This window comes from Anarhichas minor, unplaced genomic scaffold, assembly GCF_050575085.1.
Source record: "Anarhichas minor isolate MPS153535 unplaced genomic scaffold, ASM5057508v1 ptg000017l, whole genome shotgun sequence".
Taxonomy (NCBI): Eukaryota; Metazoa; Chordata; class Actinopteri; order Perciformes; family Anarhichadidae; genus Anarhichas; species Anarhichas minor.
The window spans coordinates 8,073,642-8,205,110 of record NW_027466463.1 but is presented as its reverse complement, the minus strand read 5'-3'; the positions used below and the strand labels follow the sequence as shown (position 1 = coordinate 8,205,110).

The 131,469-nt window shown below is 42.6% G+C and overlaps 7 protein-coding genes and 3 long non-coding RNA genes across 13 annotated transcripts; 4 read left to right on the top strand and 6 right to left on the bottom strand.

Moving 5' to 3' along the window:
- The first annotated feature begins 9,637 nt into the window (after window positions 1-9,637).
- On the top strand, window positions 9,638-11,011 carry LOC142951243 (uncharacterized). The gene is made up of 3 exons (XR_012954562.1): window positions 9,638-9,820; window positions 9,940-10,292; window positions 10,685-11,011. It is a non-coding gene; the product is annotated as an uncharacterized LOC142951243 (long non-coding RNA).
- Window positions 11,012-21,478: 10,467 nt separating this feature from the next.
- Window positions 21,479-22,811, top strand: LOC142951244 (uncharacterized). The gene is made up of 3 exons (XR_012954563.1): window positions 21,479-21,620; window positions 21,740-22,092; window positions 22,485-22,811. It is a non-coding gene; the product is annotated as an uncharacterized LOC142951244 (long non-coding RNA).
- Window positions 22,812-28,716: 5,905 nt separating this feature from the next.
- On the bottom strand, window positions 28,717-36,437 carry fdxr (ferredoxin reductase). Of its 3 annotated transcripts, none has more exons than XM_076093219.1 (12): window positions 35,985-36,433; window positions 35,698-35,768; window positions 34,194-34,289; window positions 32,968-33,090; window positions 32,770-32,883; window positions 32,508-32,609; window positions 32,259-32,366; window positions 31,420-31,504; window positions 29,941-30,140; window positions 29,674-29,845; window positions 29,426-29,599; window positions 28,717-29,233 (listed from the first exon to the last, which is right to left on the bottom strand). In XM_076093219.1, the coding sequence occupies exons 1-12, from the start codon at window positions 36,064-36,066 to the stop codon at window positions 29,103-29,105; spliced, it is 1,458 nt and encodes a 485-aa protein (XP_075949334.1). In that variant the 5' UTR covers window positions 36,067-36,433; the 3' UTR covers window positions 28,717-29,102. The 3 variants fall into 3 exon arrangements, with proteins under 3 accessions (XP_075949334.1, XP_075949335.1, XP_075949336.1); XM_076093220.1 differs by having other exon boundaries at window positions 35,966-36,029; XM_076093221.1 differs by lacking the exon at window positions 28,717-29,233 and having other exon boundaries at window positions 29,444-29,586; window positions 35,985-36,437.
- A 313-nt stretch (window positions 36,438-36,750) lies between these two features.
- On the bottom strand, window positions 36,751-39,191 carry LOC142951587 (uncharacterized). The gene is made up of 4 exons (XM_076093223.1): window positions 39,051-39,191; window positions 37,727-38,092; window positions 37,490-37,614; window positions 36,751-37,396 (listed from the first exon to the last, which is right to left on the bottom strand). Exons 1-4 carry the CDS (start codon window positions 39,124-39,126, stop codon window positions 37,253-37,255), a joined length of 711 nt encoding a protein of 236 aa, XP_075949338.1. The 5' UTR covers window positions 39,127-39,191; the 3' UTR covers window positions 36,751-37,252.
- A 99-nt stretch (window positions 39,192-39,290) lies between these two features.
- On the bottom strand, window positions 39,291-41,338 carry LOC142951585 (uncharacterized). The gene is made up of 3 exons (XR_012954589.1): window positions 40,780-41,338; window positions 40,361-40,672; window positions 39,291-40,254 (listed from the first exon to the last, which is right to left on the bottom strand). It is a non-coding gene; the product is annotated as an uncharacterized LOC142951585 (long non-coding RNA).
- A 2,564-nt stretch (window positions 41,339-43,902) lies between these two features.
- narf (nuclear prelamin A recognition factor) lies at window positions 43,903-50,719 on the bottom strand. The gene is made up of 12 exons (XM_076093216.1): window positions 50,402-50,719; window positions 49,757-49,828; window positions 49,557-49,622; window positions 49,077-49,205; window positions 48,816-48,948; window positions 47,997-48,131; window positions 47,055-47,173; window positions 46,541-46,670; window positions 46,222-46,294; window positions 45,789-45,926; window positions 45,513-45,670; window positions 43,903-45,377 (listed from the first exon to the last, which is right to left on the bottom strand). The coding sequence occupies exons 2-12, from the start codon at window positions 49,811-49,813 to the stop codon at window positions 45,136-45,138; spliced, it is 1,380 nt and encodes a 459-aa protein (XP_075949331.1). The 5' UTR covers window positions 49,814-49,828; window positions 50,402-50,719; the 3' UTR covers window positions 43,903-45,135.
- On the top strand, window positions 50,011-54,723 carry cybc1 (cytochrome b-245 chaperone 1). The gene is made up of 6 exons (XM_076093218.1): window positions 50,011-51,245; window positions 52,321-52,408; window positions 52,517-52,558; window positions 52,705-52,875; window positions 52,986-53,130; window positions 53,696-54,723. Exons 2-6 carry the CDS (start codon window positions 52,321-52,323, stop codon window positions 53,862-53,864), a joined length of 615 nt encoding a protein of 204 aa, XP_075949333.1. The 5' UTR covers window positions 50,011-51,245; the 3' UTR covers window positions 53,865-54,723.
- On the bottom strand, window positions 54,643-58,422 carry hexd (hexosaminidase d). 2 transcript variants are annotated; one of them, XM_076093214.1, is made up of 12 exons: window positions 58,115-58,422; window positions 57,924-58,025; window positions 57,730-57,845; window positions 57,398-57,485; window positions 57,118-57,282; window positions 56,860-57,043; window positions 56,393-56,464; window positions 56,072-56,270; window positions 55,754-55,915; window positions 55,554-55,661; window positions 55,139-55,228; window positions 54,643-55,031 (listed from the first exon to the last, which is right to left on the bottom strand). In XM_076093214.1, the coding sequence occupies exons 2-12, from the start codon at window positions 58,008-58,010 to the stop codon at window positions 54,860-54,862; spliced, it is 1,443 nt and encodes a 480-aa protein (XP_075949329.1). In that variant the 5' UTR covers window positions 58,011-58,025; window positions 58,115-58,422; the 3' UTR covers window positions 54,643-54,859. The 2 variants fall into 2 exon arrangements, with proteins under 2 accessions (XP_075949329.1, XP_075949330.1); XM_076093215.1 differs by lacking the exons at window positions 57,924-58,025; window positions 58,115-58,422 and having other exon boundaries at window positions 57,662-57,801.
- ogfod3 (2-oxoglutarate and iron dependent oxygenase domain containing 3) lies at window positions 58,365-78,027 on the top strand. Its single transcript, XM_076093217.1, has 9 exons — window positions 58,365-58,714; window positions 60,355-60,581; window positions 62,303-62,378; window positions 62,509-62,551; window positions 63,723-63,787; window positions 64,466-64,522; window positions 64,735-64,888; window positions 69,119-69,242; window positions 77,202-78,027. Exons 1-9 carry the CDS (start codon window positions 58,644-58,646, stop codon window positions 77,336-77,338), a joined length of 954 nt encoding a protein of 317 aa, XP_075949332.1. The 5' UTR covers window positions 58,365-58,643; the 3' UTR covers window positions 77,339-78,027.
- Window positions 78,028-85,767: 7,740 nt separating this feature from the next.
- LOC142951608 (urotensin-2 receptor) lies at window positions 85,768-86,853 on the bottom strand. Its single transcript, XM_076093255.1, has one exon. The coding sequence runs from the start codon at window positions 86,851-86,853 to the stop codon at window positions 85,768-85,770; it is 1,086 nt and encodes a 361-aa protein (XP_075949370.1).
- Between the last annotated feature and the right edge of the window lie 44,616 nt (window positions 86,854-131,469).

Genomic DNA, 131,469 nt, shown 5'->3' with positions numbered 1-131,469 from the left:
ACTGTAGTCCCGCAGTGGAAAAATGTACAGGATTACAGCAGCATAGTAAATGGTGCAAACAAGAGACATAGTAAAAAGAATTATAAATGGTAACTAGTATTAAACAAGTAAAAATATTATATATACAGATTTTTCTTGTGTGGTCAACTGGGAGCACAGGTGTCACTGTGCTTACTGACCTTAAAGGCCTGCAGCTTCAAATCTTATCTTCAGCACATACAGAAAGAGAGCCCCAAAGCTTGTACATGGAGATTGGTGACCTCACATGAATCCCAGAATAGCTTTGTGCTCCTTCAACATTTGTAGCTCTAATCGGACACAATAACTGCAAACACCTCCGTGGGTGTGCAGGGTTATAATATCTATAATACATCATATTTTATAAGTTGATAACACATATAGCTTAACGCTAGCGGCATTGTGCCTCTCAACATCTATCAGGTGGATTGCTATGGAATTAGCTACATGTATCCAATGTCCAGAGGATACATTTGATTCTAATGACGGTGGCTGATGGTGATAGTCTTTTTTTAACCTTTTTAGCCCGAGGGGAGACCATTTGGGCTTCTCGGGCTCAGAACCCCTCAAACTCAAATGCGGAAAATAGCATGATTATTAGCCAGTAGCATGTATGTGGCTAATTTTTTTTTTTTTTCGATGAAAGAGCAACGTATGGGCAAAAACATCATATAAGTCACTTCTGACACACTACCAACACAGCTATAGGGTACTCACATAAGCAGAAAAATACCGTGGCATAAAAGCACCAAATCCTGGCCCGAAATCGGCGTTATGAGTACAGTAAATCAATGTTTGTACCCTCATGCTAACGGCTACCAAGTCATGCAATGCATTTATTAGCATTAGCACACGTGGCGGAACACGTAACTAACTTCTGTTTCACGATCCGTAGAAACACTAAACAGTTGTGAGTGATCAAACGTACCTTCGTGCTGCCCTCCGCCGACAAAAATCGTAGGTATGCGCCCAAGTTTTATGAAAATATGGATAATAACGTCGCCGAATTTCCGTTCCAAAGCTGTAGTCATTGCTGCCAACTGCATACTGTTGACTTCCGACTTGTTTCCAGAATAAGAGCGGTCAAGCAGGCTTGGGCGAGTGGTCAGACTGCCTGCGACCGGAAATTTCCGCCGGGGTACACGCGTCACTTCTGGCAACTTTATTGTATGAAAACTTTTGCCGATCGCCACCAAACTCGACACAGGTCTTCCTGAGACTATGACGCGTCGAACGAGGGGTTGTTTTTGGAAATCGACCGAGGATAGGCTGCCATGCAGCCACATACACACACATGAAATGAGAAAATCCTACAGATGACAGCCAAAACTGGCTCTGATGATGTTATGAATATGAATATGATTCCTATTATCTGTATTTGGATGTATTGAATCATATGAGTGATAAAGAAAGTGAAATATATAGTTATATAGTGTATAAAAGTACAATGTAAGAGCAGCAACAGCTGGTTCGAAAATGATGACCTCGCCTGACTAAAACCTCTTATTATTCACTTTATTCCACTTCATTCCACTTTAACCTTTTTTTAATAACTACTGATCAGTTATGCTATGACTTGGGAAAGTTTTAGGGAGATAGCTACATTATTACAATAACCTTTTATCAATGAAAGTGCATTTTTCCAGGCGAAGCTGAATATTTTCAATTTCAGCTGTGGAATGTCTTATTTTCCTGTATTAATTGTGACATAAAAGTAACTAGTAACTATAGCAGATGAATACATGTAGAGTAAAAATGCAAAATTTGAAGTACTGTAAATCAGAATAAATTGTTTTGGCCAAACTTTTCCTTTTGTAAAAACATCTTGAGTGTGTTGGGTTTGAAGCTGTTCATCTTTTATAGTTATCACCCAAATACAACCTTCATTGCAATTAGTTGTCTGAAAATGAGGGGTATCTTTGAAATCTTCCATTTTCCCCATTCATGGAGCATTGTCAGTGTGGACATAAAGCGAGATTGTATTTAAAATGATGATTGCTCCTTAACATACAACAAAAAACTCATCAAATTCATAAATACAACATTCTCAGAGTTTTATGATCTGATAGATTGTATAATATTTTTCACAGGAAAGGGCTGCATCTCAACTAGCACTGACTCTCTGAAGAGAAAGCCAATTAGAGCTGATCAGTAACAGCTGTGATAACTGCACAATGGGGTTATTTAACCTGCCATGTGGCACAGGTAGCATTTTCTGTTGGTGACTGAAGCGATGGGAGCTTTTTGGGCCTTGTTTATTTGTATGCTGACTGTCTGGCTTACCAAAGGTATTTATATTTGTTCTGTTTGAAGCTTGTATTCAATAAATTGGTTGTTGAGTATAGCAAAGTATGTTAATTTCTTAATTCCTGAAATGCCATTTAGCAGTGACAAGTTTGTCTTATGTGCAATCAAACAGCAAAAACATTTGATTAACAGAAACCACTGTGTCCATAGGCTCTTGTTTGCCTGTTGGTGGCTCAACTGAAAGCAGCGCTAATGGGCTACAGAGGAGAATGAGGGGTGAGAATATTGGTGACTATTTTAATATTTGAGATTTTCTGAGCTCCTTCCTGACACCAAATTTCTTTTGTACTTTAGATCTGCCTCCCAATGACCTCTCCATAAAGAAGGCCCTTACACTTCACTATTCACATGAGGCCATGTCTGTGCGAAAGTATAAAAAAGGTGAGCAGGTTCTGCTTGACCCTATTGCAAAAATGCAAGTTTGTGTACGGCTCAGGTTCCTGGTGTTTTCATTAATGCTTTGTCTGTCTTTTGGTGTTTGGATTCCAAAAAAATGTCTAAGCTATATTGCCCATAAGATTTCAGTTATACAGTTGCTGCGTATTTATCATTGGACACCGTGAGAGGTGTATGTACTGTCGTGTTGTAGTAAAACATGTATATTTTAAAGCCAAATATTAAGAGCAAGCGTTTGTTTTTAAGTTGAAGAACTGAGAATTCTCAAAGCACTGTAAAAGTCTAGAGAAGTTGAAAATCACTTCTTAGATTTTAATTTATTAATCCAATGTCTTTATTTCAGTGACAGTGGAAGCCAATGAAGTGGATGTTGAGGCATTAGCTCTCTACCTAAAAGTTATTGTTGAAAGCAATGGCTCCCTCCTGGCCGGCGGCGGCCTGATGTCCAAGGGCAACGGCTCCCTGCTGGCCGAGGGCGGCCTGATGTCCAAGGGCAACGGCTCCCTGCTGGCCGAGGGCGGCCTGATGTCCAAGGGCAACGGCTCCCTCCTGGCCGAGGGCGGCCTGATGTCCAAGGGCAACGGCTCCCTCCTGGCCGAGGGCGGCCTGGTGTCCAAGGGCAACGGCTCCCTCCTGGCCGACGGCGGCCTGGTGTCCAAGGGCAACGGCTCCCTCCTGGCCGACGGCGGCCTGGTGTCCAAGGGCAACGGCTCCCTCCTGGCCGACGGCGGCCTGGTGTCCAAGGGCAACGGCTCCCTCCTGGCCGACGGCGGCCTGGTGTCCAAGGGCAACGGCTCCCTCCTGGCCGACGGCGGCCTGGTGTCCAAGGGCAACGGCTCCCTCCTGGCCGACGGCGGCCTGGTGTCCAAGGGCAACGGCTCCCTCCTGGCCGACGGCGGCCTGGTGTCCAAGGGCAACGGCTCCCTCCTGGCCGACGGCGGCCTGGTGTCCAAGGGCAACGGCTCCCTCCTGGCCGGCGGCGGCCTGGTGTCCAAGGGCAACGGCTCCCTCCTGGCCGGCGGCGGCCTGGTGTCCAAGGGCAACGGCTCCCTCCTGGCCGACGGCGGCCTGATGGCCAAGGGCAACGTTTAGCCTCAGCTAAACAGTAGCATCTTTCTGCTTGTACGTACTTTTCTATCCGTTTGAATAAAACTTTAATGATATTTTGGTTTCCTTATTTCTCTGGGCAGGGGAAGAAGAGTGGGGTCTGACAAAGTGTATCCTGGGATTTGATTATGTACTGTAGTCCCGCAGTGGAAAAATGTACAGGATTACAGCAGCATAGTAAATGGTGGAAACAAGAGACATAGTAAAAACAAGTATAAATGGTAACTAATATTAAACAAGTAAAAATCCACAATAACTAAAAATATTATATATACAGACTCATTTTTTTTTTTTATTGCACGGAATATTTATACAGCACAGATTTTTCTCGTGTGGTCAACTGGGAGCACAGGTGGTTGTGCAGCCTGACAGCAGCAGGAAGGACCTGCGGTTTCATGTTTTCATGTTTGAAGTGTCTGAATCCATTCAGCCCATCGGAGTCCCTGACAATCCATCACCCTCACAGTGGTCTTCCCCCAATATGTTCTAGAATGAAAGAAAAGAAGGCCAGTATCTTTTGCATACAGAACAGATACACATTAACACATCAAACACCAAATAATAACACTTCTATAAGTAAACTGTGAGATTATAACTCATAATGTCCATTAATCATTTTGTTCATTTGTTTCCATACCCCCCCCCCCTTCGAGACTAAACAAAGTCTCGAAAGAGCAAAAAAAAATCAACACTACGAACTACGCAAGCAATAACAGAGGTAAATAATAGGATGATAATCATGAGATATTCAAAATGGATATTCCTCCACCACTTCGATCTTTATTGCGTCATCCTCATCCATGTCCGTGTCAGCTTCGTGTAATAATGGCATCAGAGTTTGATCGCCGGGTAGCACAACTCCAACCCACCTAATTATCATTGCCTTTGCAAAGGTCAACAACAGCGTACACAAACAAAACATCACATAGCTAGAGTAGTAGTCTGAGTAGTTGTATGAATATTCTTAGTTGTTTCTGGAACCCGTTTGCTGGCATATTTTGACAATACGATTTTTCAGAACACCATTCATTCTTTCGCACATCCCTTGACTTTGCAGATGATAGATTGCACCAAGACGCTGTTTAATTCCAAGTTTTTTCAAAATCAATTTCACCGTCTTATCCACAAACTCTTTCCCATTGTCTGAGGATATTCGATCTGGAAGTCCCCACCTGCTTATGACCTCTCTACATAAGAACTTGGCTTTTTATTTTTTATTTTTTTTCCGTTTCAAATGCCAAAAGGCCATCGTGTAAAGGACAGATTACAGTGTAGCTTAGCATTCCCAGTATCTTTAATCATAGCTCTCAATGGCCCTGTCAAGCTAGCATAATCCTCAACCCATGCTGAAGAATATCCTGCAATACCAAGAAATGTCATCATCTCTCGAACTGTTCTGGGTTTTGGAGCCTTGCGAATAGCCTCCACATGACTCTCAGAGATGCTTCTGTGTCCCTGCGTTATTGTTTGACCCAAATAAGTTACCTTCTCCTTACAATACTGCAGTTTCTTCAGAGAGGCCTTGTGACCCTTCTCTGCCAGTATTTGTAGCAATTTAGTTGAGTCCTTATGACATGTCTCCTCATCCGGTGAACAAATGATGATGTCGTCCACATATTGAATTACATTACTTGTTAATACCTGCTCTATTCCCTCCAAATCATCTTTCACTATTTTATTGAAAATGTGAGGACTATGTTTGAACCCTTGTGGCAGTCTCTCATACTCATAAGATTGTCCATTGTACGTGAACCCGAATAAGCTTTGGCTTTCCCTACTAAGTGGAACACTGAAAAACGCACCACATAAATCTAACACTGTGAAATGTGTCGCATTTGGCGGAAGTTGGGCTAACAAAGTATGTGGATCCGGTACTTCTGCTTGAAAATCAACCACCACTTCATTGACCGCTCTTAAGTCATGTGTCAGGCGATATGAATTATCTGGCTTCTTTATTGGCAACAAAGGCGTGTTGCTCTGCGGGTCCTGTGTTATTCTTAAAACACCTGCCTTCAAAAGTCCTTCAATCTGTGGTTCAATTCCTCGGATTGCCTCTTCACTCAGTGGATACTGGTTCTTCCAAGGTGGTTTGACTCCTGGTCGGAGTTCAACTCTTACTGGTTGAGCTGACTTCACAAGTCCAATATCAGTACTATGCCGAGCCCACAAACCTCCTGGAACTTGTTTTAGCATCTCTTCTCTCATTGGGTCTGAGTCCATCTTAGTACTGCAGACTGGCTCATGTGTCATTCGCACAGCATGTGGCTGTCCTTGTCCTTGAGCAGAGATCATGATCTTAATGAACCTCTGATCCTCGCTCTTCCAGATGGCAAGATTCTCTGTTACGGGTGTAAAAACAGCTTCTTCTGCCTCCGCCATCATTTCTCCCACTTGCTTCGGCGTATGTTCTTCACACACCCACAAGGTCACATGTGGCACACTCTTCTCGATATCAAACTCTTTGTCCAAATAGTCATTTCTGTGTATCTTCATAGCTGCTCCTTGTGGTCCCAAAATTATACAGCCCGAATTTAGTTGAACTTGTTTTGGTTGTTGACTCAACCATTCTTCTGCGTATCCTTGAGCATCTTTTTTGAAATACTTGAGCGTGCAGTGAAATGGATACTCTGGAAGCTTCGCGTCGGGCATATTTACGATGATAAACTTTTCCCACAACTTAACTGGCTCAAGAAAATCTTCATTAAGATTTCCGATCCAACATACTGTAGAAGCTTCAGTCTCTGTTGTCATCAATAATTGGTGAACACTCTCGTTTGGCATTTCATCCTTTATACACTCCCTTTCTCTCTTTTCTCTCTCTTTATCTGTTCTCTCCTTCTCCCTCTCCCTTTCACTTTGCTCTCTCTATCCTGTTTCTCCCTTTCACTTTGCTCTCTCTATCCTGTTTCTCTTTTTCACTTTGCTCTCTCTTTCCTTCTATCCCTCTCTTTCAGCTCTCTCTCTTTTCGCTCTTTCTCATACTCTCTTCTCTCCCTGTCTTTTGTGCTTTCTCTCTCTTCTCCTTTTCTTTCTGCTCCTTCTCTGTACGTTCCCTCTTCGTTTGCTCTCTGTCCTCTCTTTTTCAAACAACTGGAGAATGCCAAGCTCCACTTGCCTCTTCTCCTTGCGTTTTCTCTTTTTTTTTTCCTTCTTTTGCTCTGCCTTGTATGTTGATACAAGTCTAAATCAATTTTAATTACATCTGGGTTAAGAGTCCCCTCCACTGGCCATGGTTGGTCAATTTCAGGCCAGCGTTTATGCCATTTTTCCGATATTTTTGCAATGTTTGCAATGCCTCTAATTAGAGGATTATTCTTCTGTACCACTTCAACAGGAGTGATTACCTTTGGATTTTTAGTATTCTTTTTCCCCATTATAATGACTTCCTCTTATTTTCCGTTATTTGTACTTTAAGAATTAATTGCTACAATTAAAACTACTCAAGGCTATTTAGATTACTTCCCCCTTCAATTAACCAATTATCCAATTAACCAATTATCAAATTAACCAAGTATCACTTAACCAATTAACCAATTACAAATTAGCCAATTAGCAATTGAACAATTAACACATTAACCAATTATCCAATTAACAAATTAATCAATTAACAAATTAACAAACCAATCAATCAACAAATCAATCAATTATCCAATCAATCAATCAATCACTATTCAGCTCAAATCATCAGACAGTCACCATATTGATGTACACCACAGCACAGATCAGAACAAAACAACGCACAATGACAAAAATGGACATCTGCAATTATCAGCAGAGGTTAGACCAAACAACCATATGCCATTAATTAATTAAATGCATTAACTGGTCAATCAGTTGCCAAGTTTTCTATTTATTTATTTAATTATTTATTTCTCCTATCTGCCTAGAGCATGTATTCTTTCATGTGTATAGGATCAGGTCAGTATCCTCTTCCGGACTATGTCAGAGCCATCGTTACGCCGTGACTAATATGCATGTGTCTTACCGTTAAGAAGTTGAGGGCCCCTCTTCATTAATCTTGCACGATACTATTTAGCCCACCTTATTCGTTACCATGAAGCTATTCTAAACTATTTATTTTCCTTTTTCCTTTTTCATCTTCCCCCTTTTTTTTTTTTCATTAAATTTAGCACGGAGCCTCACTTTAAACATCAAATCAACAGGACATGTCCATAACAAGAAGGTTCTTAATTTACGGTGTGTCCAAGCAACTCCACCTAACAATTCCACATAACAGCCCCAATTAATGACCAGCATTCAATCGAGAGAGCTCACCGTATGTGAAGTCGTCGGGAAACTGCCAGATCATTGCCGATCTGTTCGTGCCGCCATCTATGTCGTGTCTTGCATGCGACAGGTCTGTTGAAGTGATGAGGAAGGATGCTCCGTGGACACTGTTCTTGCTGGTATAATAAAGTTTATTACAAACAAGCAACACATGCCATTACGGACGTCTAGATCGTCCGGAGGTCTCAAGTCGAATCCGAAAGTCCCCGCCTTTAGGGCTCTCGCTTCATCTTTATATAGGGTACATGTCATGCAACATCTGGGCGGAATGTAAGAGAATGTATGTGGCCTCCTGATTCTACACATCCCCACTTCTGCCCCTGGTCTCCTGCACATCTGGTTTTCATCTAAGACAACTCTACTTGGGGTCTTCGCTGTATCGTTCAAGGCCTGAAAATATGCAAGGCCTGAAAATATACCACACTTTCTACCCTTTTCCAGCCGTGTTGAGGAAAAGTGTTCGTCTGCAGGAGGTTGGCTATTACACAGAGGAGGGAACTCCAACCCTTTCCTACAGGGAGAACTTGTACAGGTAAGTTTGTGTGCACATATTGTGTCTTGTACGTATGCTGTGGAGTTAGCATTGTATAAATCTTCACATGAATGAGTCTTACTAACATCTGTCGCATCTTTCAGGGTCTTTCGGAGGAGGAAAGGTCACGGCAGGGGCCAATATCATATGGACTCTGCAGATCCTCTTGAGTCAATGAATGAGAACGACTCTACAGACACTGCCATGGACCAGGAATCAACGGGTCACCACGAGTCTATTGCCAACCAACTAAGATCACAGAGTATCAACACTACTGACAGGACACCAAATGTCTTCACTAGATACAGGTCACAAAGTATCACCAGTACTGAAAGGACACAAAGTATCACCAGTACTGAAAGGACAAGAAGTATCTTCACTAGATACAGGTCACAAAGTATCACCAGTACTGAAAGGACACAAAGTATCACCAGTACTGAAAGGACAAGAAGTATCTTCACTAGATACAGGTCACAAAGTATCACCAGTACTGAAAGGACACAAAGTATCACCAGTACTGAAAGGACACAAAGTATCACCAGTACTGAAAGGACAAGAAGTATCTTCACTAGATACAGGTCACAAAGTATCACCAGTACTGAAAGGACACAAAGTATCACCAGTACTGAAAGGACACAAAGTATCACCAGTACTGAAAGGACAAGAAGTATCTTCACTAGATACAGGTCACACCGTATCACCAGTACTGAAAGGACACAAAGTATCACCAGTACTGAAAGGACACAAAGTATCACCAGTACTGAAACTGACATTTCTTAACTTAGTGCTTTGTGTCCCTCAGGATTCACACAGTACACACACACGTGTATTCAACTGAAAGAGGTCCAGCAGGAGGTGCAGATGCTCAAACAGTGGACGAACACGCTTGTTCCCGTGGCAGACACGATGGCAAACTTTGCCTTAGAATCGCTAGGTGAGCCATCGTCATCATCTTCATCATCGTCTCATCACTATTCATACATGTGCTTTATTGTGGAACTTGTTCGGAGGTTGATTTCTAACTTTGTACGTGTGTCCTTTACTTGTGTGCATGCAGGAGCCAGAGTTTTACGTCACTTATCGTCGGACACATATTGCAACAAAGGAGCTGGAATATTGGATCGACTATTCTTCGGGTGCTATTTATCCAAAGCACAACGAAGAGTGATCCAGGTAGGAGTTACAGCCACATTGCTTTACAGTGTCCTGTAATTACACTTTTGAAACTTCTGGTATTTAATATGAAAGAACATGGAGGTAACAGTTGCAAAATGAAATTCTCTCCCCCTTAGGGACAGTCACCGTTGCTTCCAGGACAATGCTGGTCCTTTGCAGGCAGCCAAGGGCATTTATTCGTCTCCCTGTCGCACCCAGTCTCCATCACTCACGTGACACTCGGCCACATCCCAAAGAGCCAGTCCCCCGATGGACACATTTCAAGAGCACCGAGGGAATTTTCAATCTACGTAAGTCAGACATTTTCTGTCATCATCCTCGACATGTCATACACAACAAAAGGCTCCGCTCATCTCCGTTTCTTTTCTGTCTCTTCCAGGGAATGAGCACCACGGATGAGGAAGGCACCTACCTGGGGACACTGGTTTACGATCAGGACAGCGCAGCACTTCAGACCTTTGAACTGCCCGTGAGTATGATATAAGTTAGACAGAACAGCATCCATGAACGTGTTATTCGGTCACATTCAAAAACATTGTGAGGTTACCAGATTTCTCCACAACAAGCTTAATAAACAGAGATTAGCTTTAACTATTTATTGTTCTTCTGAGGATGAAACCTCGTCCTGCCATGTTAATGGCTGCAAGCTGTAGTTAAACTAACTATTAGAGATAGAGGTGGAGCTGCTATTAATACTATAGATTACAAACATGCAAAGACCATGTGGTCAACACAGATGCCAGGAACATCTGGAATTAAAACAAAATGTGTTCTTTATCGCTGATGTCCTATCCTTTCATTTGTGTCTCTGTTACATTGCCTGACTCCCTTTATCCATTTCTCTCTCTTGTCTCTGACCAGAATCCAGACATAGGGGTCTTCAGATATGTGAAGCTACAGATCACCAGCAACTGGGGACACATGGAGAACACCTGCCTCTATAGCTTTAGGGTTCATAGTAACTCAAAGGTATAGAAGGTAAATCAACACCTCTGTTCTTCCATGTCTGCGTGGGTTTCCTCCCACGGACCACACATGCCAGTTAATCTGGTGTGTTTGGTTCAAATTTACAAATAAAGTTTGAAATGTAAATTTGAAAATAACAATAAAACTTTGAAATGCAAATACTATGCTCTATGTATTCTATTCAACAATAAATGCAAATGTTCCAATGTTCCATCAAAGTGAAACTGTTCTTCATGTCTTTTGATTATTAACAAGGATTAGTGGACTAAACATTGAGGTAGCTTTTCACTTTTAGCCGCAGCTGGTCAACACTTTTTAATTAACATAACGATAATTCTGTGAATAAGATGCTGACAGGTCCAAACTAAACCTTGCTGTTGTTGGGTTTGTGTGATCTCTGCAAGAACATCCACTGTAACACCAGAGTGCAATGTGTATTGTAGTCTTTGTGTGGTTCAACAAGAACAACGGACTGACGAGTCTTCTCTAGCCATGTTAATAATGACTGACATTTTTTATGACTCATTATGTTTTGGCAGTTTTATGGCACACTATACTATGACATTTTATTGCATTCTATGTTATATGATTTCTTTTATTTTATAATAACTATAAGGATGGCTTGTTATGAAGCCTTAGAGGATACATTTGATTCTAATGACGGTGGCTGATGGCGATAGACAGTCTTTTTTATTGTGACATAAAAGTAACTCGTAACTATAGCAGATGAATACATGTAGAGTAAAAATGCAAAATTTGAAGTACTGTAAATCAGAATAAATTGTTTTGGCCAGACTTTTACTTTTGTAAAAAAATCTTGAGAGTGTGTTGGGTTGGAAGCTGTTCATCTTTTATAGTCATCTCCCAATTGAATAAAACTTTTTTTAATGATATTTTGGTTTCCTTATGTCTCTGGGGAAGGGAAGACGAATGGGGTCGGACAAAGTGCATCCTGGGATTTGATTCTGTACTGTAGTCCCGCAGTGGAAAAATGTACAGGATTACAGCAGCATAGTAAATGGTGCAAACAAGAGACATAGTAAAAAGAATTATAAATGGTAACTAGTATTAAACAAGTAAAAATATTATATATACAGATTTTTCTTGTGTGGTCAACTGGGAGCACAGGTGTCACTGTGCTTACTGACCTTAAAGGCCTGCAGCTTCAAATCTTATCTTCAGCACATACAGAAAGAGAGCCCCAAAGCTTGTACATGGAGATTGGTGACCTCACATGAATCCCAGAATAGCTTTGTGCTCCTTCAACATTTGTAGCTCTAATCGGACACAATAACTGCAAACACCTCCGTGGGTGTGCAGGGTTATAATATCTATAATACATCATATTTTATAAGTTGATAACACATATAGCTTAACGCTAGCGGCATTGTGCCTCTCAACATCTATCAGGTGGATTGCTATGGAATTAGCTACATGTATCCAATGTCCAGAGGATACATTTGATTCTAATGACGGTGGCTGATGGTGATAGTCTTTTTTTAACCTTTTTAGCCCGAGGGGAGACCATTTGGGCTTCTCGGGCTCAGAACCCCTCAAACTCAAATGCGGAAAATAGCATGATTATTAGCCAGTAGCATGTATGTGGCTAATTATTTTTTTTTTTTCGATGAAAGAGCAACGTATGGGCAAAAACATCATATAAGTCACTTCTGACACACTACCAACACAGCTATAGGGTACTCACATAAGCAGAAAAATACCGTGGCATAAAAGCACCAAATCCTGGCCCGAAATCGGCGTTATGAGTACAGTAAATCAATGTTTGTACCCTCATGCTAACGGCTACCAAGTCATGCAATGCATTTATTAGCATTAGCACACGTGGCGGAACACGTAACTAACTTCTGTTTCACGATCCGTAGAAACACTAAACAGTTGTGAGTGATCAAACGTACCTTCGTGCTGCCCTCCGCCGACAAAAATCGTAGGTATGCGCCCAAGTTTTATGAAAATATGGATAATAACGTCGCCGAATTTCCGTTCCAAAGCTGTAGTCATTGCTGCCAACTGCATACTGTTGACTTCCGACTTGTTTCCAGAATAAGAGCGGTCAAGCAGGCTTGGGCGAGTGGTCAGACTGCCTGCGACCGGAAATTTCCGCCGGGGTACACGCGTCACTTCTGGCAACTTTATTGTATGAAAACTTTTGCCGATCGCCACCAAACTCGACACAGGTCTTCCTGAGACTATGACGCGTCGAACGAGGGGTTGTTTTTGGAAATCGACCGAGGATAGGCTGCCATGCAGCCACATACACACACATGAAATGAGAAAATCCTACAGATGACAGCCAAAACTGGCTCTGATGATGTTATGAATATGAATATGATTCCTATTATCTGTATTTGGATGTATTGAATCATATGAGTGATAAAGAAAGTGAAATATATAGTTATATAGTGTATAAAAGTACAATGTAAGAGCAGCAACAGCTGGTTCGAAAATGATGACCTCGCCTGACTAAAACCTCTTATTATTCACTTTATTCCACTTCATTCCACTTTAACCTTTTTTTAATAACTACTGATCAGTTATGCTATGACTTGGGAAAGTTTTAGGGAGATAGCTACATTATTACAATAACCTTTTATCAATGAAAGTGCATTTTTCCAGGCGAAGCTGAATATTTTCAATTTCAGCTGTGGAATGTCTTATTTTCCTGTATTAATTGTGACATAAAAGTAACTAGTAACTATAGCAGATGAATACATGTAGAGTAAAAATGCAAAATTTGAAGTACTGTAAATCAGAATAAATTGTTTTGGCCAAACTTTTCCTTTTGTAAAAACATCTTGAGTGTGTTGGGTTTGAAGCTGTTCATCTTTTATAGTTATCACCCAAATACAACCTTCATTGCAATTAGTTGTCTGAAAATGAGGGGTATCTTTGAAATCTTCCATTTTCCCCATTCATGGAGCATTGTCAGTGTGGACATAAAGCGAGATTGTATTTAAAATGATGATTGCTCCTTAACATACAACAAAAAACTCATCAAATTCATAAATACAACATTCTCAGAGTTTTATGATCTGATAGATTGTATAATATTTTTCACAGGAAAGGGCTGCATCTCAACTAGCACTGACTCTCTGAAGAGAAAGCCAATTAGAGCTGATCAGTAACAGCTGTGATAACTGCACAATGGGGTTATTTAACCTGCCATGTGGCACAGGTAGCATTTTCTGTTGGTGACTGAAGCGATGGGAGCTTTTTGGGCCTTGTTTATTTGTATGCTGACTGTCTGGCTTACCAAAGGTATTTATATTTGTTCTGTTTGAAGCTTGTATTCAATAAATTGGTTGTTGAGTATAGCAAAGTATGTTAATTTCTTAATTCCTGAAATGCCATTTAGCAGTGACAAGTTTGTCTTATGTGCAATCAAACAGCAAAAACATTTGATTAACAGAAACCACTGTGTCCATAGGCTCTTGTTTGCCTGTTGGTGGCTCAACTGAAAGCAGCGCTAATGGGCTACAGAGGAGAATGAGGGGTGAGAATATTGGTGACTATTTTAATATTTGAGATTTTCTGAGCTCCTTCCTGACACCAAATTTCTTTTGTACTTTAGATCTGCCTCCCAATGACCTCTCCATAAAGAAGGCCCTTACACTTCACTATTCACATGAGGCCATGTCTGTGCGAAAGTATAAAAAAGGTGAGCAGGTTCTGCTTGACCCTATTGCAAAAATGCAAGTTTGTGTACGGCTCAGGTTCCTGGTGTTTTCATTAATGCTTTGTCTGTCTTTTGGTGTTTGGATTCCAAAAAAATGTCTAAGCTATATTGCCCATAAGATTTCAGTTATACAGTTGCTGCGTATTTATCATTGGACACCGTGAGAGGTGTATGTACTGTCGTGTTGTAGTAAAACATGTATATTTTAAAGCCAAATATTAAGAGCAAGCGTTTGTTTTTAAGTTGAAGAACTGAGAATTCTCAAAGCACTGTAAAAGTCTAGAGAAGTTGAAAATCACTTCTTAGATTTTAATTTATTAATCCAATGTCTTTATTTCAGTGACAGTGGAAGCCAATGAAGTGGATGTTGAGGCATTAGCTCTCTACCTAAAAGTTATTGTTGAAAGCAATGGCTCCCTCCTGGCCGGCGGCGGCCTGATGTCCAAGGGCAACGGCTCCCTGCTGGCCGAGGGCGGCCTGATGTCCAAGGGCAACGGCTCCCTGCTGGCCGAGGGCGGCCTGATGTCCAAGGGCAACGGCTCCCTCCTGGCCGAGGGCGGCCTGATGTCCAAGGGCAACGGCTCCCTCCTGGCCGAGGGCGGCCTGGTGTCCAAGGGCAACGGCTCCCTCCTGGCCGACGGCGGCCTGGTGTCCAAGGGCAACGGCTCCCTCCTGGCCGACGGCGGCCTGGTGTCCAAGGGCAACGGCTCCCTCCTGGCCGACGGCGGCCTGGTGTCCAAGGGCAACGGCTCCCTCCTGGCCGACGGCGGCCTGGTGTCCAAGGGCAACGGCTCCCTCCTGGCCGACGGCGGCCTGGTGTCCAAGGGCAACGGCTCCCTCCTGGCCGACGGCGGCCTGGTGTCCAAGGGCAACGGCTCCCTCCTGGCCGACGGCGGCCTGGTGTCCAAGGGCAACGGCTCCCTCCTGGCCGACGGCGGCCTGGTGTCCAAGGGCAACGGCTCCCTCCTGGCCGACGGCGGCCTGGTGTCCAAGGGCAACGGCTCCCTCCTGGCCGGCGGCGGCCTGGTGTCCAAGGGCAACGGCTCCCTCCTGGCCGGCGGCGGCCTGGTGTCCAAGGGCAACGGCTCCCTCCTGGCCGACGGCGGCCTGATGGCCAAGGGCAACGTTTAGCCTCAGCTAAACAGTAGCATCTTTCTGCTTGTACGTACTTTTCTATCCGTTTGAATAAAACTTTAATGATATTTTGGTTTCCTTATTTCTCTGGGCAGGGGAAGAAGAGTGGGGTCTGACAAAGTGTATCCTGGGATTTGATTATGTACTGTAGTCCCGCAGTGGAAAAATGTACAGGATTACAGCAGCATAGTAAATGGTGGAAACAAGAGACATAGTAAAAACAAGTATAAATGGTAACTAATATTAAACAAGTAAAAATCCACAATAACTAAAAATATTATATATACAGACTCATTTTTTTTTTTTATTGCACGGAATATTTATACAGCACAGATTTTTCTCGTGTGGTCAACTGGGAGCACAGGTGGTTGTGCAGCCTGACAGCAGCAGGAAGGACCTGCGGTTTCATGTTTTCATGTTTGAAGTGTCTGAATCCATTCAGCCCATCGGAGTCCCTGACAATCCATCACCCTCACAGTGGTCTTCCCCCAATATGTTCTAGAATGAAAGAAAAGAAGGCCAGTATCTTTTGCATACAGAACAGATACACATTAACACATCAAACACCAAATAATAACACTTCTATAAGTAAACTGTGAGATTATAACTCATAATGTCCATTAATCATTTTGTTCATTTGTTTCCATACCCCCCCCCCCTTCGAGACTAAACAAAGTCTCGAAAGAGCAAAAAAAAATCAACACTACGAACTACGCAAGCAATAACAGAGGTAAATAATAGGATGATAATCATGAGATATTCAAAATGGATATTCCTCCACCACTTCGATCTTTATTGCGTCATCCTCATCCATGTCCGTGTCAGCTTCGTGTAATAATGGCATCAGAGTTTGATCGCCGGGTAGCACAACTCCAACCCACCTAATTATCATTGCCTTTGCAAAGGTCAACAACAGCGTACACAAACAAAACATCACATAGCTAGAGTAGTAGTCTGAGTAGTTGTATGAATATTCTTAGTTGTTTCTGGAACCCGTTTGCTGGCATATTTTGACAATACGATTTTTCAGAACACCATTCATTCTTTCGCACATCCCTTGACTTTGCAGATGATAGATTGCACCAAGACGCTGTTTAATTCCAAGTTTTTTCAAAATCAATTTCACCGTCTTATCCACAAACTCTTTCCCATTGTCTGAGGATATTCGATCTGGAAGTCCCCACCTGCTTATGACCTCTCTACATAAGAACTTGGCTTTTTATTTTTTATTTTTTTTCCGTTTCAAATGCCAAAAGGCCATCGTGTAAAGGACAGATTACAGTGTAGCTTAGCATTCCCAGTATCTTTAATCATAGCTCTCAATGGCCCTGTCAAGCTAGCATAATCCTCAACCCATGCTGAAGAATATCCTGCAATACCAAGAAATGTCATCATCTCTCGAACTGTTCTGGGTTTTGGAGCCTTGCGAATAGCCTCCACATGACTCTCAGAGATGCTTCTGTGTCCCTGCGTTATTGTTTGACCCAAATAAGTTACCTTCTCCTTACAATACTGCAGTTTCTTCAGAGAGGCCTTGTGACCCTTCTCTGCCAGTATTTGTAGCAATTTAGTTGAGTCCTTATGACATGTCTCCTCATCCGGTGAACAAATGATGATGTCGTCCACATATTGAATTACATTACTTGTTAATACCTGCTCTATTCCCTCCAAATCATCTTTCACTATTTTATTGAAAATGTGAGGACTATGTTTGAACCCTTGTGGCAGTCTCTCATACTCATAAGATTGTCCATTGTACGTGAACCCGAATAAGCTTTGGCTTTCCCTACTAAGTGGAACACTGAAAAACGCACCACATAAATCTAACACTGTGAAATGTGTCGCATTTGGCGGAAGTTGGGCTAACAAAGTATGTGGATCCGGTACTTCTGCTTGAAAATCAACCACCACTTCATTGACCGCTCTTAAGTCATGTGTCAGGCGATATGAATTATCTGGCTTCTTTATTGGCAACAAAGGCGTGTTGCTCTGCGGGTCCTGTGTTATTCTTAAAACACCTGCCTTCAAAAGTCCTTCAATCTGTGGTTCAATTCCTCGGATTGCCTCTTCACTCAGTGGATACTGGTTCTTCCAAGGTGGTTTGACTCCTGGTCGGAGTTCAACTCTTACTGGTTGAGCTGACTTCACAAGTCCAATATCAGTACTATGCCGAGCCCACAAACCTCCTGGAACTTGTTTTAGCATCTCTTCTCTCATTGGGTCTGAGTCCATCTTAGTACTGCAGACTGGCTCATGTGTCATTCGCACAGCATGTGGCTGTCCTTGTCCTTGAGCAGAGATCATGATCTTAATGAACCTCTGATCCTCGCTCTTCCAGATGGCAAGATTCTCTGTTACGGGTGTAAAAACAGCTTCTTCTGCCTCCGCCATCATTTCTCCCACTTGCTTCGGCGTATGTTCTTCACACACCCACAAGGTCACATGTGGCACACTCTTCTCGATATCAAACTCTTTGTCCAAATAGTCATTTCTGTGTATCTTCATAGCTGCTCCTTGTGGTCCCAAAATTATACAGCCCGAATTTAGTTGAACTTGTTTTGGTTGTTGACTCAACCATTCTTCTGCGTATCCTTGAGCATCTTTTTTGAAATACTTGAGCGTGCAGTGAAATGGATACTCTGGAAGCTTCGCGTCGGGCATATTTACGATGATAAACTTTTCCCACAACTTAACTGGCTCAAGAAAATCTTCATTAAGATTTCCGATCCAACATACTGTAGAAGCTTCAGTCTCTGTTGTCATCAATAATTGGTGAACACTCTCGTTTGGCATTTCATCCTTTATACACTCCCTTTCTCTCTTTTCTCTCTCTTTATCTGTTCTCTCCTTCTCCCTCTCCCTTTCACTTTGCTCTCTCTATCCTGTTTCTCCCTTTCACTTTGCTCTCTCTATCCTGTTTCTCTTTTTCACTTTGCTCTCTCTTTCCTTCTATCCCTCTCTTTCAGCTCTCTCTCTTTTCGCTCTTTCTCATACTCTCTTCTCTCCCTGTCTTTTGTGCTTTCTCTCTCTTCTCCTTTTCTTTCTGCTCCTTCTCTGTACGTTCCCTCTTCGTTTGCTCTCTGTCCTCTCTTTTTCAAACAACTGGAGAATGCCAAGCTCCACTTGCCTCTTCTCCTTGCGTTTTCTCTTTTTTTTTCCTTCTTTTGCTCTGCCTTGTATGTTGATACAAGTCTAAATCAATTTTAATTACATCTGGGTTAAGAGTCCCCTCCACTGGCCATGGTTGGTCAATTTCAGGCCAGCGTTTATGCCATTTTTCCGATATTTTTGCAATGTTTGCAATGCCTCTAATTAGAGGATTATTCTTCTGTACCACTTCAACAGGAGTGATTACCTTTGGATTTTTAGTATTCTTTTTCCCCATTATAATGACTTCCTCTTATTTTCCGTTATTTGTACTTTAAGAATTAATTGCTACAATTAAAACTACTCAAGGCTATTTAGATTACTTCCCCCTTCAATTAACCAATTATCCAATTAACCAATTATCAAATTAACCAAGTATCACTTAACCAATTAACCAATTACAAATTAGCCAATTAGCAATTGAACAATTAACACATTAACCAATTATCCAATTAACAAATTAATCAATTAACAAATTAACAAACCAATCAATCAACAAATCAATCAATTATCCAATCAATCAATCAATCACTATTCAGCTCAAATCATCAGACAGTCACCATATTGATGTACACCACAGCACAGATCAGAACAAAACAACGCACAATGACAAAAATGGACATCTGCAATTATCAGCAGACTTTAGACCAAACAACCATATGCCATTAATTAATTAAATGCATTAACTGGTCAATCAGTTGCCAAGTTTTCTATTTATTTATTTAATTATTTATTTCTCCTATCTGCCTAGAGCATGTATTCTTTCATGTGTATAGGATCAGGTCAGTATCCTCTTCCGGACTATGTCAGAGCCATCGTTACGCCGTGACTAATATGCATGTGTCTTACCGTTAAGAAGTTGAGGGCCCCTCTTCATTAATCTTGCACGATACTATTTAGCCCACCTTATTCGTTACCATGAAGCTATTCTAAACTATTTATTTTCCTTTTTCCTTTTTCATCTTCCCCCTTTTTTTTTTTTCATTAAATTTAGCACGGAGCCTCACTTTAAACATCAAATCAACAGGACATGTCCATAACAAGAAGGTTCTTAATTTACGGTGTGTCCAAGCAACTCCACCTAACAATTCCACATAACAGCCCCAATTAATGACCAGCATTCAATCGAGAGAGCTCACCGTATGTGAAGTCGTCGGGAAACTGCCAGATCATTGCCGATCTGTTCGTGCCGCCATCTATGTCGTGTTTTGCATGCGACAGGTCTGTTGAAGTGATGAGGAAGGATGCTCCGTGGACACTGTTCTTGCTGGTATAATAAAGTTTATTACAAACAAGCAACACATGCCATTACGGACGTCTAGATCGTCCGGAGGTCTCAAGTCGAATCCGAAAGTCCCCGCCTTTAGGGCTCTCGCTTCATCTTTATATAGGGTACATGTCATGCAACATCTGGGCGGAACGTAAGAGAATGTATGTGGCCTCCTGATTCTACACATCCCCACTTCTGCCCCTGGTCTCCTGCACATCTGGTTTTCATCTAAGACAACTCTACTTGGGGTCTTCGCTGTATCGTTCAAGGCCTGAAAATATGCAAGGCCTGAAAATATACCACACTTTCTACCCTTTTCCAGCCGTGTTGAGGAAAAGTGTTCGTCTGCAGGAGGTTGGCTATTACACAGAGGAGGGAACTCCAACCCTTTCCTACAGGGAGAACTTGTACAGGTAAGTTTGTGTGCACATATTGTGTCTTGTACGTATGCTGTGGAGTTAGCATTGTATAAATCTTCACATGAATGAGTCTTACTAACATCTGTCGCATCTTTCAGGGTCTTTCGGAGGAGGAAAGGTCACGGCAGGGGCCAATATCATATGGACTCTGCAGATCCTCTTGAGTCAATGAATGAGAACGACTCTACAGACACTGCCATGGACCAGGAATCAACGGGTCACCACGAGTCTATTGCCAACCAACTAAGATCACAGAGTATCAACACTACTGACAGGACACCAAATGTCTTCACTAGATACAGGTCACAAAGTATCACCAGTACTGAAAGGACACAAAGTATCACCAGTACTGAAAGGACAAGAAGTATCTTCACTAGATACAGGTCACAAAGTATCACCAGTACTGAAAGGACACAAAGTATCACCAGTACTGAAAGGACAAGAAGTATCTTCACTAGATACAGGTCACAAAGTATCACCAGTACTGAAAGGACACAAAGTATCACCAGTACTGAAAGGACACAAAGTATCACCAGTACTGAAAGGACAAGAAGTATCTTCACTAGATACAGGTCACAAAGTATCACCAGTACTGAAAGGACACAAAGTATCACCAGTACTGAAAGGACACAAAGTATCACCAGTACTGAAAGGACAAGAAGTATCTTCACTAGATACAGGTCACACCGTATCACCAGTACTGAAAGGACACAAAGTATCACCAGTACTGAAAGGACACAAAGTATCACCAGTACTGAAACTGACATTTCTTAACTTAGTGCTTTGTGTCCCTCAGGATTCACACAGTACACACACACGTGTATTCAACTGAAAGAGGTCCAGCAGGAGGTGCAGATGCTCAAACAGTGGACGAACACGCTTGTTCCCGTGGCAGACACGATGGCAAACTTTGCCTTAGAATCGCTAGGTGAGCCATCGTCATCATCTTCATCATCGTCTCATCACTATTCATACATGTGCTTTATTGTGGAACTTGTTCGGAGGTTGATTTCTAACTTTGTACGTGTGTCCTTTACTTGTGTGCATGCAGGAGCCAGAGTTTTACGTCACTTATCGTCGGACACATATTGCAACAAAGGAGCTGGAATATTGGATCGACTATTCTTCGGGTGCTATTTATCCAAAGCACAACGAAGAGTGATCCAGGTAGGAGTTACAGCCACATTGCTTTACAGTGTCTTGTAATTACACTTTTGAAACTTCTGGTATTTAATATGAAAGAACATGGAGGTAACAGTTGCAAAATGAAATTCTCTCCCCCTTAGGGACAGTCACCGTTGCTTCCAGGACAATGCTGGTCCTTTGCAGGCAGCCAAGGGCATTTATTCGTCTCCCTGTCGCACCCAGTCTCCATCACTCACGTGACACTCGGCCACATCCCAAAGAGCCAGTCCCCCGATGGACACATTTCAAGAGCACCGAGGGAATTTTCAATCTACGTAAGTCAGACATTTTCTGTCATCATCCTCGACATGTCATACACAACAAAAGGCTCCGCTCATCTCCGTTTCTTTTCTGTCTCTTCCAGGGAATGAGCACCACGGATGAGGAAGGCACCTACCTGGGGACACTGGTTTACGATCAGGACAGCGCAGCACTTCAGACCTTTGAACTGCCCGTGAGTATGATATAAGTTAGACAGAACAGCATCCATGAACGTGTTATTCGGTCACATTCAAAAACATTGTGAGGTTACCAGATTTCTCCACAACAAGCTTAATAAACAGAGATTAGCTTTAACTATTTATTGTTCTTCTGAGGATGAAACCTCGTCCTGCCATGTTAATGGCTGCAAGCTGTAGTTAAACTAACTATTAGAGATAGAGGTGGAGCTGCTATTAATACTATAGATTACAAACATGCAAAGACCATGTGGTCAACACAGATGCCAGGAACATCTGGAATTAAAACAAAATGTCTTCTTTATCGCTGATGTCCTATCCTTTCATTTGTGTCTCTGTTACATTGCCTGACTCCCTTTATCCATTTCTCTCTCTTGTCTCTGACCAGAATCCAGACATAGGGGTCTTCAGATATGTGAAGCTACAGATCACCAGCAACTGGGGACACATGGAGAACACCTGCCTCTATAGCTTTAGGGTTCATAGTAACTCAAAGGTATAGAAGGTAAATCAACACCTCTGTTCTTCCATGTCTGCGTGGGTTTCCTCCCACGGACCACACATGCCAGTTAATCTGGTGTGTTTGGTTCAAATTTACAAATAAAGTTTGAAATGTAAATTTGAAAATAACAATAAAACTTTGAAATGCAAATACTATGCTCTATGTATTCTATTCAACAATAAATGCAAATGTTCCAATGTTCCATCAAAGTGAAACTGTTCTTCATGTCTTTTGATTATTAACAAGGATTAGTGGACTAAACATTGAGGTAGCTTTTCACTTTTAGCCGCAGCTGGTCAACACTTTTTAATTAACATAACGATAATTCTGTGAATAAGATGCTGACAGGTCCAAACTAAACCTTGCTGTTGTTGGGTTTGTGTGATCTCTGCAAGAACATCCACTGTAACACCAGAGTGCAATGTGTATTGTAGTCTTTGTGTGGTTCAACAAGAACAACGGACTGACGAGTCTTCTCTAGCCATGTTAATGACTATGACATTTTTTATGACTCATTATGTTTTGGCAGTTTTATGGCACACTGCATTCTATGTTATATGATTTCTTTTATTTTATAATAACTATAAGGATGGCTTGTTATGAAGCCTTAGAGGATACATTTGATTCTAATGACGGTGGCTGATGGCGATAGGCAGTCTTTTTTATTGTGACATAAAAGTAACTCGTAACTATAGCAGATGAATACATGTAGAGTAAAAATGCAAAATTTGAAGTACTGTAAATCAGAATAAATTGTTTTGGCCAGACTTTTACTTTTGTAAAAAAATCTTGAGAGTGTGTTGGGTTTGAAGCTGTTCATCTTTTATAGTCATCTCCCAAATACAACCTTCATTGCAACTAGTTGTCTGAAAAGGAGGGGTATCTTTGAAATCTTCCATTTTCCCCATTCATGGAGCATTGTCAGTGTGGACATAAAGCGAGATTGTATTTAAAATGATGATTGCTCCTTAACATACAACAAAAAACTCATCAAATTCATAAATACAACATTCTCAGAGTTTTATGATCTGATAGATTGTATAATATTTTTCACAGGAAAGGGCTGCATCTCAACTAGCACTGACTCTCTGAAGAGAAAGCCAATTAGAGCTGATCAGTAACAGCTGTGATAACTGCACAATGGGGTTATTTAACCTGCCATGTGGCACAGGCACCATTTTCTGTTGGTGACTGAAGCGATGGAAGCTTTTTGGGCCTTGTTTATTTGTATGCTGACTGTCTGGCTTACCAAAGGTATTTGTATTTGTTCTGTTTGAAGCTTGTATTCAATAAATTGGTCGTTGAGTATAGCAAAATTTAGGTATGTTAATTTCTGAAATGTCATTTAGCAGTGACAAGTTTGTCTTATGTGCAATCAAACAGCAAAAACATTTGATTAACAGAAACCACTGTGTCCATAGGCTCTTGTTTGCCTGTTGGTGGCTCAACTGAAAGCAGCGCTAATGGGCTACAGAGGAGAATGAGAGGTGAGAATATTGGTGACTATTTTAACATTTGAGATTTTCTGAGCTTCTTCATCACCCTAAATTTCTTTTGTACTTTAGATCTGCCTCCCAATGACCTCTCCATTAAGAAGGCCCTTACACTTCACTATTCACATGAGGCCATGTCTGTGCGAAAGTATAAAAAAGGTGAGCAGGTTCTGCTTAACGCTATTGGAAAAATGCAAGTTTGTGTACGTCTCAGGTTCCTGGTGTCATAATGTGGTTAGTTAAGTTTTCATTAATGCTTTTGGTGTTTGGATTCCAGAAAAATGTCTAAGCTACATCTGACTATGATCTGACTATAAGCTTTCAGGTATACAGTTGCTGCGTATTTATCATTAGACACATTGAGAAGTGTATGTAGTGTTGTAGTAAAACATGTATATTTTAAATCTTTAAAGCCAAATATTAAGAGCAAGTGTTTGTTTTTCAGTTGAAGAACAGATGATTCTCAAAGCAGAAGTTGAAAATCACTTCTTAGATTTTAATTTATTATTCGAATGTCTTTATTTCAGTGACGGTGGAAGCCAAAGAAGTGGATGTTGCGGCATCAGCTCTCTACCTAAAGGTTCTTGTTGAAAGCAACGGCTCCCTCCTGGCCGACGGCGGCCTGGCGTCCAAGGGCAACGGCTCCCTCCTGGCCGACGGCGGCCTGGCGTCCAAGGGCAACGGCTCCCTCCTGGCCGACGGCGGCCTGGCGTCCAAGGGCAACGGCTCCCTCCTGGCCGACGGCGGCCTGGCGTCCAAGGGCAACGGCTCCCTCCTGGCCGACGGCGGCCTGGCGTCCAAGGGCAACGGCTCCCTCCTGGCCGACGGCGGCCTGGCGTCCAAGGGCAACGGCTCCCTCCTGGCCGACGGCGGCCTGGCGTCCAAGGGCAACGGCTCCCTGCTGGCCGACGGCGGCCTGGCGTCCAAGGGCAACGGCTCCCTGCTGGCCGACGGCGGCCTGGCGTCCAAGGGCAACGGCTCCCTGCTGGCCGACGGCGGCCTGGCGTCCAAGGGCAACGGCTCCCTGCTGGCCGACGGCGGCCTGGCGTCCAAGGGCAACGGCTCCCTGCTGGCCGACGGCGGTAGCTAAACAGTAGCGTCTTTCTGCTTGTCTGTACTTTTCTATCTGTTTTGAATAAAACTTTTTTTTAATGATATTTTGGTTTACTTATGTCTCTGGGGAGGGGAAGACGAATGGGGTCGGACAAAGTGCATCCTGGGATTTGATTATGTACTGTAGTCCCGCAGTGGAAAAATGTACAGGATTACAGCAGCATAGTAAATGGTGGAAACAAGAGTCAAGGTAAAAACAAGTATAAATGGTAACTAATATTAAACAAGTAAAAATCCACAATAACTAAAAATATTATATATACAGACATTTTTTTTTACAGCACGGAATATTTATACAGTGCAAATTTTTCTTGTGATGGAAGCTGGTTGTGCAGCCTGACAGCAGCAGGAAGGACCTGCAGTACCTCCCCTTCACACACCGGGGTTGAATCAGCCAGTGGCTGAAGGAGCTGCCATGGGGTGGGAGGTGTTCATCAGGGATGATATCTTAGCCATCATCCTCCTGTCTCCCACCGTATCCAGTGGACACCCCAGCACACTGCTGACCTTCATGAGTTTGTTTAGTCTCTTCCTGTCCGCTGTTGAGATGCTGCTGCCCCAGCAGGCCACTCCATAAAATATGGTTGATACCACAGAGTCAAAGAAGGTCCTCAGGAGTGCTCCCTGCACTCCAAAAGACCTCAGTCTCCTCAGCAGGCATACACCCAGGCATTCCAACTTTATGTTAAAATTTCTGAAATATTCACTTAAATGCAGTAAAAGTGACATGGGAAGTAAAGCGCAGCTATCGGTAGAGGCACAAAATAACTCGTTTTTCAGTTGCCCAAGGTACAACAAAACACAAATTTTGATGATCATGACACCAAACTTGTTACTCAAGAAAATTCTCAAATTGATCAATAAGTTGATTCTCCTTCTGGGTAAAAATCTGCAGCTACTTGATTTCATTTCATCTCAAAACAATATGAATTTCTTATGAAACTAAAGGCATTACAATACAAGGTTGTCAAGTGGAAATTTCATTGTTTATTTAAAAGGTTAATGCATATGTTGGCCAACATATTGGCAGCCTGTGTGGGAGAAAAATGTATTTGTGTCTTGATGAGGAATTCACATTGTGGCCAGACTTCCTAGCCTAGGTGCTACTTCAGGCCCCCTGCTGTGTCGGCCCCTTGAATGACCAAATGCCAACTGTGTGTCCTTCCTGCAGGTCTGAATGTGAATGCCCCCCTTCTTGCCCTTTGTCATAGTCTCCCACTTACCTCCGTTTCCTCGTATTTACATAATAGTCTAACCACTGCTCTGGCTCCCTGTATAAAATGCTTCATTTTTTCGATGTCAACCCATCGGCTCAGATCTGCTCTGTCTGTGAGGTCACCAGTTTGCCGGCATGCTTAATAAACTCACCACAGCAACTTCTAAACTGGACTTGAATGATTTCTTCAACAGTCTTAAAGTATATTTGTGTAAAATCAATCATATCCATAATCAAAATGTATCCATGTATATTCACATTCATACTGTGATATTGGCCTGTATCATTGTCATATGTTCTTCACGTCACTGAGACAGGGAGTCTACTAGACAGAGGATGGCTCACGTGTGTTCAGCCTGTCTTATTAAATTTACTCAGAAACATTAAGGGTTAAAGATGGAACAAAAAATAAACATGAAATCAGAAGATATTTATTTATTTATTCATCGAAGCTGTTTTGATAAAACGAGTAAATAGATTATATGAAGTTACCTCTCATCTTGTGAGAAAAGAGCCAGGAAGACGTTCAAATCAGGGAGTACAAAGTATAAAATAAATACCCACAATTATACATCATATTTCTTGTTTTCATGGTAACGTGATATGTTGCAGCAAAGTGCTGTCCCATTCCTATTTCCACCATTTCAAACCCTGACAGTCTCTCACACTCAACCACTTACCAGGTGACGTCAGTAAGTCCTTGAGGGTTCAGGGTTTGAGGGTTTAGGGGGGACATTGGGATATGGCCAGGGACTCTGGCTCCAGGGCACTACGTCGTGCTGCCCACCACCTTCCTGCCGGGCATCACAGAACGCTTCCTGCTACGCCTCTTCTGCCATTCCCATGTCACCGATGTTTGTGTGTGTGCATGTTTGATAATGGCAAAAACACTTGCTACGTCAAAATAACGTGACATCCTTGTTTTAGTTCGTTTTAAATTTGTATTCCGACCACACCTGTTTTTCTGCTGTGAGAAATGGAAACTGCTTCATGTGCTTCCCAATGGATTTTAGGGCAATGTTTGAAACAACAAATGTAAAATATTCATATAGTAAAGATGAAATCATTATGGTGTTGTAGTTTGCAAATATACAGCGTATTTATTTCAATATTTATATACCTTATTGCAAGAGTGCGTGACGTAGATGTTCCAAGTATTCTCACAATATGTTTATACTCTGAAAAAGAAAACCAAAAATGACAAATGATGCAACAAAACTGTTGGGAATGAGAAAAAACAAATAAAGTGGGAACAAATAATAAAAAAAACAAAGAAACTCAAAATATGAAAATATTGTGGACAATTTCTTTCACTTTTACAGGAACAGTACTTTTCTCAGATTGAACTGAGCTTTGTTCATCTTCAATCCTCACGCTCATCCTCCTTTCGTTCCATCTTTTTTGTGTGTGTAGGGAATTGAGGGGAGGATTTGCCATCTCCCTCTGTCTTCCAGTGTTTTCTACCTCAACCCACTCTGGTGACCACAGTCCACCTCCGCAGGGCTTCAGGACTCGGCCTTCCCAAACAGACGGGTGAAGAGGGCACTGTCTTTGTTCTTCTCTTGTTCCTTCTTTACACCCTGCTGTATTGTGTGTGTTGTGATCCACAGCTCCAGATGTGTATGCCATAGTGCGGTGTGAGAATGACACCATCAGGATGCAAGTTTTCAAGGCGGAGGGAAACCCCGAGTTCAACCTCAGAGCTGTTTTCTACAGGAGATACCCCGGCACACCCATCTCTATTGAGGTTTGACACATCCATATTCCACACACACACACAACCCTGTCTTGTGTGCAGTTGGTCGGCTGTGGGCCTGCGTGCTCCGCGAGGGTCGACTCCAGACGGCAGAGTCCGAGAGGAGTCGGAGCCACGTGATCGATCTGCGAGGCGGCCAATCCCGTTCAGGATGCCGAGGGTGCGTCTACCTTGAGACGTCCTCCAGCGTCTGCCTCACAGACTTGTGATGAACAGTGTCGCCTGGTAACTTCCTCCCAGGAAGAAGTTGATGGACGAACTAATAAAAACAAAAACTTCAAGGATGAAGTCAAAGGTGTATTTCACTATTCACTGTGTATTCTCTGTGGTGATCTGCTGGTCAGACGTGAAGGTGGGCATCCTTCATGACTTCAGCAGTCTAACAAAAGGAAATTTGAAACTGCTGCCAAAATAACTGTGTGCTATTATATTTAATATTAACAGTTCTAACTGCTGACATGATGAATTATTATAAAGTGAGACACACAAGCATTTTTTTCCCAATGAATAATTCTTATGAATGCTACTCCAAGACGGGAATAAAAGGACATAATTGAGGTTTTATTTTGTATAAAAGATATTCAAATATCCTTACATGAAATGTGAATGCAAAAGATAATTCAGCGACCACATCGTTTTTTTACTCTTTAGCATACATACAAAATATATAATACAATACACAATAGCTCATTATTATTAGCATCCATTAGAGGTCTTTTTTAGGTTAGTGCCACAAGAAGCCACCGCTCAGTCTTTCAGCGCCGTAGATCGATACAGTTGTGGAAAACGACAGCACAATGTGAATTAAGTCCATGTTGAGTGCTTCATAATGCCATTTATTTTCATGTCATTGATCCCCATCGGTATGGTACCTGTTGGTTTTACACTGCAACAGTCACTCAGAGTGCAGTGTTTCTAGTGTTCAGTTAACTTCGAGCCACCTGCAGCATTTCCTCCACAGTCAGAAGTTTTTCTCTGGGTTTCCCAACGGCTTCCCCCCTCCTCGTCTCCACACCGTCAATCTTCTCCCAGTCTGAGAAAGTCACAGGTTTCACTCCTACAGGCGATAGAATACAAATCACAGACATCAACAGACACCTTGTGGCCAAATCAATAACATGCATTTAACTAAATAAAGTTGAAGGCACACTGTAAATTCATTTTAAACTATTTTAGACTGAACGATTGTGTAAAGCTGCAGGTCAGATAACAGGAAGCAGTGAAAGAACCAAAGGGGACAGTAGAGTACCTCTCTGCTCCAGCAGAGCACTGACGCTTCGTGAACCAGGCTTGGCAGCAGACACGTCCAACGTTCCCGACTCCATGTCCTCCACCAAGGATCGAGCGGTGTCAAAACTATTGTTCATAGTGGTGGCTATGACCCCGGTGGGGCCTGTTTTCAGCCAGCCACTACAGTATAGACCTAGACAGAAAGATGAATTCACTACATTTTTCTTGAGGCTTTAGCTCTCGTTCTTCGTGGTATTTGCCGAGTACCTGCAGCTTGTTCAACGCGGCCCATGCTGTTCGGGACGACGGCTTTGCGGGAGTCGAACGGCACCGACGGATGGATGGGGAGGCTCTTGTAGCCTATACTGCTGATGACCAGGCCACAGGTCACGTCCTCCACTTCTCCAGTGAGCACCGCCCGGGCTCCCTCGCCTGAGCCCTGGTCGTGCAGTGGAAACAGACAATGAACGACACAGCTGCAAAACGGCTCCACGGGGGACTTTTAGATTTAATTTAATTACAATCCTGTTTTACCTCCAGCCTGTTGACCGCCAGTCGGATGCCAGCTGTCCTGCTGCGTTCGGGGTCGGCCAGGATTTCAAAGGGGCTCCGGAAGAACCGAAAGCCCCAGGTGTGGGAGGCCCCGCTTCGCCTCTGCTGCTCCTTGTCTCCTGGGATCTCCAGGGCCGTCTTCGACATCAGCTCCGTCAGCCGCTTCCTGGGCCTCGGCAAATCTGGCACGGCACAAGAGACCTACGCTTAAAATGGACATCCGTCAGGTTTTCCTTTTCTTTTTTTTCTCTTACGTTTAAAGAAGTTACATTCAGGACACTGAATGACTGTGTGTGTTTTTCTGTCTGATCTCTTCATGGCCAGGAAGGACAGTCAGCCCTGTGAGTACTGTTTTAAATTGTTAGTTGTACCCTTTTTTTTTTGGCTTTCATTAGACTAAAACCAGACTAAAATGGTTACAAAGATGTATTAATGACTAAAATATGTAAAGACCAGAATGTTGATAGTAAAGACTCAAATGTTTTCAGTTAAGTCTTTGTTGGTAAAAATCGGACTAATATTTACGCAGCCTTCTGATCTCAGGACTAAGACTAAATCTAAAGAGTCGTTGGTAAAATGAAGAATAGCATACATATCTATATGCATGTGGGTGTGCGTATATGCGTTTTAATCTGCGTCTGTATTGAAAATATGGAAAGTGTGTAGGCGTGTCTGAGAAAACACAGAAGAACCAAATATATCCACATTTAAGACACCTGCAGAAACAAACTGGTCCTCGCACATTTCCTGTCAGCGCGTGCTTTTTTCCGACGCGCCCCGGGAACCACGAACCAGCCGCCACTGCAGCGCTGCTAATATCATCACGGGCATGTTCAGCAGCGAGACAGACACAAACCACCACGTTTCTAATCGCATCCTTCACTTCCTGCTCAAGGTTGTCACAATAACAGGAGGCCGTTATCGCTCTAAAGCCCGGTCCAATGTCACTCCTCTGGCAAGGACGAAGACCGGCCCAAAGGGCTGAATGCGGTGTCTGTGTGTGTGTGTGTGTGTGTGGTGTTGCACAACTCTGCAGCTTCTTACAGCAGCAGAAAACCATAGCAACCACCAGCTGTATTTACTGGTTTCTATTCACCTATATGGGCTGTAGGTCTCAGCGGGGTGTGTTGTGGCTGCTAACCACAGCACACATTTCTTCCTTCCTTGTGACATTCTATCAGCCGCCTCTGCATTAGTCAAAGTCGCATTTCTCTCTCGAACACATGCACTACCTTACGTGTTCCGTACCGCTACGTCTGGTGAGAGGGAAAAAAGGAAAAGAATACATCGCTTATTCTGTTGTATTGCGTGAAATAAATACGTTACTGTGTGTAAGCTATCGAGATGTGCACTATGCTCATTCTTAGGCCCTGGTCTCCACACTGGTTCAAGAAGAGAGCGGAATGATGGCGAGGCAGTCAAAAAGGAAGTGAAATATCAAGATACAATCTCATTTCCTACCTTTGAGAGCCTCTGCGACACCCTCAAAATCTGCCGCCATCAACTCAGGTCTGGTGTTCGGCAGGTTCACCATTTCTCTCAGCTCCTGTAGACAAGGAGAGCATAGCAGGGGTTGGCTGAGCGGCACTAGAAACTCATTTAAAAGCTGTATTTTATCTTTTACCTGGACCCTATTCTTCATGTTTTTGTGTCTAAATGACTAACGGGCACAACAAGCTTTGAAATCGGTGCAGCACTGGGTGACAACTCTGCAGCCGCTTAGAGGGCTGCCGTGCAATTCGGCATCATCAATGTTATAAGTGTGTCTGACAGCATTATGGACAGACCCCATAGAGAAATAAAAACATTTTTCTTTACGTTTCTGTTGATCCGGTCCGATTGTGTCAGTGAGAGTTGGAGAGAGGAGCACCGTGTTGTCAACGAGACGGCAGATTAGCCCGATGACGCTTAGCAGCCATATTCAGTCACTTCTTAGCAACTGCGAGACACGTAAAAGCTTCATAGTTCATGACTGGGATATTTACTGACTTATTCCACAAAACGTTAAAATCTCTTAAGCTTTCAGGAATCTATGCAATTAAAAGAAACTTGACTTTGAGACGAGGAAAGCGGAACACATTCCTGAAGAACTCTATTCCCCAGGACACCTGTGCACAGCGACAGCAGGTACGGTAGGTCAAAGTTGAAAGCAGTATGTTGTGGTGTGTTGTTGTGGTTGAATGAATGTCACATTTCGAAAAAACACTTTGGTTAGAGTCATGGTATTAAAGAAAGACGATGACTACAGCTGAAGGATTTGCCTGTCCGCTCTCTAAGAAACTGTCTCTTCTGACGCACACCTTGATTGTGCAAGCCACCTGCATGGGTCCTCTCCTGCCAACGATCAGCACCCTGCGGACCTGGCTCTCTGCCAGGGCTTCCAGGGCCGGTTGGGTAATGTCAGTCTTCTGTGGAAAAACACAACACATTTTCCACTTCAGTAACCTGTTCCTCCTTTGAAAAAAAAAAAAAACTGGTTTCCTCAGGAGCTGTAGAGTCAATTAGACATACTTTTTGATGCCAAACTGAAGGCTGTGTGTTTTTCTCACCTTCAAAATGTCAAGGGGAGCCAACAGGACTCTGGCTACATCCAAGGCCACGTTGCCCTGTCCCAGAATGACTGCCGTTTCACAGCTCAGGTCTGGTCTCAGCTGAACGGACAAAGATAAAGATAAAAAAAGGAGCAGAACCGACAGCAGAGAGGGGGAAAACATGACTTCTCTCATAATCACATTTCACGTGCGGTGGGCGGACGTTTGTCACACCGCCGTCAACGTCCACTAGTTGACGGACACAGCCTATGAGGCGTACCTCTCGACAGCTGGGCAGCCCGTTGTACCAGCCCACAAAGTCTTTGGCAGCGTGCACCCCGGCCAAGTCTTCTCCCGGCACCCCCATACTCCTGTTTCCCTCGGCCCCGTAACTCTACAAATAAAATAAATAATGACAAGAACAACTTTTATTTAAAAAGGTGATTTATTTTACCGGCAGACGCAGCGGTGCTCTTACCAGTACGACTGCGTGGTAGGCGTGCCGCAGCTCCTCAACGCTCACATCCGTCCCCACACTCACGTTACCGTAGAAATGACAGCGCGACTGTCGGGCTGTCTGCGTGAACGTGTTGATGACGTTCTGAGGAGAGGAAAAGATCTGCATTATCAAAACAGAAAGAATAAAAAGGGTTTGATTGCTCCTACAGTGGTGATTAAACCCCAATAAGTCTGATTTAGGCTGCAGGTATAATCAAGAATGAAGAGTACAGGTTGGTGCATCTTATGATAATATGTAGGGGAGATTGGATTAAGATACTTTGTAGTGAGGACACCATGATAAGACTTCTCAACAAGGACACTGTGGGACATCCGCGGGCAAAATGGGCACAACTGCACTGATAAGAATTGACCAAATGAGCTTTGAGCAGTTCTTGTTTACAATGTACCCACTGTCACTAAATGACTTTGACACTGAAGGAAACGTGGTGATTCTTAAGCAGGTTCTGGAGTTGATGATTCGCGTGCGCCACCGTGCCCAAAGGCACAAAGGCAGACAGCCAGAAACTGAGGAAAGCAAGAAAATACAGGCAGACGACAGGGTGTCTGACACCGCCACACACTTCTAGTTGGTCATAATTGTGAGGGATTCTTTTTTTAATCAGTCTGAAATTATTGTTTTTTTTTGAGGAATATCCTGCATAGTACACCTTTAAGCACTTTGGTTTTATTACACAACATGTTTCTGAGACAACTTTTAACTCCAGAGGACTCCAGACTGGAAGACAGACGATTCTCACCGAGACTGCTTTTGTTGCTCAATTTCACTCCCATCGCCTGCAGGATACAATTAATGCAGGTGTTTTCCGAGCTGAACTACCTGTACTTGAATCTCACGCAATCACGCTACTCTCCCTTTGTTTTCATCATTATTTTTAGAAAGTGTTTAGTATTTTCCACAGGACGTGCCAGGCTAACTGGACTTGAGTAGACAGGTTTATCTACTCACAGAGTTACGTTCTGTGCAACTATTGTAACAGACAAGCGTGGAACTGAGAGTAGAGTCATGATCAGAGAGGACAAGCTAATCACGTAGGCAGGTGCTTTCATCACAGCGTACCACAAACAATGCAGGCCCGCTGGCTCCGTCAGTAGCTGCCCAGAGCCCCTGTTCTTATACTGTAAATACCAAAGTAGTGAAGGACAACTATCTGTTCTCCAACACGTCCGTTTAGGATCACGGACCTTGACTTCAGGATGATCAGGGGCCACCCCGAACCTGACCAGACCGAAGGGGACGGGCAGCCGCTCATAAATGTCCACCTCAACATCTTGACGTGCCTGGGGGGACAGAAAGGAAAGAGAGACACACGACATGAAGCAAAGCGGACTCCTTTTGATCACAGCTGTCAATGCTTTTGAAGAAGTCTCCTCGTAAGACCGTGACCCTTTAGGATGAGTTACGGGATTTCATTTGATTTGAAGTCATCTGTTGGTTCACCACCTTGTTTCAGACTCAAACGCAACTCATCGTTTATCGCAAAACAAAACTACGGCCTCACAGGTCCAATGAACGCCGTTGAAGAGGCAAAACGCGACTAAAAAGAGACAAAACCCCTAATTAAAGACACATCAAATTAAAATGTAAGCAAGATCTGGGAAAGGGATTGTGATTCTAATTTAGGAGGACGTCAGGGAAATGGTGGCGGTTGAATCCAGGTGCCCAGTTTAAGATGAGGCAGGCAAATCTACAAAGTACAAAATGACATACAGGTATTATTATGCACCAGTTAAACTTTAAAAATGGGACGTGTGAATAATAATTACTGTTGGGGTAAAAAATAAAGTCGCGTGTGCCCAGATTCGATCTGTTGTTTACTGATTCAAAAGTTGGCTTTGTGTTACATTTTGTTCTTCATGCATTCGGAAAGTTGATGAGGGAAAAAAAAAAAAATAATAAATAAATAAATAAAAAAAAGCAAAGGAAACCATCAAAGAGCCACGCAGATGCATTTGCAATGAACATAAAGCTTTAGAATGAATAGCTCTAACAAAGCAGAGTGCAGAGTGTTCTCGCCCGGTGACTCAAAGACACCCACAGCTTGGTCTAAAACTTGTTTCCTGTTCTACTTATACCAGGCCTGAGCATTCATACGTATGAGCACCTATTTAAAGGTTCAGTCAGTTAGTAAGGGGTGCACACCCATTTCTCTTTTGACTTGATTATTTGTTCAAGGTGGGTCTGTCGGCTGAAATGTTGAAACTAGATGTTTTGTGTCAAAAAAAAACAAAAAACGACACACCTTCACAAATGAACACTACTGCAATATCAAAACACCAGAAGTTATGGGAAAGAACTTTTTCATTTTACGGTCACGCTGAAATGTCTTCAACTTCACTGGCTTTTAAAATAAGACTGAATTAATTGAAACGTAGGAGAAAGAAGAAAAAGTGCTCTGCGTTGCCACCGTTAAAGACTGGGATATATTAGGTAATTGTAGGAAATGTGTAAAATCAGCGAGCAGGACTGCTTTATGTACATTTTTATAAAATGTTTGCAATACAATGTTGAAGTACTTTGATTTGTCGGATGCCAGTTTCTAATTTCCCAGAAGTGTTACTACATACACATCAACATGGCAACATTTAATGATATATATATATATATATATATAATGTGGTAGATGTCGCCCACTTCTAATGCTTACTGTATATAAACTCCAACATTACCAAAACAGTAAATATATACCTTGATCAAATGCTGCGCCGTGTAGAAACCTGCTGGACCGCTTCCGACAATACACACCTTCGTGCTGCAATCTGCGGAATCAGTGAAGACAAACAAATCCTCTTTAGAACAGAAATAAACAGGAAGCACTGATGAGGGCACTGTCATATAATTACCCAGGCAAGTTCACGAGCAGCTCACAGACAGCAAGGGGAAATGACACCACTATTCATAATATAATATAATATATTAAGCATTATTAGTTTAAATACAAAGGGCGTTAACACACGTGTTTCAAAGCGCCTCACCATCATGAAGTCGACTTATCCATCTACTTCTTCCTGCTGTCCACAGCTTCAACCCGGAAAACAGCATCTTATGGCCGCTCATTTCCTCCGGTGTCTACGGACAAGCTGCCTGGCTTTAAATCAAGAAATAGTGAAACCCACTGCGTTGTGTTCCTGGTATTCGTTAGTCAGCTCAACATTCCTGCCTGTGCTATGAGCTTTGGACAGTCAGCAGGACTGAGAGCAAAAGCCAAGGTGAAAAACGTCCATCTTTCCTGGGCTGCGTGTTCTCAACTAGCCAGCCGGTACTAACAGTTAACTACACGTAGCTAAATGTTGCTAACAGTTGCCTACATGCACGCGTTTTGAGCCGCGCTTCTTTATTTCACAAATATGAAGTTTATCACGTAGTTGCACTGTTCTAAACAGAACGGACTGTTTTCAAGGCTGCACCTTGTGTCACACTCATATCGGTCCGTGGAACAACGACTATTCAGCACGTAAGGTTCCACATGGACAATGTACAAAATGAATTAGCTCTTTTCCTCGACGGGAACTATCATTGACTGACAGCTTGCATTACCGAAATAGTATATTATCTAGGTTTGTGTGTGAATTCATTTGTCATGTGATAATCCAGCCTATTTGACAACAACTGGTATTTTAGCCTACGTGTTGAAAGAACGTTGCCACCCGAGAAGTCTGCATGGTGTAATACTAACAAATATTATGTAAATGACATTTTGAGATGGATTTTCTTTTTTTTTCCTGAATACGGAAGCAGTGGTGGTTTAAAAAAAAGTTTTATTTGTATTTTTAAGACTCTTCAAAGGAACATCACATTTGGAAAAAGTTCAGATTCAATGTACATGTCGATTCAGACAGAAAACAGAAAAAAAAAAAGTTCAAAGGAAATTGAAAGGAACCACATAGAACAAGCACATGAGTCAACAGATCAAGCTCGCGTGTAATTAAGCACAAGGGAGCAACAAAAGCACTCGCTCTGCAGTTTATTCACGAAACACCTGTACACCCCACACCAGCCAGGATGTGGTAGCTCAATCACCTTTTCTGCACATTCTACACATTTTTGAATCAAAGGAAATGGAAAGCAGCAGAGCAATACGTGAGACACCTTTTACTGGATGTAGCACGTCAGCCGAGCCGCTGACTCAACTATATCTCAATCATCTGTTATCAACCCCATCGCTCAGTAAATCTACTGTAGGCCTACAGGCGACCAGTTTCAAAGAATCGTCATCTCTTATCATCATCATCGACTCTCAGCATTACAGAATGCCTCTGTAATACGAAGAATTTACAGATGTCACTAAGTAAGGGTCATGTGGAACTCCATGCTGAGGACAGCTGTGCTGAGGCCTGTTGGGTCTGGTCGGTGATGCGGCTCTGGCTGGTCTGAAGCGCCTTCTGAACTGCGGAAAACACAAAGAAAACACGGTCATTGGAGCGGCGCGGCGTTCGTCTCTGCGCGACCGCGAGCGCAGGCCCGTCCGCTTCGTACTCACTCGTTTGCGTCTCACGATCAGCGCTGCGACGCAGAGGAACAGTACGACGCAGAGCGCTGCCACGCTCAAGCCAATCAGGATGCGATCCAGGATGTGGTCCCTGCATTGCTCCTGGGGGTCTCTCTCTGTGAGGGGGGGGGGCAGGAGAAGTAAATTAAGGACAAAAAAAGGCCTTTTGATATGACTGCGCAATGTGTGTGTGTGCATGTCTGAACTCAAGCGACTGGTGCTTCTCACCTCTGACAATTATAACAGTGCCATTGCTGGACAGGGTCTCAGAGGTCGACGTCTCTTTTTTGAAAAACTCCCACCTGCAGTAATACAGGTTCGTGTCCTCCAGTCCCAGCAGAGACAGCTGCACGGTGAACCCGTGGCCGTCCCCGATCCGCTGGCTCGGAGCTGCGCTAATCCGGCCGCCAAATCCTGCGCCTGCCGTGGTCTTGCTCACCAGTCCGTTCTTCAAGGCCAGGAACGCAATCTGCTTTGTGTCGGGAAAACGCATGTGCAGGGACAAGCTCAACGGGTCCGACCGCAACGTGGAGCAGGTGATCTCAGCAGAGGAGTTGACTCTCGTTAGAGAGATGGACGTGGGGTCTTGGGAAACTGTCAGGGAGAGATGGATTGTTACAGACCGCCTCACCTGAAGTCCCCATTTATGGAAAAACCAAGCAGATCATGGTATCAGAGGAAACTTAAAAGAAGTCACTTCGACTGATCAATTAGTAAACAAAGCTAATAGACGGTTTCAGACGGAAAGTGACTATAAGTACATGTACAACTTTGAGGTACTTGTACTTTACTTGAGGTACTGACTTGAGTCCTTTCCTTTTGATGCTGCCCTTCTGCTTCACACCATTTCATGGGGAAAAGGCTGTACTATTTAGTATTCGGCTGACAGCTATACTGGTTACTCTTCAGATTAATATTTCACAAAAACAACAACAACATAATGAGCTGATAACATACAATCTTAAAGATTAAACCAGTCGTCCCCAACCGTTTTGGCTTACAAAACATAGTGTCTAGTTTCTTTTTTTTTTACATTTCAGATGGATATGCAATACCTAGATAGACATACTTATCGGGTATTTCACAAAAAAACTAATATTCAAGAAAAGCTTATAGTTTGCCTATAGCAGAACTTCTTTCCTGCCACATGAATCCTCTCACAACCCCTCAGATTTATTTTGTGACCCACTGGAGGGGGCCCAACCCCTGTGTGCGAACTCTAGACTAAGCTACACGAGTAAAATGCTTATGTATCTGTTACAGGGGATATTTGTTTCTGCAGAAATAGTACTTTTAATGCCTTAAGTACATTTAGCTGAAAATGACTTTTAATCGAGTATGATTATGAATGAAGGACTTTTACTTGTAGTTTATTTGGTTCTTTAATGTTCAAGCCGCTGTTTTCAGATACACAACAGGATGAGGCTGCAAACAAACAGGAAAAGATGACTCAGAGTCACCCTTCAAGACGTCTTCATCGTTTTAAACCCGAAAACGCACATCGATCCTTTCTCTCTTTCTCACACACACACACACACACACACACACTCACCTTTCAAGTCGCTGAGCGTTACCCCAGAAGGCATGCAGAGTAACCCCAACACGCAGCTCCACCAGTGGGCCTTCATCCCTCCAGCTGGGCTGCAGGCGAGCTACCGCTGACTCGACCCAAGACGCAGCAGCCTGACTGACTGACAAGAGGAAATGTGCCACTGAGTCTTGTCACTTGGTGTTTATCAGCCGTGTGTGTGTGTGTGTGTGTGTGTGTGTGTGTGTGAGCTGCATCAGATCAAAGATGTGGAAGCGGCGCTTGTTACAGACATCTTTTCATTGCTCTTTATTTGAAGTGGTGTTCCATCACCCGTATAGCTGTTACATGTTATATGTTCAGAGGCTGAGTTAACCTACTAGCCCCAATGTAGATTCTACACACACACACACACCGTATGTCCAGCATATCAGTCATTATGTATACAATAACACATTTACATTGCTTGTTTTTAAATGTACAATAAATCTAGGCTTTGTTTTTGCACTTCTATAAAGTTGTACACTTGCAAGTGACACCGACAAAAATAGGCAGATTTTGAATCCCTTGTTTGGGTCGAGCTCCGTAAAAATGCTGGAGCCTACACTTCCCATAATGCAACTCGACAGCATCTTCTCTTTATTAGACTGCTGAATGCCAATGTTTTTCAAAGACTATGACAGTGCATGTAACGCAGTCTTTTCATTATATTATTTTTGCAGTCCTAAGCAGAGATAAACCCCAATGACATCATCGAGCGTTAATTACTCTAAAACCGATTTTGCACATCAGAGTCTGTTTACAGGTCTCGAGGAGGACAACCACACATGTGCCCCTTAAATCAGATCGTTATATATTTACATGGATCAATCTGTACAAAGACCTCACAGAATTATGAAAAATACGTCAGTATGATTTTTTTTTCAGAGGCAGGAAGCTCCACAGCCAGCTGTGGTGAGCAGCACATATTTAATAAAAGAAAACACACAAACACAGACAAGCAAACGTCAGGCAGGCAGCACGTTTTCAGTCCCTGTTGCAGCGTTCATGTCACTGTGGTCTCCTTGAGTCTTTTCCTTCCTGATGGCCTTCGTTATTTTTCTGCCTCTGTTGGTTCCAAACAGGAAAAACAAAATGCCCGAAGCAACGAGGGGGATGAAAATAAACCATATGAAGGCTTTCTTATCGGTGGACGGCTGAGGCTTGGTTGTTACTTCCGATTCAATTGCTGTATGAAATGGATAATAATAATAATACTGTTAATAATAATGCACACAAACATTAATTCACATATACTTTTGCTGAAAGACTTTAAGACTCTGGAAGCTACTCACCCTTCATCTTGATAACTTGTACTTTGATTGCAGATTTATCACGACCACCGATTCCCATTATGTGAACGGTGTAATCTTTGTCTTCCACAACGGTTGAGATGGTCAACGACACATATGTCAGATTATCCCATTTGCATTTGTATTCCATCAAGCTACTGTTACAAGGTATTTCACTTGTCTTATTGTGTATGTGTTCATGCCACGCAAAATCTCTACCAATAAAGCCCTCACTTAAACGATGTATAGAGCAGTTTAGTGTCACCGTTTCTCCAGCTTCAACTGTCACCGTTGTGTTGCACTTCAGGCACACCGCTGGATAAGAAAAAAAGGGTATTTATGATATGATTTCCTTTTTTGTTTTACTTCATAATGTATTCGCATTATACCGTACTTATTTTTGGTACAAGCAATATCAATACCTTCATCTGCTGAGGCACTGCTTTGTAGAAAAGTAGCAGCATAGAGCAGACTCAAGGTCAACCACAGGCCGGACATTCTGCAAGCGTCACTGTCTTCAGAAAGGGGAAGAGAGAGAGAGCGAGAGAGAGAGAGAGAGAGAGAGAAAAAAAAAGATCTGAAGAAGGAGGGCCTCTGTCCTGTTCTGCCTCAGCCTGGTGTAAACAAGGCTCACCTATTGTCATAAATCAGGTAAGACAACCTGGATGGGTTGGTGCATGTTAATCTGTCATTCGTCTTTAGTGTATATTTGTTTTAATAACCTAAAATCAACTCAAGTTCTCTATGTTCTAAGTCAAATGAGTTCATGATGTTTTACGTCACTGTGCTCCCTTGTACCTGTCTGATCAAAGTTATTAAAGGGATTCTGATCCGTCACGTTTGTTGCACCTCACAGATAAAGCTTAGCCCAAACAGGATGACTCATTACAGAGCAGTTTGGAAGAGGTCCAATTTGAACTACTTTTTAGTTATACATTTCTTTTTTTATAAATTGAATTTTTCATTGCTTGCTAACTTTTTCAATGAGGTCCAAATTTGTACTTCATTAAGAATATATCCACTAACAGACGCTGCTTGAATGGGAGACACTACAGGTGACCCGGGGAACATTTTTAACTAGCATGAAACTTTCCCAGTTTATTTATTTATATCTTTATTTACCAGGGACAGTGCACAGTCCCTGAGCGGGTTATTACAATTTCTTAGTGGCCTAACATCTTTACAATGCTACAGCAAACACCACAGCACAACACTGTACAGCACAGCACAACACAATGCGATACGAAACAATAGAATACATAAATACATTACAAAAACAATGAGATGATATAACGGCAGTGTCTCAGGTGAGGTTGTATGATTGCAGGTTTTGGTTTGCTTTCAGCCATCTCTTTAGTTTATGTCTAAAGGTTAGCTAATTAGTGCTAAATAGATTGTGCTTTTGAACCATCTGGCAACTGTGATAGTCATTGGCTCAAGTTTTTAGTGTCTGTTTGATTACTTACGTTATGTAAATTATGTTTTGTATTACAAGTTTTCTGAAATGTAATATTTACTTTATCAAATATGCGCTAATTTGCACAAGTTTCCAGAATAGAAATCGAATCATTGGACGAAGCATGGTTCAAAATGATCGTTTCATTTTGTCGACATATTAGATTCAAAGGTTTTTACAGAGTCTTATGTATATATGTCGTTTTATCACTCCATCAATCAGAAAATACTGTCAACAGCCATAAGGGGAAACAACTATTTTTGCCATGTTTTATGAATGAAATGTTCTATACATTATAGGTATTGAATGATATATGAACAAACCCTTCAGAATATAGACAGGAATTAATACTGAAGAGGTGATTTCTGGCTAGAAAAAAAATCAATTTTGAGAAAACAGCCTTTAAAGACGTGTATTGTAAAATTACACACGTTTTTAAAGACACTGCAGGTGAATGAGGTAAAAATAAAAATGTAACTATCAGACCTCACCATGAAACTCCCGCAGTTGATAAATTACATTCAGACAATTTGTTCTTTTATAAATTGTATGTTTAATATGCAAATGAGTAAGTAGTGATATTGTGCTACAGTGAGTTTACACAGAAGCAGGTACAACTATCATAGTGTGTGTTCATCCTGAAACTAGATTCCAACACTCGTCGCAGCAACTCCAGACATCCGAGACCGCCTGCTTTAGTCCTACCATCATGTCTCTTAATAGAACTTTTACAACACATTGTTGTATTGCTGCTTTTCCTCACTTAAAAACATAAATATCTCTTCTGCCACTATTGCAGACCTTCTGCAAACTGCATATCTGCTCCCAGTAGACCACACAACACTAAGAATATGTGCAATATAAATACACTGTGCAATACAAAAAATATTCTGTCTGTATATGTAATATTTTTAATTATAATTGAACTATTGTGGATTTTTACTTAATATTCTTTACCGTTTATTACTCATTTATAATACCCGTTTTGTTCTTACTATGTCTTGTTTGCACTATGCTGCTGTAATCCTGTACATTTCCCCGCTGCGGGACTAATAAAGCATTACCTTATTTGATCATCCTCTCTGGATCAATAACTCGGTTCCCCCATTAAAACCACAGCTGAGCTTCTGAGTGAGTAACTGCCATGTACACAGGAAAAGAGAATTTACCTCAGAGAGGACTTCTTTCTGATGTGAGCATCAGCAAAAGACTCTGAGAAACAACTAAAACCTGACGGGTGACACTGGCTCCCAACCCATAAATCTCATTGTCACTGGAGTAAAAACATGCCTGAATGGAGTGACTGAGAGGGAAAGTGAAAGTGAGAGGTTGAGTGATGGATGTCAGACATGTTCAAACACCAGTAGATATGGATGAGTATATAAATAACCCGTACAAAAGCCATCATGGAAAAATTGTATGGGAGGAAATAGTTTGGTGTTTAAATAATTTGACTTTTTCTTTGAAACGGAACACAAAGACGTCTCGCAGGCACGCCCCTTGCTGTTGTTTGCCAAGTGACAGTTGGTTGTGTGGTCGGTGGTTTCCATCAGCGACTTCAAACTCTCCAGGTAATCCCCACGAAGGAGTGACCGACGTTAAGTGGAGCTGATGGAGCTCAACGCGGTCACTAAATGGGTGAATGAGCAGATTAGAAGCCGAAAAGGCTCAATTATGTTTAAATGAATGGGTCGGATCATTGGTTGGGTCAGAGTACGTTGATCACATTGTTTCTCTGGGAACTGTTGAGTTCCAGAGACACTCTAAATAAAAACTTCATCGATATAAGAGATGTCAGGTCAGCACTGGTCATCTGTTTGTGTCATGTCTACAAACTGGTCTCTATAAAGGTTGGTAAATGCTACCTGTTAATATAAGACGAATGAAAAGTAAATTTTCGTGCTAAAAGTGAATCACAATAACCGGTTCACCTCATCTCAGTTGGAATTTCTGTTGGCTGCCCGTCAACCTCACTGCGATAACAAGACTAACTCTTGGCAACACAACAAACATTACATTCCTTTTTACGTGTTTGAATAAAGCAAACATGTTACGAGTGAGCTTTGAAGTTCTGGTGGAGAAGCTGGAGCCGGCTTGTTTGGCAATTTTTAATCATAAAGAATTTCATTATAAAAAAAAAAAAAAAAGTGTTCAAATTTGATTTTTGATCAATGAATCGATAGATTGTTTCAGCGCCACACACACAAAGTCCTGTTGAAGGTTCAATTCAGTCACATGACAAAAGAAAAACACTTTCTCACTAACCTCTCGTCGTATTGAGCCATGTAGGCAGTTTTGGTTAAATTTGCTGAAGTTTTGAGATATCCAAATACGATGACAATGAATGAATTTAGCATGAAAACGGTGTTTTGTGGATTACCAGCAGCACAAAAGGTTTTCACTCTGCAGGAGGCAGAGGCTGTTCAGTGAACAATGACATCATCCACACCTCGTTTGTCAGAATATTTTAGTGTGCAACATGTCACACGTGATCTTGTAAAACAAAGAAAAAAACAACATATAATTTACTAGATTGCGGAATGGGAACAAAGTGACAAAACAAATGACATCATCATGTACCATTAAAAAAAGAATTACTCTGATTCAACAGTGGGCTGGTGGAGACACTCACTGTCAGGTTAAGAGTCATCAAAAGGCCTTTTTAACCTGTAGGCCTCGTCTTCCATTGACTGTTGAGAGAAGACGACCACACTGTTGCACAGTTATCAACGTGTTGTTGAGGAACAGTGGAGACAACTTGAACACAACGTAAAACGACATGTTTGGTATCGGGCGGTTTACATTTGGAACACATTGATGAACATTCAGCATCAGCAGGTTCGGTTCATGAGTTCCAGTCGTGCTGAAAAAGCGTCTCATATGTCTCCTCAGTGGCTTATTGCTCTGTAGATTGCTGTAGATTGACACCAGAAGTTGCACTTGCTACAGATTTTCCTCATTTCTCAGATCAGCTGACTGGCTGACCCTGTACTTAATATTTTTGGAAGCCGTTATCCGCATCACTGCTCCAGTCTGCTGAGAAATGTGTGTTCTGGACTCCGGACCCCCGTTTCTCCTCGGGCTCAGGTTTGGCACAGGAGATCCACCAAATTTGATATACAGGCACCGCCCCCCTGTGGCCTAATGGTAGAAATGCACCCATTGAGACTCACTGGTCGGACGAGCAGCGCGCGGCCCTCGGCTCGTCCTTCGTCGGTGCCAGCATGACTGATGGGATGATCCAAGCGGAATCGGAATCAACCAGAGGCAGCGCTCATTCAACTGCCATTATGTCTTTACGGCAAAACACTCCCCTTCCCCCTCACCACTGCATGTGTGGGGGCTGCGTGTGGATCTGACTTCTGTACTGGGTGTGCAGGAGCGCGCCGGCCTGCGGGGAGTCCTGGCCCTGCAGCCAGTCTTGATAGAGGGTGTGCAGGGTGGGGTTGACCTCTGGCAGACGGACCGGCAGGCTGCTGTAGGCCTCCTCCATCTGCTGGACAAGGTCTTTATCCACCCGGCCGTCCGCATCGCTCTCTGCCTGACCGCGGCCGCTCAAGCACCCTGCCACGTGGGAGACACAAGAAGGGCTTAAAAACAGCAGGTCCGAGGCGAAAGGTAGGATTTCAAGCAACGTTTTTATTACTTTAAAGCATTATTATTTTTAAAAATCACGTTGGTAGTTGTGGGTGGCGTTACCTCCTGGGCAGGACAGCACCTCCACCAGCTGGTAGGGCACACGTCCCTTTCTCATGCGGTGAACCAGGGTCTGGATGTTCCTGAAACCGTAGACGGCGGCAAACTGCAGCAGAGTTTCCCCATCACGCTCCAGAGTCACTTCCTGGAAGTCCCGGTTCCTGCAAAAAACAACGTGGAGAAAAAACGATTGAAAAAATCAATCGTCGGTTGATTTGACGTCCAAATCAACCGACGAGACGATAAGATAAAAGCTCTCAAAACACAGGCGTCTCTCACCTGAGGGTCTTGTACGTGACCTCGTGGACGTCCAGACCGAAGAGCTCCTTGGCGGCGTGTTTGAAGACATGTTCCAGGAAGCCCTCGGAGCCTCGGCCCTCGTGCCTCACCAGCGCCGCGTCTCCGGCCTCTCCCAGTCTGCAGTGACAACACAAACCACCCAGTGAACATAATGCAACTGTGAGTCCCGTGTTATTGTAAACAACATGTAGGGTGGATGGATAAAATGATCAAAGAATATATGCAGAACCAAATATTTTGATGGGGTCAATAAAGTTGCTACTGAGTGAGGGTGATATGAATATAATAAATAACTACGCTACTTTGAATATTGATTCTGGTATTTATCCAGACTTGCTAACTGCATCATGGTCGCTTCAATGCATTTCATCGCTTTCTCGCCAAAGACAACCAATAGGATAGAACTACTCACACATGGTCCAGTGGAACCGAGTCCAGCTCCTCCACCGAAACCTTCCTCTGCTCCATCAGGTAATAGATCTCACCTTAAAAAGGAAAAAATAAAAAACCCCGTTACCACCTGATCTAAAATAGTATGACGACAGAATGCATTTGATGATAAGCCTCGACTGAAATGGAATAAAATCTTGCTACTGATTTTACACCCCTGGGGTCTCAGACACACCTAACCTCCAGACAATAAAAGCTGTAATTAACATAATCTAGGGGTCAAAACAAACTAATATTGTTTGGCTCGAGGCAGTGGCGTGCGAGATAAAAGAGGACTGAACCTGAGGTGAGGACACAGTCCACGTCTCTGGCCTCCAGCAGGCCGTTGTAGAACTCCTCCCTGACAGCCTCCAGCTTCTTATCAAAGCAGGGAGCCACCAGCACGTGGTACACTTTCCCCGGACTCAGCTTCTGTTCGCAGACGAGGAGGAAAAACAACATGATAAGGAAGACTTGTTTTGTTCATGAAGCATTTTTCCACAACATTTTGAAAAGGCTCAGGGTGGTTTAACTTGGTTTTCACTGGTGACAGTCAACTGGACACAACATCTGGACAGAGTTCTGATAAGACACAACTCAGAATAAATAACTCAACGTGAGGGTAGCGGAAAGATGCCTCCGTATTTCTGTTCTGCACTCGGTTGATGTCAGGCCGCTTGGCTCACCGTTTCACCACTGGCCCCACCTTTTTTTAATCCGTTACCTCCAGCTCTTATCGATACAACTGTCGGTGTTGCCGATAATTGTCCCACGACAAACTAAATGCATGTTACTGTTGTGGCGGTGAATGCTCACCTGCTGTTTAGAGAAGTAGTCCTTGACCAGGCAGCCCATGATCTGCTGAGGAGACCTGGCTGTGCAGATGTGAGGGGTGACCAGGCTGCCCAGCACACGCTCTGAATAGCGGATCCACCCTGAAAAGCACATGTACAGGCAGACAGTGTAACAATCTTTGTATTCAATTCAAATTCAAATACCCAAATATTAGATTCCTTCCTGGTTTGTTAATATGGTTACTGGATGAACCGTCTGGTTTAGTCAATCTACAGACAATGAATAGCCGGCAATTTTGTTAGTTGATTATTCGTCATTTATTAAGCAAAACCAATAAGAAATACCAAAAATGTTCAGCTTTCAGTTCCTCGATTGTGAGAATATACTGCCTCACTTTGTTATATATTAAATCACATGTAATATATTCATGGCTTTTGGCAAAATGAGGCATTTTAAGATGCTCAGGGGAAAAATGTGATGTGTATTTGTAAAGAAAAATTGACATTGTAAGACTAAATAATTTATATATTCGTAAAAAAAACAGATTAAACGATAATGAAATTACTCATCAGCTGCGTCCCTACAATAATGGCAGCCTCCTGTAAAAGTCTAGTCTATGGATTTGTCAAGAAGGTCTTGAACCCTTGCCGTTTATCTCTGATGAAGGGAGTGGTGAAAGAAGAGCTTTCTATCTTTCCCCACCAGCACACCACCGCTATCTCTACTTCTAATAACAAGGTTCCTCTCCCCCTATTCAGCACACGCCGTGCAAAGTAACAGCCAGGAGCCTGAGGAGCAGCAGGAGAAAGAGGCTAAACTCATTTTTTTTTTAAGGCAAATATAAGGCTAGAGGTTAGTTCAGCTGGCTAGAAAATCAATCTGACAAGTGGGGGACAAAACAAAACAGCGCAGAGGGGGTGGAGGATGAGAGAAGGGGTGAGGACTGGAGGAAGGGAGGTTTACCTGGGCAGGAGGAGGTGAACATGGGCAAGGCGTGGGAGTCGTGGTGCCTCCTGCGAAACCTCTGAATAAACTCCTTCTGGCTCTCCAAGATGCTGAAGCCTGCCGCCAGAGTGGTGTCGAACACATACTGCACTCCTGCAGGGAAAACCCCAGAGACACTAGTTTAGTTTACTTTGACATGGACGTAAAGCTGTAACATTCATTTATGCACAGAGACCAGGCGCACTGTGTTTAGTGTTTGTGGCAAAACACCTGTCCACAGGAGGCTTTTTAAATAACTAAATAAAACAGAAATCATACAGAGAAAGAAAAGAGATGCGTCAACAGATAAATACAGACACAAGAGCCAAAATACAGGTGTGAGAACAATGTGGGTTCTCTTTCAGCCATGATTTAATACCTGGAGCAGAACACAGGCGGTGGCTCGGGGAGAATGTCGAGCATCTGTGATAGATACCGATGAGCGGGTGGAAGTTTCTACACACCGGTCATGAAGACATGTCTTTTAAAACGGTTTCAGGCAGCACATTTCTCACTTGTGGAATTTAATATAAAATAAAAAAAGCTGTCAAAACAAACCTATTTCTGACGAAGTGAAACTAATGATATTGTGAGACACAACATGTGAAAGAACAAAGTAGCACAGATCCTGGATCTGATGTGGACACCAATCCTACGGCGGACACGCAGACAAATAAATCACACACTTCATAAGGAGTATAACAATACCTCAAATAACTGCATACAAGAGCCCTTCAGCGCTGTGTTGAGATTTGAAAATATGTTTCCTCTTGTGACATGCGAATCCCACTCGCTCACCTAAACTCTTGAGGAAGCCACAGAGCTTGTGGGCGGCCTCGGTGACGTCCAGACCGAACTTGACGGCAAAGAAAGGCAGAGACTGCGGACACACCGACGCCACCAGCACCTTGTGCTTCGACGCGTCACACTTCTGACGGGGACAGAGAAAACAAACAAACAGGGTCCAATGTAAAAAAAAAAAAAAAAAAAGGTATCGCTGAAAAAGTGCAACCGGACGACTTCCTCGACTCTCTCAGGTTCCAGAAGGCCGCATTGTACCTTGTTGAGCGCCAGAACCCGCTCCACTTGCTCCAGGCTCTGCTGAGAGATCGTCAGGCTCTCCTCCTCTGACAGACAGCCGTCGCAGGACAGGCAGGCACTCAGCAACAGCTGGGATCCTTCATGCACCTGAGGAGAACAAAAGGAGAGTGTTTTAAGAGAGTGTGAAGGTAGATTTTAAAACAAAGAGCAGTTAAAGCAACAGAGGTCGAGATATCTGGATCCTAAACTTCCCATGATGCAACTTGATACCATCTTTCCTTACATACTATTAACTGCACAAACTTTGAAAGACTTCCCCCCCCCCCAAAACAGGAGTGTTACAATAACCCAGGGTTATTTGTCAGACTTTAGAAAGCTCCAGCAGAAACTACACAACCGGTTTTGCAGTCCTGGCAGTACTCCACGTGATTTTGACGCACGAAACGGGAGGAGCCATCTATAATAACTTTAAAATCCGTGAGTAAAAACAGACATTACCTGTCCGTTGACTTCCACTCTCTCCTGGTGCGAGTCGGCACCATCGTCACTCTGTTTCTTGTTGCACTGTGTGTGGAAGATTAAGAAATATCTAACTTGCGATTGACAAAACGACACCGTTTTTTAAAAATGCATCTTATATAAGAAAGTCGAATGATATATTAAAAAAACAACGCAGTGATACTGATCTAGAAACTCACCTGTTTGGTGCAGTTCTCACACTTCTCCTTGCGCTTTGGTATGTTGACATCGGACATTTTCCTTGGCGTGATCTGTGAATTGAGGGTGATGTATCTGTTAGACAGACAGCAGTGTCGATCATTTCCTCACTTGTGTGATGATGGTTTGATCAGCTCCACCCTCCTCTGACCGTCCCCGCTATGTCCTATCACAGGCAGCCCACTTATCACTCAGACAGCAGCTCTATTACGGTGGGGAAACTGGCTAGCATATCCCGTCATTAAAATGTTAATTATATACACAGCGCCAAACAAAAACAGCCACAAAAGCCAATTTATTACATCATCCTGTGAAAACCTTCAATGCATATTATGAACACAAACACAGTCACAATGTAGCATACGACGGTTGTCCACTCTGTGGTGAATATTTTTAATACAGCTCGCGATAATTAAAGAAGAAAAACATCGATAATTTCTTATGCAATGTGTACCGCTAACGTAACTTAGGTCAAAACTGATTTGAGCCAACTTTAAACATTAGCTATTGCGTTACAGGCCTCCCCCACATGTCTTGACAAATAATTGAATCAATGTGTTGGTTTAACAGTGTGACAACAGGCCTCGTGCTGTTATTAAAAAGGTCGAATTTTAAGGGTAACTCACCGGAAGAGTTTTATTTCGCTGCTCTGTCGGACAAAGACATGGGAAAAATGCAGAGGACAGTCCGAAGAGCAGCTAATGGTAAAAGAAGAGTGCTACAGCACAGCAGGTGAACTCGGCAGTTACTCAGCACTTTGTTTCAGTATCAAGTCAAGTCGTCTGTGGTCGGTGTCACCGCCACTGCTCGCTTGAACCTGTGCGGTTATTGCATACTAGCGCTTTTCAAACTAGCGCTTTTCGAAGGCGTCGGGGTCTCCTAGTATTCACGCCACTCATGTCTATGCACGTCTGACTCCATTGTGCACCCCTGCGAATCCACACATGCGCAAACGACTTAGCGGTCTGCTCCGGAAGCTTTGAGTTTTTGCCAAAGTAAGGGCATTTTCTCATTGTATATAAAATAAAATAAATATCATATGTCTTGCGTTAAAAACTCATAATTGGTCGGGAAGTGTCTCCGCGTGCATGGAGCGAAGCCGTGGCCAGCTTTCAAAGTATGTGAGGAAAGTTGTCCAAAGTTAAGCCAGTTTAGTAAAAAGAAGAAAAAACTAATGTTTTGAACATGTAATTGGGTTGTAGGAAAGTGAAAGTATTGCGTAGTGAACGGACGACACAGCCAAATCCTTTTTTAACAATGCAGTTAAAGCTTTTATTTTGAAGGCGGGGAGAACATGATCCCGTCCATCATCGCAGACGGATCCAGGAAGGAAGTGTTACCCATGCAGGACAGTTGCTGCAATAATGTGAAAAGAACTTCCTTATAATTTAGTACACGTGCTTCCTCGTACAAATGCTCTTTTGCTAAACCTGCAAGACGCAAATTTACAGAAAGGAAGAAGAGTTTAAGGTAAGTGATACAAAAATGTCGCATAGTTGGTATCTTTGTACAGTTCTGGACAGACAGTTGTGTGGGGTCTCCCATCACATCCAAGCCAAGTGTCTTACTTGGTTTTCAGATCGAATTAAAGGGTCAGTTCACCCAAATTACAAAAAAATGTATATATATTTTCTCTCTTGTCCCTTGTGATATGAAGCCATGCAGAAATGGATGGCTATCAGTTTTGTGATTATATATTCAGGTAGAAAAGAGTTCCATTAATATAACAAAGGAGTTGCCAGCAACATATCTGGATTATCCAAAGGAACTGGTCAGACAATGGCTGGATTAACCTGCTCGGGGTTCCATTCTCTGTGCGTTGTTTATAGTTTTTCATAGTGCAGAACACCCAGTTAAATTCAATTAAAGTAATTTAGAAGTATGCAACATACAAGCTCAAAACTGAAATAATGAATATCTTAAAAGTAGATGTATACACAGTGAGGCTCTACGACTCACTGGTGATGAAACAGAACCCACGTTAATTAAGGCAGTAAGTATTTATTTACTATTTCATTCATTGCGAATCAATATACCTTAAAAATACATTTTGACATGTCACAGTAGACAATAAATTCAGCTGAATGGTGGCTTACTGGTACACTTATATAGAACAGAGTTGTTTGTGGTGTTCTGAGGAACACGTGTGCTTTCCTACTAACAATGGATGAGCGAGGCCTAGCTCAGTACAAAATGAATGTTTTAGTCACTCTGTTGTTATAGAAAGTCCAAACAGAACATACAGCCAAAATACATCTTATCTACTAAAATTGATGCATTTTGACCTTTTATTTTTGAAGGCATTGTGAAAATGAACCCACCCAATCCAATGTCTTGAAATGCCTCTTCGGAGCAGAGAATCCTGTGATTTGGCTCCTATAACAAGTCAAAATGTGTGCTGTGAAAAAAGGCCTATTGAAATAGGACAAATGTGTGAATAAACGTCAAGCCTGGGGGATATTTTTGTGATTTGGGTGAACTGGCCCTTTAAGGTAGGGGTGTTATTTTCATGTGAAATAGGCTTAATATTCCTGCTTCTGTTCAGATGGGATACATGATCGTAGCGGAGCACAGCTCCACCCTGCTCCACCTGAAGAGATCTCCGGGCATTCGTTCCTGGTCTCTTCTTGTCGGTAAGTGTGTGTGTGTGTGCAAATGTGCATACAGTGTACACAATCAAATATGATATAAACATCTCCTCTGCATTCTCTCTAATAATAAGCCTCTCATTTTAATTGCAGGCATAGCATCTGTTGGGTTGGCAGCTGCATACTACAGCTCAGGTACACAAACTGAATTTACCTTATTCTGTTATTCAATTTGCCCAACGTCCGATTTACATAACTTTCCGCACCTGCTTGTTGCAACTTACGCAGCTTTCTTTTCCTTCTTTTTAAAAATAATTCTATGTGTCCCGTGGATCACACAGACAGCATCCCGTGGAAGCTTTTCTACGTGGCAGGCTGTCTGTTCGTAGCCATGCAGAACATGGACGAATGGGAGGAGGCTGTGTTCGACAAGACCAATAACCTGATTGAGCTCAAGACGTTTAGCTTGTACGCTTTAATCCTGACGTTATGGAAGAAGGGGCAAGAGAAAGGTCAGTAACACCCCAGAGCGAGTACGGTAGTCTCTGCAGAGAGTGAGAGTGCAGAATCATAGATCTTGAGCCTCCCCCTCTCTCTCTCTCTCTCTCTCTCTCTCTCTCAGTTGTGTTAGATCTGACACAGCTGTGTGACATCTGCGTCCAGGAGGAGAAGGTTCGCTATTTGGGGAAGGGCTACTTGCTGATGCTGCGGCTGGCTGCCGGCTTCTCCTACCCCCTGACTCAGAGCGCAACACTGGGGGAACGCAAGTAGGTATCTCCCGACGCTATGTGATGACACAGTGACGGCTCACTTAATTAAAACAACACGACTTGATGAATGCTTTCAGATCATGGTGTGTTTGCCCGCCTGGTAAACTGATGCAGAAGCTGCTCTTTTTTTGTTTTGTTTATCTGTCCCCAGCGTCTGTGGGAAAAAAAGTCTTAAAATTATATTTAAAAAATACATTTTCAAATTCTGAAAATATATCGTTATTGTTAATATATATCGTTAACAATGGGTCAACGTAACCACCTAACTAAAACATTCTGTGTTTAATCACGAGGATCCCCATTAGCTGTCACACCGCAACAGCTACTCCGCAAGGCTTCCACTGAAAAAAAGGATTGTATTGTTAGTCGTGAATGTATTTACAATTTGTTTTTGTCCGCAGATTTCATTGTGACTCTGTTGCAAAACCTCGAATCAATGTCTTCTTATTGTCTGATAATTAAGTTATTTCTTAAGCCGAGCAATAATATGGAGAAAAAAAAGCATAACAAATGACACAAAATAATGCAGAATATCCTGTTCTCCTTCTGTTCCGTCTGTCAGTGATGTGGAGGCGATGGCTGCGTTGCTGAAGCGCTTCCTGGGCCTGGAGGAGCTGCAGCAAAGCAGGCAGCAGGAGCAAGAGGCAGAGTATGGAGAAGAGGAGGAGGAGGAGGAAGAAGATTCTTTGGATAACAGCAGTGATTCAGATGGTGAAGCAGACAAACTCTGATCCCTCTGTGACTTGCAACCCAGCTGCAACTTTGGGTGGATTGATTTAGGGGCATTATGACCTTGCTACGGCATTACAGAGGGAGCAGTTTAAGTGGTACCCTCACTACGTGTTATACTGTTAGCATGTGCATGAAACACCAAGGATATAGTCTCTTTCAGTTTCTCCTAGCATACTTCCTTCCTCGGGAGACTATGGTAAAATATTTCTTACTTTATTTTCATGCGAACTGGGATGGAAATATCAACAACTTAAATGTTTTGTCATGCAAATGTTTCCTAAAACAGAACAAAATTGTACTTTAGATGCAGTTCTCTGTAAGTGAATATCATGCCTTAGCTCTTCTGATCTAATTACTATTTGGGAATACACTCCAGATTACAGTTTTACCGTGCCTTCCTGATTAACTCTAATATGTGTTTATGTGCAAGTCAATGGAAAGTGCTTTTCCCACTGTTTCCCGGACCACCCAGTTGATAATCACCTTTGGTTTCATGTGTATTCATACCCAGTCCGCAATCCGGATGAACGCATGTGCAAACTGTAATCGGGCATGACTCTCAATTGAGTTAATTATATGTGAAATGCTTTAGCCTGCTGTTGTTCTGTCTTTTAACGTTTATTTACTTTTTGTGAACCAAAGACTGAATCTCAGGCAAACACTTCGGTGCTTTGGACAAACTTCTTTAAAGTGTATGGAACTTTAAAGTTCCATACATCTGTTGAAATGGTGAATGTCGGTGTGCTCTGCTCTGCTGGAAAGAAAATGAGAAGAATCTTTTTTTGTTGGTTGATTTTATTGTCTTCGTTTACTTTGATACATTTGGAGGAATTATATAAAAAACCATGTATTTGTAAACCCAAAGTCTTTTTTTTTTTGTTGTTGTTGGTGCAATTAGTGCAAATTTACGCGTAAAAGTCACTCCTGTTAAATTAAGTGCTGGTTGCAAAAAAAAAAAAAATGTTGCAGTTTGATTCTGAGCTGGCAAAATATTCTACGGCACCATCTCATTGACGCAGGCTCCGATGTCCTCCGTTATCCTCTGTAAAGGAGCCATTACAGGGCTGACGTGTTCCTCGATCCACTCCTGGGCTGTTGACTCTGGGTAAAGACGCACCATCTCCTCTCTCACTGCCTCCACCTTCTCTTGTAACGCAGTCAAATACCTGAGAAGACGTGATCAGATGGGCTTTCTGTTAAATGCTAAACAGAGTTCTTAAGCAATTTCAGGATGCAGAGAGTGTAGCTTCAGTATAATTATTATTATTCTCACGTTGATGCTTGGCTGTGAATCTGCATGCCGATGAGAGGGCTTAACATCTTCCTCTGTTGGTGGTAGGGGCTGAACCAACCTCTAACAAACCTACAGTAGCACAGGCATACAGTTATTCAGCAGTTGTTTATATATACATAGTTTGCAAAGGTTAAAAGAATAGTTGGACATTTTGAAACATATTCTTGTTCGCTGTCTTGCTGAGAGTTAGACGAGAAGATTGATACCACTCGTGTCTGTATGCTAAATATATATATACTGTAATAAAACAGTGGGTGATGTTACCCCTGTTTTCAGTTTTTAAGCTAAGCTAACTGGCTGCATCTTCATTTTTGGTGTACGGACATGAGAGTGGTATCGATCTTCTGATGAATGAAAGCCAAACAATCATTGGAGAGACAGTGCAATAACTCACATGTTGTTGTCAAAAAACCGTATGTCCTCTGAGTTCAGCAGTGAATTGAGCTCCACAGTTAACTCAGCCAGCCTCCTCCCTGGGAACAGCGACTCGTCCGCAGTCGTCCTGAAGGCCACACGGAGCAAGATCCTGTTAGCCTAAAGATGCACACTGTACAGTGACAGTGTAGTTCATGATGAAACAATGTCTGACCTCACCTCCCCATGGCCTCTACCTCCACTGAGGAGATATCCAGACTCTCGGCTACTTTGCTCTGAGCCTCGGCGCTGAACTGACCGTGGCTGAGCGTCTGGAGACAGGCCGCTAGCGACGGAAGGGCCACGTGCATCAGCTCGCACAGCACCGACAGGTGGTCGTACCTGACAGCGGGGGGGGGGGAATAATGGAACATGTAAAAGGCTCTGTGTTAAAAAGCTAGTGAAGTCCTTTGGACCCTTACAAATTCTAAAGTCTGAGCCACAAAAGGACAATTTAATTACAGACTAGAAGCTGAAAAAAATCCCTTGAATACTTGCCTTTGCCAGCCTGTGATGGCGATGCCCTGCAGGTTGACAGCGGCAGATACAGCAGCAGCCACCTTGAGCCACTGCTCATGATTATCCACATGTCTCTGCGTGCTGGGCACACAGGTGTAAACACTGGTGGAGCCCTTAAAGGAGCTGGCTGCCCACAGGTCGGACATACCGGCACCGCAGTACTTCTCCAGCAGAGACACTGGACAACACGGAGTAAACATCACTACCAACAAGGCTCTGGGCATGTTGCAGAGTATCTGTCACTGTGCAAGTGTCTGATGTTTGAGTACTAATTTCCACAGTATAAGGTAGGTTTCCTACCAGTTGTGTCCACATCCAGATTAGGGGTGTAGTCCCACAACATGGGCTGGACCAATCCCACCAGGCCACTAGCTACATGGATAAAAATAATTCAATGAAAACAGTCAAATCAAGACATTGATTTGTATGCAGTGTTTACTTTGCACTTCTAACTAAAATACCAGTAAACGGATGTAAAAAAAAAAAAAAAAAAAAAAAAAAAAAAGAATTACATCAAATTGCCTCTTTCATGGGGCTTCTTGGTAGGTTGCCTCATTACGTGAGCTCTTAGCATCAAAAAGCTTCTACTTTATTCACATGACATTGATGTAATTTGATGCAGCTGAGCAATCGACCGACACATATTTCTATTTCTTAGCTATTATCCTTGTTGTTGACACATTTTTTTAATTTATTTATATATTTTTTAGAGTAGCTCTACTCATTTCAGATATCAGTGCTCATCTGGTTTAGTAGGGAACGATTACCTTTTAGTGTGTCCTGGCCCATGCCTCTCATCATATCATCCCACATTATGATGGTCATGTGTGGCCACGTCTCCCTGATGGCCTGGGCCACCTTGGTCACATGACTCAGGAAAAGGTGCTCCACCGTACGTCCGGGCGAAGCCAACCACAGCTTGGACTCCTCCCCCTCGCCGAGCATATATACCTTGAAGAATAAAAAGTAAAATAAAAATGATGACGCCTGCCGCCACAACTGGCTGACGTCTGACCAATCCGTACCTCATCTGCTCCGATGTGCAGTGCATTCAAGCCCGGATGCAGCTCCACCACCTGCCTCAGCATCTCCATCACCAGCCTCACCCCGTCCTCTCGGTGGGGATTCAGGGTGCCCACACAGGGTGCCACCTCTCTCAGGCTCCACAGGGGCCGATGCTTTAACACGAACTGTAACGGAGGAGGGACGGCCACCGGTGAACAACAAACACGGATGCTGAACACCGTCTGAAAATGAAGCATTCGTATCCAATACAAACAGTTTCAAACAAACAGTTCGCCTCACCTCCATGTGACCAAACGTCTGCACAAGTGGGATGACCTCCAAGCCCTTCGATTTGGCAAAGTCCTGCATCGACAGTACCTCCTCTCGGCTGAGAACAGAGCAAGCAGTAAACAGACATTGAACTTACTGAACCAAAGCATTTTTTTTTTTTTTATAGAATGCCAGACTTGTACATGAAGTTTGATCCGTTTATCCCACACAGGAAGGATTATGATTTTATTACAGGATCTGACAGCATGATAAGGCAGATAAACAAGCACATACAATTCCACCCAGCCCATAAATCAGGAATGAATCAGGCGGTGTCCGTGTGTTTCCGTCCCAAACTGCACCTGTAAGCAGGCTGAGCTGTGGCCTGCAGCAGCTTCAGCTCCCCATCATAAGGAAACATGTCCTCGTACTCCACCAGCAGGCCGTCGACTCCCAGCTGAGAGAACAGCTCGATCAGCTGAAACACACACAAAAAAATGTATAATAATAGTTACAGTGGTGCATCAGATTACAGAGGAAGCTGCTGTGTGCTTACCTTGTGAAGGTATTCTACCCTCGGGGGGGCACCTTTCAAATCCAGGTGGACCAGTTTCTTTCCTTTAGGCCATGGTGGACTCTTCATTCTGCCTGTTACAGACTGCAGGCACATACAGACTTTCATATTAAGAACAGGTGAGTGTGTTTTGTATGTTTGTGAATGAACATCAGATCATTTGCTTGACTCACCGGGACCGCAGAGACCAAGCCAGAACCAGAGACGGGATATTAGAGGACTGGCACTCCGATGAGGATGTTATTGTTGTGAGGGGGATGAACTTTTGTTCCTGCACAAGAAACATCCACCGCTTCCTGTCGTTTTCAACGTAAACACGCGGTGTAGGTAATCGATTAGTTTAGTCTCCGCAGGCAGAGCAATGGATGAAAGAACGCACGCTACATGCTGTAAAACGCCTGTAAACATCTGTAAAGCATAGGACAAGGTAGCATGCCGGTTAAGCACAGCCCAAATCGTATGTTTTTGCAACTACCCATTGTGGTCGAACTCAATTGGACCAGGACGTGGACCAATGAAAACATAGCTTTCTCTTCCGGGGAGCCAATGGGTTGGCGGGCGAGCTTCCACGAGGAAGTGGAGAGGCATTCAGGTGGTGGTACGAGCTGTTAGCGAGCTACACGGTATGGTTAGTCAAGGCCAGAATAACCGTGTATGACGGTAATTTTTGTTAATGCTACCTAGCAGGCATATTGAGTCAAAATGGCGCTGCTGCGAATGAGGGCGAATCCACAGGGCGCGAATGCCACAGAGATAGAGAAGAAGATTAAAAGGTGAGTGAGTGAAACGACGCTAGTGTGCTGCCTGTGTGAAGCCCAACAGGGTGGCGGTGTGCCAGTCAGGTACTGTCACTAGGAAGGAGGGGGACACCCTAACTAGGACCTAACTAAAATGGTGATAATAGTGTCAAATTGATACTATTATCATGAATATAGTCTTCAAAGAGAAAATAAATGTATACATGCTAATGTGTAGCATTATTTTGAGTTTTTCTTTAGCATATCACATTCCTGTTTGTGTTATGGAGGATAATCACAAAAATAAACAAATAAATAAATACTGTTGTTACCAAATAGAAATAAATGTATACATGCATGCTGAAATATATATTTAATTGATAGTTAATTGCATGAATACTATAGAAATACTTGTAGTTAATTCATTGGGACATGAATAGATACATCAATGTCTTCAAGTTCTTTCTAGGTTTCTACTTTTACTCATTTTGGTATTTTTGCATTTCTGCTTTTATTTAATCTGTCATTTTACATTTCTTCACTTGTGTTTTTCTGTATTTCTGCATGTTAAGATGAGGTCGGCGGCAGGACCGACATCACTCTATTTGCTTAACTCAATCAGCAACAGATTATTGAGATCAATCAGTAATGAAAATAACTGTTAGTTGAATCACGTTAAACATCACAGAGTGATTCCCCCTTCCACCGTGCGTTCAGACTACAGAGCACTTTACATGTATTATTAGTCTCACTAATAGTCCACTGATATTAACCATGAATACTCTAATCATGGGTGTTCTCCTGTAGGCCTATAATGAATTACGAATGGAGTAAATGAGGCAGCTTTGGATGTATGCAAGTGAGGCCTCGCACACGTTTGCATACACACAAAACTGCACTTCCACAAGCATGCAAAATGTGCAGGAAATGAGGAGAGGAAGCTTTAGATGCACATATAAAAACGTACGTACTCGTGTGTGTGAATGCATGCTCCCTCAGACAATTGAATGGGTTCACATAAACACACACAATTCGCTGGATTTGTACACAGATACAGACGCTCTTGCACAACATGAATATGTATTCCTTAACATTCAGAAGCGAGTACACAGCCATTCACACGGATGGCACATACTGTATAGCGCACAGACACACCGTCACACACACCAAGCATTGCCTGTGACAGATGTTGGCAGGAATATTGCCAGGAAGAAAGCTCTTTCATTTCTTTTTGGCATGCCTATCTCTGTACACAGTGTGGCCATGTCACCAAAGCTCTTTCTTGTCTCTTCCAGTTCCTCCGTGTCCCATTTTATAATGAAACAGATCAAACGGCAGTGAGGTGTTTGCTGAGGACAGCAGTGCCATCGCCCCGTCACTATTTAACTATTTAGATTACGTGTCTATTGTTACTTTTAGCTAATTGTTTCTACTTCTTTCTCACTAACATTGACTCTCAAAGATAACTCGTGGATTTAAGTTGTTACAGCTGACTCAGGTTTGTTGGTTGTGTGAACCGTACGGTTGGCCTATCATAGCTGGTTTATAAACATTTCCTTCTGACAATCAATTTACTAAAGATTGGTAACTGATAAATATGTCTATGTTGTTTTTTCAATCAGAATTCCATATTATTATAGTTAGTAGCCTGTGTTTGGTGTTTCTGTCTTGCTCAGAGGTAATGCGCTGCGGCAGGGATCGGCATGGAGGGGTTCCCGAGGGCTTGTGATCTTGCTGCTGGTCGTCGTGTCCTTGTGCGGGGCGGCGGTGTGGCTGTACGTGACCTCTCTGGACAGTGACATCACAGAAACGCTAGTCCGCCAGGGCGAGCTGGTCTCCCCCCGGCCCAGAGTCTCCTCCGTCCAGTGCTCAGAGGACTACGAGAACTACCAACGCTATCCAGGTGAGGCTCTGGTCCGCGCCGCTGCCATGTAAACATTGACTGGGCCGAGATAACGCCACGCCTGCTTCATAAATACCAAATGCTGGTAAAATATTGACGCTGCTCACTTGCCCTCGCATGCAGTGTTCTCCCAATACTGGACCAATTTAAAATAAATTGTTTTACTCATTAGTCACTTAGACACAAAACATCGGATATAGGATCCAGGTTGAAAAATATCTCGCTTACCCTTTGATTTCCAACGCTAGTCAGCCACAAAATATTGGAGGTCGGAAAACAATGTTCTCTAACACACCATCACACTGAATTTCTGTGAATTCTGTTATCATTAAACAAAGTATTTAAACTGGAACTTAAAGGGTTGAAAAAGTCTTCAAAACTTGAATTCAAACCATTTTCTCCTGATTCCTGAAACGGTGTGAAACAGCATGGTAGCGATCCACTAGATGGCGGCGTAGCACAAGCCTAGCTGAGCATTATGTTACTGTATCTGTACTATTTGATCGGCGGACCAGCTGAAATGAAGCAAATACCAACCAGTTTGTTTGTGCACTTAGATACGAGGCTAAAAAGCCAAGAGACCTCGAACACACCTACATAGACATGTGTTCATTCATACTCATGAACCGTCACCGTGGTCAGAGCACAGCAGGGAGCAGAGCATCTCTGATGACGTTATTTGTTGAAGTGAAACTTCACTGTAAAGTGAAAAGTGCAGTTTCCCCCCAAATTGAGCCAAACTTAAGACTAAACTGAAATAAGGTTCAAAAATAAAAAAAAATAAGCATAATGTTTTTTTCCATTGTCTTGGAAATAGTAGTTTGAATAAACAATCCCAACTCAGAAGCCCTTCTCAGACATGGAATACGTAATATTGAGGGCTTCATTATTCTGTTAAAGCGATTTGCTTTTTATCATTCTCACCCATCTTTTGCATAACTGTTCCTCATCAGTTTCATTATTTATTGGATGAATAATTGTGCTTCTGCAGAATGAAAAGCAGTTCAGTTGGCACTCTCCTGTTAATATCTACTTGCTCACATGATGAATGTAAAAGTTTTGCTGGGTATTCATTTATTCATCCGCATTGTTGGCATGAAGGAAAGTTGAAAATATGAGGATGCGCTTGTACGAGGGGCACTGTTTATTTTCACAGACTGATCTGACATGTGAAGAATGACTTAGATTTGTCTCCTTCCGCCTGGAATTAAACAAATAGTAAATGAATAGAAAGGAAGTATTCTGCTCCGTTATTGGCATCAGTGCACTCACGATTCCCTCCAGATCCGTCCACTGCTCACTTTAAAGCAGACACTTCCAAATGTACTGTATAAATGCCCCCCCCTTACTCTCCCGTGAAATGTGAAACCGCTTTGAGAACATCCTTGGCAGAAAGAAGAGAACAAATTGGAAATTTGTCTTTTCAAACACATTAGACCGCTGGGAGTTCAAACGGTGCGGCTCCAGTGTCTAAAGGAAACACAGCAGGGGGGGGGGGGGGGCTCACGCTCCGAGCACGCTTCTAATCATCAGGAGGCTGGCGGGAAAGCCTTATAATTTTCTGGCATTAATGAGCAGAACTCCAATGAACTCCCTGCGTGGCATTTTGTTTCTCCACAGGGCCACTTTCTCTCCCTGCTGTGAGGCCCAAAGCCTTCAAAGCACCCGAGGCTTCTCCCACCATTGATTTCTAAATCCTCTCTCACATGTCTCTCTCCCAGGATGCACCCCTCAGAAGTGTGGCCGCGCGGTCACAGACGGCGTGGTGACGAGGGAGGAAGCTCAGCTCCTCAGGAGGTAAACACTTTAGTCCTACGATGCGCAGCGCGTCTCTCTCTGCTCTCCCCTCGTTGTGTCACCATTCTCTGTCCTCCATCGCTGTAGCGCAGCGGAATCATTCATCATGCTTTCTGTCTCCGACTCACAGGCTGGCTGAGAGAGGGCTGGCGCTGGCCGGGTCAGAGGGAGGAGTGAGTATAACGGCAAATTAAATTGTTGGAATAAACATCTCGGAAAATTCAGGACAGTCCCGACTTCCGAGTAGTTGTATCCCAAAACCCGAATCCAGTCCCCCTCCGGTTCTGCCGAGGGAAGCCAATGTGGAAGTGTCTCGTGATTTATTCCCTCAGTAAACATTGTAAAGATGAGTTTATGGTCTCAATCTCTAGTTTCAAGTCTTCTTCAATACAATATGATGTTCATTGCGACAGCGAAATCGCCGAACTCAAGGCTTTAAAACGGAAGTCCACGAACCAATGGGTGACTTCACGACGACTACGTCCACTTCTTATATACAGCCTATGATTAAAACACTTAAGGAGGGACATTTAAAAAATCTAATCGCCTACATGAATCCCGGTGTCCCGGGTCCTGCGGACATCCAGCCAAGAATAACTTTGTTGGTACAGGTACACAGGAGTGGGGAGGGAAATACTCGTGGATGATTGCTGCCTTATGAGATCCAAACCAAAGTGTTTTGCAAAGTCTGCAGGAAAGAATACGACTATTATTATCACTACAGTGAGTTAACCCTGAATGTAATTATGATCTGTCCTATATTATCTGAATTTGCCATGGCAGTGTTTCCAATATTCTTTACTTCAGTTAAGAGCTATTGCCACCAGCATCAGCTTAGAAATCCCATATTTGTCCCGACTTTCCCCACATACAGCATGCTCCCTAATACACAGACTCCCTGCTGTAAGGAACCTCGCTCGACACTAGGAGGCAGGCTGCCGCAATATGCGGAGCTCCGGCTTGATGAGCAGATAGAACCTGGAGTCGTCTACGTCCAGATGTGCCTGGCATGCCCTATCCCCTGCTCTCCGTCCCCAGCAGTTTAGGCCCTCAGCCTAATAAAGGGACTGTTTATGGAGTGTTAAGACACTTAAGCGAAGGGGAGCAACAGGGGGGGGGGAAGCTTCAGAGAAAAAAGCTTCTTTTTTTAGCTTGTGAAAATCAGAGCAGGGTCCCAAAGGAGTTGAAAAGCAATAACAAGTAAAGGGCAGAACAAGAACGCCACAGGGAGCAGCGATAAACTTTGAAACAATGATATCAACTGCCAGCGTTTATTAGTCCCACTGATATTTAATTTGCACTAATTCCTATTTTTTTTTTTTCTCTTCCTTTTAACGCCTCCAGGCTTCCATACTGGACCTTCACTCTGGAGCGTTGTCGATGGGTAAACAGTTTGTCAACATCTACAGGTGGGAAAGGACATATTGTCTTTGTTCTTTTCGGTGTGTACACTCATTTTATGCCAGCGGGAATGACACCCTGCATAATTTGTAACATTAGCATAAACACATTCACCCAAATATATATATATAGCGTTAGCCATCAATCGTACTGATGCCGGTCCTTGTGAGCTGTCCTCTCCAGCTCCAGTGACCCATCCGACCCTCATTCATCACTGCCAGCAGAACCCCAGTTTTCTTCTTCTTTTTTTTGGATCACCTGCACCTCCCTCCCTCACACCTCCTCCCTTCATTAATTTCTCCCTCAGTCCCCCCCACCCTCTCCCCCAATATCCCTCTCCAACACGGGCTCCTCAGGGACCATTTGGCCGATTTTAATCAGGAAGCGATGACGATGGCACTCCCAGCCAGCTTCCCACCCTTCACCCCTCATTGGGGACTCCCTCATGTGAAGCAGTCAGTCGATTACTATCTGCTGTGTTTGGATGGCTGGGTGGCACACCCGTCTGGGTAATGGTGCACTGTGCCGTGCGGCGAAACGTTGATTTATGCTAACAGGCCCCATCTCCTCTGCTCTCTCTTTTTTCTTCTTCTTTCTTTCCCGTGTCTGTGCTCGTGTTTGTGTCGGTCTGCTCATGTGTGTCTTTGTCTGCGTGCATAACTTTCTGTCTGTGATTGTGGCTGCAGGTATTTTGGGGACCAGCTCAGTGATGTGTTCACACAAGAGGATTTCCAGCTGTACAGGTGAATAAGGAATCTTAATCCAAAAAGTTTTTTTGCACCAAAATTCCATGACATTTTATTTAAAATTTAAAAAAAAGTGACATAAACTCAAATGATGGCACTTTGTAGAGTGTTGCTCACTCTATGACGGTTATAAATCATACTTCCTTAAGTCATTAAGTCCGATCTTTCAATCTGACTCTCATCTGTCTGTTTGTTTTTCACCGTTTCAGAAGTGTACGTGAGCGAATCCAGGCAGTTATTGCTGAGACCTTTGATTTGGACCCAAAACTGATGTACCTCACCAAGCCCACCTTCTTCTCCAGAATCAACAGCACGATAGCGAAGACCCAGCACGACGAGTACTGGCACCCACACATAGATAAGGTAACGCATAAAAGCAGAGCCGTGACCTCGTTGAGAAGCAGGAGTCTGGTAGATTTGGGTTGCACAGGGGGCGATATTGACGTCATCAAACAGATAACAATCCGCTACATGTGAAACTGGGGAGGATTTGTAGAGTTCTTACTGGGAGCAAAAACATCTGGATCGGTGCATCCCTAATGACATGGATTACATCTGCTCCCATTAAAAGGGCTGATGGGAAACGTCTTGATATCTTGAATGGGTTGATTTAACCTGAAAGCAAAGCTCTCCAGTTTCCAGTCAATCTACTGTCCAATCCTCCCCTTTGTTCATTAGGTTTGTGTAGAAATGGAAACAATCCCATTTCAGATGCAAGCTCCCAAAGTGAGTTTCCAAAGGGCAGCTGGGCTCACCCTCAGGCACAGTGGGAGGAGGGGGTTGCGTCCTTCTGGCCGTCCGTCCCATTCTCGTGAACGCACGATCTCAAGAAGGAGCGAATTTCTTCACATTAGGCACAAACGTCCACTTGGACTCCAAGACTGAAGTGAATTTGGCAGTTAAGAATTCATGTGCTTGTTATGACACATTTCACATAAAATGATGAAGGGACGACATTTTGGAGAGACATGGATGTAAACTGCGACATAACTTGGTGGAGGCGTACAATCGGCAGACGGTAATAGTTGTCGTCATGAAAGAAATCACCCGACCTGCGTTAGCTCAGCAACGAATGCATAACCACCCAGGGGACTGAGCTTCTCAGCAAAGTTACTGCACTTTCAGAAGAGCAGAAGAAATGTAAGGAAAAGCGGTTTGACTCAATTGAAACGCGCTTATTCACCCTTCACACGGCACACGAGGAGGCTGAGCCCCAGGTGGTTTCAGCTGTTTACAACCGCGACACTGGAGGTGAAGTGCAAAGCCAACCCTCTGCATGATGGCGCCTTCCAGCATGGTATCGCTTAAAAGCTGTTAACACTTTTGCCTTAAGATGTGGTCGGACGACACGCCGCTAAATGTAGTTTCAAACAAATCCCGCTCTCTAAACATGCTGCCGATGAGACACAGAATCCGATTCGCAGGCGAAAACGGATGGATTCATTTTGATCATCTTCAAAATGTTATCTTGAAATAAATTTTGGATGGTTTGCCTAAACACCGATCTTTGTGAAATAGGAAGAACAGTCGGTATAGAAAATGAAAGCCACAGAGACTGTCACTAAAAAACAAACGTCTAACTTGTGCCCAGAAAATCCCTTTTGGCTCTCTCACATTCACATTCATCATCAGTTCAGACATTGAGCTTCTGCTGGTTTTAGTTATTCTCAAATCATTTCTTAAAATAAGAAAGGAGAAGAAACAAGAGCCCATGCCTCTGTTGTGTTATGTGAACTGTTCACGTGATACATCGTTGATTCTCTATAAATATTCATGGTGAGCAGCTTTTCTGTCACTGCTTTAATCCTCGCCTCACACTTTGCACCTTGTTCATTGGCATGAGACGTTAAAGTTGCTCCGGGATTCATAGAAGACCTTGAGGCAAGTTTCAAACAAGTGGGATGTGTGTCTGGGGGGGGGAGTTTCAATGCTTTACAACTTATTTAGTTAAAAAGTGGAATTTATCATAGTGGGTAACTCCTGATTTATTAGGGTTTCCTCTGATTGGGAGTATATATTTGTTCTTATTTAATGTTAAAACGGATAATTGCTGAAATACAGCTGACATCCCTGAATGTTGTTTTTGTAAAGATTTCTTTTTTATATATAGGCCTGGGGATGTTGTGTATTGGCACCATTCATAAAGCTTTTGAAGCATCTGCCTCAATATTTGCCTGTGTTCCTCTCTGAAATGAGAAAGAGGCCAACAGTCCATATTTACTTTGCTCGCGCTATTTCTTGGAGCTTGGAGTGTTTGCAGTTGCCTTCTTCCTTATTAATATTTGTCACCTCATCCTCTCCCGCTGGCCCTCGACAGCTGGAATAAAGTAATCTGTAAGGACCCACGTCTCTTCCCCATCTGTCTCTGCCGCCATTTTGGTGTTAATTGGCTAACCTAACGCTCATTTAAATGTAAATGGCCTCAGACGTCTTTGGTGGTGGATTTTCTCCCCATCGATCATGTCGCTGATACGGTGTCATAGCACCAGTCGTAATGGCAGGGATGATCTTGCCATCTTAATGAAACTGAAATATAGTTGCAGACGCTAATGTCAAATGCGGTATTTTTTCTTTCATTCCTGACCTTGTCTTGCTGCTGAAGTAAATAGAGTATTCGTCATCCCTGTAAAATTGCCTTCAGACACTCTTTTCAAGTGATTGACAATTTGAGAAATTGTTTTTGTGTATTTTTGGTAAACCAACCCGAGCTGCATTTTCATCTCACTTCTATGTCACATTTGAGCATCTTTTAGCACATTGTTTTGGTTGTCTGGCCTACAGACTCTGCTCGCATTGACCTCGTTGTCTAACTGCAAAAGGCAACTGCTTTCGCCCATAAAGCTACCTGCCCAGAACCAAACAGCAGGCAGGCAAAGTTGGCGACTAGCTAGTAAACATAGTGGAGCATTTAGCAGCTAAAGAGCCACATTGTTTTTACAGGGGTTGGTAGAAACCAAAAGAGTGAATATTGGACTAACGTCGCTCCGTTTTGCTGGATGTGCTGATTGGAAAACGTTAGCTCGCACATTCACCGTAACAAATGAATATGTTGATGATACGTGTGGCCCAAAAAAGTAATTAATGCCAGTGGTGGCAGTTATATACCTGTGTGGGGCTACAGGCACCGAGAGCTTCAGCTTATAAAAGTGGCGGCAAGTCTATTTGGCTTAAAAGTCGAATAGACTGGATAAAAATCTCTTCTTCTCTAATGATGAACTAACGGGGACCCTTACGAGATGTCCTGACAAATACAAGCTGATAATTCATATAAATGAATTGTTGGAAAGTTGCACAATGAGTGTGTTCTCTGAACCCGGGTGGTGTGAAGTTCTTTCGGCGACTCTTGGAACTCCCAGCAGTTCACTTCGAGGTGAAATCGAGTGAAAGCGCTCCGTCTAAAATGACTCTCTGACTCTTTGAAAAGAGAGCCACTCCCGGTTCCTCGTCAACTCACTCTTTGATGTGTCATTAAGATCTGAGCATCTCTTATTGGTGCTGTTGTGCAGCATAAACAGCCCACCACAGCACAGTCCCATTTGGCATCAATTCATTTGTTTATCTTAAGGCAGGGCTCCAGATTGCAGGCCTGCCTTAAAACCACAATCCATTTAGTTGCATAAACGGTTGCACCAGTGTGACTTGCAAAGTATGCCCACATTTTATGTATCCCTTTTGGATATTATGAGGTTCATGTTAGTGCAAAAAGCTTACAGGGTTTTTTTTAAGACTCTGCTGTATTTAATCAGTCCCAAAGGCCTTTTGAGGAGAGCAGTTCAGGTGAGGAGTCAGCAGCAAGTGAGCCAACGAGAGAAGAGCGCACATTACTCTCTCCAACCAGGATGTCTGACAGAGTGGCCTCAAGCGTGGCTGAGACGCTGCAGTGGCGGGAAAGCCAAGCTTTGGAGGCTCTGTGTGGTCATACAAACACCGTAGCAACATGCCAACACATAGAAGTTGGACAGCACTGTATGTGTGACTGATTAAATGAGACGCAAGTAAGACAGAAATGCTAATAAACAGAATATTACTAAAGCTTTTTGACTGTTTTTTACTTGGATTTTGAGGTCGGGGGTTGGTGGGGTCGGTGCCGAATTTCCCGAGTCGAAAATCCGACTTCAGGCTGCGTTCCAGTTGGGATTTCCGACTTCCCAGTTCAAAAAGGAACGCAGCATAAGTCCCTTGTATGGGTCAATCTGACTGTATTAATATCTTGGATCTGCTTTGAGCTGGCTGGTTATGGAATTCCACAGAGTCGTGCCTTCTTATTTACTCCATGAGTTAGTGGCAGTATGATTGAGGCTCAGGGATAGAGCGGGTCGTCCTCTAATCGGAAGATCGGCAGTCGATCCCCAGCTCCCCCAGTCGGCATTTTAATTGCCTTGTTAAACAATATGCATTTAGTCAAAGATAATAGTCTCTCCTTTTTTTTTTTTTTTTTCTCTCATCAGTAAAACATCCAGTCTTTGGCATGCACAAGCGCTGACCTAAGACCATCTTAGGTCAGCGCTTTTGCATGCGAACATCTCCTTATTAATCGAAAATATTTATCTCAGATTAATGCAGACACTGCCTTCCTCTCTCTTTCTCCGTCAGGTGACTTACGGCTCCTTTGACTACACCTCACTGCTGTACCTGTCTGACTACGGCTCTGACTTCACCGGAGGGAGATTTATCTTCATGGACCCAAATGGCAACCGGACAGTGGAACCTCGGGCAGGTAACCGTCAGCTGTTAATGTCGACCCATGTAGTGCTTTTTTGCCGCTTCAGCTGCAAAGACAGCGATGGGCAGGATATTGTAAATCCAGAATATCGGCAGTAACACCTGGTAACCCCTGGCTTTGTCTATAAGCCTATTAGCCCTCACTAAAAATAGATAAAGGATTTTATTATTACAGCCGCAAATTATGATTGCTGTACTCAGCTGAATTATGAATCTGGAGGTGGTTTTAGTGGGCGTAATCCTTTTGTAAGTGGGTAATCAGCAGCTCCGACTGAAGGTTCGGGGGATTAGGCTTTACCTCGCACATAGTACCCAAGTGGTTAGACATAACAGCATCTGGATCTCGGGGGGGGAATTCCAGTGGTCTGTGTATGTATAGAACGTAAATAAAATATGGGTAAGGCTGTGAGTAAATGGATATTTTAAAGTCGCCTGTGCAAAAACCACATGGGTTTCAGAGACAATACTCTAAGGTAACATGGGACTTAGGAGGCAAATTGTGTGGACTTTAAAAACAAGGACATTGGGGTAAAGGGAAGGAAAATAAGGGAAGTTTGCAAGATGCTCACTTTAAAGGAATGTGACAGAATGAGTTTGCCAGCTTGTGTCAGACAGCCATTGACTTGGATGTTGAATCTTCAGCCCTTTTGCTCCGCTTTTTGACTTGTACCCCCTTTTAAACTTTTGTAAAATATTCAACTTAGTTGTTTCCCGAGGAAAAAAATTGTCTCGGAGCCAGATGAAACGAAAAAAACACTCGCCTTAACAATGAGCTCAAAAACAACACGGAAGGGTCATGGGAGGCAATGTGGTTGCGTTACGGAAAGTCAAAGAAAGGTTGAGGAATTTTAAAAGTGGGCCGGGGACGGGGGGGACGGGGGACTTTTGTGTAATTCAAGTCAGTGTTATTTACAGTATGTACTGCAGCCTTAAATCATAAGTTTGTCTCAAGGGGCTAACAGTCTGCACATACAACTCCCTCTGTCCTTAGATGCCAAATTCCAAAAAGTAATGCTAGGGAGTTGACAGAAGCAGCAATATCACCACACTGTGAACTAAGTGGTGCGAAATTAAGGCTGGGCGATATGGTCTAAAATTGATATCGCGGTATAATGTTGAAGCACAGACGTATATATAACGGTGTATTCGTTTTTCCTAAAATGTCAATATAAATGCTTGTGAAGCGGTGGAGCACTGCTATGGCAACTGCATAGCATCATTTCAACCAAGCTTAATTCACTGTAAACCGCTGTAAAATGTGTGGTTATTTACAGAAAATGACTAATTCAAATGAATAGGAAATAAATGATTGCATTATTCAAATACGTCCTTTGATGTTTTAATGATAAGCTGCTTAGAGCTACTGTTAGGAAGTTAAACGGGTCATAATTCCCTCTCTAATATCATTTTATATTGCTGTGAAAACACCTTCTTTAAACGACTGTATTTATTCAAGGTTCTCGGCAAAAACTACATTATTTTACAACATTTGATTTCAACACATCATGATAGCGTCATTTACCTTCGCCCGATACAAATTTTTAATGAGTTCTACTTGGACGCACCATGCAAGTCAACGCAACCTCCGTTAACGAGCGTGCACAATAATTAATTACAATACAGCGACTGTCTTATTCAGTTAGTTGTTCCAAATGTTTTGAAGGTTGTTCCTCCACGGCTTATATTTTGGATATGCAGTTGTGACAAATTGTGAGCTTTATGTCTTCACTTTCAATAGCAGCCGATCGATCGGTGCAGTCTGTCCAACATTCACACCAGAAGGCAAATTCATACCGGTGTTCTTTCTGTACAATTTGTCCCTTACACTCCTATGCTAGAATCTTGGTGACTTGGTGACCTCTAGCGGGGGCAGATGGTGAACTACTTTAGCTGTTGAGCCAACTAGTAACACGCTCGCACGTTGGGAGCATGCTAGCATTAGCCAGCCACAAAGCTAGCTGGTTTTCTAACTGGGAGTTGGCAATCAGCCAACAGGTTGGAACAGTTTATTCAAGAGCCATATTTGTACCATTGACTCGTATCTCACGACTGCAGCCTATGCGTCTTTTATGCAGCACTTTATACTCCAAAGGAGGTTTCTGTAAAAGTGGAGGCTTAGCACTCATTGCATGGCCTCTGTGGGCGCTGACGCTCCTCAATGAGCAGAGGCTTAGTGGATCTGTTCAGTATGGAAACCGTCTCCCGAGGCTGTTACCTCTCCCCGACAGCCTTACTTCCACTTTTATCATATCTGACAGTGAGCATACCCTGGCGTCTCCGTTCACCTTGTCCCATCTTCCACTCCCCCCTCCCCCCCCATACCGCTCTGCCGTCCTCCCGTTATCTCACCCATTTTCCATCATCTCCTGGCCTCTAATCCGACTCCTCTGCCACTTTTGAATGACACCACAAAAAAAAAAGAAGCAATCCTTCTCTTTCATCGCCTACAATCTTTCACTTTTCCTTCCGTCCTTCACGCCCCTCCGTCCTATGATGGAACGGAGACGGACGCTGACCGGAGGACGCATGGTAATAAAGAGCGTCCGCCGCCTCGTCTCTCCCGTGATGGCCATCTTGCTTCTGTGAAGTGAGGATAACCTCCAAACTGCCGAGATTATGGTGACAGTGTAATCCTGAACCCAACGCAACCTGCTAGAAGGAGAAGGAGACGGGGACAAGAGAGAAGTAAGGTCTCACCACGGTCCTCCTTGGTTGTTTTCTAATTCTCAGTGGAGTTGGAGCCTGCTCGAGATTTCAACTATGACAGGCCTGTCAAAGCAGCTTGTGAGACCCGACCTCTGTGATTCCGCCCGTCGCTGTGATTTTTATTTAGACAGGTGCATCGAGCGGGAGACGCCGCAAAGCCCCATGCATTATGCATCGACAGCCCAGATCATTCATTTGTCTCCTCTAAAACACACCCGACCTCGTTGAGAAACTGTTTGTGCGTCATGCTGGGCAGTTGACAGACGGGCCTCGACCTGGTGAGAGTCTGATCCTCATGCCTGGACGGATGATTAGTTCGCTGAGGTAATCACAGCTCTTTGAAGCGACAGCGACGAATAAGGTGTAATTATAAACCCCCCCCCCCCCCCCCCCCCCCCCCCCGTGACGACAATCAGGAAATAGCTGCCAGAGAGCGGAAGTCAAGAATATAATGGCAGTTAGCACTGGGGGGTGTCTGGAGTGGAAGTATTGTGCAAGTTGCGGAGGAAGTTAAGAGGGGTGGAAAAAAAGAAAAGAGAGTGGAGGATTAGAAGAGAGCGAGAGAGACGATGGATGGATTTGCTGAATGTGAAAGCGTCCCCTACAGGGCAAGGAGAGAGGCGGTAAGGTGGTCACAGACAGGAAATGGCTTGGAGATAGATAAAGAGTTGATATGTGATGAAGAGATAGGGTGGTTGGCTGGAAAAGGCAGATACAAACAGAGGACAGATGGGGAAAAAGGCACGTCTGCCATCCAGAGGAGCCTATAGGGGTTAACCTGCCAGCGCCAGAGACCACAGGGGAATTAGATAACCTCAGCTGGGCTGCTGCATGAAAACCGCCAGCTTGCCGTTGGCGGCTGCAGTTCTGCACGCATAGACACACAGAATACAATGAATGATAAAATGATTCTTGGCACATAACGGGGATGATTTCACAAATTGCTGTGCGTCCAGCAGATATGCTGAGTTTTTTTTTTTTTTTTAGATTTAGCCTTTTGATTTGTTTTGGAACATGAGACTTAATTCAACGGTGTAGATATTCAGCCGAAACGGAGATACGTTACTTGTGCAGTTAAACGGAACACTAGTTACAGTAGCGTTAAGATGAACTGATTTTGACTGGTCAAAGTTCAAAGTTCAAGATCCCTGTGGCCTCACGTCCGTCCCACTCTGGTGAGCGCGATATCTCAGGAACGCTGCGACCGAATTTCTTCAAATTTAGCACAAATGTCTACTTGTGTTTTTGACCGCCAAATTCTAATCAGTTCATTGTTAAACATTGTTTTTGTCAATTTACATGCTAATTTTGACAACTTCACACACATTTTCACACTTCTCACAAACATTTTGGACAGACATAGATCGAAACTGCAACTTGGCTTCACAACAGTGAGGTGGTAATTGTAGTTCTTTTAGTTGTAGTGGTTGTGAAATCAATTTATAAAGTTTTTATCTAAGCCCTGTATTACGAAAACTGGAGACCAGGCTCCAAGATGGTGCCCCATTAATTATTTTTCACGCGTGATCTATCCGGAATCTTCGACCTCCGTTTTAATTCGACATCACTCCACGTCACCAACCTCTAACTTCCATCCCAGCCTCCCTAGACACGCCGTGCAGCCTGTGTGATTCATCCTCCACTAATCCATCATGAGGCTGTGGGAGTAATCAATCCATTGGCTGGACAGTGCGTTGACGTGTCGCGCGCCTTGTGATTGTGCTGATGGCGTTTGTGGGCATCTGGACGAGTCACGCAGGGTTCAGCATCTTGTCGGCATTGCGCACTCGTTCCCTTTGGGTCACTGAAGTTAAAAATTCACAATACAGCATAGCAAGCTACTGTAACAAACCCAGTGTGTAAGGCGGACTGCAGCCATGACCACGCCTTTTAAGCTATGCATTATCCATTAATGGAGCAGCGCCACACAGCAGTGCTGGCCAGTGTTGCCTTCATTGGGAAAAAACCACACCTTAATCGAGACTTTTGGAGGCGAGGCTGGTACCATTGAGAGCCTGACAGATAAACTGACACGGCTGTTATTGTCAGCCGATATTAGCTTACTACAGATGTATCGATATCTGAATACATGTTGACTGATAATCAGCCAGTTTGAACATTTAAAGGTACTTTCACTCTCCCCTTAGCTCCTGCCGGCCAGACACTACGTCAGTGCAGACACACTGTTAGACCCCCCCCCCCTCCCCCCCATGAGATGCTAAAAGATATGAATTCCTCCACATAATTAATTTCTATTAGATCATTGTACCTCATTGCTAATGGAAGTCTAAATGCTACAGGGCCAAGTAGGGAAAAGATTTTCTTGAGCTAAACGTTTATCGACTGTAATTGGGATTCGGTCTCTTAAAATAGCTTCCTTAAGCTTAAACACTCAAGCAGAGCCTGCTTCATTTTATATGAGGGAGATTCCACAAGGTGAACAACATTTATTTCCAATTCATTCCATTGATGCAAAGCGGAGACGGTAATCTTTATACGCAGCGTTTGACAATGACACAAGAATTGTACTAGTGGCTAAGTGGAGAGCAGGACCGTCCTTCAATCGGAGGGTCGGCGGTTCGATCCCCGGCTCCGCTAGTCGCATGTCGATGTGTAGCTGTAGCTTTGATATGTAATGGAGTCCGGTATTATTTCCATGTCAGCGTTCGCTCCTTTCTGTCCTGCTGTCTACATGTCAACCGCGACCTCAATTTGCTCACTGGTTTGCCTCTGTTGTTGAGCCGAGTCCCCAGGACGAGCATCGGGCTTTGAAGACAACTTTTGTAGTTGACCAACCATGGAATACAACTTCTAGCTCTGTCTGGTGATGCTGCAAAAAACGTTTTCCCGCAGAATTGGGAATGAGACATCTGTAAATCAGCGGATGATTTTTTTGGAGTTAAATCAGCTTCCCAGTACGAACACTTGAAGGTTCTCTAATTGAAACGCAATGACATGAGTTGATCTGACTGAATCGTCACTGTTGCACATCTGCAGTTTGCCCCGTTGCAAAACAAACTGTAAGGTTGTGAGCAGATCACATTCTGCAGGGTCAGCACGTATTCTTCTCTGCATCCACACAGAGTCGGCAACAAAAACAGAGGTTTTCATCAAGACGGTGTACTTTAATAGACCGGAGAAGTTGCAGAAGGACAGTACACCCCAAAATCAAAATTGGGTGAAATATTGGCAAGAAAGTGGCAAAAAGACATTACATTTGAAAAAACTCTTTCCAGGAATCATTACCTAGTTAAGTCGATATAATCCACAGACATGTGAACAGTTTCATAGCAGTATTTTCTTTTCACCAAACTACACCCCGCTAATGATATCGCCGCGCAGAAAGAAGCACGTATCTACTCATGGACAAGAACTGCTGCGTTAACCCTAAAACTGATTAAACGAGTAATAAAAAACGTCTATTTAAAAAAGAAAGAAGCTTTTTTTACTCCTAGTCCTGAAAGAAGGTGAGGGTTATTCCACTGGTAACAAACCAAAATGTCTGAATGTTTTAAGGCTGATGTTTGTTGGTGTCATCTCCCCTTAACGATTCAAACTGCTGTGCGACTTTCGCACGACAAAAGTATCTCCATTGATTTCTGTAGAATGTCCTGGAAAGTGATTGCTGGTAGAGTGTGAACCCTGTTGAGTTTCCTCCGTAAACATCCTCCCATTGTGTTGCCACTAATCTGCTCTGCTGACTGCACTGAATCTTGAAACACTTGGAACGCTTATATTGACAAGTGCAAGGGATTATTTTCAAAGATTATTTTATTGTGCAGTTATCTAAAGCTGTGTGGCTAATTTGAGCACTTGGGGAAAATGCCCTCTTTTTCAATGACAGAAAACCAGCCGACCACCACTTATTGTCTTGCCGCTTTGTGTGTGTTTGTGTGCCATTAATTCTCTTTCTTCTTATTTCCCAGTCTTTGGGTTTCCAGTGCTCCATTGTTTTACTGCGAGCACTGATTTCCCCCGACGTCCTCAGCCAGTTGCCCTGCCAGGGGGATTTACCCTCCCTCACACAAACACAAACGCAGATGAACACACAATACATACGTCGTCAGTATTTCTTGGAGGGAAAACAGAGCAAACTAATTGGCGTACAACGATTCCAGCTTTTTTTTAATCATATTCACTTAAAGAGATAACCCCTTTCAAAAGGCGAAGAACCTGGAAGTTTTGTACCAAATCAAGAGCCTGAAAACTTTTAAAAATATAAGCCTCTCAGTTATGGCACACAACCGCCCGACGAGCTATGTAAACATCAATGCAAGAGTAGGTTGAGGTCAGAAAGAACCAGACTGGCTGGTAAACGGCGATAGTTCATTAGCTGGCACTGCGAAGCAAAGCCTCTGATAAATAAAGAGAGTTTACCCAGAGGCAACCTCCCCAAGTTCACACTGTCTGTCCCAAAAACAATAGCTTTAAAAGGGGTTTAAATCAGACAGTCAAAACTATGCATCTCAGCTTTCGCTAAAATACAATCCTGGAATAAGCCGAGTGTGTCCTTGCGGGCCCCTTTATCTCCTCAGGGTTCCAGCTTGTGTTGTCTTTTTGGGTCCTCATCATCTGTCCCTCTGTTTCATGGACAACTCTTTATGATATACTTTGAATGAACAATTGGGGAATTAGCTTTTTTTTTTTTATTGTCTCTCCAAGATTGAGATGAGGATATTATTACTGCTCTCATGTCTGTGCATTAAATACAGAGCTGGAGTCAGAATAGTTTAGCATATAAAGTGGAAAAGGGAAAACTTGGCCGTTGTTTGTTCAACATGAAGAGAAATGTAAATGTGACAATTTGTGATTTTTAGTAAGAATCCCATGTTGGAGCTAACCGCAATTTAGCTCAAGTCGGGACATGTTTAGCCTAGCTTAGCATAAAGACTGGAGGAAAAGGGGAAAACAGCTGGCATCACTGGGGCTATTTAACTCCTCCTGAAATCATTTCTGTTCTCTGAATGGGCTAAACATTGGTTGGTGTTTTTTATTTCAATTTTCGCCAGAGCCAGGCTAGCTGTTTCCCACCTGTCTTTATGCTAAGCTAGGCTAAGAACGTCGTGAATTTCTTGCATTTTCAAACAAGTGACTTTCTCCTGCTGCCAGTTTTAATGCTAGGTGAGCCATGTCCTGACAGGTGCAGACCTATTATTGATAGATTATCTCAGTCTTAGAGAGACAGAAAATTAGCGTATTTCCCAAAATGTTCCTTTTTAAACCATTTGTTCTCTCCTCTCTTGCCCAGGACGAGTCTCGTTCTTCTCTTCCGGCACGGAGAACCTCCACCGCGTGGAGAAGGTGGCGTGGGGGACACGCTACGCCATCACCGTGTCCTTCACCTGCGACCCAGCACACGGCATCTCTGACCCCGCCATGCCCTGAGGCCCCCACGGACCACGCCCACTGCTCACTGGCGCGGGAAAAGCCCTGTAGAGAGGGCGACCAGAGGGGAGAGACAAGAAAGGAGGGGAAGGAAGAAGTGAGATTTTTACTCGTCACATTGGTGTCCCGCAGCTGCACCGCCAATATCATATGTTATTTTCCTTCATTTTCACTTGCTGCCCCGCACGGATTTTGCTACAGAAATAAAGCACACACATTCACTTCTTTCTTACTTTTCTTACTTTGTAACTTTTATCCAATTTTCTACTGCGGTTTCTTTTTTAATACTTGCATAATAAATTGCGTAATTGCTAGATTTAGTCATATGTGTATATTATTTATACACATAATCTGTTTCTTTTGATCATAAGGAGGACGGCTCAAACTGAGATTTTCTCTCGACTGATACCGTTTCAGAGGAGCTTAAGTGGGATTGTGTGTTTTCTGTGTCGCGGTGTGTTTTTCATTTTGAGGAGAGCTGTCAATTCCTTGGTGAATCTCCTTCTGAATCAACCTTTCATCACTTAAGTCCCCACTCATACTCGCCCCCACCTCATGACCCAGGAGGCGTTTTCTTCTAAGAAGAACCCTCTCCTTGTCCAGGAGTGATTGCTCTTTCTAGTATGTTACCAATTACTTCAGTGTGGTCGGTGAGGACGGTTTGAAATAAAATACTGATGTGAAAAGTTCTCGTGTCTTTGCCTCATTTCTTCACTACCTGAGCACTATGACTTAGAACAAACCATACTGAACCATACCTAATACCATAGTATTTATATATGTATATAGTATCTATAAATAGTTTCTCTCTGCAATATTAATTTCAATCCATCACAAACATCCTTTTTTTTTTACAGTTTCTAGGCCTTTAACCATAAGGCTATCTGGATTGCTATCTGGATTCATTGTGGTTAGGAGGTAATGTTTAATATTATTGCATTTTGGCCCACTTGAGCCAGGAAATGGCTGAAAACGTGTTATCGCCGTACTTAATTAAAGCAGACAGGCCACAGCAGGATGAAGCGTGCCTTGGGCTGCATTCATTCAAAATCCAGCAGTTAGTGAGGTGTGGATGTATTTATTTGTGCTTTTAGAACGTAACCGTCCTTAAACAATCAGAAAATAACGTCCTGTCTCACCGGTCTCTCTCTTCATTCGCGCTCTTTAAAGCATCTCATTTTCATAAATGTCTTAAGTCACCATCACGGAATGGGGTATCTATAAATGCTGTAGCGAAAAAATGTCCCCTTGCGGGATTAATAAAGTAACTATCTATCTAACACAATGGTGACTGAGCCCTTGCATTTGCAGTGTTACGAACTGTCTGTGACTTTCCCCAAAAAGTGAGATTCAAAGACCAACCTGCAATTACGCCGTAGGTGCCGCCAAAGAAAATGAAACGGAGATCTTGGAGATTGTAGCTTTAACAACATAAATGTGTCAGCAAATAGGCTTAATTACACATCCAGCAGACACAGAACAACATAAGCATTCATTTGTGTTGCGTTTGTGGCTACTTGACGAATAGATTTCCAATATTCAACCTCCCTTTAGTGCTCGATTGATCTCCGCCAACTAGAGAGTATAGTAAGCCACTGCGCCTATAGCACAATATTGCTCCCCTCAGCTCCTGAGGGACCTACATTCATTCATTAGTGTTGAGAGAAGCAGAGCGGTAGTCCTACGTGTAGAGGTGGGCTGTGTGGGAGGAATGGCAAGTTGCTAATGCGAAAGTATAGGCGTCAGTGTGACAGGGTCATTCACGCCTGTCGCATGTGTTTCAGCACCTTGGTCAACGGTTTTTAATCTACTCGGATAATGAGCAGTACACCTGATGCCCGTGGCTAGTTTTCCCATCACAGGAGTCATCGATCTCTTTTAGTCTTCAAAGCAAATGCTCTGGTCACTGTTAAGCACACAATCATGTTGTCCGGCTCTTGTGACATATTGATCAACCCGGTCAGAGGATTCTTTGTAGGTCCAAACCTCATTGGACGTCTTTTACCCTATTCGTTTACCATTCCTTTAATGCTGTCAAGACGACGAAACCTTTCACGCAGTCTACAAAAATTGTGTCGACCCCATAACCTCAGCTAAAGTCTTCACAGCATAAATCAATCTCTCGCTATGGGTCCACAACCTCGAATCCGCCCACTCCGACGCGTTGACCGCTTCATGTCATGAAACAGTGGGTTGAAAATCCAATCCGATTGATCCGATGAGCGCCGCAAATGGACCAACAATCGGTGCCACAGGCACAGTTTGTTTATACTTCGCTCCGCTCTGCTCTTAAATACCTGTCAAAACCGGTATGTGGGCTTGGCTACGCATTGATGTCGCTTTAAAGTGCTGTTCGATTCAGGCAGATACGTTGGTTTCTAGTGATCGGTGAGGGAAAATTGATGGGAAATGGGCTAGAGCGCAGGCAAAGTCAGACTGAAGATAGTAACAAGTTGACAATTCTACTTTTAAGATTCTTGGTACTTAAGTTATTTTTTTCCCCAAACAATGTGGGAATAACTGCCTCCACTAAGACCTAAATGTTTCATGTATTTAATAGCAGATATCAAAGCTTATCTTAATTCAAGTCACAAACTCAAACGCCTACACAGTTTTCGATAGCGGTCACGGGGCAGAGTGATGGCTTTACTAACCTTAAAACTAGCATCTCAAAGCACAAAAGAGCAACTATCTGTAAGATGGAAAGTCTTCAGTTTCTGTCGAACAAAAGACAATATGACAGACTCCTCTGATGGCATTTTAACACCTGAAGAAATGACACATGCATTGTGTTCTGTCATTTAAAGTCACCCTGCAGCTGTGAATATCATTTTCACTTCAGAATGTCTCCAAAGTGAATTTACGATGTTTAGTCAAAAGGTTATTCTGAAAGTTGTATCTATTTTTGACACCTCTCTTTGTCCTTTCTGACTACAAGCTGTTTTGAGTGGTGGGTTCTTATGTTCATAAAAGTGGCACTCCACCATTTTTATGGATTCAAATCATTTATTTCATTTATTGTATAACCTCTTTTGTGGCTCTGGGGACATTTGGCAAGTAAGAAAATACTTAAGGGACATCACTCAGATGTTCTCAGCTTGGGCTAAAAGACTACAAACCTTTAACAGAATGCAAGCAGGTGAATTTCTGCAATATGCCAAAGCTGTAAAACCATTAAACAGACATCTGTATAAATATTCCAATGCACACTTAGTTATGTTAATGACTGGTTTGTTATGCTCATTGTTTTGGTTTTATGACCAAAACTTCACTCTTTTGGTTGAGTCTCACTGCTCTCGTCAAGGTTGTTTTTAGACGAGGCAAGCAGCCGTTATCAGCGGGAAATCTCTAAAAACACACTGTACTCTAACCTTCCATAGTGGAGCATTTATCTGCTAAAGCACAAGATATTCCATATTTCAGAGTTGGTGGAGACCAAAACAGAGCTAATAGGACAGTGAATATTGGACTCACATTCATCAAGTGGCCAGAAACACATCTGCATCCAGTAGATGTGTAAATAAGAAACACGTTCTCACTCCCAACTCTTCTAATGCCAACATTTGGTCAGTGGCCCTGCGCTTAAAACTGTGATGCTGTAGGTATATTTATCATGTAAAATAACTACGCTTGTTACGCAACTGGCGTCAGTAAAGTCCAGAAGTTACTAAAGTATGATAAAATAAGTCCGATTTAACTTGGTTTCACACGGGACATGATCAGCGGTCTCCTGGGTGAAAGTCCTGTTTGTTTGTTTGACCCTACGCTTACGTTCTCGTTCTTTATTCTTCATCAGTTGCTCCGGCTGTCTCATACCGACGCAGATTGGCACTGACGTTGGCAGTGAGACCGGGTTGAAGTAGGTGATTATTTGCAAACGCATTATAAGGTTGTTGTGTCGCCCCAGGCAGCCAAGAAAAAAAAATCTATATCCGTAATGAATGCACACATAAGTCTAGTTTTAATGACACTTGCAGAGAATGCATCTTATTTCTGATTGAACAAAGGAGTACTTCCATCCAGCCCATTAGATCTTTGGCAGTTTGAAGTTTGAACTAAATGGAGTCATTTATTCTCAATCACCGCCTGGTGTCTCTGGCCGCAAGAGCAGTAGCCGAGAGGTACTCGGAGTGTGTACTGGTAGTCACGTTAGCTGTGAGGGGTTAGCCAAACGCACCGTCCAAAGCACTAACAGTGAGCAAACTGAAAGAGCAGCGGACTAGCAGCTGGGGGTGGTGGATGCACTGGACTGTGAATCAACAGCCGGGGGCCAGTTAAAGAGGAGTAGGAGTGATTAAGAGTGCGCGAGGCCGTCCAAACTATTATGCAGTTTGCTGCTGCAGAATGCGAGATTAACCACGGACAGACACAGTGGTGCACATTCACTCACGGCTGCATGCCTGTGTGATCCTCCAGGTAATTATAGAGGGATGACAGAGATAATAACTGTTTATAATAACTTTTTAGGCTACTGTATATTAAGAACAATTTAATCCTCAATCTTTGAGGATGAAGGTGTTGCACTGCAACAACAACAAAAAAGCGCTTCTCTCCAGCTCAGGGATGAGCTGATTTTGCAGGCTCTGGAGAGAAATCAACAAATCCCTCCTAGATGTCTCATGCATCTTGAATGTATGCAGCCATAAGCTGACAAATCCCACACAGAGCAGATCTGGTCCAGAATTTGCATTGAGGAATCGCTGTGAAGAGTTGTCAGACTGTGTGTTTTTCCACAGCCGTGCTGTGACAATGTTTGTGGAGCACCAAGGGGGCATTGGCTGCAAAGAATTTAAGCAGTTTGTGACATTTTACATGCAAACACACACAAAAGTGTGGCAAAGTGCGCATTCCCGCCTGGGACAATATAGTTTGAAAATGTCATGGCTCTAGATATCATTCAGATTTTATTCATGATCATAAGAAATCTGTCGCTGTTTGAGTAACTGTCCAGACATGCATAATATTACCACCCATCACACACTCGGTTTGTTCTCCAGTCGCTGCCTGGAGAATCTACAAAGGACAGAGCTTCACAGCAGATGTTCGGATAAGACTTTAACAAGTCAGATAAAAGTAAAAGACCGTCCCTTCGGTACTAGGGGCCATCTCAATTAAAGAGTAATCAACTCCATAAAACAAGAGGTACATTTATGCATCACTCATGAGGATACCTGCCTACAGGAACATCTTGAACAGAAGGGAACGTCACTTCTGTGCTTCTTAAAGTCTCTTTGGAAGTGAAGCAAATCACGTAATCAGTTACAAAACAAAAAACCTGTAAATATCACATAAGCTCAATGCTATGATAAAGTTTCAACATTGCAGAAGTGTCATCATCGTCATTGAGGTAAGTAGGCCACAGTCCAGTTGAGTTAACAGGGCGTACACAAAGCCCAATTGGAAGCAGTAGGAGGTTTTGGCTCCGAGTTTGCCACCATAGTGGAAGTGTGTGCAGCCTCTGTGGGAGGACGCGTGCAAATTCAGTGAAAGCGATTGGCAATACAGGTGCAGTTTCCCCCCCAGTCTCCTGCCAGAGGACGCCTTTGCGATCCAGATGTGGGCTCAAATCAGTTCCTCTTCGCTAAATTTAGTCACAAAGCAAAACACCCGTCTGGCTTGTGATTGTTCGGGAAATCGATTGTTTTGAGCTTTAATGTTGTTGTTTGTAGATAAAAAACTGAACCAGGAGGAGAAGACAACAGCCCCGGGGCCCCAAGACCCTTCGGGGCCCCTGAATTTGTATTGATAATTTGATAAGTTCCAAATTTCCTGTGGTATTTTTGTTGTTGTTGTTGTTGTTGTTGTTGTTGTTGTTGTTGCTGCTGCTGTGCTCCATGCTCTCGGACGGTGCCAGAGAAGTTTGGGGAAAAGATGCGCGCCAGTGGCACAGGTTGCGTCCTCTTTGGGTTTTTTTCCCGCCTCTCCTGCTCTCTGCCTGCTGCTCTTTGCTCCTGACGTCACCACCGGACTCACTCTGAAGATCTGATATCAAGAAAAACAATATGGACCGCGATATTCAGCCGTCTCATGGGTGCAACGTGCACCTGGTCTCCGCTGGGTTTAATTGGAAGAAATATGAATGTGTGCGTGTGAGTGTGTGTGGGGGGGAAGTGAATATGAAAAAAGAAAAAAGTTTAGTATCAGCACCGAGTGCGCACCTGATGCCACAGCGGCGGGAGTCACTTTTACGCGCAGATTTGCAGCGTTCATGATTGCAAAAACATAAAAAATAAACAAACAAATGGCTCTAGTCATCTCCCAAATTAATCTCCAACGTGCATTTTCCCCAGACTGATAACGACGAGTTGATAATTAATCCGTCCTTCTTGCACTGACCACGTGCGCACACGCGCGCAACCGTGAGAGCGCGCACAAACCGAGAGCTCCTGACTCTCGTGCCACAGACCAGATGCAATTAATGTCCCGAATATTTCCTCGCGCGTGAGCACTTCAATAAACCAGGCACTCTGACATCAGACCTATTGGGTATGAACAGGGAAGGAGAGGCATGCATGTTGTTTGAATATTTCCACACAGACAACACCAACAGTATTGTCTTTGTCTTGTAAAGTGGTCCTGTCTCAAAACCTAGTTATGAGACATTTATTTGATATCATGTTTTTATGACGGTTTTTATTGTATGTTTTTTTAAAGATGCCAAATACAAAATTCAGATTTATTGCCTCCACGCTACACACACACACACACACACAGAGGGAGAACGACTTCATTCTCTGCTCAGGCAGACATTACTCCACTATATCTTTGGATATGCAAATAGCTGTTTGCTGCTATATTAATGCTCTGAATGTCGAATCGTGAACCTATTTCGGGTGCATTGTATGTCTTTGTTCAAGACTTTACAGAGCAGAGGTGAGAGGAAATGAGGGGAAGGTTAGACAGGGGAACGACTTGCAACAAATATCCCCGGCTGAACTCAAACTGCTGATGCTGCGTTTCATGTTTAGAGCCTCTACCCACAAGCCTGCAGGAGCAGTCCCAAGATGAATATTCCTAATAAAGTTGTGAGGGTCCTAAAAGCACATTTTTGCCCCACACGTTTCGGCGTCTGTAATCACCGCTGAGGCCTTTAACACGGCCCTGTACGATCAGTTCCTCCTCTGAGGGTTGAAGAGGCGAAGGAGCGCGACAGAGAGAAGTGTCACTGTGCTAATGGGGCTCAATGGGCCTTGGGGCGAAAGCAGATCAGGCATGGAGGAAACAACTGTCAGTTTTCCTCTAACTAGAATGAATGTTGTGGTGACTAGAAACGCCTCTTCGCTTGAAAATAATCCATACAGAAATAATCAACTGTGAGAAACAGTGGCGTGAGGTGGCTACGATGGGCCCCGGAGCACACGGCTAATGACGAGCACTAGTTACCTACCGGCCTCTTTTAAGTTTGACAGGCATGACCGACCGCTCGCTCGGCTCGCAGATGTGCTCGGCTCGTCATTCGGGACAGATTTGGAGCCTGAACTAGATACCGTATATCGTATTGTCTCGCAGACTGTTCTCATCCAGCGTTCGAAGCTACACCTACGAAAGAAAATGAGCTGTAATTCATATGAAATCAAGCAGCAGTGGTGGAGGGTGGATGGGTCAACCAGGAAAACAATCCTCCGCCCAGGAGCCCGCCGTTTCTTCCCCGCGTGAAATGAGAAGTCAACGTAGCAGTATTTGTCACGTAACTTGCGTATTTCAGTAACGTCACTTCCCTAGTTATTTGAACCCAAATTACGATCTTTTCCTGGGTTTTTTCGCCTGAACCTAACTGAGTTGTTTCCTGTGAAGACGGGAGTTTATTTTGAAAATACAGTACGCGGGTAACGAGCTGAAATTGACAGGTGTTGCTGAACTTTCGGGAGGGAAACACGCATTAAATGAGGAGTAACTTTTCACGATATCACGCCAAACCCTCGTATAGGGACACGTTGTGTCTTGTCACATGATCAAAGAGAGACTCGACATTGGACGAGAACAATCATTGGATCTGTATGACAAAAGTACCAAAGATAATAAGAAATTGTTCATTTAATTGGATTGTTTTTTCTTTAAATACTTTGTTCGTAGTTTTTAAAACTTATGTAGAATAAGCATATCATTTTGTTAAAGATTGCAACAGACTATTTTATAAAAAAAATGAAAACCATTACGGAGAGAGGTTTTGCCCCTAGGAATATATATCATGCAAATATATTATTGCCAGGTATATAGGTATATTACAAACACAGCATTTTAATAAATAGCATCACTGTAACCAAGCCACCCCCTAAAAAAACGGGGGGGGGGGGGGGGGGGGGGGGGGGGCAGTGGTGCCTAGCAGTATCTACTTACGCCCCTGTTGAGAAAGCGCGCCGGCCTGCTAGGTCAACGCTTACCTATTGCGCCTCCAAAAGCTCTCTCCTCTCTCCCACGTGGTTCGCAAGTCACTTCAGGGTCCCCATCGCCAGCGTCTCGGAGTTGAACTCGAACTGATTGCTCGAGGACGCCGACCTCCCCCACGAGTAGAGGCTGGGCGGCCGCTGCTTGAACGACGACGTGTACCTGTAGAAGCTCCGGTGCCGGTTCTTCAGGTACTCGCGGTAGTTCTTGGTGAGCAGCGTGTAGAGGAACGGGTTGATGCAGCTGTTGCTGTACGTGAGGCTCGCCACCAGGTAGTTGATGCACGTGTGCGTCTGCGAGGCCAGGTTCAGGGGCTCGGTGCGGTACAGCGACAGCAGCTGCCAGATCCAGAACGGCAGGAAGCACGCCCAGAACACCAGCACGATGGTGAAGATCATGATCAGCACCTTCTGCTTGGGGGACCGCTTGCCGCTTCTGCTGATCGCGGAGTTGCGCTGGGACTCCAAGTAAGTGCGGGCCAACTTCACGTACAGGTATCCGATGACGAGCCCCGGCGCCATGATGCTGGTGCCGAACAGGACAGTCAGGTACACTTTGTAAACCAGGGGCGCCCAGCTCGGCGCGCACATCCTCTTCACACCCCCGTCCGGCGTGTCCTTAGTGGTCTGGGCGACCATCACCATCATGGGCACGGTGAGCACCAGCGAGAGCAGCCAGACGCCCCACGCCAGGGCTTTGCGGTAACTCTTGGAGCGCCTCACCGTGTCCAGCGGCTTGGTCACGGCCAGGTAGCGCTCCGTGCACATGACGGTGAGCGTGAAGATGCTGGCGTGCATGGTGAGGAGGTCCAGGCTGAGGAGGATGCGGCAGCCCACGTCCCCGAAGTACCAGTCCTTCAGGAAGTAGGTGGACACCACGAACGGGATGGTGGAGAGGTAGAGCAGGTCCGCCAGAGCCAGGTTGATGATGGAGATGTACATGGAGGTGGCGAAGCGGATCGAGTGGCACATCACCACCAGCGTGTACACGTTCCCCGACACCCCGAGGATGTAGACGACGGACAGGAGCGTACCGAAAGTGGAGGTGATGACGAGCTCGTGGTCCACGGTCCCGGAGCCGCCGTCCAGCGGCGGCGGACTCGCGTTCAAACTGACAGACTTGTTATTCATCGCTCGCTAGATGATCTCCGTGTGTGTGGGTGTGTGTGTGTTTATTTGTTGTTGTTGTTGCTGCTGCTGCTGCTGCTGCTGCTGTGCTCCGTGCTCTCGGACGGTGCCGGAGAAGTTTGGGGAAAAGATGCGCGCCGGTGGCACAGGTTGCGTCCTCTTTGATTTTTTTTTTCCGCCTCTCCTGCTCTCTGCCTGCTGCTCTTTGCTCCTGACGTCACCACCGGAGGACACTCACTCTGAAGATCTGATATCAGGAAAACATATATGGACCGTGATATTCAGCCGTATCATGGGTGCAACGTGCACCTGGTCTCCGCGTGGTTTAATAAGGAATAAATATGAATGTGTATGTGCGGGGGGGGGTGAATATGAACAACAAAAAAAAAGAAGTTTGGTATCAGCACCGAGTGCGCACCTGATGCCACAGCGGCGGGAGTCACTTTTACGCGCAGATTTGCAGCGTTCATGATTCCAAAAACATACAAAATAAACAAACAAATGGCTCTAGTCATCCCCCAAATTAATCTCCAACGTGCATTTTCCCCAGACTGATAACGACGAGTTGATAATTAATCCGTCCTTCTTGCACTGACCACGTGCGCACACGCGCGCAACCGTGAGAGCGCGCACAAACCGAGAGCTCCTGACTCTCGTGCCACAGACCAGATCCAATTAATGTCCCGAATATTTCCTCGCGCGTGAGCACTTCAATAAACCAGGCACTCTGACATCAGACCTATTGGGTATGAACAGGGAAGGAGAGGCATGCATGTTGTTTGCATATATCCACACAGACAACACCAACAGTATATCAACCCCCCCTCCCCCTACCTATTGGGTAGGGGGGATTATTGTTTTTTTTTTTCATTTCAGTGAGCTCTCATGCAGCCCCTCTTGTCTTCTTTAATCGATGAGGATGTTCTGAGCCAGTAATCACGAGCCAATAATCTCTCCCAGACAGCGGTGTCCTCAGACTCTATCCATCCTCGGGTGACTGATCTCCTGGATGGACTAGGATACTGTACCATCCATCCTCAAAGCCAAAAAAGAAATAGACTCTGAGGCACTCTGTGCATGTGTGTGTGTGCATCAATCACAGTTAGAGTTTCAGCTCATGGGCAGAGCAGCACCGGAGCCACACATTGATCACTCATTAGTTGGTTCATGTTATACTGCAAGTGCAGTGGACAAAAAGGCGAGGTGGCAGTTAACAAAGTGACACCCACTGTACTTTGTTGCTGTAATGTCTGTCAGTTGCATGTCACATCCCCTCTCCTACTCAAAACACACACACACACACACACACACACACACACACACACACACACACACACACACTCCTCTTCCCAGATAAATGACTGAATCAGTTGCTACAGGACAAGAGTTCCTGTACAGCAGGTACACCACAGGAACACGTGTACTTCCTTTGATGTTGCACAGCTCTGCACTTGTCAGGCAGATTCTTACGGACAGTAAGAATCTGATCAATATGAATCTTAATGCAACGCAGATTGTGGAGAGAGAGAGAGAGAGAGAGAGAGGGGAAAAAAAGAAGAAAATGTCAGACTGGTCCAGCCTGTGTTACATCACTCTGTTGTCTCCTGCTGCTGATGACATGAACATTGTGCAATGTGAGTTTTAAAGTGCAGGTGTGAGTCCTAAAAGGCTATTGTTAAACGTATGCTTCGCACAGTTGTTTTTTTTTTTTTTTAGATATGTGCAACTATGCAGAAGATATTGTGTGTCTCTTTGAGGCCTAGCAAATGTGTCTAATGTATTTATGTTCTCATAATACATTTGCGTTGTTGTAAAAAACTGCGCTAATCAATATTATCTAACTATAAAGCAAGACATCTTTGTCTGTGTGTCTTTGCGTATCTTGAGAACGGTTCATCGGATCCACTTCACACTTGGCGGGTGGATTGCAGGGGACCGGATGGTGCGCGGTGTTGAATTTGGTGCAATGTCGACGTGTGATATGTCAAATATTAATAAACCTTCGGGGGCTTTGCTGACTCAATCCAGCATGTGGTATGCTTTTCTTCAATTTTCTTTAATTGTATTGTGTTAGGTGGATGGTAACACGTAGAAAAGGACACACAAACACATATATATGCTTTCTGTGGGTGTCTTATTGGGATTGGGAATATTTCAAATCAATTTCAGGCGTAACTATACCATTTGCATGTTCCACATTTTATTCTTAGTGTGCCATGCTTTGTGGGACTCACACTGGTCTGGTCTCGGTCCAGACTCTAGCTCTGCCTTGCTCGTGGTCGCGACTTGGCCTCGGCTCAGCTATAGTCTTGACCGCAACACTGCCTCCAGTTACTCAGAGCTACCAGAGCTTCATGTTGGACACGATCATTTGAATGATGCGGGGGGAAAAAACGTGTTAACTTCACCTTTCGCCACCACTACTACAGCTTCCGTGTTGACTGAAAAAGCACATTAGCTGCTGACCTGCTGCTGATTGGTCAGGGCACGAAATCGAACCCTTTGCAAATAGAAAGTGGCTAACATAACCCGATGGCAAAAAATAAATTGTAATTCAGACAAAAACGTCACAAAGTACCTTTAATGTATTTAGTACTGCTTATATTTACGAAAATAGTGTTTCTAACATGTGTGGACTTTGTGTAAAAGGGGTCTGATTGCACATTAAGTATTGTTTGTATGGAAGGAGGCATTGGAATTGGGGCGATGGGTCAAAAAGAAGAAAGGGAGGGAACAGGAAGAGTGATGGGAGAATAGGGACGCCAAGTAGAAAGATATGGAATTGTACTGGTGAAGAAGAAGAAGAAATGCCATCTCTATGCATGAATGAGAAGAGTATAAGGGAGCAAGAATATCTGTGTGCAGAATGTATCTTGTCTCTAAGCAGAGGTGGCTTTGTGCGGCGGTGAAGGCCAGGCTCTATTGTCAGACACTTTTCAGCCTGAGAAGTCTTATGCAAGAGGCGATGCATTCAGCAAATTCGTACTCGGGAGGGAGGGCATAAATCATAGCGTCACCGTTACAATATGATATGTTTCTCCTTTAGAAATTCTCGGCGCAGTGGCACCGTCCGCTGGGTCCCAATGCCAGGCGCCGTGGTAACGGTTTCGACAGCAGCAAATGACATCACGTCTGCCGCGTCTTCTGTGTTGGCGAGTAGAAAACAACATCTGCTGTTTGATCATCGCAACACACACTCTGTGTGTGTGTGTGTGTGGCGGCAACGGCCGCAGATGGAAATAAGATGAGGTGTTTGATACATTATTTAGAAGGCGCTTGATATCCAGATTGTGGAATAACGCAGGAGTGCAGATGTGGAAAGGTCAGACTTGTTAGTTTAAAAAAAAAAGAAAATGTTTCCACAGAACTCACTTTGGTGCATTATGCAACAAAGAGTTGTGAAGAGGACTCAGTAAGAGTGTGCAAATTCTAGTTTGTCAGTATCTAATTTTGTGAGGAGTAGAAGATTCACTGTGCATTGCCGGATCAGACTGTGTGCTTTGAATGCATACATAACTTCAGATGTAGGCCTACAGTATGCCATATACACGTGTCCACCTTTTTCCTGGGTATTCTCGGCTCACGTCCACTCTGATATGCTTTGTTTCCATAGTGATATTTGGGGTGATCCTTGGTAAAATCCTGCAACTCAGTGTACAATATTTTTTCAGTTTCATTGTGAAAGACCAACACCTCCTGTCGTTTCAGTTCCTGCCCTCACATGTTTCCCGCCTCCGTGTTTATCCACACCTGCCCTCAATTACTCTCCTGATTTTGCTTTCCGTCCCACGTTGCCTATCAACTCCCTTGCAGTCACCCGACTTCTGACGACATCCACCGTCGCTGCCGCCATGTTGCGTACGTGCACAATGCTACGGCCCGTCACTGCTTATGGGTACTTCTCAAGTCTCTTAATTGTCGTTTCCTCGCTCCTCGATCCTCGCTTGAACCGGAAGTTGTTTCTGCGCCGCCATATTGACGGCCGTCCCAAAGCTCTAATGTAGCTCGGAGGAGCTCGGATCAAGAATGGAGGAGGGACCTTGGAGGAGCCATGAGCGAGGAACCACGAGAACAGACTTCCAGGAAGTCTTTTAATGGACGACACGCCCCCTCATTGTTCATCAGTTATGTGATTGGACGCTGCAGCTGATCGGACTGACTGACTGGAGTTTCATACCAGAGTGAAGACAGATCACGGATTAAACTCAAGCTTTATATTTGATTAGGTTTCTGATTCACCATCTGGTTTAAATAAATGTTCATTGTAGTCTGAACAACAAAACGACCACAAACAATTTTCTTCATTTATTTGAAAGATTTGTCTTTTCATGATCTGATATTTCCCTCAATAACATTTATTATGGAAACAATTAAAGTCAGAGAGAGCTGGAGAGATGAAACACTTTTTACATCATTCCTGAGTGTTTGATGAGTTTTATAATTTAAGAGAAACAATAATCATATTCTGGGTTATTTAATAATGACGCCACAGTCACAATTTCAAAACGTACAGACGCAAATAATTCATAAATAAGACATTCCGCCGGTAGAAATGGATCCTGTGCTTATAAACAGAACACAGGACACAGTTTGTTAACAGACTACAGAGAGAAACACCTCTACACTGATGATAACTGTGTGTCTTTATTAGTTATTAGTATTATTAGTTACTATTATTAAGTACAGTGATCATGTGGACAGAGACAAACTTATCAAAAGTCTCTCCAGCTGTTAAAGCCGACTGACAGCTGATCCAGCTGTGATCAGCTGATCCTCAGTCATCAGAAACAGACGTCGCTTCACGTGACGCAACTGAGGAAAGGAAGTCTCATGTCTCTTAAAATATATTTCCTCGTTCCTCTCTCCTCGCATGGTTTCCTCCATGCATCCCTGGTGGGAGGGACTAAGACGCAAGGAAAGGACGCAAGTGAGGGAAACGGGGATGCAATTAAGAGACTTGAGAAGTACCCAATGTCACTCATTTCATCACCTAGGTAGCAAAGACAAAAAAAGATACGCAGAGAAAATCTCACAAGCTTTTCTGGCCGCTGATAGCAAAGACCCCCTGACATTGAGTTCATGAGTGCAGAACAAATCCATCCACCAGATGGAGACCTCTAGGGTACATCCCAAGTGTCTTAATTGCAAGTGTTTCGTCTCTCCAGCTCTCTCTGACTTTAATTGTTTCCATAATAAAAGTTATTGAGGGAAATATCAGATCATGAAAAGACAAATCTTTCTAATAAATGAAGAAAGTTGTTTGTGGTCCTTTTGTTGTTTAGTCTACAATAAACATTTATTTTAACCAGATAGTGAATCAGAAAACGAATCAAATATAAAGCTTGAGTTTAATCTGCGATCCGTCTTCACTGTTTACATGTTCAAAAAAATCGTCCATTGAAACACTTCCTGGAAGGCTGATCTCGTGCGTCCTCGCTCATGGCTCCTCGCAGATGCCTCCTCGATCCTCGCTCCTCTGAGCTTAATAAGAGCTTTGGGACGGCCGTCAATATGGCGGCGCAGAACAACTTCCGGTTCAAGCGAGGATCGAGGAGTGAGGAAATGACAATTAAGAGACTTGGGATGTACCCATGACTCTGTTTTCACACGGAAGCTTGGCGATAGGCCGGAGGAAGGCCGGCCGCAAGCGCCTCTTAATGCAAATGGTTTCTTGCCTTCTCTTTGCCTGGTATTGTTTGCTCTTCTTGCACCGATTACCTGTGTGTGACCGCCCACTTCTCAGTAAAGGCCTTGCTAATTGGTCTCTTTGTTAGCGAGGTAGAGAGGTGAGTGTTTGTGTGTGACACTAGGAGGCTCACATGGACCGGGTCTACGTCGTGGTGGTGTCGACACTCACTTTCACTGATTGAAGTTACAAATTAAATCAATTATTTTCTCATACAAGCACCACAAATTGTGTTTCTTGACCTGATTTTTAAGTCACCTTGCCCTTTTTCAGACCCTTTAAAATCAGCTTTCTTTAAACCGCATTGTTGTTTCCTTTCATGTAGCGCAACGATGAAAGGGACTAACAGGAAATGTGGCTTTTATTTGCACCACAAAGGGCTTGAGTGATTTCACAACAGGAGTGATTGGTGTATAATTGCTCTATAATTATGTACATTAGTCCATTCACGAGTGGCTTGGAGTCTATCCAAGCACGCACTGCATTCGAGGCTACGAATGTTAGCTAGTTTTACTACTTAGGAACATAATAAAGACAAACACGTTAACAATCACACTACACATTATGGCAATTTGGAAAGCTGGTAGAGATAACAAATGACTCACAGTTTATGTGTTTGAGCCTGTATCCTAAAGAAATTGGTAATGAGCTGATTTGCATTTTGTTTTGCTGTTTGTGTAGTAAATATGAAGCCACAGTCAACAGGCAGTTAGCTTAGCATAAACACCGTACTAAAAGCAGGGGACAACGGCTAGCCTGACTGTCCAAAGTAAAAAATCTAATAAATCCAAAGCTCACTAATTTAAATGTTATATCCCATTTTTGGATTACAAACAGAAATGTAAAAACAACTCTGGCTTGGAGGAAGTCCCTGTCTCGGCCTGGAAATCAGTTAGCTTCAACATTTAGCGCCCCAAATTGTTGTTTATAAATTTCTGTATGTCAGGGTCAAATATCAAAAGATAAATAATGTGTTAATTAGTGAGCTTTGGAGCTGCTGACTTTATTTTACCTTTGGACAGAGCCAGGCTAGCTCTTTTATGGTCTTCATGCTAAGCTAAACCTTTGTAGGCTATTTGGCGTACAGGCATGTGAGTGGTAATGCGTGTCTATGTATTCCCTGAAAGTCTTCATAATATATTCTTACATCTTGTAAGAATATCTTGCTGGCAGGCATGTGGAGTCAAAAGTCGATTTTCCAAACAAGGTTTTTTATTTACCCAAACGTTAAGCGAGCAAGTTTCAAATACTTAAATCTCAGGCTATGTTTAAGTGGAGATTAAATGAAAAATGCCCTTTTAACTCTTTAGATCACATCTTCCGTCATATCGTGCAAATATTTGATTATATATCCCAAAGAAAATGCAAAAAATCTGTTTCTTTGTATTTTTTACATCAGAGTCCAATCTTTATTTCTTTGCGTAAAACAAAATATGACAAGTGCTTTAAGTGTGAGTTACTACCAACCAATTTCAACCAATAATATCATGACATCCATCTGTTAGTCTGCAACAAGTAGCGGCACAGAGCTAGAGACGGTCGAGACAGAGCTACGATCTTTCGTTAGCTAGCTAGCTAGCAGCAGTATGGTACGTCGGCGTGTCTATGGCTGTTCACCGCCTCAAACCTTGTTCCATTTCTTCAAAATACTGTGCTGAGGGGCCCGCTGGCTCTTTAACAGTACCGTTTGAACAGGAGTGTAAACCTCAGGCTACAATTCAAATCAATTTAGTCACACAAATTGATTTGAGTGATAAATGTACTCATGATACAAAGTAAGACGGGGGCAAAAACAAAGGGAACAAAAGCAAACTGAGGAGCGTAACAAATGTTTAGACTGATGAGTATCAGAGTGAGGTCCAGCTAAATGTATATAGACGGGTCTGTGTGTGTGTGTATGCATGTTTGAGTCCATCTTATGTGTGATCTGGTTAATGGGTGTGAGGGGTGACGATTGAGGTTAGGTAGCAATATGGTACACATTTAAATCAACACATAAATAATGTACATATACACAAATATCCCTAAAAATACATATTCAAGGATCATTTATTGTCATTATGCAACACAGGGATGCACAACGAAATGCAGTTGCAGCCCATTTGCAACACAAGAAATACATGAAAAAAATAAAACCACAGTCTTTACATGTGAAAGACAGTAGTATTGCCTGTCCTTTTTTTAAACATCCAATTGAGACAAGAGGGATCACTCTCAATGCAGTGACAGTTCACTGCCTCCTGGAGCAACATAGTTCAGTCTCTACTTGATCTAGAATTAATTCAACAGAGAATGACAAGAAGCATACATTTCGTGAACCTTTGACAAAACATACGAGAAGAGCTTTTCACATGACGTGAAACAATATTTTAAGGGTACACGAGGACATAACGTCTACACTGACAATACCATTTTCCTTTCCCCAACCTATAGACTGTGTGGACACCCTGCAGAGACAGTAAAGGTCCCCACAAACCTGTCTGCTGCCTTTGAGAGGAAGCTGTGGTCTGTCGCTGTCGCTGGTCCAGTTTGTCACAGGAGGAGCAGGAGTAAGCAACAGTTGCAATGATCCTGTCATCCATGCAGACTTAAACAAACAATGGAGGGAAAATGCTCCACGGTTCGATTCAGTGATAGAATGCATTTCCATTTTATACTTCTCTCTACATCTTCGTCACCGCATTTGGGAGTAGGGATGGGTTTAAAGAAATTGATCATCCGATTCAAATCGATCTTCATTTAAACGAGCTGATATCAATTCATAAAATCCAGAGATTCATCTTTTAATATGTCACTTCCCACGGATGCATGAGGACTACCAAACCTCAAATGAACTATTAATGTAAACTATAAAAGTGCAATATTACCGACTTTTAAATCAGCATTGTCGCTATTAACTCTCTCCTTTACTTATTTAGGTTGCTTCTTTCTTTTTCAGGATAGCCTTTGAGCTGGTTCTTTTCATAGTTTTAGATTCACGCTAACTTTTAGCCGGCTCAACTCAGTCCCCCGTGTCATCTTCTTGACTGACCACCGTCTGACTGCTGACTTAAGTACCTCTTAATTCCTTTTGATTTCTCAGAGCGGTGGCTTTCTACTAACTGACCACCACTACCGCAGCCATGTAGAATCCACCACAGTTAAATTTAGTGTGAACTAAGAAATTTGAGGCATTTTAATTTGCCACTTTCACTCTAACTGCAATGCTCTTTTTACATTGGGTTTATAAAAAAATCATTAATGTCAACGTTAATTTGTGTCGAATATCAGAAACACAATTTTAGTTATACCTTCCTATACCCATATTAGGTTACCTATATCTGTCCAGACACACCCACTACACCATGTTTGTTTCTTGGTATCCACTTGAGCACAAATTGGCCTAATTCTAGCCTCGCACCGTCAGCAAAGCCAGCTTCAACGACAGACAGTAGAAACTCTAATTCAGCCAGCGTAAACCACAGCGCCTCCCACTCTGGAGCGGCCATCCACTCTCCTCCCAGCTGTAGTCTTCCCTGACTACAGCTGCACCAATTATCCGCAGACTTGTCTCATTATCCTTCAGGGCACCAGCTATCAATTATTTTAGTATTCTACCGATTATTCCATCGATTAATAAACCTGGGGGACGACAAGTTTTTTTTTAGTAATGGCATCACTCTGGGAATCGTTTACAGCCCAATTTTGGATAAGAGCAAATTGGGATGGTTAAGAACGTTTGGTGCATCTGGAGTTGACTTTTGTTATAAACAAAAAATTAAGAGAAAATAGAAGAGTAAGGTTGAGAGAAGGTTGCTGCATGAGACCCGTTGTCAAAGTGAGACCAAATATCTATAATCTCACAAAATAGATTAGATGTTCAGTGTACCTAAATCACAAAAACAACAAAATACATTTTCTGACTTACACCGTGTGATATGCAGCCGCTGGTGCAAAAAAATCAGCCAAAAGGCATCTGGGCTAGAGTTTTCCCGGGGGCATGCGACTTTGAGACCAAGTGGAGGAAAGGTTTATTGATGAGAACAAAGTCATCATAGCCCACCAGCACTAGCATGAAGGATGGTGGTGGCAGCATGATGTTTGTCTGCAGCAGGCCCCTGGGAGACTTGTGAAGGTGGAGGGTAACATAAAGGCAGGGGGGAAACCTGCTGCAATATATAACTGTCACTTGGGAGAAGATTTGTCTTTCAACATCGCTGCACATAAAGCTTAAGCTGCACATGAATGGCTTTAAAGAATCAATGGTATTGTGCTGGAGTGACCAAGTTAGAGTCCAGACCTCAGTCAATTTCAGACTTTGTGGCTGGACTTGAGGGATTTTCACTGACTGCTAGTGCTATGAAAAGATGCCTGAATATAACGTATGATATCATGAAAAATCAATATGTTAGACTCTTGTATTTTGGGTGTCTTGAAAAAGGACGACCTGTCATTAAAAAACAATCCAGGATCATTTCATGGCAAAGTATACAAGTGAAAAAAACATGAAATAGTGTCTCTCCCTACATACAGTGCAGTCAAGTGTTGAAATGAATCCTTTATCTTTACATTCATCGCATCAATCAATCTTATTATTTGAATTTTGTTGAATTGTGCCAAAAGCAGGGGTATAGGTGTTAAGCTTGACTCACCAAAGAATTCAAGAATAGTGTAAAAATGACTGTTTCCAGATGTGCAACGCTGATTCAGATCAATTCAACGGTGCCTCTCCTGAATATTGACTTGAAGCGAGTGAATATTTATGCAATCGATGTGCTTAACTCAGATCACGATGGAGAGATTTGTTTTCACTTTGACTTTTTTTTATGTTCAAGTGTCAAACAGAACCAACAGAACCTCAGCCATGCTAGTGGCTCTGTGAGATGGTACTCAGCCACAGCTGGTGCCTTTAGCTAAATGCTAATGTCAGCATGCTAACACACTCACAATGCTAACATGCGGATGATTGGAAGGTAATGTTTACTATATTTGAAGTGTTAGCTAAACGTTTGCTAATTAGCACTAAAAACAGCTCGGGCTGATGGAGTGTCATTATTATAGGTATTTGGACATAAACCAAAGTATTGTATGAATTCATGTTTTGGCCTGATGGTGACTTTAAAGTGTCACCAAACGCATTACATTTCATCTTGAGGGGAAATTGAATGACTTTCTTAAATGTCTATCCAATAGTTGTCTTACAAATAGTCATTAAAAAACACTAACTGGAACCTCATGGTTCACTCAAGCCGTGGACACACTTATCTTTTCAATTGCACTTTTGTCCCCTGATCATGCCAGGACGCATATATATATATATATATATATATATATATATATATATATATATATATATATATATATATATATATATATATATATATATTAACTAGGGGTGTCACGATTCTCCATATCCACGATTTGATTTGACTTTCAATTGAAACTTTTTTTTCCGGCACTGACTGCTATGCGATTCTTAGAGCGTATAGTCTTGATTGTTAAAGATCAACAGATCATTGGCTTTGTACCCTGACAAATGTCATTTGCATTTTCAAATGAATTTCCTTTCAATTTATTTTGATATGTAATTACAATAACTTATTCCATTTTTGATTTAGAATAAAAAACTGCAACACTATTACACCACTTCGACTTCGCTATTTGAATTTGCTTGTGGTTCATACTTTGTCTTATCTATAGATATTATCATATTTTATAAATAAGCATGATTATTGATGCTTTTTCCTCAATACACCTCAATTATGAGAATCATTATTAAAATGTTAGAATGTAGAATTTAGTCATTTTTAGCACCCGGGGCAGTGATTATACAGACAACGTGTTAGTCCACCTGGGGGCTTCCCGACTAATGGATCCACTCATGGACATTTGGAGAGCACCCCTAAAAAAATGAACCATTTATCATCAATACAATGCTTCCTAGAAAAGTTGCTCCAATGCTTTCGGAGATATCTACGTTTCTGTATTGTTGATGTCATTTTCTTGCCAGTCTCACTCAAGAGTTGAAAGCAACTGTTTTTGCTGGTGCAATAGATTCACATACTTTATCTCGGTCAACGTGGTTGAAAGTGGACTTTTCACGTGTGATTCATTTGTCACACAACAGTGCAGTTGTGTTGAAATGTAATGGCGAGCTGCTGGCTGAGCTGCTGCTGTCAGCAACAATGCTGTTATCCCAATTGCAAATTATAACTTCCCGCTTTCCGTTTCTTTTTACTGCTTTGTCCCATTCATCTTGCCAAATTCAAACTCCAAAGTAGGTGACTTTGGATTTGGTGCATTCTGTCTTGAGAAAGGCCTATTATGGTCTGGCAAGGCCACATATATCATGATATTAGTAGGCTGCACAGCAGAGGACTGGCAATTCTGTCCTTCACTCAGACATCAACACTAACCCCTAAGGTTGAACACTTCATATCTGACCAGACTCAACTGATCCTCAGGGGATGTTTTTCAGACTTTGACTTCATAGTGGGAACTCAGTTTAACAGATGGAGCCTGGTATTGTGAGACTGTGATGTGCACTGTGAATACACTGTGGAGGTCTAGATGAGAAACGATGTCCCAGTCACTTTCAGCCTATGGATCAGACTGGCAGCTAGTAGATACATTTGTGATCTGGCTCTACCGTTCTTTATTTTGTTAGCTGGTCTTATTTCCCAAAGGAATCACTCCTGTTTCCTGAAATGGAAGAAGTGATTGATGCGCTTGATGCACACGGGAAATAACCTGAATGCACGCCTGGCCTCCGGTTACGCATGTCAATCTATAGGTTAATTTACGGTCTATATGTGAATTAAACATGTTGAGCGATTGAGCGGTTAAGACAGGAAGCATCGCGGTGAGCTCTGCGGTGCTGGGCTCGATTTGTGTGCGAAACTGGTCCGGCTCTTGTTAGGGCCACGACTTTTGAACAGAGAGAGAAGCCGCCCCTCCACCTGCAGCACGTGCCTCTCGTCCGTAAACAAAACAGCTGGTTCAAGTTAAAATCAAAAAGGATTTATCATCCAACAATAATCGAATGTTCCATGAAACAGAGACCAAATGTGTTCTACCCGACAGACCGGCGTGTTCCAGTTTAGCTGTCCGGCAGGAAACAAGAGGTCTAAAGCTCTTCAAAGTTCCACTGTCCTTTAGTATCTCAAAGTCTCTGCAAAGTCTCATAACAGCTCGGTGATTGGCTGAGATCCGATAAGCTCCTCCTTGGCCTATGACTCATTCTTCTGGTCCGGCCTCCTCCTTCCTTAAAGCAGCAAACTCCAACGTCCTTGGTTGGCACACATTTTACTCATTCATATGGTCGTACCTGAAAACCCTATCTCACCTAATACTTAATACATTTCAGCAAATCTTCTTCACAGTGTTTAATACACTCAATGACTATACCTTCGGTTTAAAACTTCTACAAGTAAACATATTGTGACATATAATATCCACCACTAGGAGTGCTTCTAAACATGCTAGGAATGCTTTTAAACTTAAATTTCTCACACTCTTCTGATCGGCTTTTAGACCGCCGCTCAAACTATTGGGAAAGAGTATCAGCTGATAACAATCGGTCGTCGGTCAATCGGAACACCCGTGACCTGATCAAAATGCGGTAATTAATTCCCGTAAGCCAACAGAAACACAAAACGTTTAAATTGGATGGATACATGGCTGACTGGATTAATACACCCTGCCTCATCTACATAATACATAGAATGTAACTGGCAGTTCAGACTTTATCTTCATAACTCTACACTGATATTGAGTTGGGAGAACTGCTAAGCAGCTCTTTTTCTTTTATCTTTGTCAGTGGGAACAAGAGCTAATCATGTCGGTATGGCCATACAATCAATGCGAGAGCAGCAATAGGGCCTTCAGCTAGTTTGACACACGGAGGAACTCAGCTCAGCGTCCCAAATGCCCCAACAAAACTGAATTTATGTTTGGACTGAGAACTTCAAATTGAAGCAAAAAGCGTTATCGTCCCTCTTCAGGCTTTCTGAAACACAGTGAGAAATCTCTAGAGGCGGATAAGCGATAAAATGGAATACATTACAGAGCACAGCTGATTTCTTTTGCATCGTAGCTTGAAGCTTGGCTTGATTGAGGGTGTCAGTGGAGCTGTCCTCCTGTCTGAATGATGCAGACGCCCCTCAGGTCAATCAGCAACACGGCATATTATCGCTCCATGAAGCGCTTCATTTTTGGACCGAAATGTCAAATCACTTCTCTCCAGTTGGAAAGTTTTGCTCCGAATGGCAACCTTACCCTGACGGAACCTGTGAGCGTTTGTGAAAGGGACTCAAGTCGTCATGTCTGAATCCTCATGTAATATGTTACATCGAATGCAACGTGAAATAAAGCAAGTGGCATTGTGGTTTGATATCAACCAAGGAAGAAATGCTTTTGTCATATTCTGTCAATGAAGCATCTTGTTTTACGCTCCCTGGGTAAGGTCCAGGGGATGAGGGGAGTTACAATGTAAATAAACCCAGGGAAAAAGAATCACGGGCAATGGATGAGTAATGGATGGGTAAACAAAAATGATTTCTTAACGGTTACTGAAATGCTCACAAGGCAACAACTGAAAACAACTTACTTAAAAGGAAAGAGACACCAATTAACTCAAAAGATCGCCATACGACAAACTAACTGGTCACGCTACCAACAACAGCACACATGTCTTGAACGGAGGAGTTCACCACATCTGACACACACACAGCTTGAACACTGCCACTTGGACCACGGGGGGGGGGGGGGGGGGGGGGTCTGTGTGGATCTCCCCGCCTTTTAACCACCAATTGGCGATTGAACCCAGCAGCGTTCGCTCACACGCTGCAGCAGCTAGGCAGGGAAAGACACGACACGTAACGCATCTCAATAACTATTGGATGGATTGCCTTAAGTTTGGTTCAGATACTCATGGTCCCCAGAGGATGAATCCTTCTGACTTTGGTGATCCCCTGAATTTTCTTCCAATGCCACCAACAGTGTGAAACACCTATACATCGACTTTGTACAGACATTCATGGTGCCTAGATGATGTATCTTAATGACTTTGATACAGCTACTGAGACGTTGGAGTACCCAACTTTTTGTAAATGATTTATATGATGGTCACATTAGGTCAAGTAAATAACTGGTATGAATTGTGATGTTCGTCCATCTTGATAAATGTGTCATGTGATAATAAACAACCCACCATTGTTCTTGCATTGGTAACAACCCTTTCATTCATATATTTAACTAAATTTCCCCAAATGTACCTCATCAATTGCTACCCATTGATGCTCTGTTTATCCCCGACATGCTTATTTTTCTACCTCTGTGTGACATCAATTATCTGAAGAAGCAGCCTGTAATGTCAGTATGATGTCAGCCCACTACTGGCGTTAATCAGTGCTTTTGGATGGCAAATCACTGTTTCAGGATGTTTGCAAGATTGGCAACTATGCATGTTTCTTTTTATTTTAAATTACATTTATTTATTCTTTTTTTTTGTTTTACCTCTGTAGCCTTTTAGATTCTTGGCTTTTATTTAAAGACCTAGTTAAAGCCCAAAGTACAGACAGTTCTAAAATTGACACCTTCAAGGGCATTGTCCTTTGCGATCACTTGCTCTGAATGGTCATCTATCTATCTATCTATCCTTTGTTTGTACATATTGTACATCTGTTTTTTTTACCATATGCATAATATTCATATGCCTTTATTTCTAAATGTTTAAATATCATGTTGAAACAATTTGTGAAACTATAGTGTATGATGGGAAAAACACCAATAATAAGAGTTTGTCATTGTCAAAGTAACTGTGATGACTTTACAAGTCATCACAACTCAAGGTGTCTTGTGTTTGTCCTTGTATCAGGAGCCCAGTTAATGTCAAGCCTACTATAAAATTCTAGTAGGGTTGTTTGAGGTTAGCTGGTGCAAATGTAAAGTAGGGGTTGGCTATTGCTATTAGGAGGCAATCTGAAGTAAACACTCATCAGCAGAATATTTGTGTAGTATAATTATTGAACATGTTTGGAGTACTAAGATCTTTTTAAATCTCATATGTCATCAAAAAGAACTTGGTGAACTTTCTGTTTTTATTTTCTGCATGGTACTTTTGTTTTGGATTACGTCACTTCAAAGATATTTTTTCTCTTTGGGTCATGCCCTTTCCTCCTTTAAAGCAGCCAGTATTAATTGGTGCGTCTCTCAGTTTTCAGCCTCGCAACAGCACGCAGAACAACTTCTTCAGCTTTGTGGTGTGTATAATGTCAAGGCTGTTGATGAGGCTGTGGAGGATTATAAAGCAGCATGGACATGACACCAATCAGGAGTTGGTGGGCGGTTGAAACCAGACCATCCTTTCTTTTTGTCCAGGAGATACAGCGAGGCAAGATGCAAATACACAGCCCCAAAAATAAGCAGCTTTGTAAACATGATACATGCTTTTATTTTGAAATATAGTGATTCACACAATTAATAAATATGTGCAGTTTCTGAATTTGTAGCACAAGAATATTTAGCACAATAAAAGTCAACAGAATGAACATTTTAACTGTTTGCCCTGAGCTTTCTTCCCTAGCAAAGTGAACGAGATTGCATTCCATATAGTTTGTTTATGTATGTATGAAATAAAATCAACGTTAAGAACATGAGATGTATCATGTCATGCCGACCAGCTTGTGCATAGTTATTTCAAGCACTCTGCAAAAGCCAGTGTTCGACAGCGATACCCCTGACTTGAACTTGTGTTTCAGTGAATGTGTCATCCGTAGTGATGCACCTGCAGGGAAAGGGCTGGAACTCTCTCCTGGAGAAGCTCATCGCTGGCAGGTGAAAAGAAGCAGCTGGTGACACCAAGACTGTGTGCCAAATCACATGCAATTTGGTATTTGGCCGTATTTAACTTCCGCCATTTTATTCAAGCGTCTTAATTTTTTTAGGATGAATTTGAACGGTGTCTGTGGCATGGCAGGAGTGAGCGAAGGAGGGGTTTCAGTTAGCGCATGTATGTCTACACCCACAGTGTTAATATTGGCAACAAAGACAGAGTTTGAGGCGACAGCTGTACAATCTTTGTTGAGTACATGTTACCATGTTTTTTTACACAACTTTAGGGTGACATTATTTTCAAACCTCCAAACCGGGACCCTGAAGTTTCATCGGGATGGGGAACAATCACTTCAGCACAAGAAAAGTGCACTCATTAGAGTGCAGATCTCTGCTGTTTGCCCCTCCCCAGTGTATTTAAACCCTGTGTGTCCCCTGTGTGTCCCCTGTGTGTCCCCTGTGTGTCCCCTGTGTGTCCCCTGTGTGTCGGTTCGTCTGTTGTGTTACCTGCTCTGCTCTGCTGTGATCATCTATGGTATGTTCCCTGTTTTGCTCCTTGTCCTGCTCAACTCTGATCTGTTTCATGTATGTATCTCTCGTGATTGAGGTTATCTCCCTTGGATTTTGGTTACACGTTTTTGGACTTCGTTGCTCTGCAAGTTTTGTTTTGGACATTTTTTGTTTGCTTATTAAATCACCTTCAAATATCTTTCTGCTCCCGTGTCTCTCTGCGTTTGGGTCCATCCCCTACTACCAGTTTTGCCCACACCCTTACAAACTATGCAGGGGCTCGAGTCTCAGTTGCGTCTCATGAGCGTAACCGTGACCTGAAGCATTTTACTCGTCAAGTCTATTTTTTTTCTAACAATACGTGCCTTAATTCGAGGTTGATGCCTGATTTAAAAAAAGCTCTTTATCTACATTTTGCAACCTAGGCGGAGCAGTGTGCCTGGACCATATGGCTGTTGAATATTTGGCTGCCAACAAGTGTAAAATGGTGTCATGTGTTAAATACTTTTAGACGCAAAGTAGTTTTTACTCCAAATGGGTACCAGATTTTACAGATATATAATTTCACACATCCGTACATCTTACAAGTAATTACATGTTGACTAAAACAGATTTTCATATCTTTAGAGGGGATGTTTTCTGGATCTGACAGCAAAAATGTTCCAGTTTTCAGGTGAAACGCTGTTCCCCCTGACATAACTTTGAGTGTGGAGGAGCTCTGTTTCTTACATTGTAGAAAATAAAAGAGAAAAAAAGATAACATAAGTGTTGGATGAAAAAATACTTCCGTATAATTTGGTGAAATGTGAGTGTTCATGAAGAGATTACTACTATAATTAGCATAACGCAGTGAAAACTGCTGCTCCTTGAGGTTTATGATGAATGATGATGTTTCATCATAAACATAATCATATGATGACGTTTTCCTTGCCGTCTTCATATCGCTGAAAAGAATTCCAATTACCTCGTCACTCACATGATGCTGTTATTGTAGTATCTTGGCGGTATGTAGAATCAATAGTCTGGATAGAAATAGGACTCTGACCACACACGTATGACTGTTTTATCCCTATGACAGCAGGATTCATCATGACCAATTTAGAAACATTCATTGGCTTCGTAATTTAATTTGACTTTATGAAATAGACATGAGAAACAATTTTTACACATGTAATGAGGCTGAAGCAATGCATTAACCTTTTCAGACGGTGCATGAGCTATATCCAATTCTGAGCAGGTAAACGAGGGCAGAACACTGAAGTGAATTCTTTACATGCGGTATGTGGAGGGTCTTCGCACACAGTACTGCATTCATGTGAGTGTGTTTACTTTAGGTGAATGAAAGGAACATTATTTGTCACTGTTCATTGAGCCGGTATTCAAATTATAGGGAGAGATTTGTCTGGCGCTTTGCCTTTCTAGACTCTTCAGCTAAGTCATTATATTTGTGTCTCAGTCCTGAGCATGGTGGGACAATTTTGAGCAAAGAGCTTTTGCAAGCACATAAATTGTACTTTGAGGAGAAATTACCATGCAAAAGACTGCCAACAAAAATCTATTTTTGATATGCATTTTTGCTAATATAGACACACAATAACTACATTTACATACACCTGCTTTAATGCATTCAATTTGCGCATTAGTTTTTGAGGTTTTCGTGGTTAGTGTTTTTTTTTTGCAACAAAACATCGAAAAGATCGTGGCAAACTTGATTTCATGCGTGACATGAATATTGGTCTCCTGGGTGAAAGTCCTGTGTTTGTTTGACCCGTCATAGCCCCGCTAAACACACTTTCTCTCTTATGCTACATCATTTACACTGACTGTCTAACACTGACGCAGATTGGTTTACATTGGAGTTAGCTGGAAGCACTGTGCGCCTCATACGGACGCTAAAGAGTGCGTCTGTATTTGACAAGTTGGTAGAAAGAGTTGGAAAGGCCGGCAAAAGCCTTCTCTTAGCCCACTAATTACTATGTATGACACGGTATGTTAATAACTGTCTTCCTCCTCTTCAGTAATAAACCTCTGATGGCGAAGTACATACACTTGAAGTCCATCAAGACTCAATTTTGCATCTCATTACTTTCATTACAATGGACTGCACAATGATTGACAAAAGCCTAGGTCCTGAACAACTTGTCTTTTTACCATCAATTTCCTGTCACCAGGCTTCACGTTCAATAAATGTGCACTCATCAGCGCCACCCTTTATGGATAGCAGTAATTAGTCCTGCAAATGACTTTAGCAGGTCGGTGCTGTGCAATGATGGTAGTCAAGTCTGGACTCTGTTCTTTAGGGAGATGGATTTAGGCTGCTTGCTTTCTAATGACCTTGATATTATGCTAATCATTGAGCCAACTATGTCATTTATCTGCAGTGGTTCAACAGCCGTGATCTCTGTATTGGGAAAAAAAGGTATTATGATAAACCTTCCTTAATCCTTGCTGTTAGAAGTAGCACACCCCCACAGAGTTGCCTAAAAATAACAATAACATGAGCTTACATAATTCAGATTCTGTGCTTGAATTTCATGCTTGGAATAAATCCTCATGAATCTTAATAAACCACGCGAAGAAGATGCATGTGACTTGTTCTTCTTGGTTGATTGGAAAGTCAGACAAGAATAATTAGCCCTACTTTTTTTCGAGTGGGATTTCTTTATGTTAGTGGAATCCTGAATAAGTTATTGTACGGAAATTTGAACGAGCGAGAAGTCAAATAACTCCCTCTTGAAGGGCCGAGAATGTGAATGGACTTTTCAGGGAAGAAAAATCCGGAGTTGGCATCAATGCCAAAAAACTCCAAGATAATGACACTTATGTGCTTTTATCGGTGTTCCTATCTTTCAGGTTGTACTGAGTGTGGTGTCATTTGCATTCTTTTCGTGTCCCCATTTCTTCTTTGTCGTTATCTCCTTGAGGGAGAGCTGCTCTAGTGCACCTCTATTGATTTTAAATGCTCACCCCGACTATCCTCGCTGTCAGAGGAGACCTTCCAGCGGACACATTATGGAACAGACGAGCGTAGGAGACTTGGAGTAGAAGAAAAGATAAATGCTTGCTGCTACACAATGCTAAAGATGTGCACACCCAGCTTGTCAGTTGTGATGATGACTTCCTTTAGAAGGAGTTAGCGAGGTGACAAGTCTGTTCTACGTCAGCTATGTCAGCAGGAGATTAGCTGATAGCGTCGGGAGTCACGGGTGGATGTGTTGCACAGTTGTTGCTAGCCGATAATAGCCGATGGACAAGAGTTAAATGGTTAATATCATTCAAATATATTTCACAAGATTCACATATACAAACACACAGCTCTACGATGGTACCTCATATTTGTACAGATTGGACAGAACCCTACGTGTGTTAAAGTATGTGTATAAACACTGTCTATGACATAGACTAAAATGTGTTTATGCCGAGATGATTGATTATAAAGCAGTTACAATGTAAGAATAGCCTAGCACTGATCGATCCAAACTCCGTACAGAAAACAATGCACAAAAGTTGTTTATTTGTCATCTTGCTTACAGCCCTGAAAAAAATTCGGACTTTTTACAAATCAGCGTCATCGTGTTGTTGTCTCGGCATCCTTTTGATCCGTTTATTATCCGTTATCCGTTTATATTATCCGTTTATACTACCTTAGAGCACCAAATTAATTCAGCTGACGTGTGTCTTGCTAGATGCAGTGAATACAGCTTGTTAAAATTCCTCATGTGCCTGTTGATGAGGGACGAACCGGACCAATGGCTTTACTGCTGAGACATTTTTGATATCTGTCACATTAATCCAGCTCCTCTCCTCATTACAGCTTCATGTGGTTTTATGGAAGGACATGCAGCTTCCTGGATTGTCTCGCACAAAACGGATATCACACATTTTTTAAATGGGTCCCAACAGATGGAGAGAAAAAAAACTTCAAACCTGTTCGAAGACTGGGGATTCTCTGTCTGCAATAGTTGGAAAAGAGACACCCTCTCTAAAAGGTCCTTCACACAGATCACATCTTTGTGAAACCACAGTCCCATAGCTTTAGGAAACTGGACAGCCATCGGACTTCCTCGGGCTAAATTCGCTCCAAACTTCACTGCCTCAACAGTAGATGTACAGACAAATTAGTACAGGACACTATACAAACTATTAATTTAAACCTACTGGAAAGCTTGTGCTGCACAAAATAACTAAAACAAAGGACGTAGCGGGTGACAGGCACTGAAAATTGGGGTGTTACATGAGCACCCTCAGCACCCCTGTATCTGCAACACATTCTCAACTTATCAAATAATGACGCTTTGTCAGCGGCCCTAAGCCTCATACTAGGACGTTCCCCTTTAGCGTCATGGATGGCGTGTCAGTTTTCGCCTGTTACATGCAAAGTGTCTTTGCAATATAAACTTACGTGGTCACAGGAATCAAAAGTGCTTGTTTAGGCTTAGGATTGTGGTATGGGTTTAAATGAGTACGCTTATTACGTAACTGGTGTTGGTTACGCAATTTACGTAACAAAACGTGAATTGTGTTTTTCACAAAAGGTGAAATCAGTCGACTTGGGTTTAACGAGGGACACGAACGGCGGACTCTTGGGTGAAAGTCCTGTGTTTGTTTGTATGTTGTTGTTTATTTTATTTTTTTTACATGAAAATGTATTTTAGGAGGTGAATGTGTGATGGTGAGGCACACAATGTGCCATGGGTGCCCATTGTTGGAATGCCCAGTCAATGACGGAGGCAGGGAACCGAGCAATTACTGGAAATAGAAACCCAGGGACAGGGCTATCCACTGGTGAAATCAATCCTGTACTATGTTTTTAATAACGATTGTTGGTAAGACGAAAATGTATTCTGATCAAAGGGCAGAATGACATGTAAATAGTTGTATAAAGTAAGACATCCCCCCCATATACAGACTCTCAGGCCACCCCTCTTTCCAAGCTCTCTATTTACCTGTTTACATGTCTATCATCTGCTATCAGATTCTACTCTGCTGTAAATATTCACTGTGTCTGGGCCCTTATGCGTTAACATCAAGGATAGGATCAGAATGCAAAATGAGCGTGTTGTTTGTTGAGTTTATTGTTAAGAAATCCCACTGTCCTGTTAACTGTCTTTGGCTCGCCATCCAACTATAACAATAAAGCTACCTCTGAGAAATGAGCCCCTTAAGTTATTATACCAAAGCAGTGGAGGGTATCGGCCCCACTTTTAGAAATAGTTTAAAACAGCTCTGTTTATGGTACAGAGGAAGTATTTTTCCTCTCAACCATTTGCTTTTTATTGTGAGTTCACTTCACATGTCACCAAAATGTTCCTTCTTTAAGTCCCCAAATGATCTACTATTGAGCAACCTGATACCAACCGAACCTTTCCACCACGAGAGTTCAGTAAAACAGGGATTTTAAATTGGGTATTGAAGGAATAGTTGGAAATAAACTTATTTGCTTCTTTTGGCCAAAATTAAAGGCCACAACCTTTTCCGTGAGACGAGAAACACTTAATAAATGTTTCGCCATTACTGCTAGTTCAGCAATAAGATCTCATCTCTGAAGCATTATCTCTTAAAAGTGGAACATGACATGCAGAAAGGAGCTTAATAGATCATTTGGTTTCGTTGATGAGGTACACGTCCCCATAACTAATAGTCTAAAACAGTCCTGCAGTACATCCTACCTTCATGAATGTCTGTTAGAGAGGTACTTTATTTATTCATTGTGGAGGCTGTGGTGCTGAATTGTATTGTTATAAACTGAGGTGTTTATGTAGTTTATTCTTATTGATATAAAGGGTCCAAATTTACTTGTTTATTTTCATCATATGACCACTGCTGCTGTGCAATTGTCAATTACAGCTAAGAAGCCCTATTTTTCTCACTGCATAGGCGCATAGACGGTTATGAACACATCATTCTTCACGGTACAGAGGCTTCCTATGTCTCCCCCGAAGGTGAACTGACAATGACGCCCTTGAGAGGGGTTGCATAATGCTGCTGCTGTTTTACATGACGTGATGATGTATGCCAATACTGGCAGACTGCCTGAGATCTAATGCATATCATCAACATATTGTCACGCCGCTGCACCATCCCCTCTCTCCGCTCATCTGTTCCAATTAACGTTACATTTTCACAGCATTCATGACCTCCCAGAGCGCTACAATTTCAGCCCTTCGGACTACCATTAAGTTTCTTTTCCCCTATATGAAGAGCGTAACTAAAAGCCACTTTGTACCGCATGTTGCGGTGACCGCCTGCAGTCTGGTACATCAGGGCGATCCGCTGACTAGGCAGTTTAATTGATCAGGGACCAATTAGCTGCCTGATCTTCCATTGAGGGACGTGACCTTCCAACGGCACGTTTCCAGAGTCGCGCCGCGGCAGCTAAAGATGAATTGCTGTCATCCTCCTACCAAGGTTGCGTATGATCCCTGCGTGCCAACGACGGAGTGATCATGGAGGTTTAGCTGTCCGATGCTGGGAGGACTGCTGCTAATGAGATGCCTCTACAAAGAGAGATAAACTGCAGACTCGCTGGCGACCACAACCCTGTGAGGTGCATGTAAATGGAAGCGTACAGTGATACCTGACACACCTGTGTGTGTGTGCACCGGTGTAGAACATCAGCTGTCACTTTTAGTAGTAAGTTCAGAGTGTCGTCGAAATCTTGTTATCCTGAAATTATAAATCCATTATCTTTGCAAGAAATCCAGACATAATGAGAAAATGATCTTACGTGATCCATATCGTGACAATTTAAGTTAATGATCTTTTTTGTTGTCTAAGTGACACTACACCCACATTTTTCTCTCTTTTGGAAACTAGCAGCAGGCCTTAAATCTGATACCGGTGCCAGATTCCCCGACCAATCTGCCTCACAACCTTGTTGAGTTTTTGTAGGTTTGTATGGAGATGGCATTTTCCTTTAATTCATTTTCTTTCCTCAAACTTTCTGCTGCTTCAAGCTGTACATTGCCTTCTGAACTTTGTTTTCAAAAATTGCTCGCTCAGGATACTCTGGAAAGAGTCCGGCACATCGTCGGCGACCCTCTTGCAAACCACTGGGAAGAGTAATTGTTCTAATCGCCTCAGCTTCTGAGAAATCATGTTTTGTCAATAATTTTGCCAAGGCCGACGGTTGTAAATACTACAATACACCATGAGCCTCAGCCACTGTTACCATGCAGAATAAGCCATTCAGAAGCATGAATCATGAGTCACCTGAACACACGCCGCCATATTTGCTGAATTCACCCACAATTGAATCGAGTTCGAGAGTGAATCCTTTTAAGCTGCTCGTTGTGTTTTCAGTTTTCTCAGCGTTATCAGCTTCTATACCCGCCAGAATGTCAGGCTCCGTGATTGAATGCTTCTTGCAGACACTTTGGGGGTCTTGGTTAGCGTTTATTAAAGAAATACAAGCAAGCCAGAGTGTTTTTCCCCCCTCTAAACCAGAATGATAACGTGTGGAGCCAGACCTTTCTCTAGCGCTGACACAGAGCTATGGAGATTAGACTAAACCGTGCCGACATTAACATTCTACACACGCTATGAATACAGTTAACACCGGTCATAACATTTAATAAAACATGTTCCATTGTCGTGGAAGCAGAAGATCTCCCCTGTTTGCGATCTCTGCACTGAGATCATAGTGGTGATCTTCTTCCCCCATTCTGGGTTGTGACTGTATTTATGCCTAAATGTATGTCTATGCCTAAATATCTAAATATCTGTGAGTTGCAACAAACTTCATGAATACATGTCAGATGATTTGAACTTTGAAGACCAAATATTCTTTGTAAGTAGAGCAGTAAATAAGAGATGACGCCATCTTATATGCAATAAAAACACTTTAAAACCATATGGGTGAACTGCGCCGGCCAACGTGATTGCAAAGCAGAAGGAGCACACGTTTCTGCCATTTTTAATAATATTGATGCATACAGCCATATTTGCACAAGGTTAGGAATGAACCCATAAAAAATATGCACATAACCTCAAACGTGACATACCGAGGCATATTTGCGTTTTCAGTCCAACCAGACCTTTCTTTAATTCCCCCTCAGGGCTGATTGACATCGTGCTCAGGCATTAGAAACGGGAAACTCGTGTTTTTGTGTGACTGGAGGAAAATAGCCGGGCTATTTTTGGCCACAATCCTCTTGTCAATTTCCTGTTCCAGAGTGCATCGGCTGATTGAGTGAAGAAGCAGGTAATTGCAGGTCAGAGTGTTACGGTGAAAGAGGTCCTTGTGGTGGAATTGGTTGTGACGGTAGGAAGTGATGCAGTGCAGAAGGACTTCTATTGTCATATCTCTGTGTAATCTTTTCTGACCAGACTGGATCTATTTTCTTGTACGGTTTTCTCCTTCACAGTTAAATGCGGTCAACACACGTTAACACGAGCAAGCCTCCGTCCCGGTCAGCTAAACTGCTGATATACTGATACATCGTATGAGTGAGATTAGAGGATTCTCTAATGTATTTACGGCTTATTAATCCTCTTGTGTGCTATTTGTGTTTAAAACATTAGCGAATCAGTTAAATCTGACAACCCAGTATTTGACATAAATGTTAAGGAAGCTATCGTCTCATATGTTACAGCAGTAATGGCTGCCAAGACTTTTGTCTCTCTGGGAATGTGCAGGTCAGTATTTGGTGTTGCTAATTGCTAATAAACAAGTCAACTGACAACTCCGTACTTCTGATGAAGAGATGTTGCTCATTTCTGACATTATGCTGAGCGCAGCATAAGGACACTTCTACTGTAAAGGACACTTTGAGGATGGAGATCTTGTGTACAAGTGTTGGGTATTTAATAAGATGCGATTTAATTAATTGTTACTGATGTAAAATTAAAAAAATTGAAGTCTTATTTGCAGAGGACTAGTACTACATTGAGAAATCAATCCCACACGTCTCTGTTTACAGGGAAGTCTGTATTTAACGCTAATTAATAATTAAATACAAAGAAATGTTTACTATATAATATATATTAGTGGTGGGAATCACCAGAGGTCCCACAATATTTTGTAATCATCATAATTACGTCATAAGATCTCATTGCGATTTTTTAAAAACATTTTGCGACTCATACGTTGCGATTTATGACCTTTTTCGACTGCAAATTATGCAGTTTGTCGATATCTGTTTGATCAAATGAGATTACTTTTTCTCTCTGTTTATCCGACTTCAATCGTTGTGGGGGAAAAAAGCGAGGAAAAATCTAAAAACTTTCAAAAAAACCCCCCCCCAAAAAACACCTCCAAATCAACAGAGGGACTGATATTATCGCTTGGTTATTTGCAGTGGAGCGTTTACTTGAATAGGTACGGACATGGCAGATTCAAACAGGAGTAAGATCACACAAGACCTCCGCAAGTATGACAAAAGACTAAAGGTCCCCAGGTAATATGAATTATTATTAGGTAATACTAGCTCAGCCCTAATGTATTACAGCAGTTGAAATGTCAATGACGAGCATACTAATTTAAATCTCATCACCAGGCAGCTCAGCTCAACCCTCAATCCAATCACGAGCAGAAATGCAATTTAGAACAGCCTCTAACAATTAGATGGTCAGTTCACCCAAATGACAAATAAAACAGTTTTCCATCAACGTGGTTTTTAGCCATAGATGGGTGGCAAATTAGGCAGAGAAACCTGAATGAATAAGTGGAGACACATACCGAATACAGATGATTCTATACAAGGCACAAAAGGTCCCATAATGAAAGTGATGTTGATGATATGCAATGGCCTTCACAGATCTCGATTTAATAAATAGCTGTCTAAAATTCACATGACCTTCACACCAGGTTTGCCTGTAGACACATTTATTTACCTTTAACTTGAATATGTCCCTCCTCTTCTCACCCTTACCATTTTGGATGGAGTCTGGAACAGGAATTTTTCTTTTTCTTATTTTTTTCTCTCTTTGGTAAACTGGTGAAACATGTCCACCATCTCCATCTCTGTCCTAGACAAACATTTGAAATGTTCATTTAAATAAGGCGGCATAAATTCTTCTCCTTTTAATCATTTCAGCACAAATGTCGCCTGCTTTTATCGTCGCCCAGAGTGCAGCCAGAAGATGGGCAATCAGAGCCTTCAGCTTGGCCTCTCGATGGTGGAAATTGGGGTCTTGAACCGGGGTCTCTACTGTCGCTGCCTTCTTCATTCACTCCTCTCGTCCCTGACCTCCAGAAAACACTGAAGAGACCAGCACACACTTTCATCCAGCCATGACCGGACTGAAGCTGTCGGGAGGTCGATGAAACGCCCCAACACAAAAAGCAAGTCGAATAATCCCAGCCGGGCACCAATGAGCACTTACATGAATCTCTCAATTTATATATCAAAGAAGAGCTTGGCGACCTCTCCAGCACACTCATAATACCAGAGCAAAGCAACGGATTAAGTCACTAATTGCTAATGTAGTTTGAGCATTTATTACCATTATGTGTGTGTGTGTTAAGAGTAAGGAAAGGAAATAGTCTGCGTACACTGGCGCTGCACACTCAAAGGCAAGATTACATCACAGTTACTTCACTCTGACTTAAACAACGGCTGGCATGTTTTGACGGAGTCTGATTTATACTGGACATATTACCAGCCGTTAGTCAATTAGTTCCACTCTAACTGACGTATCAAAAGTTTGACTCGCTGCGCTCTTTGACAGGCTGCCAGATCAACGCGGGACGAAACCACTGATCACACTCTGACACGCGTCGCTGCGTTTTAATGGGTCGTTGGCTCCAGTCCCCGTGCTCACACGGCCGTCTGTGATTATACACAGCAAATTAAAGCAGAATAGCTGTCACTTATTTAGAGCAACATATTAGCACATTAGGCCCTCCTTGGCTTCCGTAATGTGGCAGAGCTCTATGTTAAATGGAATATAGTGCTGTAATTTAAAGAGCAATTTCAATTTGGTGTGACTAAAGAAGCTGGAGAACTACCACAATCTGGAATGAGATAATCCCCACTATACCACGCACTTCTTCTTTGTCTCTGATGAAACACTAGGATGCAGTCAGAGGGAGAAACCAATGAGTTAGAATTCAAATACATTTTAAATTGAACCTTTTTTTTTTTTTTTTGTGCCAACTGACTTCCAAACACACGCCTAGCGAATGAAGACAAGTGCTGTTTTACTGAGCTGGTTTGCCCGGATCAGAATTAGAATCAGCTTTATTGACCATGTGTGCGTACGCATACAAGGAATTTGACTCCGGTTTTTCTGTTGCTCTCAATGTACATACACAGAATATACAAAAAAAACAAAAAAAACATGGACAACAAAGTAGAACAGAGGTAAGCATACATTTAACTACTATGTACAAATATATTTACAAAAGTATGTATATGAACATAAAAAACAACACAAATGACTATGAAATGAAGGTAACAGTGCAGGATGAGTCATCATGTATATAATAGGGGTAAAGAGAGGGATATTGGTTGCTATTTATGCTTTTTTCAAATTTTCAACGCCGACGTGACAGAATAACTGTTGGAAAAATTAAGACAATTGAGCAAAGTGAAGGCAGCACGTGCGACATCAATAACCAAATTATTTAGTCATTTTTTGCATCATCACACCTACAACAATAACATGACTTTGACAAACAGTCGTCATCGAGACAATGTTTCTCCTTTTGCTCAGTGTGTCTGTCAACACATTCCCTCATGAAAAATTTATTTCACTCACCCCTTGAATTTTCTTTTCTTCTTCTGACGTTCACATTTCTTCTCCCTCTGTGTCTTTCTCTTTCAAATGAACTGACTGGTTTCTGCTGGTGTGTTACTGCCTGCTGTCCTCTCTGAGACCCCTTGTTTCCTACCCATCCCATCCATCACTACACAGGAAATCCAAGGCTACTCTCTGGTATGGACTCCCATACACTCACACGAGCATTCCCAGAACTATAGAGCACATAGGACGGCTCTACGTCCTCCTAAGGCTTCCTGTCTGCTCCTGAATGTGAGAGCAATGAATCGGGCTCTACTCATTAATGTATTGTCACAGATAAATGCAGACATATGGCGTGTCCTTTTCAATATAAAATGAAAAAATAGAAAGCATTTGTGTGTACCTGGGCCAAGACTGCCCTATGCTATACATTTGACAACAGAACGTACACAATTTCAAGTTTAGCACAGCATGTATGCAGTTCACAGTTATCAGATTTCCCACTTCAAATTCATTATCATTTCTTTTTTTTAAATTGTAGACAAAGTAGACAAAAACGGGAGCTGATTAACGTACATTTTGTCAGGTGATTTGACTATATCTTACATTTCTTCTTTATATTATATTAATAACAACTTGACTAAGTAGGTGATCTCTTGGCAAAAATGTATTTTTATTTCACTTCAACTTAACAGGTTCAATGTGAAACATGCACAAACTATATCAGAAGTGGACGTAATGATCGTCACAGTATCTATCCGTTGGTTTGTGGACTGCGGTTTTGCTTCCTCGAGTTCGGCATTTTGGTCGTTGCCATCTTGTTTTTTTGCAACGAGTGAACGTAAGTGACCATATTTCGACGGCGGAAGAGTGACGCCGAAGTATAGACAACATATACGGCTCTGGTAAGCGACCTGTCAATCACGAGCTAGCCCTAAAGCATAGCCTGCTTTATTGTCTATTTTACTCTAAATGGGACCATTACAATGTTTACTGAGGTAATAAATCAACCCCAGCTGATAATAACTGCTACCTTTTTGACAAAAACAAACGAAACAAGAAAAAAAGACAATAAAAACATGCAGCACCAAGGGTTTATTGCAACAGGTGTCTGCTGTCAGGCAGACATTTTCGCCTCATTTGATATCTGGGACACACAATGTTCCCACGTCAGTGTGCTCACAATATGCTAATTGCAGCACATCACTCTCACCGCGACAAAATGTGGCACTTTAAGGAGGTGTGAATGGCACGTAAGACTAACCCAGCTGTCGTTCAGTTGAGGTCAGCCTCCAACATTATTTCAATATTTCATTTAATTCAGAAAAAGGCGGTTCAGAGCGTTTCAAAGTTTCCTTCCCACTCTGCAAGATGTCTGTGTCAGATGTCAGATGTCTGTGAAACGCAACCGTGCCAGCTTAACAGGGAAAGGAGGGTAGTTTGCTCATCAGAGCAGTTCTAAAGTAAAGTTTTACCTCTCTTGTTAACTGTTTCCTTGAGAGAGGATTGTGGGAGTGCTGCACAAGTATTGTGTTCATTTAAGGTCAACTTTTCTATTTTTTTGTAATCATTGTTGTATATAACGATGCTTGTTTTTCTAATCCTCAATTTGAAGCAAATGTGATCCTGCTGCAAATCCAGCCACTCTGCAAACCACTGCCTCCTTCCAGAGTGACGGCGGTGGTTTGTTTTCTGCCACACAATCAATTCCGAGACTCTGCACTCAAACAATGTGTAAGTATCCCCGGTGCACACTTTTTCCTGAAGGAAGACATATTGCCTCTGCACAACCCTTTCTTCCATCTGTTTATTTTTTTCCTGTTTGTCTGCCTCCATATGGTAGTAAGGGGACTGCATCTGCTGAGGGGAAAAAACCCTCAGCAGAAAACAACCGTATACGGTACGTTCTGCATTGTGAGGCACAAACAAACTGTTACGTGAGTGCAGAAGAACAGATGCACAACCCCTCCCTCTGGGAGAGCTTTGTGTAACTGCTCAGCCCGGATCGTACATGCTGTACCGCGCAGCCCTGACTCTTTGTTCTGGCTTCATCACTGATGAAACCTCAGATAGGCCCATTGGCTTTGATGGATGATGAGGAAAATGCAGTGTTGGTTTCATTCCATTTCAACTGCAGCTTCGTGCACCCTCTTCTGAAGGACTGCACACACATTTTTCGTGTGTGTGTTTGTGTGATATGTGATTCTGCGATGTCCAGCTGCTGTGTAAGGTACAAAATTAAGGTCTGTGGTTAAACGCAAGCTGAAGAGATTTTAACGTTTAGTTCTGCAACATCAATTCTTCAGTAAATACCCCTCTTGTGAATTTTGAAGCCGTTACTTGTCGTTAAAAAGGCGGTTGCTAAAAAGTGGCTAAATTAGACGACTGAAAGTCGTCCTGAAGATGACGTGAAGTCATGTGACCGTGATGTCGTTTGTTTATAGCCTAACGTTAGCTTTTTACTTCTGGCGATTGCATTCACACTTCTGAAATAATAAGTGTTCATTTGTGATGATGATCTTGCTGAACAAAACGTGTAAGTATCACAAACTTGGTAACATAACTATAGCGAAAGGTAATTCAAACTGTGCTGGTCTTGTATGTGGACTCTCCTGTTGTCATACTTTTGTTACTTGAAGGGATTAACCGTAAAAGGGAAATCCTGAAGCGGCAATCTACGTCCCCCTATATATACCGTCTGTCTGAGAGGAACTTGTCTACCTCAAAGTGAGTCGACCAAGTCGGCATTAAATCATCAAGAAAAATGATCAGGCAGAAAACAAGCCTTTTTTTTCCAGGTGTTTGCTCTTTTTGAGAAGCGGAAATAAACAAAGTTTCTGCAGTGCTTTCTTCGAAAACGAACCAAATTAAAACACAATGCAATGTAATTGCTTAACGCTGTCATTATATACTGGGGAACAACGGCAGCAGCTTGCTCTTGTGTGTGCGTGTGTGTCATATCTGGCATTTTGCCCTTTCAACGGGGAGCCATCTGGCTCTGAAGGAGAGCAAACGGGTAGCGGTGAGGAGTAGAAAGACAAGAAGCAGTCAAAAGAATAAATAAAACACTGTTGGACACCAACAGCTAACAGATGGGTGGAACCGAGCTCGGCAGTGCAGCAGCTGTAAGTTGAGACGATTCAACTCCTTTTATAATGCTGCTGAAGGAAAGAGAAACAGGAGTAGAGGTAGAAATTATAATGCACATCGTGAGCATAACTGATGGGATTTCCTTGCTAGGCTGCATAAGCGCGGGGATAATCACATTGAGGCGGAAAGCCGCCGACCCACTGAAAAAAACAACAACAAAATAAACAGTTGAGGTTGCTTCTCTAACTGCAGGGGTATTCAATTAAAATCCAAGAAAGGTCCATTTAGGGAGAATTCACTCAACTAAGTAGCCAACAGTTGTATTAACGTCTGTATGTAGTCAACAACTGACTGAAAGTTCAATTGAATAATATTTAGGGGTAAAGAGAGGGATATTGGTTGCTATTTATGCTTTTTTCAAATTTTCAACGCCGACGTGACAGAATAACTGTTGGAAAAATTAAGACAATTGAGCAAAGTGAAGGCAGCACGTGCGACATCAATAACCAAATTATTTAGTCATTTTTTGCATCATCACACCTACAACAATAACATGACTTTGACAAACAGTCGTCATCGAGACAATGTTTCTCCTTTTGCTCAGTGTGTCTGTCAACACATTCCCTCATGAAAAATTTATTTCACTCACCCCTTGAATTTTCTTTTCTTCTTCTGACGTTCACATTTCTTCTCCCTCTGTGTCTTTCTCTTTTAACTTTTAACTTTTTCTCTTTTCTATTTTAACAATATTTATTGTCATTTTTCAAATTGAACTGGATGAATTATAAATAATACATACTCTAATAATAAATAAATGTTCTTCTCGTTTCAAGTAAAATAAGGGCTGCAATAAAGAATAAATGACATTACAGAAAGCTTTTAAAAGTTTATCTTAAAATTAGTGCTGGGCAAGTTAACGCGTTAATTTCGCGTTAACGCATTCATTAATTAACGGCGACAATTATTTTATCGCGCGTTAACGCATTTTTTAAATGTATTATTATTATATATTTTTTTTATTGAAAGACAAGAGACAATACAAATACATAACAACAAGAGGATGACAAGAACAGTGGGATAAAAGCCAGCAAACATCCTATAGTCAGTTGTGTGTGTGTGTGTGTGTGTGTGTGTGAGTGTGTGTGTGTGAACGTGTGTGTATGTCCTTAAAAAATAAAAATAATTAAAAAACAACAACAAAAGTAACAGGTAAGTATTTTAAATGTATTATTATTGTAACAGACTGTCTCATGTTTATCGTTTTGTATTGGAGATGTGATGTCCCTTCAGGGTTGCCGTAGAGAAAAGGCGACTTCCGCTTCTGGTCGAGGGGGGGGGGGGCAGAAATAAAGAGAGAAGCTGCACCAGCTGTTGCTCTCCCTGGAGACTACTGGACATCGCTGCGGTAAAGTCAGCAGACACTCAGATCTCCGTGGTCAACTCAGCAGACGCTTACATTTTAGTGCATTTATATGCTGAAATTCACGGTAAACGCATTTAAACGGCACAGATCGGGAGCAAGCGAAGGACTTTGAAAGTTAGCGGAAACATTAACGTGAGACAACATCCGGTTTCTTCAGATGAACATCCGGTTTTCAGAATACGATGCCAACAAAGTATGAATTATATTCACATTAAGTATAAAACATGCTACCTGCATCTCGTGAACCAAATGTTATTGCACTTTTGTTCATATAGCAGTACATTTAAAGTGCACAATACACTACTTTTGAATTCATTATTGAACTTTGCCATAACAATGCGATTAATCGCAAAAAATCCATGCGATTAAATATTTTAATCGTTGCCCAGCACTACTTAAAATAAAGTACTTAGATAAGAAAAATGACTAACTGAATTGTCTTTGCCCTGCAGCTTTAAATTCAGTTAATTAAGTTGTGAAGTGATGTCACCCGAAAAAAGCTACGATATTATATTCTTTTCATCTTCTAAAAAGAGAAATTAGTGTGCAAGGACTATATCTGTGGTTATTAAACCACTTGTTTCAGCTCTATTCCTTTCTGTTAACATCATTGTTAGTCAGTAAATTCATGTGTCAGGATTCTGATCATATTGGACTCTTAGGTTTATTTTTCAGTGCATTCATTTCGGATGTGAGTGGGTACGTTTACTCAAAAGAGTTGTGCTTTGTCTCGTAGTGGCGCTTCACATTACCGCTTTTAATAATTGTCATGGTCTCTGAACATTATGAGACACACTGGTTTTAAACTGCCCATTGGATGAATAAACATATAAGAGTCAGTCCACTCTTGGTTAAAGACTCTGGTCTCGTTTTCTTTTTGGAGAACGCCATGTGAAATAACTTCTCTGACTCATTATTCTCCGACTACTCGGTCTGTCGCCCCGTCTATCCTGTGTGTGTAAATGTCACTCGAGTTGGGAAGCTTATCGGAATACACGTATTTGATTGGCTGAGTCGCATCATGTGAGATGATTTACAACGCATGTAATTGGTCGGTGTGTTTCCCGCACCGCTGAACAAGCGCCGTAAAGGCTGGAAAAGCTGCGCCGGTTAAAATTGAAGCGCTCCGTCAAAATTGAATAATTCTCTATTATCTATCGGTTTTAGGTCTGGGTCTGGAGTTGTACCACGGTCGGCCTATTTGTGTCCCCTGCCATACAGTAATGGAGGTAAATATCCCATTTGTCATGGGCTATGGAGGTAGGTTTAGCTCTAAGGCTGCATGACATACAGAAGCCAACAGCAGCGTGTGGTGTCTTTCTCAACTGACACTTTTACTGCTCTGGTTGAGCAGGTTGATGTCTTGCGTTTTGAATTGTTTGCGGGGCAATTTCCATTTGGGTTACATATTGTGCCGTAGAAAACGTTGAAGCGCAGTAATTCATCTAGATAATAGCTATAATGTTAGACCTCAACCGCTTGTCTTTCTATCATCTGATTTGATGCTTTTTGGCTTTCTTGCTTAGATGAAAATGAGAAGATCGATACCTTCCTCTATATACGTTGAGCAACATAAAACACTGCCACTTAGCTTAGCTAAGCATGCCCCTCCAAACTTAACAGCCCAGTTTGACCAAAGAAAACATCCAAATTCAGTCAATGGATGAGAGGGAAAAACAGCAGTACCGTGTTCATGTGCTTTATTCTCCACTCTATGCAGTCATCAAAGCGATGGCATTGTTTTACAGCCCCACAACAGGATTTGGGATCCTGGAGCCTCAAGGCTCTCTTCTGTGGCCATAATTTGGTTTTCTGTTACCCCTCAATCCTTCCGGGTTAGGGTTATTTCCTCTCAACCAAACCATATTTCATCAGCTCCTTTCTCGTTTTATTAAAAGACTCTTCTATCTATTTATACAGCAAGCCCCGCAGCTCTGGATGAATCACTTCCGAGCTCTCTCACTGTGTTGGACAAATGCAGGTGCCAGACTCAAGAACCGAAAACTTGCACCTGTGCAATTACACAAAAAGCTCCAGGATAACACAGATGAGTGCCATCTCCATTGTCCTGCGCAGCTTTATTTTTTCACGTCAGTCTTTGTCATGTCCATGACTGCCAACTGTCACTCAGGTGTGTGTGAGGGGGGGGGGTTAACACAAGTGGTAGTTGAACCTGTCAGTCATTTCTGTGGCTTGACTATTGAGACAAGAGGCGACCTAGTGGATAATGGCAGACAATGAGAGGGATATAGATATCAGAACGCAGTAGTCATTCCTGTCCAAGCGCTGTATTATCTGGGGATCAATTTTGAAAGATGCACGCAAACACTGTTGCAACCACTACACACATTGTGGTCGAGGTGTAGAAATTGTGTGTACGACTGACTCACTGTGAGGGAAAACAAGAAAAACACGATCATTTATTTTTTAATGTTCTTGTGCCTTGTATATATGCTATCTGATAATGCTATGGCGTTTATTAGTCATAGATATTAGACATTGAAAGCTTGCAGTGCCTGCTCAAGTTGCATATTTGTGATGTCATTGTGTAACTATTTAAGTATTTAATTAATTAATTCATTAATCTTAATATATAGGTTCAATTTAAAAAATAATAATTAAAAAGGCATTATTGGGACAAATTTACCATATACTTAAAATCTGAGTATTTACATTCTTGACTCAAAAAATATCACAACTTAATAAAGTGGCAGTCCTAAGATGGAAATCATTAAAAGTAAAAAAAAAAATGAGGTGGCAGACTGCTTTGGATGGAAAATGCATTACGTTGACTTTGTTATGATGTAACAGATGTTGTCAGTGATTCGCAAGACTGCACAGTCTGTCTTCACATTGCGCTGCAGCTGATAAATAGTTGTAATTATTAAATCCGGTATTAACACGGTTTGCAGTGAGCGGAGCTTTGCCTATGTAGGCTATGTTGTAATCCCTAAATATTATGAATGTTTGCATCGGACATCTGGCATATTTTGCTGGAAAACGACAGGCACGATCAGTGCGACGCTGTTCTGAGACTATTGGAATTAAGTCCTCAACTCCAGCAAGAGCTGTTCCATATCAACATTTGGAAACATAATTTTGTCGTTTTCCGCGTGAATTCTTTCATGATGTTGTGCCAGTGGGATTTCTGTCACAGGGCCGTGTGTGCATTCTTGATTGTTTCCATCTGTCGAGCAGTTTTTTTGACATTCGTGTATATTTATTCTGCAAGGAAAGGAGGAAGCGGGTGGTTATGTAGCTGCTGGGGAACATTGGGGCAGGATTAGTCATAAACCGCGACACTTTGCCTGCTGTTTGAAAATTGATGTTTCGATGAGGTCCTGAGCCCAGGCAGAAGTAAAAGGCATCATGATGGAATCGAATTTCCTTTGCAACAGTTGTACGCAGAAAGCTTACTATATTTACTTTTTGTTCTGTAAAAATCACAGGAATCTTCCAAAAAACACAAGTTGGACAAGTTGCAACAATCTGCTTCGTAATGCTACAAAACACACTTTCTCCCTCAGTGTTGCATCACTGTTAGACTATAGTCTGTTTTGCTGTGCTAGTCCCACACCCCACTGCCAAGGTAAGGCAATTAATAGCACTTCTATTTTTTTTAATGCATGCTCGATCACCACGCAATCTGTCACAGTCTTGGGTTTTGGTTAGTTTTTTTTCATGTTTTTTTCAAGATTTTTTTTAATCCCCTGCTCTGCAAGTTTTGTTTTGAACATTTTCTCTAGTATTAAAATCATTGTTTATCATCCCTCTGTCTCCCCGTGTCGTGTCCATCCCCCTGCTACCATTTTTGCCTAAAACCCAGACACAATCTTTTTTTGGGGACTGCCCATTGTTCCTATGGTGCATTATTTATAAACCCCAATAGTCTGAGAAATGTCCAATTGAATTAAAAGCCCATTTGTCCGACGCGTTGTCTGACGCGTTGCTTTGATTTGTGACTTCTTGCTGTGTTTTTCCCCTTTCTGTTTGTGTGATTGCAATCGCAACACAGGGCCAATATACATGTACGGATGCCACATCCAATCAATCTTCAAACACTAAAGATCAGGCGTCTAGAATGTCACAAGCATGTACTCCTGTCTATCAATTTGTGCATAAAACACTGATTGGAACCAAAAGGTTCTCTGGATCTCTCTGGGTCTGTGCCAGCACTTCATATTTGATGTTTAGTGATCCGTCACAGCAGCAGCCCCAGCGTGTTTACACTTTCTGAAGTGTGTGTCATCAGAAAGATGAACGAAATAGTACTAGAGCATATTATTAGACTACTGGCTGGCTCAGTGTTAACAATATTGGCTCTTTGGACCAAAGACCAGTCTAATAAGTGTCACATCCCCGAGTCACACTGAGTAAAAGCGCAGGCCAAATAAGCCTTGGCGTTCCGTGCTGCAGGGTTTTCATACGGCAACACAGTCTGGCCTCATCTACTTCAAATGAGGTCCACTTATATTGACATGCATAGTGGACAGGCTCAGAAAGAGCATGTGGTTCAGTGTATTAGGTAGTTCAAAGGACTGAGTCATGGAGAAAATGAAAGGTGTATACAGTGGTGGTACTTATACTTAAGTGCTGTACTTAAAGGGACAGTTCACCAAAAAAAGAAAAACATATTTATCCTTTGATTTAGTGTATCAATCTAGATTTTGGTGTGAGTTGCCGAGTGTATAATGGAACTAGATGGCACTCAGGCTTGTGGTGCCCAAAGCGCCAAAAAAAAAAGAAAAGACTCAACTACATTTTGGAGGCAAATATTGTACTTTTTTACTGCCCTACATTTGTTGGACAGCTTTAATTACAATTCACTTGGCAAATTTAGATTATTAATATAAAATTGAAATAGGTTAAACTGTTCAGTAGTATATAAAATAATTAAATTTTGCTGCAACATTAAAGTGAAATGTACACTTCAGTGCATCAATATAATTACTACTAATATAATATAGGTTCTGATACTTTTGTACTTTTACATGAGTAAAACATCTTGAATGCAGCACTTTCACATGATTAAAAGATCTGAGTACTTCCACCACTGTTTATGCACGTCAGTTTAGAGAAGCCAATAGTCTCTTTTCATGGCATAGAAGGACTCTTGACAGTCTTCCTATACTCACTCCCCTTATTGAAATACTATATGTCTGCTTCCTCATCAACCTCTTTTTCTACCAGCACTTGTGTCTTTATCTTACTCAAACACCCTGTCGGTAATCACTCTGTAAGCCCCAATCTGTCATTCTGTTCATCTAGCCCCCTTGATTTTATCAATTACTCAATCAGTGGAGTCACCGTGACCAATAGTCAGCAGGAACCATCAAGAAGGATTAAGAAGTAATGACACTGAAATGTGTGGGGAGCTTCTGAATTACCTTGACCAGGGCCCTGTAATACAAATCGAGTTCAACATACCCCGGGTATCTTTTGGTTATCAGGCCTAACTGACCATATCAACCGCCATCCCGCTAAGCAGTCCCTGGATTCTGGTTTATCAACGCGGTATGTCAACCCAGTGTTTCTCAATCTGGCTCTGAGCGTGTTGACATGAAAGAGGCGGTGTTTGCAGCATCTGACCAATCAGAAACATGGACAAGTCTGCTATCAGCGGAGCGCCATATTTTACAAACAAAGAGAAAACTATAATATCAGACAAATATGAAGAAGTTAAACATATTATTCGGGTTTTATATTGCCAAATGCAGGAAGGACTGCTGGCAAGAAATCGGCGACTGTGTTAAGTAACCAACTTATAATATCACTGTTTCATCTAGGGCACAATAGATCTAACTAGTATTACTTGTTTGTATTCCGTTAAATGTATGTGTTGGTTAGCTGTATTCTTATTCTTCCAGCTCCAACTCTGGCGGTGTGAAACAACTTGGGTAAGTATAAAGACATAAGAATTTCCCTTCCATAACTTCTAATAACCAACAGAATTTTAAAAGTTCAACCTCAGCTTCTACAATAAGTCTATAATAAACTCTGCAGCCAAAAAAGGACCAACATGTCTCCTTTTAAAATCAACATTTTCGATCCCATGACCATTGCATCATAAAATCTTGCATTCTATTATATTAGGCTTTCAATCTTGAGCCCTGGCTTCAAAATTGTAGTTTTTACTATTTTCCACCAGCTTGAGCCGAATACATTCTATTTAGCTGGTTTCCACTAGGGGCATTGCTGCTGTATTATGTGTTTAATGCAACGCATCAAACATCCATGTTGTGGCTAATCGTTGTCATATCCCACACTGTGAAACCTTTGCATTTAATAGACAGAAAATGATTAAATGTTGTTTTTTTCACAAACATTCTAAAAACAAACTGGCACATAAAGGGTTACAATTCTGAAAACTATTGAATATTTGGGACATGATATCAGTACTGATGTTTAAAAAAAATGAACTCGGTAAGAATGGAAAGAATATTCATATATAGTATTTTTATAGCAATTTTAGGATGGGGACATTATCCTCTCAGGACATCAGAGCAACTTAAAAAAAGGGATGCACAAAAGTTTAATAGCAGAGGAAAATACATAAGGTATATTAACTGATTCATTCATATTTCATAGATCTGAGATGGATGATTAACAGGTATGCCTTGTAACAATTATTTTTTGACACGTTCATTCTTGGCCTGATGCGTTCCTGTGGCAGGTGAAAGTGGGACTGGGTATGATTGATGGGAACATTATTGGCTGTATATTCAGCAAATTCTTTATAATAGATGTTCCCAGCTTTCTCTTGAAGGGCAGCCGGTCAAAATGTCCTCAGCTGTGGAGTTGTAGTGGGCACTCGCTCATTTTGAGGTGTTTGTGCAGATCTCTAAAGCAAGTGATTTGAGAGGGAGACGGACAGAAAAAGTAAAGGCGTGGAGGTGAACTTGTTCGATCTATTGAGGCACAACTCCTCAAAGCGTAATCCAGCAGTGCACCTTTGGTATTGACCAGAAGCAGTTTAGCCCTCAATGTATTTGATTCATGTGTAAAAGGAAAAACAACTTCTTATTTTGTGTTTTATGGGGCTCCATAAGCATTTAAGCCAGACAATCAATCAAAAGTTCTTAGCTAAAACTGGCCCAAACTTTGCTGCTTGATGAATTATTGCATTTGAAGAGGTTCACGAGAAATAATGAAATATCTGAGATCATTATCAAGAACTGTGGAATGAACAAACCAGTGCTTTTGTAATAAATCACAATTGGATATTATCTGGGTTTCTCCAAAGCACATTTCTGGACAAAGGATTAAAAAATGTGCTTTGAACTGCCGTCCTCAGCTCTTCTAACTCCAACACCTTCTTTTGTGCATCGCTGGCCACTTAATTAGTTCCATTTAATCGGCCAATCATGTGGCAGCAACTAAATGCATAGGAGCTTGCAGACGTGTCCAAGAGATTCAGCTGTTTTCAGATTCAGACTTTTCAACTGGGAAGAAGTATGATTGACTTTGACCGTGGAATAATTGTTGCTGCCAGTCACGGCAACTATTTCAGAGATGGCTGCTCTCCTGGAGACTTAACGACACAACGGTCCCTAGTTCACAGAGGAAAACAGTTGCTGGTATCATTGTTATATCAACTCCGTCTGAAACCTCAGAGAGAAAGAATTGGAACACGTTCTGTCCGGGTAAAATCTATTCAGCAGCGGTTTGGAGTCAAAACAAAGCTGATTCCGATAACTGTCACTTCAGCTGAGTAAGATTGAGTTGCCTGTGATTTCTGCCATAATTTACCCACTGGTGTTCATTCCAGTTATGGACACATGAAGAGAGAGACGAAAATAAACATCAGTCCAGACTGCGGTTCTGCCTTCAGGTCGTTTTCTTAACTTTGGCTTTCCAAGCCTTTAGAACTGCTGGCTACCAGATGTCCACCCCCCCCCATCCATGCTTTATCTAGATGGATCTTTATCTACTGAGAGGGCTCAGTACACTTCTCGGAGCAGGCAGTAAAAAGACAACTTTAACGTAGTCGGGTAGGTGAAAGGAGCCCAGGAACAGCTTCGATGCTCCAGCAAGTTAATATCAGTCCAGGTGTAAATTGTCACCAATTGGAGATGAGTGATTGTTCAAACGGAGGCGTGACATTTAGCAGTGTGAGAACGATGGAAAAAAAGAGGATATAGTTACAGATCTAATTCTGAGCGCTTGTATCAGGATGCCGTTTTCTCTCTTTTCAGTCTCTTATTTACACGCAGACGTGTAGACGCTCATCATACACACACAAGGTCGGATAAGTCTCACGATCACTCCGGAACACCATTACCGCGTCTACTCCTTTTTATAAATTAGCAGCCCTTTTCATATTTCCAAGATGTTCTTCGGGCTTGTTTAACAGCGTAAAAGGAAGCACACAGATTAAAGGCCAGACTGCGAGTGTGTGCACTCCGTGGGTCTTCAGAGGAAACCCAGAGGGCCACTGCTGTGAAATCTCGACGCGTTGCAGAAAGAGAGAGGGAAGTGAGTTTGAAGAGCAACTTGCCCGACCCCGATTGTCCTTCCATGACTCCTTGCAGCATTGCACAGGAAGAAGCTGCCAGATTCTCTCTCTCTCCTCTGCGCCTTTTTTTTTTTTGGTTTTGTTTAATGGAAGCGAGTCATTACTTTGCACTCAGTGTACCATTCACAAACACATATCTACAAAGGGAAAAATGTAATAAAAGGGCACATAACATTGGTTGTGTTGTTTTCAGTATGAAATATAAGAGATAACTGTGAAGATTTCTGAGATCATTTCGCAGCAAATAATAATATGGGGATGGATCACTTAAGGTTACACAGTATATATATATTTTATGGAGCTTTTTTTTCATAAATGGGAATTAGACTCTCAGATCGACCGTTTGTATCAACTTGTTTTGATCCTTTTCATGTTTAAATCATCCCTGCTCTCTGGCAGAAATAGTCATAATGCATGGACCATCATGTACGTGGGTTTAATGAAAAACCTCTTACATGCTGTTCGGGAATGATTTAGTCTTCGTTTCTCTGAAGGATCTAGTGCAGGATCTAGCGCACAAAACGGCCAACAAATATCACTTCATGTACATATTGCTGAGTATATAGTGCTAATACGGCTCAGTCATGATAACTGCTCTCATACTGCAAACTTGTGAGTAATCCGCTGTTTCGGTAACCCCAGATGACTTCAGAACTTAATTTGCCTACCAATTTGCAACAGCTCCCGCTGTTAGCAGAGGGAGGGAGCTATACTGGGCCTGAGATCTTCAGACATCTCAACCTATTTGTCACTAAATGTTTCTATCATCCTACAGACCGAAACAGTAGATGTTTTCGCAAAGAAAAATAATTTTATCATAAAAGTCTCTAGAAAAAGGGTTTTTGAAAACTCGAGCATCTCTCTGTTACATTAAATATTCACAACTAAACAAGCAACCGTAAATGTTACAAACGCAAGCAAACACTCTGCTCCATTATACAAATGCGTGAGACGATGTAGAATCTCTCCTTGACTGCGGATGCTCCGCGAAAACCTGGTCCTAAACGGGAGCCGGTTCTAAAGTATTGATAACATCCGGAGTCAACGGTTTGGCTATCGGTACTTTCAGAAGTGAGATCTTTCGTGAAAATAATTGTTAATTGCCTTTTTTATTTTATTTTAAAGAACCCATAAGAGAATCAATAAAATCCCAATGATCCCTATCCCTATATTTAACTGAGAACTGCGTCACACTGACTACCGATCGTTTCTCTGGAACACAAAAGTCTGTTGAGTGAGTGCATCGAGTCATCACCTGGGTTTTGTAGCCAGAAGCCATGTTTTGGCGGCAGAGCAGAGCATCCATCTTGGAGTTTTCCTTGAAGATAAGTCGTTACTCTTGGGGATACATTTTCTAGAAAAGTTAAAGGGATGTTTACTAGCATTCCTGAAAGAGTAGTTGTCACCTCTATAAATCGCAGACTTCTCCGTAATCGGATCAAGATTCAAATTCCTGAGCGTTTTTTGCCAGTGGTTGCAGGTGTGCTCTGCATGTGGAATCCTTGCCTGTCTTCCAAGAGACAAAGGTTGTTGAAAAGGCGGCAGAGGATACGCCCAGAGGAATTAAGATCAACAGCACTATGCAGCTGATGGCCAAGTGTGGCTGTAGAGTACACGGTGCGACCCTGAGTGGAAATAGTACAAGTAGGACAAATTTAAATAGGTTGACGCATTCCAGTCCAATAGACTAGGTTGCAGTGTCCGACTTTTCCACAGTCCTGCTACCCGTCAGGAAGAGCATCCAAATCCAAAGAGCTACAATGATAAAACCACCTGCTACTGGATGGAGGTGGAGATGGAGGTTGGAGGTGGAAGCAGAAGGAATGGTAATGAACATGAAAAATGGGGAAAGTGAGACAACTGTAGGTGTGAACCATGGATGAAATCGCAGAAAATCCCTTAATTTATCGCGACCGTTGATTGTAGCTGACATTTACGACAGACGTCACTCGGTGCTATTTTTACAGCAGCGATTCCCTGCAGGGAGGAATATTACAATGTCCATATTCATAATGTCATCCTTGTTCGTAAGTTGGATAGTAGCAACATAGTAGCTTGGAATCACAGATCTGACATTTGGTGGCCCTGCGGGGAGGGTGGAATAAAGGAAGGAAGGGTTGAGGGATTGTTACTGGAGCTTGGCGATTCAGCCCAGCTTTGAAACGAAAAATAATTACTGTATTCCTTCCACATGATTAATAATCTTGGTAGCGGCGCGTGGAGCCATGGCTTCCCCACGTACTAGAGGTGATTGAAGAGTGTGTGTGCGCCCCCATGATTTGATAATGATGAGCCAATTAGGACGGGAGGCCGCCCCATCCATTCCTTCACAAGGATCAATAGGAGGCCCGAGAGTGCGCAGCCCGAAGCACATCGCCGACTGCTCTCAACCACTTCAAATTCAACAGCACGGTTGGGGTATTCTCCTGCTCAGCTGCTCTTCTAGTCACTGATTTTAAATGCCAACACCAACAGACATCGACAATACGAACTGACGACGTCTTCTAAGTTACTGCAGTTCACTGTCAGGGTTCCCACTTTTTTATTGAGACCATTTTCCAGGACATTTTTTAGTGATGATCGAGCTGGTATGACAGACAGGGGATCGCACCATACGCTAATATTTTCCTCTCTGTGGAAGTCTGATTTAAAACACGTGCAGGCTATAACTTATCTAGGAAATCCTCTTTTACATGCTTAGAAATTAGGACAAATCATCAGAATAATAGGATAATAAAAAAAAAGCTACCACAGTTACTAGCCAGCAGTGACTGATATTTACATTTCAAGGGTAATGTACTTATTCAGCAACATAGCAGATTCGGTGGCGACGTTGGGTGACATACCAAAAGCGCTCCTTTTTAAACGATAAATGGTTTACGACAAGAGTGGAATTTT

Coding starts and splice junctions, on each gene's coding strand:
- fdxr (XM_076093219.1), bottom strand. CDS start 36,066: ATGAGCGGCCATAAGATGCTGTTTTCCGGGTTGAAGCTGTGGACAGCA. Junction 35,769..35,984: donor GATAAGTCGACTTCATGATG/GTGAGGCGCTTT, acceptor CTGATTCCGCAG/ATTGCAGCACGAAGGTGTGT. Junction 34,290..35,697: donor CGGCGCAGCATTTGATCAAG/GTATATATTTAC, acceptor CTGTCCCCCCAG/GCACGTCAAGATGTTGAGGT.
- cybc1 (XM_076093218.1), top strand. CDS start 52,321: ATGGGATACATGATCGTAGCGGAGCACAGCTCCACCCTGCTCCACCTG. Junction 52,409..52,516: donor TTCCTGGTCTCTTCTTGTCG/GTAAGTGTGTGT, acceptor TTTTAATTGCAG/GCATAGCATCTGTTGGGTTG. Junction 52,876..52,985: donor GAAGAAGGGGCAAGAGAAAG/GTCAGTAACACC, acceptor TCTCTCTCTCAG/TTGTGTTAGATCTGACACAG.
- ogfod3 (XM_076093217.1), top strand. CDS start 58,644: ATGGCGCTGCTGCGAATGAGGGCGAATCCACAGGGCGCGAATGCCACA. Junction 58,715..60,354: donor ATAGAGAAGAAGATTAAAAG/GTGAGTGAGTGA, acceptor TGTCTTGCTCAG/AGGTAATGCGCTGCGGCAGG. Junction 64,523..64,734: donor GAGGATTTCCAGCTGTACAG/GTGAATAAGGAA, acceptor TCACCGTTTCAG/AAGTGTACGTGAGCGAATCC.
- narf (XM_076093216.1), bottom strand. CDS start 49,813: ATGTCCGATGTCAACATACCAAAGCGCAAGGAGAAGTGTGAGAACTGC. Junction 47,174..47,996: donor GTTCACCTCCTCCTGCCCAG/GTAAACCTCCCT, acceptor TGTGCTTTTCAG/GGTGGATCCGCTATTCAGAG. Junction 45,927..46,221: donor TCGGTTCCACTGGACCATGT/GTGAGTAGTTCT, acceptor TTGTCACTGCAG/ACTGGGAGAGGCCGGAGACG.
- hexd (XM_076093214.1), bottom strand. CDS start 58,010: ATGAAGAGTCCACCATGGCCTAAAGGAAAGAAACTGGTCCACCTGGAT. Junction 57,486..57,729: donor ACAGCTCAGCCTGCTTACAG/GTGCAGTTTGGG, acceptor CTCTGTTCTCAG/CCGAGAGGAGGTACTGTCGA. Junction 55,916..56,071: donor GCCATCACAGGCTGGCAAAG/GCAAGTATTCAA, acceptor CCCCGCTGTCAG/GTACGACCACCTGTCGGTGC.
- LOC142951608 (XM_076093255.1), bottom strand. CDS start 86,853: ATGAATAACAAGTCTGTCAGTTTGAACGCGAGTCCGCCGCCGCTGGAC.
- LOC142951587 (XM_076093223.1), bottom strand. CDS start 39,126: ATGAAGGCCCACTGGTGGAGCTGCGTGTTGGGGTTACTCTGCATGCCT. Junction 38,093..39,050: donor AACGCTCAGCGACTTGAAAG/GTGAGTGTGTGT, acceptor TCTCCCTGACAG/TTTCCCAAGACCCCACGTCC. Junction 37,615..37,726: donor CACTGTTATAATTGTCAGAG/GTGAGAAGCACC, acceptor CCCCCCTCACAG/AGAGAGACCCCCAGGAGCAA.